General features: G+C 42.0%; 5 protein-coding genes and 3 long non-coding RNA genes across 8 annotated transcripts; 5 read left to right on the forward strand and 3 right to left on the reverse strand.

Moving 5' to 3' along the window:
• Positions 1-10,716: 10,716 nt before the first annotated feature.
• Positions 10,717-68,480, forward strand: LOC307171400 (cyclic nucleotide-gated channel alpha-2-like; the record flags this gene model as incomplete). Its single annotated transcript, XM_079893008.1, is given in 8 exon segments — positions 10,717-10,743; positions 11,434-11,453; positions 14,120-14,174; positions 14,176-14,279; positions 66,217-66,226; positions 66,229-66,323; positions 66,744-66,850; positions 66,992-68,480. Coding segments are annotated over 8 exon segments (1,839 nt in total). The 3' UTR covers positions 68,413-68,480.
• On the forward strand, positions 23,056-23,988 carry LOC307170990. Its single transcript, XR_013823469.1, has 3 exons — positions 23,056-23,227; positions 23,303-23,368; positions 23,472-23,988. It is a non-coding gene; the product is annotated as an uncharacterized lncRNA (long non-coding RNA).
• Positions 27,991-28,839, forward strand: LOC307170993. The gene is made up of 4 exons (XR_013823472.1): positions 27,991-28,065; positions 28,149-28,214; positions 28,496-28,567; positions 28,782-28,839. It is a non-coding gene; the product is annotated as an uncharacterized lncRNA (long non-coding RNA).
• LOC307170991 lies at positions 28,950-30,832 on the forward strand. The gene is made up of 3 exons (XR_013823470.1): positions 28,950-29,121; positions 29,189-29,290; positions 30,620-30,832. It is a non-coding gene; the product is annotated as an uncharacterized lncRNA (long non-coding RNA).
• LOC307170987 (uncharacterized protein) lies at positions 34,424-44,817 on the forward strand (the record flags this gene model as incomplete). The annotated part of the gene is made up of 7 exons (XM_079892328.1): positions 34,424-34,636; positions 34,709-34,826; positions 41,363-41,454; positions 41,596-41,713; positions 42,678-42,782; positions 43,141-43,305; positions 44,646-44,817. The coding sequence occupies 5 exons, from the start codon at positions 34,424-34,426 to the stop codon at positions 42,773-42,775; spliced, it is 639 nt and encodes a 212-aa protein (XP_079748454.1). The 3' UTR covers positions 42,776-42,782; positions 43,141-43,305; positions 44,646-44,817.
• Positions 53,575-56,454, reverse strand: LOC307170862 (uncharacterized protein; the record flags this gene model as incomplete). The annotated part of the gene is made up of 4 exons (XM_079892173.1): positions 53,575-53,592; positions 54,345-54,721; positions 55,256-55,412; positions 56,245-56,454. The coding sequence occupies 4 exons, from the start codon at positions 56,452-56,454 to the stop codon at positions 53,575-53,577; spliced, it is 762 nt and encodes a 253-aa protein (XP_079748299.1).
• Positions 68,481-84,331: 15,851 nt separating the features above from the next.
• On the reverse strand, positions 84,332-95,714 carry LOC307170978 (E3 ubiquitin-protein ligase TRIM35-like). The gene is made up of 6 exons (XM_079892316.1): positions 95,132-95,714; positions 88,656-88,751; positions 88,313-88,543; positions 88,173-88,195; positions 87,973-88,091; positions 84,332-87,331 (listed from the first exon to the last, which is right to left on the reverse strand). Exons 1-6 carry the CDS (start codon positions 95,522-95,524, stop codon positions 86,787-86,789), a joined length of 1,407 nt encoding a protein of 468 aa, XP_079748442.1. The 5' UTR covers positions 95,525-95,714; the 3' UTR covers positions 84,332-86,786.
• A 20,048-nt stretch (positions 95,715-115,762) lies between these two features.
• On the reverse strand, positions 115,763-123,738 carry LOC307170976 (nuclear factor 7, brain-like). The gene is made up of 6 exons (XM_079892314.1): positions 123,154-123,738; positions 117,503-117,598; positions 117,160-117,390; positions 117,020-117,042; positions 116,820-116,938; positions 115,763-116,490 (listed from the first exon to the last, which is right to left on the reverse strand). Exons 1-6 carry the CDS (start codon positions 123,547-123,549, stop codon positions 115,949-115,951), a joined length of 1,407 nt encoding a protein of 468 aa, XP_079748440.1. The 5' UTR covers positions 123,550-123,738; the 3' UTR covers positions 115,763-115,948.
• Between the last annotated feature and the right edge of the window lie 20,441 nt (positions 123,739-144,179).

Consider the following 144,179-nt stretch of genomic DNA (forward strand, 5'->3'; position numbering starts at 1 on the left):
GTGAATTGTAACATTTCACTCCTCGTGTTTGAAACTAAACCATGCATTTTCTGTTTGTGTTGCAAAGATAATAGCTATGTCATTTAATAGTAGACACTTGTAACTAGTTTGGATCACATTTTGAACACACTGACTTCAAAGTACTACAAGATATAGACAGAAAGGTCAAAACTGTTACAACCATCCCTGGTCTCCCTAGCCTACTTTCACGCTACAATAATGCGCTCTCGACATTTGACAGGAAAAAAACGCCATAAGTTATGAGGTTACGAAATGTCTTTCTATGTTTGTTTTTCTATCGTCAACGTCAACTTCTCATATTTTTTTTTTAATTAACCCATTTAAGCCCACCGGCATCTATAGTTGCCGCAGTACATAGTTGTCATTTTCCTTTTGTAAATATTTTTCTAGATGTTGTCCATGTTTTATTTCTCAATAAAATGCAAGCAAACAACCAAATAAAGGATTTCATGAGAAAAAAAAAGGTATTCACTTCCTCCCTGTCACATGAGGCTGTCAACTTCCTACCCCTATTTCCAGGAAGCAGGGCGAAGGCAAACCCTCCCAAAGAAAGGTCATTTTCATGTTACTAATAAGTATTTTTTGTTGACATATATATATCTACATAATCATGAAGGTCTCTAGAATCAGCCAAACAAAACAAATCTTACAAGAGATCTATAGTTTTTTGTATACTTAGTCAAAAGTCCAAGCGTCAACTATAGTTGCCGGTGGGCAAATGCCTTGTAAGTAAATATATCATGGGAAAATGGGGTATACTGTGTTAATAGGTTAATAAATCAAGTTTATTGGTCTTGTTTAGTGCATAAACATAACTTAACCCTTTAAATAACATCTCTATATAGATATTTTTTTTCTTCATTCTATTTATTTGTATTTATTTATTTTCATTTAACTTTTTGATACACAATGCCCTGTTATGGCTGCACTTTGTTCTGCACTATGTTCCACAACTTTAACCCTTGTGCGCTGTTCATTTGTGGTTTACAGTCAGGCTGTTTGGGGTCTGAGAGACCCCAGGCAACAAAATGTTATTTTGTAACAATATATATATTTTAAACAAATGCAATTTTACTCAGTTTATTAATGTTTTTACTCTACATTTGGACATTTTTACTCCACAAAATGTTCAAAATTCTCCAAAAAGAACAAAAAAAAAAAAAAAAAAAAAAAAAATTGCCTTATAAAATACCCACATTTCTAACTTTCATTCATGGGGATAACATGGATAATTTGACATGGTTTAGAGTAAGATTTTTGGCCAAATCTTGGAAAATACAGTTTTAACACTTTATCACTTTAACCAGTAGATGGCTGCAGAGCTCTAAAAGTACTAAAAGTTTCAAACTAAAAGACTTCTTTTCACAAGTTTTTCCATTTAGATTCATATCTACATATAATGAAATCACAATTATAACAATAAAAGTTACTTTTTGTCAAAGTTTGGCAGTTTTTGTACTGAAAAAAAAAAATCAGTTTTTCAATAATGTTCCATTATGATTAGAATCAAACCTGGTCAGGATGTTACAAAGAGAAAAGTTGGAGTTTTTAGAGTTTATCATTTATTTCAAACATATGTTTTTCATATAATTCTACAAATTTAAAGTGTGCCACTTCATTTCTGTCTGTGTGTTCTGTGTTGTTTCTGATTTTGAGGATGAATTTTGTCCATTGATCAAATTCATTTGATTCTAATCATAATATAACATTACTGAAAAACAGATTTTTTTTTTCAGTACAAAAAGTGCCTAAACTTTGACAAAAAGTAACTTTTATTATTATAATTGTGATTTCATTATATGTAGATATGAGTACAACTGGAAAAACTTGTGAAAAGATGTCTTTCAGTTAGTCAAAAAGCAAATAGTGGTGCTCTGCAGCCATCTATTGGTTAAAGTGATAAATTGTTACTTTTAGAACAGCATTTTCCAAAAGATGGGCAAAAATGTTTTTTAAAACACTTAACCATGTCAAATTATCCATGTTATCCCCATGAATGAAAGTCAGAAATGTGGGTCAAAAAGACCCTGAACAGCGCACAATGGTTAAGGCAAATGGATTTGTTGTTTGTTGTGTTTTCATATTCAAGAGATTATAAGCTAGATGCAGTTTTTTTTGGGTCTGCATCAAATGTTCTTCGACTTTTATACATAATAAATTTGTTTATGAATAAAGATTGATCTGTTGAAAGCAGTTATTTTGAGATAAATGCCAAATGTTCTCCTCCTATTCATATTTTACATTGAAGGGGTGCATACAACATATTTGCCCACCGGCAACTATAGTTGCCGCACATTCAAATATGATTTTCAAGAAAGAAAAAAAAAAACCTGGGGAAAATAAATGCAGAACATGTTCACATAGGACACTATTAACAGGATTATATCCATGAAACCATTCAGAACAATTTGGGCACAAATGGGTTAATGTCTAAAAATATAAAAAGCAGGATAACCCAAAAAAGGCCCGAGGCCCGGCCCGCATTTTAACTATGACGTGAAAATTGGCCCGAAGCCCGGCCCTAGGGGCGTAAAAAAGTCGGGGCCCGTCGGGCTCGGGCTGAAATGCAGGGCTCTAATCCGGAAAATACAGACCAGGTGTTTGTTTAACTCGTACCGGGCCACAAAGACCGCACTTGAGCCAAAAAGAAAGAATTAAACAAAACACACATTCACATAATAATAAATAAACCAAAAAAAGGAAAACTTAAATCAAAACAATGAACAGTGATGACTAAGAATGAGCATCAAAAAGCCACTTTATATACACTCTTTACATTCTGAGTACCCAATATCAAATCCCGGGCAATGAAAACATCCACACCAGTTCTCATGGAATGAAAGAGAAAAGTTAACGTTGTTAGTGCCGTTGAGATCGGAGATGTCGCAGTGACGCTAGTCAATAAGGCTACACAGCAGAGCAGCACGTAGTAAGTTTGTGGTCGCTCAGCAGTCGTATATCCGTGAAATCAAGCCAAACAGCAGCACGCAGTAAATTTGTGGTCGCTCAGCATTCATATATCCGTGAAATCAAGCCAAACAGCAGCACGCAGTAAATTTGTGGTCGCTCAGCAGTTTATGTTGAACCGGACTTCTGATCAAAGCGTCCAGTGAATGACAATGATGACGAAACAACCCACCATAACCTTAAACAGGCATATGAAACACACCTGGATTGAAACAAAGAGAAAACTCACTAAGCAGACTTGAGTCGGACTGAGGCATTAAATATAAAAGGTTGAAAACATACCTGAACAGCACGTCAATAAAGAACCACGAAACTCATCCGCTTCTCTAGAAGTTCGCACAACGAGCGCCGCCGAATGTATGCCGATTAGTTCCCCTGTCCACTACAACAAAGAAGTCCACATCAACCAGTACCACAGGAATCACTTGCAACAGAGTCGCTAACCAGCAGCTCTTACCTCTCCAGCTTTTGCACACCGCGCCGGAACAACAACGACATGACGTCACATGTAATGCCCTCACAGGTAACGTACACCAACCGCATTTATAGTCCTCATAACTAGAGTTAAATCACCATCCAGCCGAGCGTTAATAGGCGGAGCTAATGCCTACTGCTACAGTCTACCCCCCAACTTCTCATCGTCGTCCCGACGGTGAAACAAATACCGGAGTTATTAAGCATGGGTGACTTAATGCCACGGCCTAAACAAAGCCACAACAGACTGAGACCCTTGCACTGGAGAATTAGCCACTCCAGGGTCTACCCTTCCAACTGCTCGTGGAAGGTGGTGCATATTGGAATGTTCTCCAGCCCCTCGACGTCTTGTTCGACGTGAAACTACAGTCAAATCGGATGACCCCGGGGATATGGCCGGTAGCACAGATAGTCGACCCGTATCTCGGCCACCACTATCCTCAAGCGGCATAATGGAGGTGTTGTCGGGTGGGGTAGCAGCAGCCACCACTCCCAACAATGGGGTACCTGCAGTAATCCTTCCACGGGCCACTGGAGGAACCCCAGGCACCACATAACCCAAATCGACATCCTCCAACTCTTCCTCCGCCACTGATTGCACTGGCGACTCTATCAAAAGGTCAGGTAATTCCTCAGACACCTCGTCACAGATTTGGGGCTTCAACAGTGACCGATGGACATGACGGATTTTACTCAGATCCTCCACCGGAGCCACTGTATACACAGCACCCCCAGTTTCTCGGGGTGCCCTTATGACTTGATAGATAGTCGAACTCCATAAATCCTGAATCTTATGACGACTCCGTACTGAATGATCACGAAGGTACACCCGACGCCCCTCCTGCAACGGTAACTCCCGTACCCGCTGATCATGTGTCGCTTTACGCCGAGTAGCCGCAACCTTCAGACGTTCACGAGCACTCTCAAAGGCCACTTGTAAACGAGCCCGATGCTCCTCGACCCAATGATGCACCCCACCCGCAGCTGGCTCCTGCACACGCCCCAGCAAGAAATCTACCGGCAAACTTGGCTCCTGTCCAAACATTAAAAAATAAGGACTCTCGCCAGTAGCTTGATGAGGGGTTGTATTATAACAGAACAGGACCTGTGATAAACAGGATGCCCAGTCTCTCTTTCTCCCAGTATGCAAAGTTCGTAGTAAATTGTGTAAAGTACGATTAAATCGTTCACACTGACCATTACCTGCTGGATGGTAAGGAGTGCTGCGAGACTTGGTCACCTGGTAAAGACTGCACAACTGTTGGATCAAAACGGCTTCAAAGTTGCGGCCCTGGTCGGAATGAATCCGCCCAGGAACCCCAAACTTGAAGAACCACTCTTCCACCAGGACTCGGGCAACAGTCTCTGCCCTCTGGTCGGAGGTCGGAATAGCCACAGTAAACTTACTGAATACATCAGTTAATACCAATACGTTCTCTTGTCCTGAAAGTGACGGCTCTAAGACAGTAAAATCCATAGCCACGATCTCATTGGGCCTGGACGCCAAAAGGTGCCCCATGAAACTTCGAGCAATGGGGGGGGGCCGCCTTGGCCAACTGACACCGCTCACATCCCTGAACCCAGTGAGCAACATCAGCGGCCATGCCCGGCCAGTAGCATCGCTGTCGCACCAATTCCAAAGTGCGTTCGATGCCCTGGTGCCCATGCTGTTGATGGAGCTGCGTCAGTACCTCTGATCTCAAAACTCTTGGCAACACTAGCTGTAATACTTCCTCTCCGCCATCCGGACGGAACACTCTCCGATACAACAGGCCCCTTTCCTCCACCAACCGGTCCCATTGCTGGAGAAAGGTCAATGCGGACTTAGACAGACGTCGGCGCTCTACAGACCCTGGACGTCGTTCCTGTCGCCACAGACTCCACACCTGCTCGATGTCGGGGTCAGCCTCCTGCAGTGCACTAATATCTGCACCGGAACGGCTAGGCAAGGCCTGAACAGCCCCAGACTGGATCATCCCTATAGGTTTTGGCGGTACAGCTCGCCTCAACAGCTCCGGTACTACCAGACCTGGAGACCAGCTGTTTCCTTCCTCTGGGAGGGCAGCGTTCTGGCGAGACAATGCATCTGCGTTCTGATTGGTTCGGCCAGATCGATATTGGACCTCAAAATCGAATACTGCTAATTCTGCTGCCCATCGCTGCTCAGTAGCACCAAGCTTAGCAGTGGCCAAGTGGCTCAACGGGTTGTTATCGGTTCGTACGACACATTTATTACCTAAAAGGTACTCGCGAAACTTTTCAGTCATAGCCCATTTAAGGGCCAAGAATTATAATCGCATTGAGCTATACGTGGCTGTATTACGCTCCGCAGGCCTAAGAGTTCGGCTCGCATAGGCAACTGGGCGAACTTTGCCATCGACTTCTTGTGAAAGTATCGCGCCCAATCCCACATAGCTGGCATCTACCTCCACGATAAATGGTTTTGCAAAATCAGCATAAGCTAGAACGGGTGCCGTCGTAAGCCGGTGCTTAAGGGTCCCGAACGCCTCCTCGCACTGCGCAGACCAAACCTCGATAGTCCCTTGCTTACTTTTCTTACCTGACTTCCCTCCAGTCGCCTCGGCTACCAACTTGTGCAATGGTGCAGCCAGCTTCGCGAACCCTTCTACGAAGCGCCTATAATAGCTCACGAAGCCCAAAAAGGTCCGTAGCTCTGACACAGTGGACGGACGAGGCCATTGAGCTACAGCCTCAATCTTATCCGGATCCGTCGCTATCCCCTGAGCAGAAATGACATGCCCCAGATATTTAACTTCTTCCCGAAAGAACGCACACTTGTCCAATTTGGCCTTCAAACTCTCAGCCCGTAGGCGACTCAGCACTACTCTCAACCGCTGCAGATGTTGCTGCACTGATGAAGAAAATACAATTATATCATCAAGGTACAACAAAACGGTTTGATGTCTTTGATCCCCAAAAAGTCGCTCCATCAATCGCTGAAACGTACTCGGAGCGTTACAAAGGCCAAATGGCATGCGATTCCACTCAAAAAGCCCGAATGGAGTACAAAAAGCGGTCTTTGGTCGGTCGGATTCAGAGACAGGGACCTGATTGTACCCGCTGGCTAAGTCCAATGTGGAGAACCAGCGAGCCCCTGTCAATGAATCCAACGTTTCCTCGATCCTTGGTAGTGGAAAAGCGTCCTTACGTGTCTTAGAGTTAAGCTGTCGGTAATCGACGCACATGCGGAGGCTGCCATCCTTCTTCTTAACTAACATGATAGGTGACGCGTAAGGACTACAACTCTCTCGGATAATTTGGGAGTCCAGCAACTGGTTAATATGGGTTTTTACCAACTCATACTCCGAAGGTGGAATTCGCCTATAGCGCTGTCGGACGGGAACGTCATCAGTTAGTGGGATCTCATGGGACAACAATCTAGTACAACCCAGATCTCCCTCATGCATTGAAAACACACTCTGATATTCTAGAAGTAGGGCCTTAACTTGTGACTGTTCCTCAACCAGTAACCCCCCCAAATCAACAGATTCAATTTGGTCGAGTACGGGAGTACCTGAAACACTACCAGCAGCAACCTGTGCGACCACAGATGGAACCTCAGCCACTCCAACAGGCAAGTCTGTCAAATATACTTCTCTCAACTCACCTATAACTGTGGTGGGGTAGAGCACCACATCCGCAGTGCCTACATTGACCAAAGGCACATAAACCGTACCTCTGACCACCGGTACGAGTGCGGGAGAGGCTAATAGGCCCGCAGGAAGACCAGTCTCTGGGGGCTCGAACAACACAGTGCTACCCATATACAACGCCGAACATGTTGCTGCAACTAGCTTCATGGTGCCCCCTGGAACACGACACACCTTGCGCCCCCGTACCCTTACGTCACCCCCCCGGTTAGAAACTCAAGTTGCCCTTTGGCAGTCCTGAAATGCCTGTACAATACTAGGGTCACGTGTCACAAACGGTAATTCAAACAAGGCGGATCCATGTTGTCCGAAAAGCTCCCTATAACAGCGACTGAGTACATTCATCCCCAAAATACCAGGAACATCAGCACTCCAGCCACTAGGAGGATTCCGGACCACCAGCACCCCACAATTAGAGAGTACCTTACCGCAAAACTCAATGTCTAATTCCATATAACCAATATATGGAATGTCAAGCCCATTAGCCGCTCGGAGCTGCAGCCAACGACACGATTGCAAGTGATCCTGGCCCCGTGGTTCAAACTGTTGCTGAAAGCAACGCTCGGTAATTGTCGACACCATGGAGCCCGTATCAATTAAACAGGGCACCGGGACTCCCCCAATCTTAACAACGGAATGTGGACATGCGGAAACCAAACGGGATACAGACTCGTTACTACCTGGAAATTGAGAGCCAAACGCACCCCCAACCGAGCTGTGGCTCTGCAGCCCGGTGGGTACTAGTTTCCCGACGGTGGTAGTACATGCGACGGCCTCGACTCGGAAGCCGAAGGGACAGCAGAAGACCTCTGTGGAGGGCAAGGGGGACGCCGTTCCCCATTGCACTCCCGAGCAAAATGGCCCGGTTGCTGACAACGCCTGCAAATCAACCGATCTGAACGAGGGTATTGACGGTGAAAACGGGGTGACTGATTATGGGCGAGGGCTTGCGTGAGCTGATTTATCTGCTGTTGTTGATGCTGCAACAATTCCCGTAATTCCCTCAGCTCAACCGATTGGTTCCCATAACTCGAACCTGAACTAGCCCCCCCTTGTACCCCATACTGAATTCCACCCAATGATGGGACTGAATGACTTCGACCCCGCGCACCGCCTGGCATTCCCTCTCGTTCCCATCAAATTGCCTCCCCCCGAACCTCCAACAATGTCATGGTGGGCTGTCGTCGAATAAGCTGCTTGAGCTCCCTGCGAAGAACATTATCAGACACATACTCAATAAATTGATCCCGTACAACAACATCAGCATTTGTAATAGCGTGTGGCGACCGATCTTTCACTTTCTCTAGTAGGCTCATCAGGGCTAGGGAAAATTCTAACAAAGTCTCACCCGCCTGCTGCCTCCGAGAAAAAAAAGCTTCCTGTAAAGCAACGTACGACTCAGAACATCCGTACACCTCACGCAACGCTGAAATTATTTTAAGAGGATCATTTTTCTCAATTTCTGGCCGATACTTTATCTCTTCACGAGCTTCACCTTCAAGGTGGTCAAACAGAAAGAAAGCTTGATCTGCAAGAGAAAGATTACGTACGCGCATACATGCTTGAGCTTCTTCTACCCACTCATTAATACGGACGACACCGGTACCACTAAATTTAGGACAGCGTCTGTCTCGTGGTATAAACACCAATCTCTCCGTCACCGCAGCACCAGCACCGACTAACTGTGGTATAACTGGTGGTACCATGCTAGAAGAGGCTGCTCCAGGATCAGGCGACCCAACTGGTTGCCGCTCCCGCAACAGTCTCTCATTATCGCCCTTCAATTGGGCTATTAAATCCCTCATTACTTGTAACTCGTCCTCCATAATTTAACAGAGGATTTACTTACCATGAGGGCCCAGGAAAATACTCACGAACCAGTCACCACTGTTCTAAAAAAAAAAAGAGAAAAAAACAAACAAAAAAAAAACCTTACACCCTTGTCTCAACCTTTGACCACACAACCAAACCCTGCCGACTAACGCCAGATTGTGGCGATCGGGTTCAGAAACAGGGACACCAAATGAATAAACCAACTACGCCACCCTGGGGGCTTATTACCAGGGAATCGCCCTAAACAAATTAGGAGCACACAAGGCTCACAGGCTCGTATTGGTTGGAGTCAGGCATGAGACATGGGTGAAGGATACAAACAATAAAATCACTTTATTGATTAAAATGATACAAACAATAAAAAAAAAAGATAAAAAAAAGACAGTAATCAGAAAAAGGATATTCAAAATGGGACACTCCTGGCGACAGAAATTGGGAACGGCAGCCAAATTACTCCACCCAAGGGGCCTCCCTATTCTCCTAAAAGAAAAGAAACAAAGAAAACCACAACCACACGTGCACTCACACTGCACTCAGTCAAACACCTCCAGGTGGCACAGCAATCACTCCAAAATACCACCACCAAGATGAGCCGCCCAGGCCTACAATAAAGAACACACATCAGACTCATACACCACAAAATAAAGAAAACAAAAAGGAAAAAAACAAGAAATACACAAAAACAATTATTTGACCCAAATGCACGATGTTCGTCTCAAACCAGTATGATAACAAGCATTCTCATCATAGACAGATACATTCCAGATGATCGTCACCTCACAACATTGTTGAATTTTACACGTTCACCACTTAAATTAGGGTACTCTCATGAGAACAATTGGATAACCGGATATCCTAGACAGCATCCGGAAAATACAGACCAGGTGTTTGTTTAACTCGTACCGGGCCACAAAGACCGCACTTGAGCCAAAAAGAAAGAATTAAACAAAACACACATTCACATAATAATAAATAAACCAAAAAAAGGAAAACTTAAATCAAAACAATGAACAGTGATGACTAAGAATGAGCATCAAAAAGCCACTTTATATACACTCTTTACATTCTGAGTACCCAATATCAAATCCCGGGCAATGAAAACATCCACACCAGTTCTCATGGAATGAAAGAGAAAAGTTAACGTTGTTAGTGCCGTTGAGATCGGAGATGTCACAGTGACGCTAGTCAATAAGGCTACACAGCAGAGCAGCACGTAGTAAGTTTGTGGTCGCTCAGCAGTCGTATATCCGTGAAATCAAGCCAAACAGCAGCACGCAGTAAATTTGTGGTCGCTCAGCATTCATATATCCGTGAAATCAAGCCAAACAGCAGCACGCAGTAAATTTGTGGTCGCTCAGCAGTTTATGTTGAACCGGACTTCTGATTAAAGCGTCCAGTGAATGACAATGATGACGAAACAACCCACCATAACCTTAAACAGGCATATGAAACACACCTGGATTGAAACAAAGAGAAAACTCACTAAGCAGACTTGAGTCGGACTGAGGCATTAAATATAAAAGGTTGAAAACATACCTGAACAGCACGTCAATAAAGAACCATGAAACTCATCCGCTTCTCTAGAAGTTCGCACAACGAGCGCCGCCGAATGTATGCCGATTAGTTCCCCTGTCCACTACAACAAAGAAGTCCACATCAACCAGTACCACAGGAATCACTTGCAACAGAGTCGCTAACCAGCAGCTCTTACCTCTCCAGCTCTTGCACACCGCGCCGGAACAACAACGACATGACGTCACGTGTAATGCCCTCACAGGTAACGTACACCAACCGCATTTATAGTCCTCATAACTAGAGTTAAATCACCATCCAGCCGAGCGTTAATAGGCGGAGCTAATGCCTACTGCTACATGTGATTGGATCCGTGGTGAATGAAATGTTCAGCAACATCAGATAAGATGCTAAGACAACTACCAGATACCTCTTACAGGACAGGAAGGGGGACCTTCTGCACCCACCACCACCAAGGAGAGGACTTCCTATTGGTCACAGGTGGACTCTAACAACCAAACTCATTCCTAGGGTTTAAGCAAGAATGCAGAAGCAAAGAGAGAGGCCACAGAGACCTATCTTAATCCATTCATATATATGTTTGAAGGCCTTAAACTAATATAAACTGCAAAACATCCACTTCAACTTCATGCAAAGCACAGTTTATGTTAATGGTTATTGACTGTTAACACAACAGTTCACAGAAGGAAGGAAAGCACTGATCCAATGCCTCCGTGGATCTTAATCTCAGAAAGAACACCATGTAGTGAAAAGACGCCACTTCAAAGCATATAGCCGTCTAGTAGAGGGGGTTCTTGCCTGAATGATTGTATCTATCACTGCTGGTGATAGCCCCCTGAATTAATAATTTACTCCAAATCAGCTGAGATGAGAGGAGAGCCGTATAGACTCTCACTGGGTGCGTTTTTAACCTCTGTGTCTTTTCTTTACCTAGAGAGTGATTGACTTCCCCAAGTGAGTGCGGATCACCCAGGTAATTGGCTAATCTCCCCTCTCTTCGCTGGACAAGGAGGAACTTCACTTCTTACTACGGAACACTTCACCTGCACTAAACACAGACTGAGTTTGATTGCACCTAAGTTCTCACTGTTTGAACAAATAAAGACGCCTTCCGGGGTGACGCTGCACTGCATTCTGTGTCTGTTCTCCTCTTTCCCCTTAGTGGAGCGCTACAATACATACCGTACTCATGGCCATGTTCTTACAATGAGGACATGAACCATTCACAAATGCTGTCTCAGAGTGAGTACGACCCAGACATTAAAGACAGCGATTGTGGCCATCTGAAGGAGAGAGAAATCGGCCACATCCAAAAGGACACAGACAGAAAGGCATATTTTAAAAGACGAGATTCACTGTGTTGCTCTTTTAGAGGGGAACTCTTTTAGCTGTGCATTATTTAAAGAGAGACAGCTGAAATGTGCTGCGAGATCCGACAGAATAGAAGGAGATAAATGGATTGTAGATTTGCTTCTACTCATACAAAAGAAGTTTCTACAGGCTCCGGAGAACAAAGCTGAATGAGTGGAGCACGCCAGCCTAATTTTATACCCATATGTCTAGGGGAGTAGCTGCCCTGGAAATTCCACTCGCCAATTCTCATGGGCCTTTTCTGAAATGTCAGAGATGCTCTGGGCTTCCAAGTGTGGCCCCTAGTGATAGTCCCAACACAACATCAAAGAGACTGACAGATATGGAATGGGTGATTCCCCAGTGGTTGGAGATTTAGCTGCTCTTTGTCAACCGTTCTTGTTCACTGTGACAACTAATGCCATTCCCACACCTTTTCTCTATTTATGAATACGACTAGACATGTATGGGCAAGTGACGAATGTGTTGAACTATCCTTTTAAAATGACTTAATTCAATTTATATTGATGATATTGATGACTTACCAAAGTTTTGAAAATATTGTGAACTATAGAAAGAACATAGATGCATACGTCACCCACCTAAAAAAGGATGAATGCTAAATCTACACAGCTATCATATTCGCTGAATCAAAAAATAGATTAAGTTAATAGTGATCAAGTGAGAATGAGACTGCTCAGAAAACCAGAATTATCTCTATATTATACAGTTTTGCTTTTTAATTATATAGTTTCATTTCAGGATTTCTGGTACTATATTTACAGCTTCCATTTTTCAAATCAATATTTGTTCAGCATCACAGGATCATAATTCATAATTATGAATGAGACTGTAATTTTCCTAAGATAAAAGCTTCACATCCTTCGGCAAGGAGAAACTACAGCATACAGTAAAGTAGAATGTTTGAACCAAATTAATTAGGCAATTTCTCCCAGGACTCCCCAGAACCAAAGGACAGGGCACTCTTGTTGAGATCCTTTGGGAAGGTGCAGTACCTTTCAAAGTTCTCCATAAATTAAGTTAGGGAACATCTAGAAGGCTATTTAGTTTATTTCAATTTAGACTTGGATGGAAGGTAAACTCTTGAAATTAAATTCTGGTCAGTTTCTCACAATGGGTATTTCCATATTGATTTATTATTTCTCATTGTTTCCTAGGTTGGTGAGTATGGTAGTCACTCTTAAGCCGCGTTTCCACCGCAGGAACTTTCCCCAGGAACTAGGAACTTTGGGCTGGTACTCGATGTGTTTACACCGCAGGAACCAGGGTCTAAATGAAGTTCCGGGTAAATATTTGCCCCTCCGATAGTCCCTGCTCACGAGGTAGTACTTTTTCAAAGTTCAGGAACTTTCAGGGGTGGGACTTGTGCGCTGCACAAGCTGATTGGTTGTGTTCACGCCGCATTTTGGTTGGATGACTCCACGCAGCATTTTCTTTATTTTTAACCTCCCTTTTAAAAAGTGGCTTCATGCAGTAAAGTTGTCTGTCTGCAAATATGGAATTTAATAAAAAAAACTGGGGGACTGGCGACGAGTTTCAGGCTTTATTATTTGGGTATTTGTGGAAGAGGAAACTTTCTGCGCGTTCGTCACAGCCATCTCACGGCCAATGTCCGCAATAGCTGATAACATACAATTTTATATCTAACGTTAGCATTACGAGCTCTGAACACGCTTTATCAGTGCTCGTCTCTTTTCTGCCACAGCTTTTAATATTAAGTCATTATGTTTACACATTGTCATCTATTGCAAGGCAAACCATGTTACAAATTTACTATAACAGGATTGAAATAGCGCATTGAGGTTGGTAACAAACAACTATTTACAAGACTGTCACTATTTATGATTGATAGACGGGGTTCAGGCTTTTTTTAAGAGTATTTGCGCAAAAGGAAATTTTTGCGCGTTCGTCCCAGTCATCTCACAACGTACCTTGTCTAATTTTATACGCATACGAGCTTTCTGAACACGCTTTAGTATCAGTGCTCGTCTATTTTGTTATGTTAATTAGCCTACCTCGTTAGTAAACCAATAACTGCAGCACAGTTTGAATCTCCTCCATACTTATAAATGTGGCGCTCAAAACTGATTACTGTCCGTCGCAGACTGGGAGGAGCAGTTGCGCGCAGTTTACCTTCCCGGTACTTTAGACCGCGGTGTAAACGCAGAAAGCAACCGGTCTGGGGCAAAAAAGGTTCCTGGGAAAAAAGTTCCTGGGACAAATTGTTCCGGGTAATTTCGGTGGAAAAGCGGCTTTAGAGACTGGGCCCATAAGAGCCTTCAGGAAGAAGAGGAAAGGCCAGATTATTTTTTTAGAGCGCTTCCGAGGACCTGAACTTCAAGTTGCTCCCAGTCGGATAAGCATCAGTAGATCTGATGCTCATGATGGGAACAACAGCGCCAAAACCAAGTGAGTTTGTCCTGTCACACCATTATCACCATTCATACCAACCTGGTCTCATGGGAAATACATACCTCTGCACACTTTTTTGCAGCGCCACAAATATGTACCACGTATAAGAATCACGTGAGTGCTCATGACGTCGGTAGGACAGGCCCATAGACAGTATATAAACGGGACAGGCCTGGGTGATTTAGCTGAAGTTCATAAAGTTACATCCGCATACATCCTCAGAACCCCGGCAAAGTAGGTAGCGTTAGCCAGGTAATTTTTTACGTTTTCTGTAGCCTAATGGTAAATGTGACGTTAACATCATGTGAGCACTCTCGATGAAAGCAATGCCCTTCGATTAACTTAACGTTACGTATCCTGTAGTATTTTTTTGTAGTTAACTTTAGGTGGATAACGTTAACCTGAACTGTCTGAACGATATATATTTGCAAATACACACTATCATCATATCGCCAGTTATGAGCGCATCCATATTTGCAAACAAATGCGAGATATGCATTACTTTAAATGTAGATGAGCTTAATCTGTCGTATAGAACTACAGATCCCATGAAACTGTCGACCAATTAAGTACGTGATGCCATAGTACTGCGTGTACAAACGTGTATTTTTTTATGCACAACATGGTGTTAATATTTTTTGTTTTTACAGTAAGAAACTACATTTCCGTGTAGCCAAATGCCTTACATTAAAAACAATTTTACATGTGCTTGCAGGTTCCAGTCATATCAAAGAGGAAGAAGATTAAAGTTTTTTTTTTTTAGCCTATCAAGGAACAGGAGGTTAGTCTTTTCATGTAGCAACAACTTGTGCCATAGCCATAATTGCATATGAGTGTGTGCCGTCCTCGATATGTTAACTTAATATCCTGACGGCCAGCTAAACTTTTTCCCCACACCAAGACTCTGAAGATTAATTCTTAGTTCCACAGATTTATTGGAGTTAAGGAAAATAGTGAAACTGCAACACACACAAGAGCAATGACAAATTACACATGAATAAAGGCTAATTTGCACAATTACTGTTGCATTTTGTTTGTACTCATTTTAACACTAATAAAGAAATACATGTGAACTACATTCTGGTCATTATAGCATCTTTACCGTGCAGTTCGTAACAAATTAACACGTGAGAGCTAGCATATGCATAGCCGACGTGAGTTCAAACCATCGGCAGATTACACTCTACAAACTTACAATTATTGTCAAAAATAACGAATAATACTTCCAGAATAATCTCACAAAAAAAAGTATACATACCGACGATGCTACGTCAGACATGAGAAGTAGACAGATGCGATTGAAGCACCATGAAAATAAACTCGAGCAAACCGCTGAAACGCATAGATATCATATAAAGGCTAGATGTCTTAAGGCGGAGTCACTTCCGGCATCACCGGCGGCCATCTTAGGACAGGGCTCTGTGAATTAAGGTGAGTGAGCAGCACGCACACAAATCCTCTTATCTCGCTGAAATCTGGACAGATTTACAAACGGTTTGGTTTCTTACAAACGTTATTAACGTGGCTATAATTTTGAATGCTTAAACATTTTGAACATAATTATTCATATGTATGCAGTATAATAGCTACATCTCTGACGTTTATAACAAACCAAACCGTTTGAAAATCGGTAGAAAATTGAGCAAGTTATGGTAATTTAAAAGTACATGCACCATGTTATGAGTGAGCGAGCACCCTGTCGTAAGATGGCCGCCGTGTGCGGATGTCGAGCTCCATTGGCCAGCAGCGCGGACGAGACATCTAGCCTTTATATGATATCTATGCTGAAACGCGCATGAAGTGCGTGAGTATTTACTTCCCAACTACGGATCGCATAATAGGACATTTACCACAGCGCGATCTTAAAGTGACCATGACCTAAATACAAACACATATGAAATGCATATTCCTGGAACACATTAGAACTCTGGAATGCTGACTAAAATTAAAGCATGTTAATGTAACTTTAAACTTAATGCTTATTTAAGTTTTCTTACTCATAACAAAACACTCCCCGCCTGACATGGACACACGTCACCCCACAGTCCATGCACAGTCCATTTTTTTTTTTTTTTTAACAGTCCATTTACTGTGCCTCTGGAGGTAGAAGGAGAACTATTTCATTGACTGGCCTGAGAAAGAGGCTAGTCCCGCCTGGTTTGATGATCTTCACCTCAACCTGGCGCACTTTCCCATCTTTGCTAGGGAAGGCCTGTGTAATCAGTCCAAGAGGCCATTCATTCCTAGGTGCTTGACTGTTCTTAAGGAGAACAACGCTTCCAGACTGAATGTTTGGCTGAGTGGACTGCCATTTTTTGCGGGCCTGCAGTGTTGGGAGGAATTGTTTCCTCCAGCGGTCCCAGAAGGTGTTGGACAGGTGCTGAACCTGCCGCCACTGGGACTTGTAGAGGTCTGCAACTCCAAACTCACCAGCAGGAGCAGGCACAACATTCGTCTTTTGTGTGAGAAGAGCAGCTGGTGTAAGTATGAACGAGTCATCAGGGTCCATAGTCACTGGAACAACTGGCCTGGCGTTGATGGTCGCTGCAACTTCTGCCATGAAAGTCACCAGCACTTCGTGGGTGAGCTTGTCTTTCAGCTGGAGGAGCATTGCGTCCAGAATCCTCCTAGCCAGCCCTATCATTCTCTCCCATGATCCACCCCAATGGGATGCATGTGGGGGATTAAAGGACCAGATGCAACCCTTGTCTGAGAGGTAAGTCTTTACAGCAGTGCTGTCAATGTTTGAAGCTATCTTCAGTTCCTTACAGGCACCAATGAAGTTTGTGCCACGGTCGGAACGAATGTATTTGACCGGCCCACGTATTGAAAGGAAGCGCCGTAGCGCATTGATGAAGCTAGAAGTGTCGAGGGATTCTATGACTTCAATGTGCACAGCTCTTATGCTCATGCACGTAAAGATCACTGCCCACCTTTTACTTTGAGCGAAGCCGCCTCTGGTCTTGCGTGAGGAGACGTTCCATGGGCCGAACACATCAAGACCCACGCTGGAGAACGGAGGATCTGTTGAGAGCCGATCGGCTGGCAGGTTAGCCATTTTCTGGATGCTGAGTGGAGCTCTGAGCCTTCTGCATGTTATGCATTGGTGGATGATGCTGCTTACTCTTTTCTTCCCTCCGACTATCCAAAAGCCAGCTGAACGGACCGCCCCCTCAGTAAAGTGACGGCCTTGATGATGAATTTGCTCGTGGTGGTGTCTGATGAGCAAAGTGGCGATGTGATGCTGGCCAGGAATAATCAGGGGAGTCTTTTCACTCTGATTGAGACTTGAATGATGAAGACGGCCTCCAACTCTGAGAAGGCCGTGTGCGTCAATGAACGAGTCCAGATTTCTGAGAGGGCTTGTTTTTGGCATCCTTTCCTGTTTTAGAATGCACTTTATCTCTTGGCTGTAGACTTCCTGTTGAACTGCTTGGATGATTACAGTTGACGCTTTCTCTGATTCCTCAACTGTGAATTCAGCTTTGCAGTAATGCCAGCCCTTGCATCCTCTGTTCTCTCTGTGAGCTGTCTTGAAATGACAGGCTATGTGAACGAGGCGAGCGACTGCATGAGTTAATGACTTCCAGGTAGAGAACTTAGCAAAGCGTTGTGAATCCAGTTGCTTGTTTGAGGCTGTAGTGCTTAAGGCGGACACCAGAGGGCGGATGTCTGGGTCTGTGCTTGGGTCAACAAGGTCATAAGTGCATGCAGAAATGCTGGGCTCCGGCTTGGAGAGAAATTTGGGCCCACTCAGCCAGTTGGTGTGTTTCAGTTGGCCAGCAGGGACGGAACGCGTTGCGTAATCTGCAGGGTTCAGGTCTGTTGGCACGTAGCGCCACTGGTCTGGTCGGCAGGATCTTCGGATGCGTAACACCCGGTTGCTGACATAGACATAAAAGCGCCTGGTCTCATTGCAAATATAGCCCCAGACTACTTTACTGTCTGAGTAGTAGGTTACGGCATCAAGCTGTAGGTCTAGTTCTGCTGAGACCAGGTCTGCTAACTCAACAGCAAGCACTGCTGCGCAGAGTTCAAGTCTTGGCACTGTGTGTTCAGGGCAGGGGGCCAGCTTGGCTTTGCCCATTACAAATCCAATCTGGTTGTTGCCATTACTGTCTGTCACTTTCAGGTAGCACACAGCACCGATAGCTTTGACTGACGCATCACAGAACACACACAGTTCTCTTCTTACCGCTGCTGACGGTGAGGTTTCTGTGTTGCGCCTTGGGATGGAAAGCTCAGCGAGCTCGGACAGAGAGGCTCTCCATGACGTCCAGGCATCTTCCATGGCTGGAGGTAAGGGCGCGTCCCAGTCACCGTTCTCCACCGTGAGCTCTCGCAGGATAGCCTTGCCTTGGATTGTGACGGGCGCAACGAATCCAAGTGGGTCATATAGGCTATTGATTGTGGATAAGACACCCCGCCGGGTGTAGGGCTTGGTCTCACTGGAGACGTTAAAAAGGAAACAGTCTGTCTTGAGATTCCAGTCAAGTCCGAGGCTGCGCTGCAACGGCAGGGCGTCTGTGTCGAGGTCAAGGTCTTTGAGATCACTCGCGTGGTCACTGGATGGAAAGGCGTCCATGACTTCTTTGTTGTTCGCTGCAATCTTGTGAAGTCTCAGATTCGACTTGGAGAGCACATCCTGTGTCCTTTTTAACAGGCTGATAGCAGCTTGAACTGTGGGCAGGGACTTCAACCCATCATCGACATAGAAGTCATGCAACACAAAGTGCTGCACATCTGGGTCGACGTGGAACTCGTTGCCTTGAACAGACTTGTGTAGACCGTGAATAGCCACTGCAGGTGAAGGGCTGTTGCCAAAGACGTGGACGTTCATCCGGTAATCCACAATGGCTTTGGAGAGGTCATTGTCCTGGAACCAGAGAAAGCGTAAGAAGTCACGGTCTTTCTCTCTTACCCGGAAGCAATAGAACATCTGTTCTATGTCGGCTGTGACGGCGATGGCCTCTCTTCTGAACCGAATCAGCACTCCCAGTAGTGTGTTATTCAGGTCAGGACCCGTTAACAGCACGTTGTTGAGTGACACGCCGTTGTATTGGGCACTGGAATCGAATACCACACGGATTTTCTTAGGTTTTTTCGGATGATACACCCCGAACGTTGGTAAGTACCACCTTTCTTCATCCGGACTGAGAGGGGGGGCTAACTCTGCATGACCGTTCCGAAACATGTTGCCCATGAAGGCGAGAAAGTGGTCTCTCATCTCAGGCTTTTTCTCAAAGTTACGCTTGAGAGACATGAGACGCCTCAGCGCCTGTGGCCTGTTGTCTGGGAGCCGTGGGCGTGGGCTCTTGAAGGGTAATGGCGCCACCCAACTGTTGTTTGGGTCTTTTCATAGTCCATCATCCATTATCTCCATGAACATTGTATCTTGAATGGAGGGAGCCACCTGGTTGTCATCCCTGGTCCGCCTGAACACTGTGCATCCAAGGTGGTCGGTTTCACATATAGGCTGGTCCTCAGGATACGCTGGAGGCTCACTGGTGGCCTGGGTGTCGTTGAACCTCTCCTTCACATGGAACACGTTGGGGCACGCGTCAAAGAGAGTGGGCCGTTGCAGCTCTGTGGTGTTCGTGTGGAACGTGCTAATTGTCAGTGGCCTGTGAACATTACCTAGGCACACATTTCCAACAATCACCCACCCCAAGTCTAACATCTGTGCGTAAGGCAGGTTGTGAGGGCCATTCACCTGTTTGCGGACTTTATGCACTCTGATAATGTCTCGTCCTAAGAGAAGCATAATGGGGGCTTGCGGGTCAATGTCTGGGATGAGGTGTGCCACTGACCTTAGATGAGCATGATGAAGAGCTACTTCGGGGGTTGGAATCTCCTCTCTGTTGTTCGGTATGTCGTTACATTCTATGAGGCTTGGCAACGGGATGCGAACAGCTCCATCCAGAGACTCCATTTCATAGCCACTGGCCCTTCTGCCTGCCGATGGCTTCACTCCGGCACATGTTCTCAGTGTGTAAGGAGCGCTTGGACTTTGGTCGTTGAACATGTCGAAGAACTGTGAGCGCACCAGTGACCTGTTGCTCTGCTCGTCCATGATCGCATACAGTTTCACGGCTTTTTCTCTGTGGCCGACTGGGAACACTTTGACGAGGCATATTTTCGAGCAGGAGCGGTCTGTGAGTTCTCCGCAGACTTTCGTGCATTTGTTGGTGACCTGAGACTGCGGTGAAGCTTCATCCTCCTCCCCGCCGTGCTCAGCAGTAGGGCCAGCCCTCTGCTGCCAGGGTGCAGCTCCAGGGTGAAGCGATGTGTTGTGCCTGTCGCTCTTACATTCAAAACACTGGACATTGACTTTGCAGTTCTTTGCTATGTGAGACGAGGAAGAAAGACATTTAAAGCACACATTATTTTCTTTGAGGAGTGTTTTGCGCTCGTCAATAGGCTTCTCTCTGAATGCCCGGCACTTACGGAGAGGGTGTGGCTTTTTATGCAACAGACACAGTTTGTCGCCTTCGTCGGATTTTGTTGGAGGCTCACCCGTGTCAGATGTGGCTCTGGGTGACACCTCTGTCTTGTGGACGGAGACTTCCCGCTGTCTGTTGGGCTTCCACGCTGTCTTCTCTGTCCTGGGGGCCATGTCTGTGTTGCCGGTGAGGCTGAAGCTTGGGTCATTTGCGATGCGAGCCTGCTCGCTGACAAAATAAACAAAGAAGCCAAAGGGAGGATAGCTCACATGGTTTTGATGCTTGTAGGCTGCACCAGCTATCACCCACTTGTCCTGGAGACGAGGCGGCAGTTTCTGTACAATTGGGTTGACGCCTCTCGACGTGTCCAGGAAAGCCAGGCCTGGTAAGTCTCCTTCAGCCTTAGCGGCCTGCAGTTCCATTAGCAGATCACCCAGCTTTGTCAGGTTAGATCCATCTCGGTTTACTATTTTTGGAAAGCTGTCAATGCGTTTGAACAGAGCATTTTCTATTGCTTCAGCTGAGCCATATGTTTGCTCGAGCCTTTCCCATGCCATGGCCAGTCCTGCTTCTGGACGATTGATGTGTATTGCTCTTATCTGCTCAATATGCTCTGCTGACTCCTTCCCGAGCCACTTTAGCAGAAGATCCATCTCCTCACTCGGTTCCAGGATAAGGCCTTTGATGGCAGTCAAAAAAGAATGCTTCCATGCTCTGTAGTTTTGGGGTTTGTCATTGAATTGAAGCAAGCCTGTAGCCACAAGCTCACGGCGGGCTAGATACCTGACAAAGTCATTTATGTGTGAGCCGCCCTCATATATGTATGAGCTCTCATCATTGTAGTCTGGCGGTATGGCATGGTGTGCGGGAGGAGGCTGGGTGTGGTGATTTTGTGTTCTGAAGTGGTGTACTAGAGAAGCATGCTCACCGCTGGACTTGATGTGAGGTAGACGAACGTCTCCAGGCATCCTGTTGAATGGCTTGTGGCTGTCCTCGAATGTGCTGATGTAAGGCTGCTGTGAGATGAGACGATGTGGAGCAGTACTGTTCTGATGTGGATAGAAGGGACAGGCTTCAGGCTTTAGTGGTGGAGGTGACACATTGTGGTTAAGGACCGGCGCTGTCTTTGCTTGTGTGTCACCGTTATCACATGACTTAAGTTCTGAATCCCTTTCTTTTAGTTGATCAAGCACATACTGCCTTGTGCGTTGTGAGGCTTCTAAAGGAACAGAGTCTTTGTTCAGGTCACAACTATGTTTCTCGCTCTTTACATCAGCAGCAGCTTCAAGTGCCTCTGCTTCTGCAATGGCTGCTGCAGCCTCTTTTTTATGTTTTAGCATTTCTATAGACACTTCCAACTTAGCTTGTTGTAGCCTCAGATTAGCTTCCTCTTCAGCATAGCATAGGCGTGCCTTTGCTGCTTCGGCTCTCGCTCTTGCTCTGACTGCTGCAGACCCCGCTGACGATGAACTGGATCTCACTGAACAACATACTTGCGAGCGTGTCCTTAAAGATGCACTGTATGGGTTCTCCTGTGCTGCTGTATTTTCATGCAAACTCTCCTCTGTAGCCTGTAGCTCGGTGGCGCGTGCTGCTCCAGTAGCACTTGACTGTAGAGTATGGTCCGTTGATCGTCCACTGGATGCGTGTGACGACATGTCGGCTAGCTTCCAACTTGCTCTGCTTTATCTCACTTGCTTGATAGCCGTCGTTTCACTGTGCCGTCCTCGATATGCTAACTTAATATCCTGACGGCCAGCTAAACTTTTTCCCCACACCAAGACTCTGAAGATTAATTCTTAGTTCCACAGGTTTATTGGAGTTAAGGAAAATAGTGAAACTGCAACACACACAAGAGCAATGACAAATTACACATGAATAAAGGCTAATTTGCACAATTACTGTTGCAGTTTGTTTGTACTCATTTTAACACTAATAAAGAAATACATGTGAACTACATTCTGGTCATTATAGCATCTTTACCGTGCAGTTCGTAACAAATTAACACGTGAGAGCTAGCATATGCATAGCCGACGTGAGTTCAAACCATCGGCAGATTACACTCTACAAACTTACAATTATTGTCAAAAAAAACGAATAATACTTCCAGAATAATCTCACAAAACAAAGTATACATACCGACGATGCTACGTCAGATGTAATGGGGTGACCCTTCTAGGGTCTTCCGTTCTGTGTAGGTGGATGGAGCTGGGCGGAAGTTAAGCTCACGGCCCCTTTAAAAATGCGGAGATCCCCTTTCACTTCCGTTTTCTCTTTGGCATGGTACGCTCACGGCCCTTTAAAAACGCGGAGATTTCCTCTTACTTCCGTTTTCCTTCCGGCATGGTACGCAGGCTGCATTCTTTTGTGTCGCAAGAGCAATCTATTATGCATCAAGCATTGAGCGCGTATTAAGTGTTGTAGACCTGCATAAGTTGGAAATCCCTTTTTTAACTTTTGCCGTGGGCCTGTGGATGTTCAATTGCATTAACATATATCAAGGTATGTTACTGCATTGATATGTTGCTGCAATTATTCTTTAATAGCGCCGTTTTTAATGATGACTCGTTTATATAGTGTGATCGAGGCAGTATTGGTGGTTTGTTCACCGTTCTCACCGAGGGCCAGTCAATTGTGCTGCAGGTAAGTTGATATGGTATTTTGTAAGTTGTTTGTTAATCAGAGATGTAATTTTAGATATAGTGTATGCGTGGTTAATGACCAAATTGAGTAACTATTTTTATAGAAATCTGCCCGCTGTTGTTTTGCTGCTGTGTGGCGGCTCGCAGTGGTGCTGTGCTGTGAAGACTGAAGAGGGTGCGCGCTCAAGTCCCACCACGGACTACTGTGATTTAGAAGCGCACGTGTGTGTTGATGCGAGCGTGTGTTTGTGCGAGCGCACAGTTGTGTGAGCGGGGTTTTAGGTGTGTGCGTGTGTGTTGATGCGAGCGTGTGTTCGTGTGAACGCATGTTTGTGTGAACACGTTTGATGTGAACGAGTCTTTATTTGAGTGTGTGTTGAGGCGAGCGCGTGTTTGAGTGAGCTCGGTGTGAACGCGTGTTTGTGGTGGCGTTTGTGTGTATGGAAGTGTGTGCGTGTGCTGAGATGATTGGGTATTGAATTATTTATTTGTTATATTGATTTAATTGTATTTTCTTTAATTTGATATTTCTCTTTTTGTTTCTTTTTTTTGTGGCTAATTGTGTTCTTGAGTACTGTGGGTGGTAATTGCCACCGTTCTTATCTACTGTCAATTCCTTTACAACTACCATGGGCTATTAGCTGCTGGGATTGGGAGGATTTATTTAATTCATTTATACTTTGTTGTTTATTGGTGGATTGTGATATTTGGTTATACATTTGCATGAAGGTGTGAATTGAGGTGGTTTGAATTTAATTTGGATATTTTGTTTTCATTTTTCTTTCTCTATCCCAAATGTGACTTATCCCAAGGGATATTGATATTGCCTGTCCAAGATCCAATTTTACAAGTGGCCACTTTATGACTTATTCTTTTCTTTTGTGTGAATGTTGTATTTGTAACTTGTGTATTTTTTTCTTATAATTTTTGTATGATTATCCTTTTTACTACTTTGGTGTCAAATAAAGATTGTACGCATCTCTGTTTGTTTTTTTCCATTTATTTGGAAACCCTGTAGTTGGGAGCATTTACAAAACATATTCTATATCTTAGGTGGCAATAGCCTCCGCTCACAGACATGAGAAGTAGACAGATGCGATTGAAGCGCCATGAAAATAAACTGGAGCAAACCGCTGAAACGCGCATGAAGTGCGTGAGTATTTACTTCCCAACTACGGATCGCGTAATAGGACATTTACCACAGCGCGATCTTAAAGTGACCATGACCTAAATACAAACACATATGAAATGCATATTCCTGGAACACAATAGAACTCTGGAATGCTGACTAAAAGTAAAGCATGTTAATGTAACTTTAAACTTAATGCTTATTTAAGTTTTCTTACTCATAACAAAACAGAGTGCGTATTACTACATTTGTTTATATATTGTACATGCATTTTAATGTAGCAGCTTTAATGTAGTTAGGTGTTTCCGCTTTCCCAGCAACGCTAGCCAAGCACAACAAGCTCTAACAATTGTTGCTCTTGGCTTTGTGAGCCTACTCTGCCTGGAGTTTCTATGGTTTATATAGCAATTTGGTTACAGTTCCCTTGCTAAAATATGCTGCGTTAATTTGTTTTCAGATTGTCACTGACCCTGCATTTTCTTATAAATGTATTGTTTTTTATAAATTAATTATAAACTTTATTTTAACAGATTTGAATGATCAGATTGAGATCATCTGTAATCTCACTATATCTCTGCCTCTTGCAGTACAACGCAGACAGGTGAGTTGATTAATGCTAGGCGGTTGCTCCGCTTCGGACCTTACACACTCGCATCACCAACGCATCACCGACACCCAATTACCTAGCATTGAAAACATTTATTTAAGCACTGCCTGGGTAGGGAAAGAAACCTCATCAAGGTTGTTTCCCACCTTAACCATGGACGTTAAACCCTCTGCAAACCACTACCCATTTATTTTCATTTGTTTTTATGTGTACTTTGTTTTTTATGGTCCTCAGGTGTTAAAAAATAAATGACTGAGAGAGTCATCTGATCAGCCTACACCAGAGAAAAATATGGAGGAGGAAGCTCTCTCTCAAGTCCAACTCATTGATTGACAGGCATATATTTGTGTCCTTGAGGAATAGAGTAATAAAGGAAATCAGGGCAGCTAAATCTAACTTATTTGTTGACCTCATACGGGACGCTAAGGGTAATCATAAACAAGTCTGGGACTGTCTGCATAAACTAACAGGGAAAGGACATAATAAAGCAACCATGCAGCTGGAGATCAAAGACAATGGTACCCTATATAAGGAACCAGCTGAAATAGTGACTATCCTTAATAACCATTTTGTCAATTCTGTGAGATTGACTGTGCATAGTCCCATAAGTGGTCCACTACACTCTTTACCAATTGATGTATCACAGCCAGTCTTCACTCTGACTGAAATTTCTGAACCTAAGGTTAAGTCTATAATTACTTATTTTAAGAATTCCAAATCAAAAGACATATTTGGACTGGACTCTATGTTTTTAAAGAAACATGCTGCCTCCCTCACAGGGCCTGTTACTAATATCATAAACACCTCTTTTAAGGAGGAAAAATTCCCAAACGACTGGAAGTCAGCCATTGTTGTGCCAGTCTATAAGTCAGGAGATACAACTAATATGAATAATTATAGACCAATTAGTATTTTACCCATCTTGTCTAAGATCTCTGAAAAATGTGTGGCTGAGCAATTGACTGAGCATCTTAACAGTAGTCCTTTTAAACTTCACTCCATGCAATTTGGCTTTAGAGCCAATCACTCCACTGAGACAGCAAATTGTTTCTTTGTGGAAAACATCAAGTCAAAATTGGACAAAGGAGGCATAGTTGGAGCAATTTTCTTAGATCTGAAAGAAGCTTTTGACACTGTCAACCATGAAATACTCATCCACAAAATGTCTTATTTTAATTTCTCAACCAGTGTTACTGAATGGATGAGATCTTACCTGTCAAATAGAGTTCAGTATGTGAGAGTTAATGATGAGACATCACCACCCCTGAGGAACGAACTGGGTGTACCCCAGGGATCTGTCCTGGGCCCTATTCTGTTCAGCATCTACATAAATGACCTGCCATTAGTGTGCACTGGATGTGAGGTGCAGATGTATGCTGATGATACAGTCATATATGTTCATGCGAAAACTAAAGCTCAAGCTTCTGCCAAGCTCAGTGAAACAATGGTACATGTACGTAAATGGCTTACTGGCTCACAGCTGGATCTCAATGTTAAGAAGACAGTCTGTATGTTTTTTAGCAAAAGCAACACTGTATCTCATTGTGAACCCAATGTCTGTGTGTCTGGGGAGGTCATTCAAACAGTTACACAGTTTAAATATCTAGGCATTATTCTTGACTCTACTCTATCATTTAAACATCAAGTGAGAAAGGTAGTGCAAATAACCAAATATAACCTAGCGAACTTTAGGTATATAAGGAACTGTTTGACAACACCTGTAGCAAAGCTATACATGAATACTATGATAATTCCTCACCTAACATATTGTATAACAAGCTGGACACAGGTATGTAGCACAACACTAAGGCCTATTTTATCACTTCACAAACAAGCACTTAATGTATTGGACAAAAAACCCAAACTTTACCATCATTGTAACATTCTTAACAAATATAACCTACTTAGTTGGGAAAATATTTTAAAACACAGTGATGCATGCCTAATCTTTAAGATTATTAATGGGAAGGCTCCCCCACCACTCTGCACTTTTGTACAACAGAAGTCATCTAGCAGCAGAACCACAAGGTCTGCCTTAAGAGGGGACTGTGTAGTCCCTCTTAGGTCCAGTTCCTTTGGCCAATTATGCTTTTCTGTGAGAGCCTCTAAATTATGGAACCAATTGCCAGTGGACATTAGAAATTCCACCTCACACCATACATTTACACACCATCTTAAGGACTGGCTTTTGAGCATACAAAAATGTGAGCACCTCTCATAATAATTAATGTATGTCTGACTCTATACTTTAGCTGTCCTGTAACCTATGGTATATGTATGATAGATAGATGGATAGATGGTTACTTTATTAATTCCCAAACAGTTGTATGGCTGTATGGTTATATGTTTTATGATTTTATGTTTTAATGTAGCCAGTGCTATGGCATTATGTTTTATTGTTGTATATCAATTGCTGTGTGACTAAATATGTTCTTTTTTAGCTATCTTGTGCCTAGTATAACATCTTGCCAATGGACTACAGTTGAAAATTAGCCTGCTGGCTAACACTGGCACATTTACAGTAATGTTGATTAATGTGCACTGTCCTAAAATAAATAAATGAAATTAAATGAAATTACACCGTGATCTTGAGGAAATAATGGCTGATTTGGAGGAGATGCAGGTATTTTATATAAAATTAAGTATGTAGCATGCATTCTGCATCAAGCAGTATTTCACTAATGTGTGAAAAGAATGAATCATTGGAATTTGTTACTACCACTGTTTGTATTTTTTGCAACTTCCATAAATGATATTCTGAATCATGTTATTGTTCTACTTCTTAAAATGTATATATTTCGGAGTCATTGTTCTACCTCTTATGTTTGAGTAATACAGAGGGAGGAAGCAGTCAAAACACCACCTAAACAACAAAAAAGAAAGAAGACTGATCATAAACTTAGGTGGAAAAAAAGAGACCAAGAAGGATTCTTGGTCTATGAGAAGCGCAAACCAAAGAAAGGTATGATTTGAGGTTTTAGATCCTTTGATTTTTCAATAAGTATTGTGTAAATCAAATAATTTTTTCTGTTTACTTTACTCTAGACCGATCTGGAAAACCTGTTGCCTCAACCATTGCCTCTGCAAGTAACCCTCAAGAAGTTGAGCTCGGTAAGCAATTGTTTTTTGTTGATTTCATGTAGGAGTGTGTTCAACCAAATACTGTTTGCTAAAAAAATATTGCTTACTATTACATATCTTTGACATTTATACCCTAAAGTCCGTCTATACTAACAGACAGGTAATTTTGTAAAATACATTTTCATATGAGCTGCTGTACAGTGGAAAAGAGTTCCCCTCTCTATTCCCTATAAGTAATCCCATTTCATGTTGATTTGCATCTGTTCTGTTGTTTGAATGCATGATACTGCATTAAAATTGTATAATTCTAGAAACTGCAAGCACATCTGAAGCCGCAACTTCCAAACAACATTTTGGAGATGTAGATGCACACCAGATTATTGGTAAGTTTACCTTAAATGTTTTTAACCATTGGAACTGTATCACTGTCTTCACAAAGTCCCTCTGAATGAACAAAAGTGCCAACATTTTATGATAAATGTTAAATGTACAAATATCCGAGAGATTACTTGTTTAATGTTTTGCGAGTTTGTGCTCTTGGTTTACGAGCTTGTAACAGGTAAGGAGTTGTAATGTAATTTTATTTTTTATTGCAAGATTTACAACTACAGCTACTCCAAAATGCAATGGATTGTGATGAACCCAGATCAGCAGCATCTCATGATTGGGCATTGAGGAAAACCTTGTCTGAAGAACGCTGGCATGAAGCAAGGCCAAAACTCCTTGACAGTTTGCTTGCTTCAGACTGTGTGCATTATGGTCATCAGGTGCAAGGACTGTTTCCCGAAACCCCGTTACTGTGGCCAGTGTGACGTTTCTACGCATCAACATCTTGTTTTTCACAACCGAGAGACTCTTATAGATGGGTTCTATAAACCTCTCCCACCATCAACTGCTGTGCAAGACCTCAGTGGCCAAAACGTCATTTATGAGCAAGGTAAGAAGTACTTGAAAGCTTAAAAACATGTTTTTATTTTAGTTAATATATTTTTCCTTTCATCTAGTGTGTTTGCTGCCCATTACACAACCTGACAAAATTTGTGATTGTGACCCTCAAAACCTGGCTGTTGTAGCTGGACGATCAATTGTACTCATCTGTATAAATGGTATGACTTGCAATGTTTTGTATTGTATTTGTCTATTGGCTTAACCTGCTGACTGATGTCTGAAAAGTATCAATGGCTGTCTTTACACTTGGCATTAACATGCGACCTGTATCCGGATGTTGTCCACATACATATTGAAAAGACAAGTGTAAACGCACTTCTGATGGGAATGTTTTTTCGATCAGTGTGTCCAGGTTCGGAGGGAGTCGAGGACGCATTGTGATCAGATCTCAGTGTAATGTAAATGCAATGCAGCCATCGTGTCTGGATTCACAGGTGGACGTCACACAAGACCCACCCACTGTCTTTACTCCCCCTCCTCTCTCCAGGAATTGGTGAACGTAGCTGTGTGGTTTTTTGATACAGACGTGTGCAAAGTACATTGATTCGCAAATATACTGAAATGTTTGCTTTTGCACCGTAGCCTGACGTCATCATATTCAGATTCTAGTCAGAATATGAGTCTGATATTGCTCCGTTAGGCTCTGATTATGGAGCTTGTTTCAACCGAAATGCCTCTGCACCCAACTGAATAGACCTACAACCAATCAGAGCAGAGTAAGTGGCGTATGTAGGAAGGACGACAAAAACATCTTTCCGATCGACAAATGCCTTGATCGCGGTTCTCTGTTCCTCTTTTAAAATAAATGCGCTGTCGATATCTTCTATGACAGAAGACATATTAGATGGCGGAATCTACACATCTCAGTTCTCCAGCGGCAGCCGTCTTTGTTGTAAACCAGTGATTCTCAACCTCTCCTGCAGGGACCCCCTGACAGGCTATGTTTCTGTTTTAACCCTGAAATGACACACCTGATTCAATTCCCCAAAAGGAATTAGTCAATTAATCAATTAGTCAACTACTCATTAAGCCTTTAATTAATTGAATCAGGTGTGCCATTTAGAAACATGGCAGAGGTTGAGAACCACTGTTGTAAACGAATTCAACCCAAGCGCTCTTTGGTGACGTAGATGATTATGTTACTGTTGATCATCTGTCCATCATCGTATAAAGCCCGCCTTGACAACTTTATTTTTCCGAACAGGCTGGCATCCAGGCTAGCAGAACCCACCACTTCAGGTCGACCGGAGCAATCCTTTTTTTTTTTTTTTTTCTGGAATGCGAGATCTGATCTGTTATCCAGATACAGAAGCCACTTGATGTGGACAGGTGTAAACACACCGTGTCCCGATTGGCTTATTATCCGATCTGCTTGGCTTATTATCCGATCTGCTTGAGCGGATCACAGTGATCGCATGTTAATGCCAAGTGTAAATGCAGCCAAAGTGTGTTTACTATTTATTTATTTTCTTTTGAAATCTTTGCAGGTCGCTATGACATGTTCCTGCCAGTGATGAATTGCAGAGCATGTCTTGCATCATGGACACCTGAGGTGGTGGACCTGTTGTTTAGTGGTTACTGGCCAGGCACTGTCGAGTTTCAAACCATATACCAGGTAGACCTCTTCGCATCGTTTGAGGACCTGAAGATCACTGCACCTGGGCTTTCAAGACAAGCATTTGTGAAAATGTTACAACAGCGCTCACAACAATTTGGAAGGGTAAGACTTGGAAAGTAATTTGTTTTCTGCATTTATGCAAGTCTTACTGGCATGTCACTGTATTCAAATTTTTATAATTTCAGAGTGGTAACATTTGTGGCAACGTCTTCCAAAAAGCTTTCCTTGAATGGACATACTGTCGTCATAAAAGAGAAAAAACTCTGCGGCATTGATCACTTCTCTTGCCCAGCTTGCACCCCAGATACAGTTGCTGTGTCTGCAGATGGAAACAGAAAACTATACAGATTCAGCAAAACAAAGGGGTATATTATAACATTTACATTTAATCATTTAGCAGACGCTTTTATCCAAAGAACAATAGAAGCAATCAGACCAACAAGAGGGCAACAATATACTGTCACGGAACACACACGGGAAACAGGAAGATCCATTTGCAGTATTTTTAATGTTAGGGCAATCCAACTCGTAGTCATCCATGCATGGGTCAAAATCCATAATAGCAGTCCAAATACAAAATGACCAAGAAACAAACAAGAAAAGGCTAGGAACACAGATCAAAAGTGTAGTGTGACATCTAACAACGACTCCGTGACAAACACTAAAACAGACAGGCTTATATACACAGGGAAATGACAATGCTAATGGGGAATAGGCTGAGTGCAATGATTAGTGACAAGGGACAGCTGAGTGCAATGAGAAAACAAGGATCGTGGGGAATGTAGTTCAAGAATGTGACAGACACCGTGGGGAAGGAGGACATCTAGTGGTGACCCAGGGAACACAAACCAGACACTGTGACATAACCCCCCCTCTACGGAGCGGCTACCAGACGCTCCAAGACGTGACAGACAAAACAGAAGTTCAGGCGGGAGGTGGACTGGTGGAGGATCAGGGGGAGGGATGGGGGGCCAGGTCCATGGAGGGAAACGGGGACAGGGAGACGACAGTCCATCTGGCAGCCAGGGCGGAGACGACAGTTCATCGGGCTGCCAGGGCGGAGACGACCCCTCGGGCGGCCAGGGCGGAGACGACCCCTCGGGCGGCCAGGGCGGAGACGACCCCTCGGGCGGCCAGGGCGGAGGCTCAGGAACAGACACCACCGGCTCAGGTTTAGGAACAGACGACACCGGCTCAGGTTCAGGAACAGACGCCACTGGCTCAGGTTCAGGAACAGACGCCACCGGCTCAGGAACAGACACCGGCTCGGCGGTGGCCATCTTGTCCGAAGACACAGGTTCGGCGGCGGCCATTTTGTCCGAAGACACAGGCTCGGCAGACGTGACGTGAACAGGCTCGGCGGCGGCCATCTTGTCCGGAGACACAGGCTCGGCAGACGTGACGTGAACAGTCTCTGTGGCGGCCATCTTGTCCGAAGACACAGGCTCGGCAGACGTGACGTGAACAGTCTCTGGATCAACAGAAGTGATGTGAACAGTCTCTGTGGCGGCCATCTTGTCCGAAGACACAGGCCCTGCAGACGTGACGTGAACAGTCTCTGGATCAACAGAAGTGATGTGAACAGTCTCTGTGGCGGCCATCTTGTCCGAAGACACAGGCTCTGCAGACGTGACGTGAACAGTCTCTGGGTCAGCAGACGTGATGGATTGCTGGGGTGGTGCAGGCAGTGCGAGCAGCTCGGGCGGGGCTGGCAGAGCAGGACGCCTGGGCGGTGCGGGCAGAGCAAGACACCTGGGCGGCGCGGGCAGAGCAAGACACCTGGGCGGTGCGTCAGGGACGGCAGTCACCTCCGGGATGGTCTCCGTGTTAGGAGCCACCGGACTCGGGATCACCGGACTCAGGACCACCGGAGTCGGGACCACCGGAACTGGGACCACCGGACTCGGGACCACCGGAACTGGGACCACCGGACTCGGGACCACCGGAACTGGGACCACCGGACTCGGGACCACCGGAACTGGGACCACCGGGACAGTCACGGAGGGAGTCTTCCTTCTCCTCCTCCGTTTCGGAACCACCGGAACTGGGACCACTGGACTCGGGACCACCGGAACAGGGACCACCGGAACAGGGACCACCGGAACAGGGACCACCGGAACAGGGACCACCGGAACAGTCACGGAGGGAGTCTTCCTTCTCCTCCTCCGTTTCGGAACCACCGGAACTGGGACCACCGGAACTGGGACCACCGGAACAATCACGGAGGAGGTCTTCCTTCTCCTCCTCTGTTTCGGGTGGCGATGTGCAGACTCTGAGCTGAACGGAATGGAACTCTGATCTGTTGACCGCCATGGCCTCTTCGGTCTGGCGGGTCCATAATGCCAGGCATTGAAAAATGTTCATGCGGGGAGGGACCTCTTCCACTGGCGAATTCCATCTCGGCTGCCTCCTCTCTGTCCTCGTGGTTGGGGAAGCGCCACGTAAATCCATACTGCTGGATCTCCGTCTTGACGGAGTCGTTCTGTCACGGAACACACACGGGAAACAGGAAGATCCATTTGCAGTATTTTTAATGTTAGGGCAATCCAACTCGTAGTCATCCATGCATGGGTCAAAATCCATAATAGCAGTCCAAATACAAAATGACCAAGAAACAAACAAGAACAGGCTAGGAACACAGATCAAAAGTGTAGTGTGACATCTAACAATGACTCCGTGACAAACACTAAAACAGACAGGCTTATATACACAGGGAAATGACAATGCTAATGGGGAATAGGCTGAGTGCAATGATTAGTGACAAGGGACAGCTGAGTGCAATGAGGAAACAAGGATCGTGGGGAATGTAGTTCAAGAATGTGACAGACACCGTGGGGAAGGAGGACATCTAGTGGTGACCCAGGGAACACAAACCAGACACTGTGACATATACACGTGATGTAACAAGTCTCAGTTAGTCTATTACAGTACACATAGCAAGGTTACATTGAATTGGCTCTATCACTCTCTCTCCTCTCTCCATCTATAGCTGGTGTGTGGTGAGCGCACTGGCGCCGTTGTTCTGTGGCTGCCGTCGCATCATCCAAGTGGATGCTGCACACTGGTGGTGGTTGAGGAGAGACCCCTGATATGATTGTAAAGCGCTTTGGGTGTACAGTAGTACATATAAAAGCGCTATATAAATGCCTCATTCTATTCTATTCTAAGGTTTGTTTGTTTTTTATCAGAAAAATAAATAGAAAAGTATAGAATAGAAAAGGTAAGTGCTAGTATTAATTGGTCAGCTGCTGACGAAAAAGATGTGTCAAGACATTTTTTTTTAAATCAATATGTTATTGATAACATTACTTTGTCCATATTTCTTTTGAATATTTTTTGTCATTAACATATTTTCTTCCTGTAGGGCAGAGGAACAACCATTTTTTGATGGAGTTTTTCTGGCTAATGACAAAGATGTAGCAACATTTGTTGATTATGTTCGTGATAAGACCATTCCAGTAAGATATTTGTCAAAAGATTTGGGATTGTACACAGTGAATCAGGATTTAGTTTGTATATATATTTGATATGACACTGTTACAGGTACATGGAAAAGGCATATGTGGAACATCAACATGGGCTGCAGCCAGGGAGACCTCTAAAAAGACAAATAACAAATGTGATGAAGAGGGCCTAGAGGTGGCAGTTTGCAGGCACAGCATATTGTCTGAACATGTTTAGGGGCGAGATATTTGCATACCCTCTGTTTCTGCAGAAGGAACTGGCCACAAAAACGAACTGCAAGTTCTTCTGCACTGACATCATGTGTCGATATTGGCCGTATCTGCAAAAGGTGGCTCAAGCTTTCCCTGAAATGCAAAACTTAACTCAGATGAAGCCATTTCTCTCAGTTATGCATGCAAAGGGGCACTCTACAAAATGTGAGGTAAATGTTTTACCATTTTGACATCCATGAACTTGATATTTTTAGTTTGGACATCTGGTGTGCATGCTGTAGGTGCAGTGGGGTGGCAAAAACCAAACAGGGGCAGGCACAACGATTGGTGAAGAAGTTGAGCAAGTGAACAGCTTTTTGTCCCGTGTGGCTCTAACTACAAAATACATGAGTAAGGCTGGTAAGTGGTCCTTTTTTACAGTTCTCTTACGAGAGGTCTCTCGTATTGCGCAAGGTTAGCTTATGCATCGGGAAAGTCTTATTTCTTCGAGATCTGAAGCCAAAAAATTATCCTTAATTTTGTATACATTGTCAACGCAGTGCAGCAGCCGACAGACCTAGGCAGGCTGTATAAGCGTGCTCATTGGCTGCTCGGCGGCAACTGCTTAAGCCTATCGGTGAGCGCTCTGAACGCGGCAACCAATGAGGGCGCTTCGCGCCCTCCACACCCTTCTAACCGTCAGAATGGGTGTGGCCAGCGTGTATATATTCAGCGCTCATAGGCTAAAATTCTGATTTTCTTGTCTTCAGCGACGCTCTTCGCATCGCTGGATCTTGAGAGCCGCCGCCGTTGAAACCAGCGACCAGCAAGCTTAGGACAGCGCCTGAGGAAGCCGGCCGTCTTCGCCGCCTTCAGCCATCCGTGCCTGCTACGCTATCCGGCGACATATCCTTTACATTATTACTGTTTCTGTGTGTATTCTAAAAGAGCACGAGGCGTTTTTGTAAAATCGTTTTTGCGGCTCGTGCCGCGCCCCGCTCAGCAACGGAGACCGCCACCTCTCTGCGCTCTCCGCCTGGGCCGCGGGCACGCCGCCACCGCACACTCCGAGTGCAAAGAGCTTTCAATGTCGACCCTGCGGGCGCGACTTGAAGCTTTCGACCAAGCTGTCGCTCCACATGTCCCTGCAGGGCCGCGCAATAAGCGCCGCTCGCAGCGACCACCGGAGACTGTTGTGACTGAGGAGCTCGCCGGAACCTCTCCCTCGAGCTCTCTCTCGCCCTCTCCCTCCCGGCCGCTCAACCGCCGGCTCTCGCCCGCGCCGCCGCCACGTCAGGAGATGAGGCGAATGTGATAGATACCCGTACTCTCCCTCTGTTCGAGCCGTGCAACTACGCCGCTCACAAGGGATGGCAGAAGCGGACGGTCTCGGAGCGAGTTTCCTCTCCCTCTGTTCGAACTGCGCAAACTGCGCCGCTCACAAGGGATGGCAGGAGCGGACGGTCTTGGAGCTCTCTTTACGTTACAAGAAAGCTACTCCGTCCTCGCGCGTCACTCACCGGTAAAAGGGGAACAGAGTGTTTTCGTCCCGCCGTGGCCTGGACTATAACCTCCATTTCTCACACATTTCTCAGTCCCCTCTTAAGTTCAGGTGACTGGAATTGTTACTATTGCAGTATACGAGCCTGTTATAAATACACGCTCGCCTGCAAGCAAACGCCGTCACAAGACATGATGACGCTAACCGAGTACTAATGTATTCTCCCCTGTGGCTCAGTGGCGGAGTCCTAGACTGTCAAGCTAGAGACCCGGTTTCGGTCCCCGCTCTCGCGGCAGATAAAGTTTATGCTGTTCGCTTCTCCGAGCTCGCGGCCAGTTTTTCTTACATACAGAAAACAAGCCCGCTCTCTCCCTCGTTGGGCCGCGCAGATTGCGCCGTTCAAGGGATGACAAAGCGGACGGTCACGAGCAGCGTTCAGCGTGCGCGCCTCACTCACCGGCAAAAAGAGAAGAGAGTGTGTTAGTCTCGCTACGGCTGGACAACCGCCAATCCTCACACATTTCTCAGTCCCCTCTTAAGTTCAGGCGACTGGAAATATTACTATTGCAGTAAACGAGCCTGTTTTAAACACACGCACGCCTGCAAACAAACGCCGACGCGACACATGAGGTCGCTTTTTATATGCTCGCGCTAACTGAAAGCTAATGTGTTTTCCCCTGTGGCTCAGTGGCAGAATCATACGCTTTCATGCGGGAGATCCGCGTTCGATCCCAGCTCTCGGGGCAGATAAAAATGTATGCTGCTTGCTTCTCCGAGCTCGCGGCCGGTCTTTCTTACTTACAGAAAGCGAACCCGCCTCTCGCACCACACCTTCTCAGGGTGCTCGAGTATTTTTGAGCGTCTAAACACGAGAGAAGAAAAGACGGTTAAATCCTGCAGCCCTGCGGCTGGACCACCGTCGAAGCTTAACGCTCTGTCAGTCCCCGTTGCCACTGCTACTGCAGCTGTTTACCTCGCAGTCAACGAGCCGGTATATCTACCCGCTCGCCTGCGCGCATCCGCCGTTCTCACGGCAACCCAGAGAAATTTCAAAAGAGCATAATGTCTGGTTGCATGGCTGACGCCGTATGTGTTTCTAGTACAGTGAATGTGCCCACGTTTCTGTGCTCACTCCTGTACACAAGCACTATACATCCCGTGTCTCTCACAGAGCCCACTCTCATGAAGCAGGCAAAAGCCGCTTTAGTGTTAAAAGTAGGTCACGTGTCCACTTCTCCGTGCCCACACCTACTCACTGCCCGCTCTGTCACACGGCCTCGCACGACCGGTCATGTTTTAAATGTAAGTCCTGTGCCCGCCCTCGAGCGCTCACACATACTAACTAACATTTTCGCCCCGACGCCGACATCGCGCGTCGCGCCTCACACTATATGTTCCCCGTCCAAAGCCACCGGGACACTGTGTGTAAAACGGCCAGCTATCGCTACGTGCGATCCGCCGTATCTAAGCACCAAGAGCGCGCGCGCCGCGCCCGCCCCTGAATGTAAGTCCTGTGCCCGCCCTCGAGCGCTCACACATACTAACGAACATTTTCGCCCCCGACGCCGCCATCGCGCGTCGCGCCTCACACTTTATGTTCCCCGTCTAAAGCCACCGGGATACTGTGTGTAAAACGGCCAGCTATCGCTGCGTGCGATCCGCCGTATCTAAGCACCAAGAGCGCGCGCGCCGCGCCCGCCCCTCCGTTTCGAGCTCTCGAGCCCGCGATGCGCGGCGATCGGAGCCCGGAGGCCATTCTGCCCCTGGCTGCACACGCAAAAGCGTGGGAAGCTATTCCAGGCGCATCAGAACGGGTGCTAAGCACAGTAAAACAGGGCTATACTCTGCAGTTCGCTCGCCGCCCTCCGCGCTTTCAAGCGCGTATCGAGACCAGAGTGAATGGGGAAGTAGCACATCTACTTCGAGCAGAAATAGCTACACTTCTGTGCAAAAGGGCTATAGAACCGGTTTCCCCTTCCATGAGCGAGTCGGGCTTTTACAGCCGTTATTTCCTCGTTCCCAAGAAGGACGGAGCTCTCAGACCAATTTTGGATCTGAGACGTTTGAACAAGGCTCTTATGAGAAGACCGTTCAAAATGCTCACAACCAGACAAATTCTCGCGCAAATTCGCCCGAGGGACTGGTTTATATCTCTCGATCTAAAAGACGCGTGCTTTTCAGATCCAGATAATACCCCGTCACAGGCCATTCTTGAGATTCGCCTTCGACGGTCAGGTATATCAGTACACGGCCCGCCTGTCGACACAGCGCGCACGCTGCATTCGACGCCTGGCCGCGTCCCTCTGGCCGGGCAGCACCGTACCTCTCAAAACATTTCAGAGGTTACTGGGTTGTATGGCCTCAGCCGCAGCAGTGCTTCGGCTGGGTCTTTTACGAATGCGCCCGCTACAACGCTGGCTGAATGCCCGAGTGCCTCACAGAGCATGGGCTTCCGGCGGTATTCGCATCAGAGTGACTCAGAGCTGCGTTTCAGCTCTGAAGCCCTGGTTAGCGGCCGACTGGTACCAGCGGGGAGTGACAATGGGAGCTATCTCACACCGCAAAGTTATCTCGACGGACGCTTCCACCTCAGGCTGGGGCGCTCTGTTCGAGGGCAAACCGGCTTTTGGCCTATGGTCAGACCGGGAAAAATGCCTCCACATAAACTGTTTGGAGATGATAGCGGTCGAGAACGCGCTCAGGCGCTTCCTCCCATTCATACGGGATCACCATGTGCTAGTCCGCTCGGACAACACGTCCGTGGTATCCTATGTGAACCGACAGGGCGGTGTCAGATCCAGGAATCTGTGCAGGCTGACAGAACGCCTTCTCGTGTGGGCTTACCGCTCGCTGCGCTCGCTGAGAGCCGCGCACGTGCCGGGCCACCTGAATGTCGGTCCAGACAGACTGTCCAGGGACAACATTCCCCCGGGAGAATGGTCTCTGCACCCCCAGACAGTCCAGTTTCTCTGGCGCCTATTCGGCAGAGCGGAAATCGACCTCTTTGCGTCGAAAGACAATGCTCAATGCCCGAAGTTTTATTCGAAGAGCGAGGACGCGCTGTCCCAGACATGGCCCAGCCTCCTGCTGTATGCTTTTCCTCCGATCTCCCTGTTGCCACAGGTCATTTCGAGGATCAGAGAAACGCACCACTCAGTGCTGCTTATAGCCCCGCGATGGGAAAACCAAACTTCGAACCCAGAGCTAGTGAGGCTGTCGCACTCACCCCCATGGCCGATCCCGGTGAGAAAGGATCTCCTCTCCCAAGCCGGTGGATCGATCTGGCATCCCCATCCAGAGCGCTGGTCGCTGCATGCATGGGTGATCAACGGATACCCGTTGACCTGTCAGAAGGGGTCGTGAACACGATCACACAGTCGAGAGCCCCCTCCACGAGACGGCTCTACGCGTCTAAATGGTCGGTGTTTTCTAAATGGTGCGCTACTAAAAACTTGGATCCGCGCGCATGCGGGGTCCCGCGGGTGCTCTCCTTCTTACAAGAGCTGTTGGAAAAGGGCAGATCCCCTTCCACGCTCAAAGTATATGTGGCCGCTATTGCAGCGTTCGCTGAGACGACGCGCGGCCGGGCAATGGGAAGGAATGAGCTCATTATCCGCTTCCTCAGAGGAGCTAGACGGATGAATCCCCCGCGGCCCCCCTCGGTTCCCTCGTGGGATCTGTCCTTGGTCCTAGCGGCCCTAGAGGCTTTTCCCTTTGAACCGCTTGAATCCGCGGATCTAAAGTATCTGTCGCTTAAAACCGTTTTTCTGATAGCTCTGTCTTCAGTCAAACGAGTGGGTGATTTGCACGCGCTATCTGTTAGCCCTGCATGTCTTGAGTTCGGGCCGAATGACTCGAAAGTCATTCTCAGACCGAGACACGGTTACATCCCCAAAGCGATTGGAACCCCGTTTAGGGCACAAGTTATGTCCCTCTCGGCTCTGCCAGCATCCGACAGTGGGGACAGTGATAACCTCCTACTGTATGCCCTGTCTGGGCGCTGAGAGTTTACATCACGCGCTCCGCCACTTTCAGGCGTTCAGAGCAGCTCTTTGTTTCCTTCGGCGGACGCACCAAGGGTCTTGCCGCCTCGAAGCAGAGCTTGTCCAGGTGGATAGTGGACGCGATAGCAGCAGCTTATGCCTCCAGACACCTGCAGTGCCCTCTGGGCATCAGAGCCCACTCCACTAGAGGCATGGCCTCGTCGTGGGCCTGGTCCAGCGGAATTTCTAATCACGGCATTTGTATGGCGGTGGGCTGGGCCTCCCCGTCAACATTCGTGAGGTTTTATAACCTGGAAGTTCCTGCCCTACAGGCAAAAATACTGTCAGCATAAGTGACATGTATGCTCTGCCCATTTCTCGTGTGCAGACTACGTTCATATGCTGGCGCTATTCTGGTACTATACTCAGGGTGAAGTGTTTGACTCAGACCGGCTGATCCGCTCTGTTTCCTATTTCCCGTTACGCGCTGTTGTCGGTGCTGGCCCGCGCTGCTGGCCGCCCGTATTATTCTCTGTCGCGCGGGAATTTTTCCCTTCATGTGAGACCGACTATGTCGTTTTTCTCCTACCCTTATGAGTGCTTATGTACTGTATGGGCTCGCTCTGCCGGCCCTACTGTTTGTACTGTTATATGTTTATAGACCGGCCGCGCCACTCTATTTCATATGCTGCATGAAGTGCCTGTACTGCGCTGGCCCGTCTCTCCGACCGGCCACATTTCCCAGCAGAGTGTTTTCCCCGGTTTCCCTGGGATTCATGGGCTGGATGCTCGGCGCACACGGCGTTGACAAAGGGTTCCCGATGCGTAAGCTAACCTTACGCAATACGAGAGACCTCTCGTAAGAGAACGTACTCGGTTACTAATGTAACCTCGGTTCTCTCTAGAAGAGGGAACGAGTATTGCGTAACCTGCCGTGTCGCGCCACGAGCTTTTGCGCTTCAGACTGCGAAAACCAGAATTTTAGCCTATGAGCGCTGAATATATACACGCTGGCCACACCCATTCTGACGGTTAGAAGGGTGTGGAGGGCGCGAAGCGCCCTCATTGGTTGCCGCGTTCAGAGCGCTCACCGATAGGCTTAAGCAGTTGCCGCCGAGCAGCCAATGAGCACGCTTATACAGCCTGCCAAGGTCTGTCAGCTGCTGCACTGCGTTGACAATGTATACAAAATTAAGGATAATTTTTTGGCTTCAGATCTCGAAGAAAGAAGACTTTCCCGATGCGTAAGCTAACCTTACGCAATACTCGTTCCCTCTTCTAGAGAGAACCGAGGTTACATTAGTAACCGAGTACGTTCTCATGTATTGTGCTTTGGTAGCATTGCAATTGTTAAAACAGCTTGCTTTTTTATTTATTTATTTAATTTTTTTTATTTTTCATTTTTTTTCATTCATCATACTCTGTGACTAACCACTAATTGAAAATCACATGTAAGCCTTTCATCATTACAGCACGAGTAGATATAATCACATTGCATGCCAGAGGATGGAATGAGCGAAAAAAAAGAAACCTGCACAAGTACTTGTCTACACGGTACTTGAAGGTAAGTAAAAAATACAGATTTCATCAATGAAGGTTAAATTTCAATTGACTAAAGTCCACTGATATGTTGTACATACTAAGCATCTAATAATTTCAGTATTGCTGAAGGTTTTTGTGACTTTCCATTAATTATTCTTTTGAGACTATCCAAAAGACAAAGGAAGTCAAAGAGGACATTGAGGCTATAAAGAAGTGCACGCAAAGGTCTGATGAGGAACTGCAACAGTGGGTCACTGATGTGAGACAGTGGGCAGTTGACAGTAAGTATGTAGGCCTACTTGTTGCTGTCTCCTATCGATAGAAAATTATCATAAATTAAAAAATGATTATGCTGGTTTCTGTTTTAACACCTGACCTCTTAAGTGATATTAAGTGGTCATACCAAACAATATTAAAAAGCTTATTATGATTGGGAACTCTCTAAAAACTGTGTTTTTAAAGGGGAACTTGGTAACTATTTCAACTTAATAAAACCGTTTAGAAATCATTTGGATGGTTAAATAACCTGTTCTGGTGACAATGGTGACTTTCCCCCGCACCCCCCAGCGTTCCCTGGCGGAAAACCAACCTTGCAACATGGGGACTAACGTCCCGGTAAGTTGGAAATTAGGAAGTCTCGTGAGAAGCGAGAACGAGCGAAAAACACAAACTGCTTTACAGCAATTCAACATAAACACACACTCCCATCATACTGTGTATGATGTATTACCCACCTCTGTAGACAAAAATCCACGCGATAAAGTTGGCCGGCTCCGATAATAACAAAGGCACTTGAGCAGCGGTAGAAAGGTAGACGAGGGTGCCGCAAGTGAGGTTTTTTTTTTTTTTTTTTACGACAGTGTTGTGAAATATACGCCTCACAGCAGTAGGGGGAGCTCGCTGAGAAAACATGCGACAACAAAAGTGGAAATCAACGAAGAAATGGCTTGAAATGCCAAGTTAATAATTAAACTTAGGTGATGTAGCTTTCTCCCTCAAATTTATAATACTTATTCACCCTTGAAAAATGAGCAAACTGAACAAATGTTTTCAGATTCTTTGACAGAACATTTGTGGATGTCCTTTTTTGTTTTTACATGTGTTCCTACTACATTCTTCTTATTGAATCCTCCTTTTACCATATTTAATGTACAAGGTGTTTTATAGAAATAGTATAATTGTTCTATTTTTGATAGCACAGAAAATGCATGATACTGATCAAATACCTTCACAAATACTTTACAGCACCAGATGACCTCAGAACAGATGATCCAGTGGCGTTGCAACATCTGATTGAAGGCCTGTTCTTGGGCATCCAGCAGAAAAAGAGGGATCTGTATTGAGTAACCGGTAAGTAGCCTCCATGCCTTCATGTACTTGTGGAGTTCGTTTTAAAATGTGATATCTATAGCTATAACCAAGTAATTTAAATTTGATCACATCTTACATCATATATGTCCAATGTTACCATCGCCCAACTCCCTGCATTACTTGAACATTGGCCACATTCCAGGTTAGGCCTATTTATTATGGTTAAATGACCAGAGGTGTAATCAAAATATTCTACAATTGCATTTTTAGTCGCTGATGATGATATGTGAGCTTTATAACATAATTTGTAAGGCGCCTTTTGGATGTTCATTAGCACAATGACCAACTTTATGCGTATCCTCCTTAAAATTATTTTTGCTGTGTTTTTTTGCTGCAGACCGTAACAAACAGCGACACAAGATCCGAAGACGGATTAGAGAGGATAAGAAAAAGCTGTATAATGCCATATCCCAATACAATGATCTTCCAACCACCACAGAATCTGTAGATTCAATTGAAGACCTTCTGGCAACAGAAAGCCCTATCTGGCCTTGGGATTCTGGTATGTAAAGTTTGACATTGATCATTTTAGTGAATCTTCATTTAAACACTTACCTCATTAAACTCCGACTTTCAAAGGAAAGAGGCCCATGTGCTTTTCATTTGTTTTGGAAAATCTAGGACAGACAATATTAAATGTTATTTTTAAACCGTTTTGTTTTTGCCAACTCTACACTCAAGAGAAAGTGAGTAAAGGTCTGATTCCTCAGATTAATGTGTCAAGGTGGCTCGCCCTTTCCTTTTCCACACTGTAGATTCAACACCAATCGCTTGTTGCCTATAGCCCTATTCGCACGGGATTAGTATTACCTAGGGACCTCCGGTAATTTGTAATAATCGCAGAGGTCGTTTGTGATTTTTATCCCGTGCGAATCTGCCATGTCTGTGATTTGGGCTGTTTTTTTTGTGAGCCTATCGTTTCCTAAAGAACGTAATAACCATTATGGGCCGTTTAACAGTCCATTTTACGTCTGTATTAAAACTATATTAACAATAAAATCTCTCAATATGCCCTACTCCAATCCGATTATAGTTTTTCTCCGATAAAAACTATGAAGTGCTGCAAAAGAGAAAACAAACTACAGTAAAGACGTGATCCGGAAGCTCAACTCGGACCGTTGTCATGGAAACGTCAAATTAAGCATTTTGTCGCAGCATGGAAGCTCTTTTGGAAAATTTGGACGCTTTTTGTGGTAGTGTAACTTGGTAGTCTGTATCGTGGAGCATTTCTTTGTCTCACACGGCCTCTAAAGACGTCCATCCTGTAGGTATCTCAAGAAATCAAAGTGTGAAAGAGTAAAAATGATATAAAATGAAATAAACCAAATAAAATGAATAGAAAAACAAGCCTATCGCGACGTTTCGGTATTTATAATATCTTCTTCAGGCAGGCTTGTTGTAAATATGGACAAAGAATAAAAGAAAAAGGATATATTATATATTTATACAATAATATGATATTCTATAATATATATATAATATATTTCTCTAATAAATTGGTTTTAAATAAGTTATTTTTTTGAATTGCAATACTGCAGCGCGATCTTCGTCTCAGCACGTTCAGCTAGTGAAGTGTGAATGGGTGGGCGAGCGCAGTAAAGTCCGTAAACTCGAGGGAATTACGAACATTTATTTGCCCGTGTGAATGAGCCACCAAAAACACAGACGTCAGGGGGTAATTTCTTAATTACAGAGCTCCAGGGGTAATACTAATCCCGTGCGAATAGGGCTTATGTTGTAGGAACAGAGAATTGTACCATTATTGGATTTTACTCCCAAAAAGGCATTAAGAGGTAGTATTTTAATATGGTGGTTAATTCAATTGGTCATTTGTCTTCATAGAACCTGACACTTCCTTAGGCATGAAGAAGAAGGTTTTTGACAAGGTGATGCAGCTGGAGAGACTGATTGAGGAAGAGGCTATAATTGTAGAGGAAATGAAACAACATTGGACTCATCTTACAAGAACCTGCAGGGCCTTGAAGGACCAGGCTAGTGTACTATCAGATGACCTGGCCACACAGAGTGAGGACTAATTTCTTAATGCTGTTTACTTCATATAGTTATATTAAACTGCTTGCAGATGATAATTCATACAAACTGCCATATTGATGTTTTGGTTAATTGCTTTTTTATTGTATATCCCAATTTGATTTTTAGGCTACCCTTCAGGACTGTCTGGTCAAGCTTACCATGGCCTGCACAGTGCTGTCCTCCAAAAATGTGAGGAGCTTAAAACAGACCTGGTAGCTGTGAAAGAAACCTACTCCCAAATAGTGGTAAATGGGAATGGTGGAACTGTTGTTGAAGAAGAAGAAGATGATGATGATGAAGACCCATATGAGCATGTCTCCACAGATGCCTCTACAGATGATGAATTATAGATTCTCTCCTCTCCACTGCACAAACTGGTCTCCTGACTCTGAGTAGCTCAAGTTAGCTGGGCCCAGTAATTGACTCTCCCTCCTTTCAAAGAAGTAACTTAAATCTGAGGTTCTCTGGTCTAGTCAGATAAGTTTGTGAATCTATTTTGAAGCCAGGCTCTCTCCCCATTGTAAATAATAAAACCTTGAACCTGAATTTTCTATCACTGCCTGACTGATTCTTAATTTCTTTAGTAAAACAATTATCGTACTTATTTCAGTTTGTTATAATTTGTAAATTTGATCTTGTACACGTTTGTTCACCACATTTTCTACGTTGACAAATGGATCAACAATAGAATACACTTCTTTTTTTTTGTTACAACACATGTAAGATCACATGCAATACATAGTCTAGCTGAACTTGCAAACCTGATGCTGCACGCTCAGTGATGTTGTCATTGAACCTTTTGATTATAGGCTTAATAAGTGAAATGGACTATAATTGTGGTTAATTATTTAATTTGCCTTTTGTGGCACAGATAACACCATTTTTGCTTTTTAAAAAACATGGATGCAAACAACTGTTGGATCATGGCATATACCATATGGACAGTGCCATCACTAAGGATGGTGAGGGAAAAAAATGAAGACATCTCATGGATGACATCACACAAACATACTGACAGATAGATAGAGAATGACCCCATTTTATTAGTATTCTTGTACCACTTTCAACTATTTTGCCTGTACACAATTATACAACTTTTCCAAAATGCTTTGGGGAAGTGGTTGCAGATACTATGAAGGAGAACATACATCCGTTTTTACTTTGTCAAAACATATATATAGGGTAGGCTAGTCTTATTTTTAAGCACCGATTGTCAGCATGAAAAAATAGTAAAGTAATTTATAGGAAATACTATTTGTTATTCTATAGTTGTAATATAAAAATTATAGTAATATGTAGCATTTATTAACAGTAAATACTATAATACAGTAGCCTATACTAAAATTTACTATAGTAAATAGTTTTCGCGTCCGAAAGTATACGCAAACTAAATACAAACAACGCCATATTCACCCAAATACCATTATTCATATGAAGCACATTAATCCTAGCTGCTAACACAAAATGCACGATTGTTTAGCTATGCTAACAGCACATTTTTAAGCACAAAGTGGGGCAGTTTAGTAAAGCCATATGGCCAAACAAACGTTTTAAAACTTCGGTTGCAGTAAAACCTTTATTCTGCTAATAGATGGTTTTAAAACCCTACTTTAAACCCCTATTTTGCCAACAGGACGAGCTGTGGTGCTGCTAATGTTTTTAGTAAGCTACTCCAAAATATCTGAAATAAACTAACAATCTTACTTTTTCTTAACATAGATCATCTAAATACAGTGTAAGTACGTCTTCGCCTGCACTATATGTTTGATATATTCCGTAGATGTATCTTTTTACAACCCTATTTACAGCAATACTTTGCTAACTGGAAGAACTACAAATATGACGCTAATTTGTATCAAGCCGCATTGCGCTGCTATAGGGAATTGTAGTTTAAATCAATATAACTTATTACTTAGAATCGGAAGTTATAAATACTGAATTAAGACTACACGTAGGGATATAAGTGGATGTTAATCGCATTTGTGTGATAATATTTTAAATATATAACTGCTAAATAGGTGAAAATCAATTTTGACCATAATTGACTGCACCCCCTTTTAGTGACTCTATCCACAAGAGTATATAGAACTATTTGCCGTCGGATTCAGTTCCCCCTATGTTACTTACTGAATAAGGTTATAATATTGATCAAATTGCAGCAAATTTCTTGCCTCAATAGCCTAGTGGTCAGTGACCTGACAATGTTTTTTTTGTTTTTTTTATAGCTTTGGGCGACCCGACTTCAAGGCCCGTGTCATCGAACTTTACTATACATAATAAAAGGCAAAAAAAAAAAAAACATTCTTTAAACTGATGCAAGTTAAGCTCCATCCACACACAAAATAGAATCAGCATTTTTTAAGCCATTACATCAACACCTCTCATAATGGGAGTGGGAGAACGGATTTCGACAGCTGAACTATTTGCCATCGGATTCTGTTCCCCCTATGTTTCTGACACACTGAGGTTCTAATATTTCTCAAATTGCAGCAAATTGTGATCCCTAATAGGCTAGTGGTCAGTGACCTGACAATGTTTGTTTGTTTTAGCTTTGGGCGACCCGAGTTCAAGTCCCGTGTCGTTGAACTTTACTATACTGTCCAATCATAATAAAAGGAAAAATAAATAAATATATTCTTTAAACTGATGCAAGTTAAGCTCCATCCACACACAAAAGAGTATCAGCATTTTTTAAGCCATACATCAACACCTCTCATAATGGGAGTTGGGGAACAGATCCCGACAGCTGTTTTTTTTGCCGTCGGATTCTGTTCCCCCCATATTTCTGACACACTGAGGTTCTAATATTTCTCAAATTGATGCTGTTTAAGCTCCATCCACCCACAGAATAGAATAAGCATATTTTAAGCCGATACATCAACATCTCTCATCATTGGGGTGGGGGAACGGATTTCGACAGCTGAACTATTTGCCGTCGGATTCTGTTCCCCCTATGTTTCTTACACAATAAGGTTCTAATATTGATCAAATTGTAACAAATTAGTAGCCTCAATAGCCTAGTGGTCAGTGACCTGACCATTTTTTTGTTTTTTTTAGCTTATGCGACCCGAGTTCAAGTCCCGGGTCATCGAACTCTACTATACTGTCCAATCATAATAAAAGGAAAAATAAATAAACATATTCTTTAAACTGATGCAAGTTAAGCTCCATCCACACACAAAATAGAATCAGCATTTTTTTAAGCCATTACATCAACACCTCTCATAATGGGAGTGGGGGAACGGATTCCGACAGCTTTTTTTTTTGTCGTCGGATTCTGTTCCCCCTATGTTTCTTACACAATAAGGTTCTAATATTGATCAAATTATAGCAAATTAGTAGCCTCAATAGCCTAGTGGTCAGTGACCTGACCCTTTCTTTGTTTTTTTTAGCTTTGGGTAACCCGAGTTCAAGTCCCGGGTCGTCGAACTTTACAATACTGTCAAATCATAATAAAAGGAAAAATAAATAAATATATTCTTTAAACTGATGCAAGTTAAGATCCATCCACAGTCCACACACAAAATAGAATCAGCATATTTTAAGCCATTACATCAATACCTCTCATAATAGGAGTGGGGGAACGGATTCCGACAGATGTTTTTTTTGTCGTCGGATTCTGTTCCCCCCATATTTCTGACACACTGAGGTTCTAATATTTCTCAAATTGATGCTGTTTAAGCTCCATCCACCCACAGAATAGAATGAGCACATTTTAAGCCGATATATCAACATATCTCATCTTTGGGGTGGGGGAACGGATTTCGACAGCTGAACTATTTGCCGTCGGATTCTGTTCCCCCTATGTTTCTTACACAATAAGGTTCTAATATTGATCAAATTGTAGCAAATTAGTAGCCTCAATAGCCTAGTGGTCAGTGACCTGCCAATTTTTTTGTTTTTTTTTAGCTTTGGGCAACCCGAGTTCAAGTCCCGGGTCGTCGAACTTTACAATACTGTCCAATCATAATAAAAGGAAAAATAAATAAATATATTCTTTAAACTGATGCAAGTTAAGCTCCATCCACACACAAAATAGAATCAGCATATTTTAAGCCGATACATCAACACCTCTCATCATTGGGGTGGGGGAACGGATTTCCACAGCGGAACTACTTGCCGTCGGATTCTGTTCCCCCTATGTTTCTTACTGAATAAGGTTATAATATTGATAAAATTACAGCAAATTTCTTGCCTCAATAGCCTAGTGGTCAGTGACCTGACAATGTTTTTTTTTTTTTTTTAGCTTTGGGCGACCCGAGTTCAAGTCCCGGGTCATCGAACTCTACTATACTGTCCAATCATAATAAAAGGAAAAATAAATAAATATATTCTTTAAACTGATGCAAGTTAAGCTCCATCCACACACAAAATAGAATCAGCATTTTTTAAGCCATTACATCAACACCTCTCATAATGGGAGTGGGAGAACAGATTCCGACAGATGTTTTTTTTGCCGTCGGATTCTGTTCCCCCCATATTTCTGACACACTGAGGTTCTAATATTTCTCAAATTTATGCTGTTCAAGCTCCACCCACCCACAGAATAGAATAAGCATATTTTAAGCCGATACATCAACATCTTTCATCATTGGGGTGGGGGAACGGATGTCGACAGCTGAACTATTTGCCGTCGGATTCTGTTCCCCCTATGTTTCTTACACAATAAGGTTCTAATATTGATCAAATTGCAGCAATTTGCTAGCCTCAATAGCCTAGTGGTCAGTGACATGACAATGTTTTTGTTTTTTTTTAGGTTTGGGCGACCCGTTTTCAAGTCCCCGGTCATCGAACTTTACAATACTGTCCAATCATAATAAAATGAAAAATAAATAAATATATTCTTTAAACTGATGCAAGTTAAGTTCCATCCACACACAAAATAGAATCAGCATATTTTAAGCCGATACATCAACACCTCTCATCATTGGGGTGGGGGAACGGATTTCGACAGCTGAACTATTTGCCATCGGATTCAGTTCTCCCCATGTTTCTTACTGAATAAGGTTATAATATTGATCAAATTACAGCAAATTTCTTGCCCCAATAGCCTAGTGGTCAGTAACCTGACAATGTTTTTTTTTTTTTTTTTTTAGCTTTGGGCGACCCGAGTTCAAGGCCCGTGTCATCGAACTTTACTATACTGTCCTATCATAATAAAAGGCAAAAAAAAAAAAAAAAAAAACATTCTTTAAACTGATGCAAGTTAAGCTCCATCCACACACAAAATAGAATCAGTACAAACACATGGTTTTCACAAGGTACAGGGAGGAGGAAGGGAGTTAGCAATTGGGTGTTTTTGTAAATAATTTATGTATGTGTTTGCTTAATTTATTTATTTTCTATTTTTTGTAGATAGGTATTATGTAAATATGTTTATTAGGGAAAACTGATTGTTTCTTGAATAGTGGAGAAGGGGTAGGTTTTAATAAGCTTATGCTTCATCCTACTCCTTTTCGGACATGTTGGTTTCATATTATTATCATTAATTGTTGGTTTGTTTGTCTTTTTTATTTTTCAGTTTACTTTCTTTGTTACTTGTTTTATGTTTATGTCCGAAATAAAGCATTCAAATCAAATCAAATCAAATCAATCTGCATTTTTTTAAGCCATTACATCAATACCTCTCATAATGGGAGTGGGGGAACGGATTCCAACAGATGTTTTTTTTGCCGTCGGATTCTGTTCCCCCTATATTTCTGATACACTGAGGTTCTAATATTTCTCAAATTTATGCTGTTTAAGCTCCATCCACCCACAGAATAGAATAAGCATATTTTAAGCCGATACATCAACATATCTCATCTTTGGGGTGGGGGAATGGATTTCGACAGCTGAACTATTTGCCGTCGGATTCTGTTCCCCCTATGTTTCTTACACAATAAGGTTCTAATATTGACCAAATTGTAGCAAATTAGTAGCCTCAATAGCCTAGTGGTCAGTGACCTGACCATTTTTTTGTTTTTTTTTTAGCTTTGGGCGACCCGAGTTCAAGTCCCGGTTCGTCGAACTTTACTATACTGTCCAATCATAATAAAAGGAAAAATAAATAAATATATTCTTTAAACTGATGCAAGTTAAGCTCCATCCACACACAAAATGGAATCAGCATATTTTAAGCCGATACATCAACACCTCTCATCATTGGGGTGGGGGAACGGATTTCGACAGCTGAACTATTTGCCGTTGGATTCTGTTCCCCCTATGTTTCTTACACAATAAGGTTCTAATATTGATCAAATTGTAGTAAATTAGTAGCCTCAATAGCCTAGTGGTCAGTGACCTGCCAATTTTTTTTGTTTTTTTTAGCTTTGGGCAACCCGAGTTCAAGTCCCGGGTCGTCGAACTTTACAATACTGTCCAATCATAATAAAAGGAAAAATAAATAAATATATTCTTTAAACTGATGCAAGTTAAGCTCCATCCACACACAAAATAGAATCAGCATTTTTTAAGCCATTACATCAACACCTCTCATAATGGGAGTGGGAGAACGGATTTCGACAGCTGAACTATTTGCCTTCGGATTCTGTTCCCCCTATGTTTCTGACACACTGAGGTTCTAATATTTCTCAAATTACGGCAAATTGTGATCCCTAATAGCCTAGTGGTCAGTGACCTGACAATGTTTGTTTGTTTTAGCTTTGGGCGACCCGAGTTCAAGTCCCGGATCGTCGAACTTTACTATACTGTCCAATCATAATAAAAGGAAAAATAAATAAATATATTCTTTAAACTGATGCAAGATAAGCTCCATCCACACACAAAATAGAATCAGCATATTTTAAGCCGATACATCAACACCTCTCATCATTGGGGTGGGGGAACGGATTTCGACAGCTGAACTATTTGCCGTCGGATTCAGTTCCCCCTATTTTTCTTACTCAAGGTTCTAATATTGATCAAATTGCAGCAAATTTCTTGCCTCAATAGCCTAGTGGTCAGTGACCTGACCATTTTTTTTTTTTTTTTTTAGCTTATGCGACCGGAGTTCAAGTCCCGGGTCATCGAACTCTACTATACTGTCCAATCATAATAAAAGGAAAAATAAATAAATATATTCTTTAAACTGATGCAAGTTAAAATATGCTTATTCTATTCTGTGGGTGGATGGAGCTTAAACAGCATAAATTTGAGAAATATTAGAACCTCAGTGTGTCAGAAATATGTGGGGAACAGAATCCGACGACAAAAAAAACATCTGTCGGAATCCGTTCCCCCACTCCTATTATGAGAGGTATTGATGTAATGACTTAAAATATGCTGATTCTATTTTGTGTGTGGATGGAGCTTAACTTGCATCAGTTTAAAGAATATATTTATTTATTTTTCCTTTTATTATGATTGGACAGTATTGTAAAGTTCGACGACCCGGGACTTGAACTCGGGTTGCCCAAAGCTAAAAAAAACAAAGAAAGGGTCAGATCACTGACCACTAGGCTATTGAGGCTACTGATTTGCTATAATTTGATCAATATTAGAACCTTATTGTGTAAGAAACATAGGGGGAACAGAATCCGACGGCAAATAGTTCAGCTGTCGAAATCCGTTCCCCCACCCCAATGATGAGAGATGTTGATGTATCGGCTTAAAATATGCTTATTCTATTCTGTGGGTGGATGGAGCTTAAACAGCATACATTTGAGAAATATTAGAACCTCAGTGTGTCAGAAATATGGGGGGAACAGAATCCGACGACAAAAAAAACATCTGTCGGAATCCGTTCCCCCACTCCTATTATGAGAGGTATTGATGTAATGACTTAAAATATGCTGATTCTATTTTGTGTGTGGATGGAGCTTAACTTGCATCAGTTTAAAGAATATATTTATTTATTTTTCCTTTTATTATGATTGGACAGTATTGTAAAGTTCGACGACCCGGGACTTGAACTCGGATCACCCAAAGCTAAAACAAACAAACATTGTCAGGTCACTGACCACTAGGCTATTAGGGATCGTAATTTGCTGCAATTTGAGCAATATTTGAACCTTATTGTGTAAGAAAGATAGGGGGAACAGAATCCGACGGCAAAAAAATCATCTGTCGGAATCTGTTCCCCCACTCCTATTATGAGAGGTGTTGATGTAATGGCTTAAAAAATGCTGATTCTATTTTGTGTGTGGATGGAGCTTAATGTTTTCAGGGTTTCTGCAAGTTTCAATAAGCAAAATGTAAGATTTGTAAGACATTTTTTAAGACCATTGTGAAGGAAATTTCAGACCTATTTCACATCAATACTTGCAAAAAAGTATGAAGCTATGAAGGAAAATCAAAGTAAAATAATTACTTGAAAAGTGCATTAATTTACAGAACTGTGTGTGCAATTGTAGGTTTTATATTGGTCAGACAGACAACAAAGAACTACAACAAGTACCATTCAATAAATTCCAACATAATTAAGACCTACCTAAACATTTAAAACTTACTACGTAATACCTTATGTATTTAAGGAATGAAAATGTACTTTTTCTACATATTTGATGGTAACCGAAGTATTGATCGGATAGCAGTCTACATCATATGAGCAATACGTACAGCCAAATTATTTTCTGTTATTGTAAAGTAAACTTTGTATGTATCTTGTTTGTAAAAATGGTTACATTAGTGCTCACTGCATGAACACTAAATCCAGATTATTGTTTTCCAAACATCTAGTTGTCGAGTCAAGTCGAGTTTTTTTTAAAGCAGTCTTAGGCTGTGTTAGCCTGGTAATACCAGACTCTGCTACTTCGCTTTAATTCGTAGACAGAGTCTGGAAGGGCATAAATGAAAAGCGTAAACTTAAACTTAAGCTTGTCTGAATTAATGTATTGCAGATATCATTAATTAATTTTAATGTACAATATAATTAAGAGAATTTAAGTCTGATTCAGGGGTAATCAGAATGCTATAATGACTGACGAGAGGAGGAGCTGGGGATGGAGGAGGGTAATTAGCTTCTGAGAAACGTGACAGCTGCTGATAATACTGAAGGAGCTTATATATGTATACAGTAATAGGCGTCGTATTCCTATAGGTAGACGTGGATCAGCTGATGCGAGCTTGACTAATGTGACCTGCCAGAACTGACGCTATGCTTAATATTTAAATACAGTAAGTTATTACTAATTTAGAATATACAGTATCGGTCAAAAGTTTGGACACGCTTTCCCATTTCCCTTGGATGGGTAGGTGGGTTCAAACTTTTGACTGGTACTATATTAAAAAAACATAGTTCTGTGATAACATACTTATTAACATAGTTCTAATAACACATTAGTGACTAATAAGGAAATATACTTCACTTTGTCTTTTTTTTGCTTTCTGGCCCCAGGGTCTTGTGGCTTTTGATGAGCCTGTGGTCTCAGTGGCAGTAGCTTCTGGAGTGGCGTTGGTCTCAGTGGCTTCTGGAGTGGCGTTGGTCTCAGTGGCTTCTGGAGTGGCGTTGGTCTCAGTGGCTTCTGGAGTGGCGTTGGTCTCAGTGGCATCTGGAGTGGCGTTGGTCTCAGTGGCTTCTGGAGTGGCGTTGGTGTCAGTGGCTTCTGGAGTGGCGTTGGTCTCAGTGGCTTCTGGAGTGGCGTTGGTGTCAGTGGCTTCTGGAGTGGCGTTGGTCTCAGTGGCTTCTGGAGTGGCGTTGGTCTCAGTGGCTTCTGGAGTGGCGTTGGTCTCAGTGGCTTCTGGAGTGGCGTTGGTGTCAGTGGCTTCTGGAGTGGCGTTGGTCTCAGTGGCTTCTGGAGTGGCGTTGGTCTCAGTGGCTTCTGGAGTGGCGTTGGTCTCAGTGGCTTCTGGAGTGGCGTTGGTCTCAGTGGCTTCTGGAGTGGCGTTGGTGTCAGTGGCAGTGGCTTCGGGAGGATCAGTAGTTTCTGTGCTACTTGTGGCCTTCTTCTGTCTTTGAAAATGAACTTGCAGACAAGACAAACATCACACACAAGAAAAATTAAACAGTTTGCCTTAATCTCAGTGCAACTTTATTCCATATAGCCTATGACTAATTATTGAACCACAAGGAAGAGGACCTGCGGGCGAGTGATGATAACAGGCTAGTATTTATAATAAGATTGATTTCTACATTACAGGTGTGTTATGTTATAATTAAAAAATTAATTTAAATAAATAAAAATTATCTACAGTCTATATCAACAAATATAGTCATCGAGTTCCCAGTCAAGGTAATAATGTCTCTTAATGTCTGATCAGAGCATTCTAGATTTTCTGCCTACTTTTTATCTAGCTTGTTGACTTGGCTTAACTGCTAAAGAAAACAATTGGGTGATCACATGCTGCTATCCTATTATGGCTGAAAGTAATGCTCATACTTTGCATCAATAGAAAAATAAAGATAATGATACTTGTCGGTTCACAATCCTTTGGGTTCCTTAGGGTTACCAGTGTTTTCAGATTAATCCAGAGCTTCATATTTGTAAAAAAATACTTACTCTTTAGCACAGCTTCATACATATGTTTAACCCTCTGAAGCAAATCAGGATCCAAAATATAATCCCCTCCTAGGATGACATCGGCCACCAAGCTTCCTTTGCACTTCTTCCCCAAAAGGAGTATGGGGAAAAAATCAAGGGCAGCAAGTTTGTCAAGCTGAAATAAAAACATTATTAAATAAAAAAAAACATGCACCGAATACAATAATTTAATTTAAATATTAATTTAATGACAACAGTTTAATGGTCATATTAAATGTACAACTCATATCAAGGAATTCATTACTATACTACATGTTTCACCAGCCATGTTTCCATCAAAATTTGGGGAAAAAACGTCCTCAATTTAGCAAAAACATTTTACGGTCGCTTGAGGTGGTTTTTGTCTTTTTCGAAAAAGAGTTAATGTGCTGAATGGAACATGGTAACAGCTTTGCCCAAGTTCTGACATAAAGAACATTTAAGTCACATCACTGATCAGCTGTTTACGCAGTCAGGCACAATACTAAGCGGGGGAAAAGAAACTAACCAGGAAACCCTCAGTAGCGGCGAGCGAAGAGCCCAGCACTAAATCCCCATCTGACATGCGGTGTGGGAAATGTGGTGTATGGAAAACCGCTTGGGCGGTGTTGCTCGGGACCCTGAGTCTTACTGATCATGGCTCAGCCTCTGGAAGGTGTGAGGCCGGTAACGGCCCCCATAGCACCGAGGTCCCATCTCCTGTTGTTTGCAACCCAAAGCTGGTGGGAAACGGGGCGGGTTAGGGACAGCTTCAGTGTCGGAGGATCCCCTCGCAGGATCTTAATTAATTCCCTCCAACCCAGTTGATAGAAATACACCTGATTGATATTTTATACTTTTTCGAAACATTTCAAAAGTTCGCTTGACAATTACATGGAAACATGGCTATTGAGTGTTAAACTTTACTGTGTTAATTGACTTAGCTTCATAAATTCCTATTAGAATCCTGAACTTTGACCTAACCTTACCAACACATGGCTGCTATTGAGAACAACTGTCCTGTTGTTGTTTTTCTTGACTGACTCCTTCCATTCATTTTTTTTATTTTGAAAGTTGCATCTCTTCGCTGCAACTTTTGCTTTATATGGCTGCAGTTGTTTGCAAAGTGGGCAAGCCTTGTATGCAACACTTATTAGGGTGTTGCACCCTGGGCACATTTTCTTTGAACTTCCTGGCATCTCTAAAATGAAGTAAACAATTAGATTAAAACCTTAATACAACTTGTTTTTGGAACATGAGATCCAGTAACAAGAGGTAGAATTCTTTAAAACTAGGTTGTTACTATAAAGGGGGTTAGTACTACTGCCTAACCTAGCCACTTGCTAATGCCAACTGTCACGTGTCACCTATTAGCCGGGACGTCCGTCCTAATTGATTTGTCCCATACGCGACGTTCCTTGTCCCGTTTATTGTCTGCTACGCTGATCTAACCACTGACTGATAAAACAGCAACAGCAGCAGAGTTACAAGCACATGTAAAGTCATGTTTTTCCTATTTCCAGTATGACTGTTAAAAGGCGCGTGACATCTTGGGTTTCTCATTCTAGATTTATGCAGTAATGTTAGGCCAAGTTATATTGTTATTACTGACACATCATGAGCAGAGGTGGGTAGTAACGAAGTACATTTATTTCGTTACATTTACTTGAGTATTTTTTGGGAAAAATTGTACTTTTAAGAGTAGATTTGAATGTGGGTACTTATTACTTTTACTCGAGTAGGCCTACATTTCTAATGAAAAAACTGTACTTTTACTTCGTTACGTTGGGTGACGTTCCTCTCTTTACTTTATTTTAATGCAATATGTGTTGTTAAATGCGTAAGTGCGATGCATCTTTTTTCTGGGCTTGAGCGATGCTCAATTCACAAATTAATCACTCTTTTGAGTCGATTCTGTTCAAAGACTTCATCAAACAAGTTGGCAGATCTGTCTAAATCGGTTCGCGAATCAGTTTGAATGATCTGTTCAGTTCCTGCACGCACTGAATCGTCTGAAGCGAAACACGTCCTGTTTACATCCTGTTTTTCGGTTGAAGTCCAAAGTAGTCGATTGCCGAGTTCACGCGCATAGGTTTAGTTACCTATGATCATGCGCGTGAACTCGGCAATCGACTACTTTGGACTTCAACCGAAAAACAGGATGTAAACAGGTATTTGCGCTGGCTTAAATAACATCATTTTTATACATATCTTTCACATCTACTGCAGTCAGATCCACTCGTGTTCACTCAGAAGGAATCACTCACATTTTCTGTGCACTTGTAATGACACATCAAGGATGTTAAGAGCCTAAAAGCAGGTTTAGTACTTGCCCCATTGAAGTCAACAGGGTGCAAATTTTAAAAATAGAATAACTCGGTGTAGGCAACACCGATTTTTGTAGTTGTTCTCTGTATTGACAGCACTCCAAATGTACAATAAAATGAGCTCAATGTTAAAATTGACCGGAGTTCTCCTTTAACTCTTTCTTTGTGTCAATTACGCTTTGAATGCAACACTCTGCAGATTCACTTTATTTCGACATTGTCTAATAATCCAAATGTAGTTGAATAAGTTACTATTATACAAACCAAAGGACAGGCAATGATTTTCTTTTTCGGGCTACAGATTTTACTTTTTGTTGCAAAGAGAGCCTATCTACTTATGAAAATAATAGTCATTTAAAAAAAAAAAAAAATCTAAATAATATAATTTTATATATATGACGACTTCAGATGCAAAAGCCTATAAGTACCATCTGAAATTTTCTTCTAAAAGAGCATTTTTATCAAGCTTGTATGTTTATGTTCAGTTATTTCACTTAAAGTACTTGAAAAGTACCTATTAATTGTCATTAATGTGAAATTACAGAGCTTAAATATACGAGCTTGATAAAAATGCTCGTTTTAGAAGAAAGTTTCAGATGGCACTCAGAGGCTTTTGCATCTGAACTCTTCATTCATATATATATATATATATATATATATATATATATATATATATAGGCCTATATGATCCGAAGTAAGTTACTCGCTACTTGAGTAGTTTTTTCATTGGATACTTTTTTACTCTTACTCAAGTAACTATTAAGATTATTACTTTTACTTTTACTTTGAGTAAATATTTCTTTAAGTACTTGTACTTTTACTTGAGTACAGTTTTTGGGTACTCTACCCACCTCTGATCATGAGTCTAATGACAAAGAAATGCATCAATTATAACATTTATACAAAACATGATCATTACTTATTATGAACCTCGTAACTTACCTGGACAGAGCGCAATGAGAAATGAAATCACTAAAGAAATCACCCAATCGCAAAGCGGACTGGCTACGTCTCCATAGCAACGGATGCTTAGGATCACGGGTAATGCTGGCATCCACTAATTAATTAAATTAAATTAATTAAATTTATTTTAATTAAATTACTATCCAAAACGAATCCCCGTTCTCACAATCGAAGGAGAAACAATTAAAACTGATGGTAAGGCGATAAGGCTCATGGGTTCTGTAGATTAGCTACTGTTAGATTTGACACACCAAACCGATAGAAAAACGGTATTTCTCAAAAAATAAACAGCAACTTTTAGAAGCAATAGCCGTAGCACAACTCTGCAGTCTCGTTAATTAACGGGTAGAATATATTTACTATATTTTGACTGGAATGAATCACTGACGATGAGAAGCTACAGAATATAAATCAATAAAAACAAGGACAAAAAAAATCTCTGATTAAATGTTGAGTAATGTAGTGCTAAAGTAAATAATAATAATAATAATGACAAATCACAGATCGAAAGTCGTGCTGAGTGACACGAAAAAAAGGGGGAAATTTGTGTTCAAGAACACGAATCAATAGTTTATATTTCGTGACGTCACGAACTGCCGTAAGAATAAACAATGTCACTCTTTATAGTCTGGTAGGAAGGGGAGGTCCACCTGCACCCGAAAGGTATATTTTTTTAACCTAGTTTTTTGTAATCCTTAAGGTGTCTAGTAAAGTAATTTTGATGTTCCCCACGCAAATTATTGTCCCATATGTGATTTTTTGTATCATCTTTTGTGTCTGTGCTTGATTTTCGGCTGTGAAAAATGAAAACTTTAAATCTACATAGAATCTGAACAATACATCCTACAGACACAATCCACCCCATTTTCTCTTCGTCTTTGCATGAGGAATTGATAGATATTAGGATTGTCATGATTAGATGATGTATGGTGCATTAAAACTCAAATAAATGCAAAAAAATGTAACAAATCGGTGACATTGGATCACTGGAACTCCTCCCCTATGGACCCTATTGATATATGTTTTCTAACTTTTGTATTTTTATAGTCTTTATGATGTCTAATAAGCAAATGTTGATGATCCATACTTGAAATATTGTCACATGTTGGTCCAAATGAACATCTCCCATAATAAGGAGTTACTATTCAAACCGTTATATCGGTATTATATTTATTGAAACAAAACAGAAAACCACTCATATAGTCAAATGTGTGTATATATAGGGTATAACAAATCCCCATTACAGTAGAATAAACTGAAATAGAAAAAAGTCATTCTAATCAAAGGTCAAAAGGTCAAGGGCAATAATGTCTAATCATCATATAGCAGGTCTTCAAAATCAACCTCTTGCTCCTCGTCTTCTTCACCATCTCCATCCATCTCCTCGACTGTTTCCTCCAGCAAGTCAGTGAGTAAAGTGGGGAGGATAGGTCCACAAGACCACACTGGTTCCAGGGTACCCTCTTCAGTCTTTTCCCAGCCTTGGCCAGGATCATGGGGCTTGGGACACCAGAATATCGGTGTGGCTGCTCTCTTGTAGTTGGCCAGACGGTGGTCGACACAGTTGATATGTGATACCAGGTTGTCTCTGCAGGGCGGGAGCCGGGACAGATCCACCTTGAATCTGGTGGTAAGCATCTCATCCTCTCCAATCATTTTTTTCAGCATGATGCTGCACACGTTGTTCACAGATTTTTCGCGGGCCTGGCCATACATTACACATGTAAATACCTCAATGTCCTCCACCACATCTGGCTCCACAGAGCACTGATCACCAAGTTTTCTGAGGACATAAATAATTAGTACGTCGACATTGGGACCGGAAAGCACAGGCGGATCCTAAATGTCAGCGAACTGGCAGAATGTAAGGGGGCAGACTACTGCACAACCATACTCTGCCTATAAGTCTTCACAGGAGAAGACGTTACAAGTACCTTTAGAGGCAAAGGGAAGGTTGGGCCTCTGAAAAAGCTGCAGAGTAATCCAAAGTACTATGCAGCCTTCAAGTGAGTATTTTTAGTCAGATATCCTGTAGCATGTAATGGCAATTAATCCTTAACATAGGTATTGATACATTGTGACTTTGCAATACTATAATTATTTATGTCCTCAGAAAACTTGGTGATCAGTGGTCTGAGGAGCCAGATGTGGTGGAGGACATTGAGGCTTTTACATGGGTAATGTATGGCCAGGCCCACGAAAAATCTGTGAACGTGCGCAGCATCATGCTGAAAAAAAATATTGGAGAGGATGAGACTGTTGTGTATAAAAAAGGAAGCTGGACGAGGGATTTATGCATGCAACTCTCTTTACTTTTCGGACAAACCGGAACCAAACACTTCAGACCAAAAGAGCTGCAACCTAAACATGCAGCGAGGTGTTACCAAACGAACACAGATTAATTCGTCCTGAGCGGACATAACATTTTCCCCTCTCTGGTGGGTTCAACTATGAAAAGTAGACACAAAGTCCTTCAGGTAATCGGGCCGTGCCCTGGCGCGCACTGGCTGTGGAGAACACACAGCTGAAGGTGAGGCGAACAGTGGTAGGGAGGCTGGGGAAAGGGGCAGATGATGGGGGCACTGGGTGTGACAATGAGGGAGTATCTTCAGGCTGTGTGGCTGCTTGTGGTATGGAGTCCTCCTGCTCCGCTCTGGGTGGCATTATGTCCCCGCTGTTCTGAGTTAACATTGCAGGAGGTGCTGGCACCTTCTGAAGGCAGCTGGCGTGCCAGCGGGTGCCATCATCTAGGAGGTATGTGGCTGGTCCCAGTCGGCGGACCACTTGCTGTGGAGTGGACCAAAATGTTTTCCCTGTGCGGTCGGCGAGCTCTCACCCAGTCTGCCACAGCGATATATGGTATCCTGACCCTTGTCAAACCACTGTTTCATCCGCTTCTGACAGCGGGTGACTGAGGCTTTGATTGGTGTGAGTGTGTTCTGGACTGCGGTGGGGTGGAGCCTGTCCAGTGGTAGGTGTAACTCTCTACCCAGCATGAGCGAGGCTGGGGAAACCTATGTGGTTGAATGCTGGGTAGCACGGTAGTGTAGCAGTGTTAGATGTATGGCTTGTTTAAAGGAACAGCCCTGGGCCTGATGTGCTCTGATGCCATTTTTTAGGGATTGATGGAAGCGTTCCCCCCTGCCGTTTGCCTGTGGGTGATACAGGGCTGTACGGATGTGTCGAATCCCCCTGTTCTCCAGGTATGAAGTAAACTCCACAGATAAAAACTGTGGACCATTGTCAGTGGTAATGGTCTGTGGAAGGCCCCAGCGGGAGAAGAGAGACTCCAGAAAGTCCACAATGACCTGGGAGGTGACAGAGCCGGTAGTGGTCAGCTCAGGCCAGTTGGAGTGTAAACCATACACTATGACCAAGAACCGCTGATAGTGGGGGGCACCGTGGATCTCGCCACATATGTCTAATTGCATATGCTCCCATGGTTTTGAGGGCCAGGCCAGGGGTTGCAGGGGTGGCGGGGGTCGACGACCAGTCTTTCCACTTACAAGACATGCTGGGCATTCTTTAACAAGGGCCTCAATGTCTTTGTCTATGCCTGGCCACCACACCAGGTCGCGACATCTCTGTTTAAGTTTCACTATTCCCAGGTGGCCATCATGTGCCATGGCCAGCACACGGGCGCGAAGGGCCCCTGGAATCACGGTGCAAAACCCACGCGCAACACATGTCTCATTCCAACAAGAGAGCTCCTGCTTGACCAGAGAAAATGCTAACAGCTCCTCTGGTAATTCCTGTGGCCATCCCTGACGACTGTAGATGCAGAGCTGGGAGATGACTGGATCCTGTTTTGAGGCTGCCTTCAGTTCCTGTAGAGTGACCGTGGACTCGAGCAGAGTGTGTAGCGTGAGAATAATCTCAAATGTGGTTGACACTGGTAGGCAGGGCCTGGGCAGGAACTGAGAAGGTCTGCAACGACATTATCCAAGCCCGGGGGAAACTGTAGAGTATAGTTGTATTGGCAGAGGCGGTCATACCAACGATGCAGTCTCAGAGGCCTGTGCCCGGTGCCAGAAGAGGAAAGCAGAGCTGTCAAGGCCTGGTGGTCTGTTCTCAGCGTAAACTGGCGGCCATAAAGGTAGAGGTGCCATCTCTCGCAAGCCCACATACAAGCAAGTGCCTCCCGCTCCCCAACTGAGTATCTTTGTTCGGGTTGGTTCAGAGCTCGGGAGGAGAATGCAACAGGCCTCTCCACGCCATTCTGTACTTGTAACAGTACAGCCCCTATCGCCATGGCCGAGGCGTCACAGGTGACCAGGGTATGACTGGATATGTCAAAATGTGCCAACACTGGAGGTGAGGTAAGTTGAGCTTTAAGAGTTTGCACTGCCTTGGTGCATTCTAATGACCAGACCCACAGCTCATCTCTCCGAAGCAGCTGGCGCAGTGGGGCTGTTATGGCTGAATACTGAGGCATGAACTTCATGTAGTAGCCCGTCATGCCCAGGAATGAAGCGAGCTGGGTAGCCGGGGTCGGTTCCGGAACGTAGAGGATGGCCTCCACATTAGATTGAAGGGAAGAGATGCCCTTAGTGGAAAGTCGGAAGCCTACACATTCAATAGACGGCACAGCAAAAACACATTTGCTGCCATTGAGGATTAAACTGTGCTTGGCGAGGGCTTCGAACACACTCTGCAGGCGACTGTCATGGATAGCCGTAGTAGCACCATGTACCACCACATCATCAAGGTAAATAACAACACCTGGTATACCTGCCAGTACTGAGGTCATGGCCTTTTGAAAGCAGGAGGGGGTGGAGCTAAGGCCAAACGGCATCCTTGTGTAGCAGAAAACACCGAGGTGTGTAATGAAGACCGTCAGGTTTCTGCTTTCAGGGTTGAGGGGCACCTGGAGATAGCCCTCTCTGAGATCCAGTTTCGAAAAGACAGTGGAGCCGTGAAATTGTGCCGTGAGCTCCTCCGACATGGGCAATGGGTATCTGTCTGGGATGACAGCTTTATTTACTGCGCGGAGGTCCACACAGACTCGCAGAGCCCCTGTTTTCTTTCTTACAAACCAAATTTGAAATCCATGGTGAAGCATCAACCGGCTCAATGATACCGGCATCCAGCAGCCGCTGCAGCTCAACAGACACTCCATCCCTCAGGGCCAGTGGAATACAGCGCAGTGGCTGGACGACTGGCGTCACCGAGTCAATGAGGGGTTGATGGGCAAAAGCAGACAGACAGCCCAGCCCTTCAAACAGTGATGACCACTTCTGATGCGGTCCGGCAGCGACAGTCATAATGGCAGCCCCCCCTGTGTCAATGAGTGAAAATCCCAATGCCATGAACAGATCCAGCCCCATTAAATTCACCCCTCGTCGGGCCATATTGAAGACAAAGGAGGGCAAGACCCTAGTGCCATAGCTAACAGTCACTGTGATGGACCTCAACAAGTAAATTTTTGAGTTACCATACCCATGTAGGACAGCAGTGGGCTTGGACAGGAATGAAAGAACTTATGGTATGTACTGGCATTCAGAAGGGAGACACTTGCACCTGTGTCTAGCAGCAGGGGAATACACACTGTGTTTATATTCACTGTACATGACTTGAATTGCATGGGCCCCGATGTTACATGGCGAATTATGGTGGGTGAACCACAGGGAGTGTGCACTTTCAATTTGGAATGCAATGGCAACAGCCTTAGCTAGTGTTAAGTCGTCTGATTCGAGTAGCAACGTCTCCCTGATTTTAGCCTGTGTAGTGTGCTCAATCAGTTGATCGCGTATCATCTCGTCTGTCAATGCGCCGAATTTACAATGGCTGGCAAAACCTTTTAGGTTGGAGACGTACTGATGGACGGACTCCCCTGGTAGTTGGTGTCGTTGTCTAAACATAAACCGTCTCAATAAAACACTCTGTGGGGCAGCAAACTGGTCTTTTAAAAGTTTCACTGTCCCTGCATAGTCTGTATTTGTCCCGTTGGCAGTTAACGTCTCCAGTGCCCGTTGTCCCTCGACTCCTAAACAGTGCCTCAGCAATGCTGTTTTCCGAACTGCACTAACGTCAGCTAGTGCCGTAGCTTGTAGGTATGTTTCAAAAGACTGATGCCAGCGATTCCACGGTATTGTAGGCTCACCGGAAAGTGTGAGGAAAGGAGGTGGAGGAGGAAGAGAAAATTCAGCCATCCTCATCGCCAATTGTTGTGTATAAAAAAAGGAAGCTGGACGAGAGATTTATGCATGCAACTCTCTTTACTTTTCGGAAACAAACCGGAACCAAACATTTCAGACCAAAAAAGCTGCAACCTAAACATGCAGCGAGGCGTTACCAAACAAACACAGATTAATTCGTCCTGAGATTGGCTTACCACCAGATTCAAGGTGGATTTGTCCTGGCTCCCGCCTTGGAGAGACAACCTGGTCCCACACATCAACCATGTTGACCACCGTCTGGCCAACTACAAGAGAGCAGCCACACCGATATTCTGGTGTCCCAAGCCCCATGATCCTGGCCAAGGCTGGGAAAAGACTGAAGAGGGTACCCTGGAACCAGTGTGGTCTTGTGGACCTATCTTCCCCACTTTACTCACTGACTTGCTGGAGGAAACAGTCGAGTAGATGGATGGAGATGGTGAAGAAGACGAGGAGCAAGAGGTCGATTATGAAGACCTGCTGTATGATGAATATTTATTGACATTATTGCCCTTGACCTTTTGACCTTTGATTAGAATAATTTTTTATATTTCAGTTTATTCTAATGGGGATTTGTTATACCCTATATATACACACATTTGACTATATGAGGGGTTTTCTGTTTTGTTTCAATAAATATAATACCAATATAACGGTTTGAATAGTAACTCCTTATTATGGGAGATGTTCATTTGGACCAACATGTGACAATTTTTCAAGTAGGGATCATCAACATTTGCTTATTAGACATCATAAAGACTATAAAAATACAAAAGTTAGAAAACATACATCAATAGGGTCCATAGGGGAGGAGTTCCAGTGATCCAATGTCACCGATTTGTTACATTTTTTTGCATTTATTTGAGTTTTAATGCACCATACATCATCTAATCATGACAATCCTCATATCTATCCATTCCTCAAGCAAAGACGAAGAGAAAATGGGGTGGATTGTGTCTGTAGGATGTATTGCCGAAAATCAAGCACGGACACAAAAGATGATACAAAAAATCACATATGGGACAATAATTTGCGTGGGGAACATCAAAATTCCTTTTCTAGACACCTTAAGGATTACAAAAAACTAGGTTAAAAAAATATACCTTTCGGGTGCAGGTGGACCTCCCCTTCCTACCCTACTATTAGCTGTGATTTCAACTTTTCATTGAAGGATATATTCCTCTATTTTTCAGGGAGTGACTATGTTTTATTATTATTGTTGTTTTTTTTTTTTTTTTTTTGTTAATGTATTCAATGCAGTGCTGTTTCTTTGTAAAAGGAATAAAAAAAATAAAAAAAATGTCACTCTTTAGCGACTCCAGTGGACGTTTGTGTTTCAAAACTGTAGCAATATGTACCGGGTGGTACATATTTGTGGCGCTGCAAAAAAGTGTGCAGAGGTACGCATTTCCCATGAGACCAGGTTGATTCATACATAGCTGAATGAAATATCCATTGCCCTTTTTAACAAACATGCAACCACATAAAATTATGAAATGCATTTGGCTATCAGGAAAAAGTCTGTGTTTTCATACTGGCACCTGCTGATGACCTGTACTACCGCTGGCTGTTTGTTATTGCCACAGCTGTATTGTACAACTGTTGCTTTGTGGTGGCTAGGTAAGACAAAAGAAATGTTAATTTATCTACACTATAATCAATTTATTTGGAGTTTAAAGCTGATATATTGAACATCAATAGCATTTCTTAGCTAAGGTCCTAAAATAAATCCAATGATTCCAATGAAAAACTTGACAGCAAATTATACAGTAAATTAATATACAGTAAAGTGGAAGAAATAATTAACCTACTAATTTTGCATGCTGAACACTGCATGTATATAGCCTGTGAGGAAATTATTTGTAGCAGCTGTTTGTCCATTAAATCCAAGCGGTATAATTATACCTCATGAGCAAGAGTGTGTGATCTAGGCTCTCATTTTGATGATGATTAATGTAAATAAGTGTTGTTGTGCCATATGTGAAAGGGTTAGTCCTGACTCAAGCTGATAGTGTTTCATTATTCATATCCCAAACACAGAGCCTGCTTTGATGAGCTTCAAACCAGGAACTTCATTCTGTGGCTGGTTTTGGATTATCTCTCTGATGTCATTTATATACTGGACACCTGTGCAAGACTGAGAACAGGTCAGAATCTTTTAGCATCTATCATGTTTTTTAAAGAGTTGTTGTGACACTTTGCACTATTGATTAGATAGGTGCTTTGGTTCTAAAATTAAGTGTATATGAGCAATCATTAAGAATTGACAATGTGTATCTTCACTATAGGTTTCCTTGAGCAGGGTCTTCTGGTGAAGGACCTTACAAAGTTAAGAGAAAGCTACTTTCATACTTTGCAGTTCAAGCTAGACCTCCTATCCATACTGCCCACGGATCTAGCCTACATCGTCATTGGCATTCACGTACCAGAGCTGCGTTTCAATCGGCTGATGCGCTTCTCACGCCTGTTTGAGTTCTTCGACCGTACAGAGACCCGCACAAATTACCCCAACATTTTCCGCATTTGCATCTTGGTGCTCTATATCCTAGTCATCATTCACTGGAATGCCTGCATCTACTTTGCCATTTCCAAGTCTCTGGGCTTTGGATCCGACCAGTGGGTCTACCCAAACATTTCTGACAATGAGTTTGGGACTCTCACGCGAGGATATGTCTACTGCCTCTATTGGTCAACCCTCACTTTGACGACCATTGGGGAAATGTCAGCTCCGGTGCGGGATGAGGAGTATATTTTTGTTGTTTTTGATTTCCTTGTTGACGTTCTCATTTTCGCCACCATAATTGGTAACGTAGGAGCCATGATATCAAACATGAATGCCACACGGACCGAGTTCCAAGCTCACATCGACACCATCAAACACTACATGCAGTTCAGAAAGGTCAGCAAAGAGCTAGAAGCTAGAGTCATCAAATGGTTTGACTACTTGTGGACCAACAAGAAAGCAATTGATGAGCAGGATGTCCTAAAGAATCTGCCAAACAAACTGCGGGCTGAGATTGCCATCAATGTGCACTTAGAAACATTGAAGAAGGTCCGTATCTTCCAGGACTGTGAGGCAGGGCTTTTAGTGGAACTGGTGCTCAAGCTGCGGCCACAGGTCTTCAGCCCTGGAGACTACATCTGCCGAAAGGGAGACATAGGAAAAGAGATGTACATCATTAAAGAGGGTCGCCTTGCTGTTGTGGCTGATGATGGGGTGACCCAGTATGCACACTTGACGGGCGGCAGCTGCTTTGGCGAGATTAGCATCCTCAACATCAAAGGGAGCAAAATGGGCAACCGTCGTACAGCTAACATCCGTAGCATTGGCTACTCTGACCTCTTTTGTTTGTCAAAGGATGACCTGATGGAGGCTGTAATGGAGTATCCGGATGCTAAGAAAGTTCTGGAAGAGAGGGGAAGACAGATTCTCCTGAAAGAGGGTCTGCTGGAGGAGTTGGAGGCCGGTGGAATGGGAGAAGAACGGGTTGAGGAGAAAGTGGAGAGGTTGGAAGCTTCTCTTGAAATACTTCAGACTCGGTTTGCTCGGTTACTGGCTGAATACACAGCTACTCAACAGCGGCTGAAGCAGAGACTTACAGCATTGGAGTGTAGGACACATCACTCTGGAAGCGGATTCCTCTCGGATGGCAATGAAAGCACTATTGATGGTGATGGTACACACAGTGAGGTCAACATCCAACTCTGAGCACTTGCTTTTAAGAGAGAACCTTGTACTAGTCTTAATGACCACTCAATAGCAATAATATATTAACACTTTACAACAATTATAGCTGTCAAAACAGTTAGTGGAATTGTTTCATTTATATTTATAAATGTCATGGAACAAACCTTAGTTATACATAAAATTCTTACATTTTTGGCCATCCTGCCTGTACTTTGTTTGCTTATTGTGTGATGTTTTCCAAAATAAAAAAATTCCCACATAAAAAATTAACTGCACTTCTTACAAATACAATTAAATGGTTCGATATGGTTCTGTTCTGGGTAAGAACTCCCTGGGCATAGATGCAGTCTAGCATGGATAAGAGCAGCAATAACCCCCCTTAGGGTAAACAGAACAGAACCAACATGGTTGATACTATCCTTCCTAATTGTGATATTAAAACATTTTAGGCTTAATATTAAAAAAAAAAGTGCATTGTGCAATAAAGAAGTACTCCAAATAAAGTTGAATTATAATATTTATACCAGTAAGTCTCAAGCAATATGTCAGTAAATATGTTAACGGATTTGTAGTATACTTGTGAAATAAATGTATTTTAAATATATTTTGGTATAGGTTTTTCTCACTAGTGCTGCAGGGTTGGGAAATAGTGTGTAACAGCATCCTCCCTTACACTGCATGAGCCTGTCCAGCAGAGGGAGTTGGTAACACACACACACACACACACACACACACACACACACACATACAGGCTGTGTCCCAATTCAAAGGCTGTTTAAAAGGGTAATTCAGCAATTTCTCTCTCTCTCTCAAAAATAATAATAATTCAGGGATAGGCAAGGCTGCGAATAAGCCATCTGTGGTATCCCTCATTTCATGAGAAACAAAGGACACATTTGAAGGAGCCTTCGAATTGGGACAGCCTTCGTCACACTACGGTGACACAACTGGCCTTCGAAGGACGCAGCCTCTGAACTGCGACACAGCAACACAGTGCTTTCTAGTCAACAGAATCTAATTTCTAGTAAAGAGTTGACAACAACACTGTTAATACTTACATGTCCTTATATCAAGTTCTTTATCAATTTTCTTTTGACCCAGGGCTATATTGTAGAGAAAATCCTTTAACTTTTATTTTTGTAAAATTAAATTTACACAAGATTATTGGTGCATATAAAAGTAAAAAGTTAAAGTGAAATTTCCAAGCATTTGGAATAAAATTAAATTTATTTTGAAAATACAAAGATCTTATTGTAAACGATTCATCCATGTACATTTATTTTTAAATTTCATCCTTGTAATATTTAATCCAATCATTTCATCTGCTTAAACTCTACAATCGACTGCAAGCTCACATTCATTTTTGAGTGCAACATCCATTCACCAACTGATGAACTACATTATTTCTTTACTGATAATCTTTTACACTTGGATGTACGTCACAATATGTAAGAAAAGATCTGTCACTATTTCCTTTTTCATTTTGACTTTATTTATACAGCGCTTTATACAATACAGATAGTTTCAAAGCAGCTTTACAGCGATAAACAGCAAAATAATAATCAATGATACAAACAGAAATCAATTCTGCTGTAAAGCAGATCTAAAAAGACGACAGTGTCATTGTTCAGCTGAAGTCAGTTCAGTGTTGATTCAGTTCAGTTCAATAACTGTGTAATCAACTATGAATCAACTATGAAATGAGTTCAGTTCATCTATAAGCAGCTCTACAGAATATAATAATGATGTTATTCACTTTGAGTCAGTTCAACGTTGATTCCATTCAGTTCAGTAACAGTGTTGATGTTTGTGTTACTGTCACCAAATCCCAGCATGCACTGCAGTCTCTGGTGCTGAGAACGTGTCCTGTTACATCATCAGTGGACATTTTGTCTTATTCATGGTATTATGACTTATATTTGTCACTGCAGTTGTACTTAATATCCATTGAAGTGTGAATATATATATATATATATATATATATATATATATATATATATATATATATATTAATAACACATTAATAACACATTTTTTTAGAACCTGTTACATAAGGTAGTTTTGTGTTTTTTGAATGATGAAAATCTGTCTCACTTTAACACAACTTTAACCAGATTAAATAAAAAATATTAAAATTTTAAAACATTTAAAAATGTTCCAAATAACGGTTTGAAAGTATCTAGTTTGCTTGTTATTCTGTCAATCATTATGCATGAATATATAAACAGTTGCTTGCGTTACAGTATATTCATATGTTTCAGAGCTCGAGTTATAGGATAATATACATATGAACATATGAGGATTTCACTGCCAAGAAGATTACTAAAATGTGTCAATACTTTATGTTGTCTTCCATATCATAAATGTGAATTTAAACATGCTTTCTTTATTGTATGACTTATTGAATTTATAATAATAATAATAATATTGAAAAAGAATGACTTAACAGAAGTCAGATTTTTAACTGTCAAAAAATAAACTGTCATAAAAAATGTAACCTCGGAGCCCTCAAGAAGAAGAAGACTCTTGGAGGATTATTATTATTATTTGTGAATCGATTTTTTGTAAATCGATTTTTCCAATTGAACTCGGGTTCGGAACAGGCAATCAAACCAAGTGTGAAAGCGCCCTAATACGCAGAAGAAGAAAACAAGAAACAAGCGAGTATTTGCTTTATAGGCCAAACCTGAGAAAATGGCACCATCTTGTAAAAAATAGAATTTTTTATTTATTTTGAAGCCTTGACAACAGAACGAAAACCTATTTATAAAGACTGCATTATTTTATAGTTAAAATTGCCACTTTAATGGGTTTCAATGGGGACAATTTTGTCCTTAAGGTCCTGAGTGTAATTATTTTGTGTTACTAGTGTAAAATAGATTTATGAAAGAAAAAGATTAGGGTGAAATAAGAAATTCCAATAAAAATACACACTTGTGCCAACATAGATGCAGTTGGCATTAACACAGGAAACAGTGTCAGAAAACAAGACTTTTTTTATATAAAATGTATATTTAATAAAACATGTTATACTCAAAAACTGCTAGCCATGAATCTAAACAAGTTGTGTTAAAAAAAAAAAGAAGAAGAAGAAGAAAAAAAGAAAAATAAGAGCTTTCAGTGAGGTTTTGTTTGGGTTCAGTACTAAACTTTCCCCATTATATGCCAGCAAAGCTCCACTGGTATAAACAGCGCTGGGATTTGAAGTACAGTAGAAATTTTGGTAACGCTTTAGATTACAGCCCGGAAAGTACTGCGTAATTAAAATGAAAGTACAGTATAAGTACAGTATATTTCGGTAATTACAGTTTACCTATAAAGTACTTACGTGTAAGTATAGGGGAACAATATGTAAAGTCTTGGGAATAAAGGTGTAACAACCAGGAAAATACTGTGTAATTAAAACAAAATTACAGTGTAACTTTTGGTAATTACAGTGTACCTATAAAGTACGTACGTGTTAAGTATAGGGGAATAATATGTAAAGTTTTGTGAATAAAGGGGTAACAACCAGGAAAATAACAAATTATTTAGGCAAATTATTTAGACTAAGTATTTTAGAATCGTACTTTTGGGAGCAATTTACGAGTAGGGCCTACATACACTGCACCTTTTTGTAATAATAGTGTATAAAAATACATTAAAGGCTTTTTTAAAATTACGCAAAGGTGCACTGATTAAGTTTCAAGATGTCACGATCACCATCTGTTTCTGCACTACATTACCCAGAATTCTCCTTGGCACACCTGCATTCACTCTCCAGATTACTGATCACCTGCACCTGTTCATAATCAATTGCCTCATCAGTCAACGCATAAAACACTCACTGTGATTTCAGACTTGGTCAAGCCTCCAACAGGAACAGATCATAATCCGTTGTCTCCGTTTCCTCTGATACATCAAGAAACATCAAGTTGTAATGTATACTTACCTGAAACACTCACCTTTATGTCATTGTTGTGCTGTCTTCAGAAATCCTGTCTGAGTCCATGCTGCCTGAGATCCTGTGTTCCTTTGAGTTTCCAGTGTTTCAACTGAGCTTGTTTGATTGCCGATCCGCATCTGAAAGAGAAGAGACAAAGTTTACTGAACTGAGATTGCTTGACGTCAACTTATCCAAAGTGAAAGTGCTTACCTGCTTTTCACCCCACATCGAGTTTCCTTCACGACTTCTGCACTTAAATTGAGTGAATACTCACCTCGCACTCTGATCATCTGTAAATAAAGCTGTGTTTGATTCACTTACCTCTGTCTCCTGGTCTGTATCCTGACAGAAGGCTTGACCATGAACTAGGGCAATGGATCCTACACAGCCCGCAGTCCGTGCTTCGGCGAACCCCATGACATACACTATGTTCGACCAGAATGGTAGAACTTTGGAGGAATTTGCTAAAGTTTACCTTAACCTTTACCAGGATGGGAGCTGGGATGAGGAATTCCTTCAACAGGAGTTCTGGACCGGGTTGAATGATCCACTCACCCAGATGCTGCTGCTGGATGATCTCGAATTACCTCTCATCAAACTCATTGACCGCACGCTGTGGGTGTGTGGTTCATCATTCACTGTGAGAGACATCCAGTCCGGTCTCCATGTCCAGCCCGATCCTCACCTCATCAGCCCCGTCGAACCTGCTCACACTGTCAACCCAGACAAACCCACAGTACCACTCCCCGATGAACACCGTATCCGTACCGGACCAGTGGCTGAGATCACATGGCCCAGAGCACGAAAACTGATTTCAAACAGTGCTGATCTGGCGTCTAAGGTGTTTGATCCCGTTCTGATGTCTGTCCGGGGAGCTCGCAGATCTGCTCCACGTTCCACCAAATCCACCGAGCCTGTTATCTGCCCAGCCAAATCTGAGCACATCGTCTGCCTAGCCGAGCCTTCACTTCACGCCAGTTCAGCCGAGCCTGCACTTCACGCCAGTCCAGCCGAGCCTGCACTTCACGCCAGTCCAGCCGAGCCTGCGACTGAGAGCGTCATGCCCGCCGAGCCTGCGACTGAGAGCGTCATGCCCGCCGAGCCTGCGAGCGTCATGCCCCCAGAGCCAGTCGTCGGCCCAGATGTTCCGAGTCCAGTTCCGAGTCCAGTTCCGAGTCCAGTTCCGAGTCCAGTTCCGAGTCCAGTTCCGGTCTTCGAGCAAGAGCCAGAGCCAGAGCCAGTCTTCCCAAAGGCGCTTCCTTTCGCCGCTAGTCTCGCCCAGCTTAGAGCCCTCTTCGCCGCTGGTCCTGCCCAGCCCAGAGCCGCCTTCGTCGCTGGTCCTGTCCAGCCCAGAGCTGCTTTCGCCCCCTGCCTCATCCAGCCATGTGTCAAAACCTGACAATTTCCCCATTCAAATTTTGGGGGGGCGCAGTATACCTGCTAGGGGGACCGCGGAGGTCTCTCCGACGAGGTTCCCAGTGTCACCATGGCCACCAGAAAAAACATATCCGCCATGGCTGCCCAAAGGGTCATCTCCGCCATGGCCGCCTGAAGGGTCATCTCCGCCATGGCCACCCGAAGGGTCATCTCCGCCATGGCCACCCGAAGGGTCATCTCTGCCATGGCCACCCGAAGGGTCATCTCCGCCATGGCCACCCGAAGGGTCCTCACCGCCATGGCCACCCGAAGGGTCCTCACCGCCATGGCCACCCGAAGGGTCACCACCGCCCTGGATGCCTGAGGGTCCGACAGCTCCGCCCTGGCCACGCCCACAGCCTGTTCCGCCCTGGTCTCCTGACCAGCTTGCTCCGTCCTGAAGTCCAGGATGCCCACCCTCCCACCCCTTTGGATGTTATACGGCGCGAGGACGCGCCTTCGAGGAGGGGGGGGTACTGTCACGATCACCGTCTGTTTCTGCACTACATTACCCAGACGCATAACGCATAAAACACTCACTGTGATTTCAGTCTTGGTCAAGCCTCCAACAGGAACAGATCATAATCCGTTGTCTCCGTTTCCTCTGATACATCAAGATACATCAAGCTGTAATGTATACTTACCTGAAACACTCACCTTTATGTCATTGTTGTGCTGTCTTCAGAAATCCTGTCTGAGTCCATGCTGCCTGAGATCCTGTGTTCCTTTGAGTTTCCAGTGTTTCAACTGAGCTTGTTTGATTGCCGATCCGCATCTGAAAGAGAAGAGACAAAGATTACTGAACTGAGATTGCTTGACGTCAACTTATCCAAAGTGAAAGTGCTTACCTGCTTTTCACCCCACATCGAGTTTCCTTCACGACTTCTGCTCTTAAATTGAGTGAATACTCACCTTGCACTCTGATCATCTGTAAATAAAGCTGTGTTTGATTCACTTACCTCTGTCTCCTGGTCTGTATCCTGACACAAGACAAGTAAAACTATTGCAACTTTTTTTTTTTTTTTTTAATGCTGGGAAAATATACTCTTGTTCCATGTAGTTACAGGGTAAGTATGACATTGCGGGCTGTAAATTAAAGTGGTGCTCCTTACCCTCTTGTTTCATAGTTACAGGGTAAGTACAATAAAAACACATGTACACACTCACAATCTGATATCACTTGGAAAACTTTATTTGAAAAACAACTTATTTCAAAACGGATTTACAGCACTTTGTTTCTCTTGCTTGGTTTCCTCCTCCTCTTGTTCCTCTTCTTCTTTTTCTTTCTTTCCACTGATGAATCTTAAGAAGGAATCCCATGACATGTCTCTTGCTATTCTGTATTATGTGTTAAAAGAAAATACAGTACAGAAATGTCCTCACCATTTACTCATCTTTTACCCTCATGTCATCCGAGATGTATACGAATTTCCTTCTTCAGATTAACACAAACAAAAGTTTTTAGAAAAATAAATAATCTCTGTGAATGCATATAATGCAAGCTCATGTGTTCCTAAAAGTTGACAACAGCACATACAACAATAACTACAGTAATCCATACGACCCCAATGGATGAATCAATGTCTTCTGAAGTGAAACGATAAGCGTTTGTAAGAAAAATACCAAATATTTAAAAATTTTAAACTGTAGACTATCGCTTCCGACCAACTGTCACCTGCTCATTCATGAGAGGGTTGAGTAAGTTTTTTTTTTTTTTTTTAATCTCCTTATATGTTTTCCCCTGAAAAAATTAATAATAATAATACAAGGATGACATGGCAGAGAGAAATAACAAGAAAACATACATATACAAGGAAAGCTTTTAATTGCATGTATTTACTTTAAATATTTCTTCATAATATTGTATAAATCGTAGGGATTTTTTATTATTTATATAACGAAGAGAACGAAGAAGTGAGCTTAATTCAGAGTCAAAATAAGGATAGGACAGAATGTTATTTGCAAATTTTTGTTTATGAATGAAGAATTTTCCGTATAGAATAAAGAAATTAACAACATACTCTAGGGGTTTATTTTTATCGTCATTATAATAAAACATAATGTATTTTAAACTGAAAGAAAGAGTCACACTGGCAGATAGGCCTATGTAAGAACCTAGGTCAGACCAAAATTTTTTGGATATCGGGCAATCATAAAACAAATGTTCAAATGTCTCCTCTGCTTGTTTACAAAAAGTACATGAGCTGTCAATATCCAAATATTTAGAAATATTAGAGTTGACAGGATATATTTTATGTAAAATTTTAAAATGTATTTCCTTAGCCTTATTGGACAAACAGTATTTACCAGGTAAAAGCCAGGCCCTTTTCCAATTTATATCTTCTACCAAAGGTCTCCAATAGAATTTTCCTCTTGGAGAAATCTTTTTCATAAATTGAAAGATTTGGCATATATGTCTATTTGTACATTTCTTGTCCAAAAGATCAATTTCATCTAAGAGTAAAGTAGACTGTATTGTGACTGTTCTTCTTAGATTATATATGGAGTGGCTTTTAACCAGATGAATTAACCCAGGCGAGATTGCTTTAACCACTGTATTAAACTCTTTTGGATGAATCGGGAAATTGTGGTAAGTCATAAAATTCTCATAAGTAAAAAGGTTACCCGAATCATCAAATAAGGAGAGGATACAGTTAATATCATTTTGGAACCACCTGGGGAAAAATAAAGATTTATTTCTGACAGTGATATCACTGTTATTCCATAATAATGTTTTGTGAGGTGAAAAACAGTGAACGTAACACAGCTTCCAAGCAAGGAGACATTGTTGATGAAATTTGGACAAGGCGATAGGTAGCTTAGACGGTAAATAATTACATTTTAGAATAAAGGAGAGACTACCGATTTGATTAAATATTTGGTTGGGGATAAAATACCAAATGGAATTTGGATTGGCAAGACATCTCTTAAGCCAATTTATCTCAAAGATATTTATCATATCAGAAAAATCTAAAAACTCAATGCCTCCATCTGCTCTATCGTTAGAGAGCACTTCTTTTTTTAGTTTATGAGGTTTCTTTTTCCAAATGAAATCTAAAAAAAATTGTATTAACTTCTTTAGCATTTTTTTTTCTCCACAAATAAAGATAAAGATGGATATACAAAAAGAGAAAGACCTTCTGCCTTTGACAGGAGGACTCTGCCATATAATGACAGGTCCCGCTGTAGCCAGATATTAAGAATATTTTTAGATTTAATGATCCTAGATGAAAAGTTTAAATGTTGTCTTGACAAAAGATTTTTAGTAATAAATTCCTAGATATTTTATTGTGGACTTAATATATATGTGGTATATTTTCAATCGAATCATAATTCAGATCATGGAGAGGCATGATCTCACATTTTGAGATATTTAATTTTAAACCAGAAGCACAAGAAAATTGGTTAATTAAATCTAAAGCCTTTGACACATATTTTCCATCTTTTAAGAACAGCGTGGTGTCGTCTGCCAACTGTGAAATTTTTATTTCCCTCCCAAAAATAAATATTCCTTTCAATTCTTGATTTTGAACAATGCTCACAGATAGCAACTCAGTAACTAATAAAAATAAAAAAGGAGAAATAGGGCAACCCTGTCTAACACCACGATGTACATCAAATCTCTGAGAAGTGTCAAAATTAATAATAACAGAACTGTTAACACCTTTATAAAACATAGAAATAGTGGAAATAAAAAAATCCCCAAAACAAAACAACTTAAGTGCTTTTAGAAGAAAATGATGTTCAATTGTATCAAAGGCTTTGTAAAAATCAAGAAAAAGAATAAGACCTTGAGATTACATGGAATCTGCATAATCCAACAAATCCAGGACCAATCTTATATTGTTGGAAATATGACGGCCTTTTAAAAAGCCAGATTGTGTTTCAGAAATAATAGAGCTAAGATTCAATTTTAATATTGGCAAAAACCAAAGCCAGAATTTTATAATCTACAGTAAGAAGCGTAATAGGGCGCCAATTGTCAATAGAAAGAGTATCTTTGTTGGGTTTAGGTATGAGGGAAATAATCCCTTGTTTCATGGTTATGGTCATCTCTCTCTGCGTGATGCATTCTTTGTACACATTGAGTAAAGGGCATTTAATAATATCCCAAAAATGAATATAAAATTCTATGGTAAGGCCATCAATGCCCGGAGACTTTCCTTTTTTCATCGAATTAAGTGCTTTCCACACTTCCTCACAATTTATATCCAATTAATAATATGATTTATCACAGTCATTAATGGCTGGGATAACGCTCTGTATTTTTTTCAATAAATTTATCACAACTATTAATATTGAAATTAGAAGAATAAAGGTCACTATAAAATTTTGTAACAAATTTAGAAATTTGAATAGGATCTTTACAAATTGCTCCTTCAATATTAGGGCAGTAAGGGCTTTTTTCTTTCCATTTCTTTTCTCAAGTGCAAAGAAATAGCTAGATTTTTTTTTCACCTTGTTCTAACCACTTGGCTCTAGATCTTATAAAAGCCCCCTTAGCTAATTCTAAATAAAGTTTATTAATTTGCAAATTGATACTATTCAGCTCCAGTTTTTCTTCTTCAGAGATGGTCTTTTTCAATAATAACTCATTTAACCTGCAAATCAGATTAGATTCTAACTGATGTCTATTGGCTTTCAATGCTTTGCTTCTTGTTATAGCAATTAGTCTAATCTTGTATTTGAAATATTCCCATTTTTCTTTGTAATTATTATGTACATCAGTAAATAATTATTTTACCAGATTAACAATACATTTATTGAATTTGTCTGTCATCCTTTAATAAGATATTATTAAACTTGCAGTAGCCCTGCAATTTGGAATTAGGCTGCAGACCGCAAAGGTAATTTAAATAAATTTGCTTATGGTCTGATAAGGGAGCAAAGGCATGAGAGATATCTTTAACAAGATGAAGAATTGAAGAAGAAATTAAAAAAAAAAACTATTCTAGAGCGAAAAGATACATTTTTGTTGGACCAAGTATAATCCTGTGAATCTGGGTTATAAAACCGCCACGCATCAGTCAAAGAGTAATCAGAACATATAGAAAGAATTAAGTCATTTCTTAGAGCAATTTTGCTAGGCCTAGGGGGATATCTATCTAAAACTCATTAAAGTCACCACCTAAAATAACATAAGAACCTTTATATTCAATAAGTAATTCTTTGATTTTAGAAGAAATTTGAGAAAAAAAGAACCTTATTAGAGGCATGAGAGTTAAACCCATAAATATTGCATAAAATGGCGAAAGAGTTGTCTTGCTTAATGACTGTTGTAATCCACCTGCCATCATTAGATTCCACCACTTTTAGAATATCCCCTTTGAATTTGTGTATGAGAGTCAAGAAAGACCCCTGCAGAATGACTATTCCTATGACTGGCAAAAATCGTATTTCCCCATTGTGTCTTCCAATATTTTAGATCTGCACCTTCAGAGTGTGTTTCTTGTAGAAATATTAAGTCTGCATCACTTCTCTTACAAAATAAAAAAAAATGCTTTCCTTTTAACCACATCACGTAATCCCTTGACATTAAAGGGTTAGTTCACCCAAAAATTAAAATTCTGTCAGTAATTACTCACCCTCATGTTGTTCCAACCCCGTTCATCTTCGGAACACAAATTAAGATATTTTTGATTAAATCTGAGAGCTGATCACTCCTCCATAGGCTTCTAAGACATTATAACTTGCTGGCCCAGAAAATGTATTAAAGACATCGTTAATATAGTCCAAGTGACTACAGTGGCTCAACCTTAAGTTTATAAAGCGACGAGAATACTTTTTGTGCGCAAAAAAACACAAAAATAACGACTTTATTTCACTATTTATTTTCTTCTCTCTGGGCCTCGAGTTTTTTCACGTAGTGTTTAAGCGCAGCGCGTCTGTGTTGCACGTCACACGCATCACACACATGACCAGCGTCGGCCAATTGTGAGCCTACGTGTGACGTATAACACAGAAGCGCTACGCAGTTATTCTACGTGAAAAAACTCGAGGCCCAGAGAGAAGGAAATGAATAGTGGAATAAAGTCATTATTTTAGTTTTTTTTACGCACAAAAAGTATTCTCGTCGCATTATAAACTTAAGATTGAGCCAATGTAGTCACTTGGACTATATTAACGATGCCTTTAATGCATTTTCTGGGCCAGCAAGGTATAATATCTTAGAAGCCTATGGAGGAGTGATCCAGCTCTCAGATTTAATCAAAAATATCTTAATTTGTGTTCCGAAGATGAACAAAGGTCTTACGGGGTTGGAACAACATGAGGGTGAGTAATTACTGACAGAATTTTCATTTTTGGGTGAACTAACCCTTTAAGAGACAAAACAGACAAAGCAAAAAGATGAGTAAATTATGAGAACATTTCTGGGTGTAGGCTACTGTATTTTCTTTTAATACATAATACAGAATAGAAAAAGATTCCTTAAGATTAGACTAATCAGTGGAACGACAGAAAAAGAAGAGGAGGACCAAGAGGAGGAAGAAGCCATGCAAGAGAAACAAAAAAGGACAAAACATGCTACTTTCTGTCAGGACTTAAGTATTTGAAATGAAAAGTTGATTTTAAAAAAATAATAAAGAATAAGAAGTGTAATATGTTGTAAATCTGTTTTGAAATAAGTTGTTTTTCAAATAAAGGTTTTCCAAGTGATGTCAGATTGTGTGTGTACTTACCCTGTAACTACATGAAACAAGAGGGTAAGAAGCACCACTTTAATTTACAGCCCGCAATGTCATACTTACCCTGTAACTACATGGAATACTTACAGTCTAAATAATTTGCCTAAGTAATTTGTTATTTTCCTGGTTGTTACCCCTTTATTCCCAAAACTTTACATATTATTCCCCTATACTTACACGTAAGTACTTTATAGGTACACTGTAATTACCGAAAGTTACACTGTACTTTCATTTTAATTACGCAGTACTTTCCGGGCTGTAATCTACGGAGCCCCTGAGGGGACCTGTGAAAAAAAAAAAAAAAATAGGACTTTCGCGTGCGCACGAGAAACTTTCGCGTGCGCACGAGAAACTATCGCGTGCGCACGAGAAACTTTCGCGTGGGCACGAGAAACTATCGGTTTGCATTATAGCGTCATTAATACAAATGTGGAAATATGGATGATGTATATATCATTTATGTTGTTGTTTGACATGTTTTGAAGTGTTTATTTTAGCAAAAATCTCAAGCAAGGTGCTATTAAAGACAAGACTTAGAGGCATATTTTAGTCACAATTCAAATAATTGTATTAACTTTGAATATACTTTGAATAAACTTTGTATTTGTATGTGTATTGATAAAAAATAAACAACAGGCTAATAATCTTCTGCTACTGAGATGAAGGAAACATTTTTTTAAAGAATTAAAGTTCACAAGATTGCTATTTATCTTGATCAAACTGTTCCGTCATCAGCTCTTCCTCAGTTCCGCACTGCAGAATAAAATAGTCATCCTCTGCTGCAGTTGTACGGATTCTTAACGCATTTATTGCAACCACATTTCATCTTTTTCTCATCAAACAACCAGATTAACGAATGCTTCGACACAACCCGTACCGAAGAGCCTAGACAGGTCTTTCTTCTGTATACTGTATACAGGGTGAATGACGACTGTTGGCCTACCATGGTCGCCCTCGTCAGTAAGTTTTAAATAATAATAATAATAATAATAATAATAAATTAAGATATAAATCAATATAATTCGTTGTAAATTAAATATTTTAAACAATAGCTACAAAAAGGTAATAATTGACTGTATAGTCCTAACGTTCATGCATGAACTGTCATTCAGACTTACTGTCTAACAACCAGAGAACAGAGAACATCAGAGATATTAAAATACATACTCTTCTGAGTTTTATGATGTAGGCCTTTTTTTTATTAAAATGTATCGGCCTATAATTTATATCTCAAGGATGCGAGCTTGTGCGTGGCGCACTCAGTCATGTTGAGAGGGAAACACGCATTATATTATTAGGCTAGTCTATTCAGAAATAGTGTAAAAGACCTGTAAATAAAATACAACATTAACATTATAAACACTATTAATAACATATAGGCTATGCGCATTTTACTTCCCCATAGCCAAATCCTTAAATGAATGGAATCAGAAAACAACAAGAAATGAAAAATAAGTAACCACTTATAATAATAATAATAATAATAATAAATACATAGTAGTCTATAAAAATAGCCCATTGTGTCCTTTATTACAAACAACTTTTAGCCTATTTTAAACGCCAAGCCTAAACGAATTTATTTGAATCGAAACTGAAACTATAGGCTACCGCAAAGTTGGGTTCGCGCATCTTTCGTTCGGTCCAAAGTTTAATACTGAACAGGAATTAATAATCATTTAGGCTAATAATGAACCGGCTGTGATGTCAAGTTAATGGCAGAAGTGAACCGATGTTGTTAATATCGCGATTCGCCGGCGCCATCACTTGAATTTGTTCCTTGAATTTCTTTCTTTTTCAAAGGCATGACATTTTGTAGTCATTTTGAATGTACACAAATAAAAATATACATTTTACTGTTTCGAATGACAGTATGAAACGATAAAGTATTAAGTTATTTCCCCAACTGAGGAACAAATTAGGAACAACTGTTCCCCAACTGAGGAACAAACTAAATGATTATTAATTCCTGTTCAGTATTAAACTTTGGACCGAACGAAAGATGCGCGAACCCAACTTTGCGGTAGCCTATAGTTTCAGTTTCGATTCAAATAAATTCGTTTAGGCTTGGCGTTTAAAATAGGCTAAAAGTTGTTTGTAATAAAGGGCACAATGGGCTATTTTTATAGACTACTATGTATTTATTATTATTATTATTATTATTATTATTATAAGTGGTTACTTATTTTTCATTTCTCGTTGTTTTCTGATTCCATTCATTTAAGGATTTGGCTATGGGGAAGTAAAATGCGCATAGCCTATATGTTATTAATAGTGTTTATAATGTTAATGTTGTATTTTATTTACAGGTCTTTTACACTATTTCTGAATAGACTAGCCTAATAATATAATGCGTGTTTCCCTCTCAACATGACTGAGTGCGCCACGCACAAGCTCGCATCCTTGAGATATAAATTATAGGCCGATACATTTTAATAAAAAAAGGCCTACATCATAAAACTCAGAAGAGTATGTATTTTAATATCTCTGATGTTCTCTGTTCTCTGGTTGTTAGACAGTAAGTCTGAATGACAGTTCATGCATGAACGTTAGGACTATACAGTCAATTACCTTTTTGTAGCTATTGTTTAAAATATTTAATATACAACGAATTATATTGATTTATATCTTAATTTATTATTATTATTATTATTATTATTATTATTTAAAACTTACTGACGAGGGCGACCATGGTAGGCCAACAGTCGTCATTCACCCTGTATACAGTATACAGAAGAAAGACCTGTCTAGGCTCTTCGGTACGGGTTGTGTCGAAGCATTCGTTAATCTGGTTGTTTGATGAGAAAAAGATGAAATGTAGTTGCAATAAATGCGTTAAGAATCCGTACAACTGCAGCAGAGGATGACTATTTTATTCTGCAGTGCGGAACTGAGGAAGAGCTGATGACGGAACAGTTTGATCAAGATAAATAGCAATCTTGTGAACTTTAATTCTTTAAAAAAATGTTTCCTTCATCTCAGTAGCAGAAGATTATTAGCCTGTTGTTTATTTTTTATCAATACACATACAAATACAAAGTTTATTCAAAGTATATTCAAAGTTAATACAATTATTTGAATAGTGACTAAAATATGCCTCTAAGTCTTGTCTTTAATAGCACCTTGCTTGAGATTTTTGTTAAAATAAACACTTCAAAACATGTCAAACAACAACATGAATGATATATACATCATCCATATTTCTACATTTGTATTAATGACGCTATAACGCAAACCTAAAGTTTCTCGTGCGCACGCGAAAGTTTCTCGTGCCCACGCGAAAGTTTCTCGTGCGCACGCGATAGTTTCTCGTGCCCACGCGATAGTTTCTCGTGCGCACGCGATAGTTTCTCGTGCGCACGCGAAAGTTTCTCGTGCGCACGCGATAGTTTCTCGTGCGCACGCGAAAGTTTCTCGTGCGCACGCGAAAGTCCTATTTTTTTTTTTTTTTCACAGGTCCCCTCAGGGGCTCCGTAGTAATCTAAAGAAAGTTACCGAAATTTTATCTATCAAATATTACACACACACACACACACACACACACACACACACACACACACACACACTGTACTGAGATCTGATATTATCTCATATCCTGATTAACCTCATAGTAACCACAGTTAACTAGATAGCCTTGTGCTGTCAGGTCAGATTTCTAGGATTAACCCCCTTGGCTTGTCTAACACATATCAGCAAGTCTAGGAATACTATATCCTCATTGTGTAACAATACATATTTGTAAGTTAAGCATATGGATCAAAATGTATGCTTACCTCCGGCAGAATCTTGTCCAAGGATTCTTTGAAGAATAGTTGTAGTATAAGCTACACTTATAATGCTCTGGTAATATATTTATAGAATTGCCTTCTATGAGCTGAAGTATGAAGAAACAGTAGGCCTACTTGTCTTTAAAAAATAAAATTTATTTATACAAAAGATTAAAATACTGGTTATACAATAAAACAATAAAAGGTTTGTATCAAACTAAACAAAAGGTTACAGATTATAATACTTTCAGCTCTATCCTTTTCAGGGCAGTCCTGAAAAAGGATTTACAATGGCTAATTACCTTATATGCTGTTCAAGCGGTATATATGGTTAACTTGTTCTCGTCCGAGTTTGTCAAGTTAAGAAATACAGCAGAGCAATATCAGTCAAAGGATTCTAGTAAAAAGTATACTGAAGATGAACTATATTCTCTTCAGGGCTGCAACGACATCAAAATCAAAAACGCAACACTCTTATAGGGATCTCCCAGTCACGTGACTCCTAGCCGCGTGTCAGCCATTTTGACGGAATACATCCGACAGCTACTCAGCGGCAATGGATCTATTAGGCTAATTATAAAATTATCTGTTTTACTTTCGGGTTATAGGGCTGTGACGGTGGCAGTTTTTTACCACTGCGGTGGTAATCGACCAACTACCTGCGGTGGTTGGGGGGTTGTTTTGAAAATTGAAATAAAAATGTAGTGTTTATTTGAGCAAAAAAGTGTTTATTTGAGCAATTCCGTCAAAGAAGCAACACACTAAAGCCTGTAAAGCATTGAAATAAATATCAGTAAATATTGGAAACTTAAATAATATAATAAAGTTGAAATGCTATTTCATGCATACTGAGTTTTTTACACTGTTAAAGAGTTGGATTCCCATGCTAAACATGGACAAAGTTTCAAAAATTAAATTGTACGTTTGAAGGAGTATTTCTGTGCCAAAAATGCTCCTTCCGGTTTGTCACAAGTTTCGGAAAGTTTTTTTCGAGTATGGGCATGTGTGACGTCAGATGGGGCGGAATTTCCTTATACGGGTCCTAAGGGCACTTCTCCGGAAGAACGCGGGCGCGCGCGCAACCGTAGACCAGAGCGACAGAGCAAAAGCAGTACGCTCAGCTTTAGGGAAGTCAATGTCACCAAAGAAGTGGGCTTTTGGTTGCAGGGGCAAGACAACACTGCACAGATTCCCAAAGAACCCAGCGTTAAGGGACCAGTGGATGGAGTTTGTTTTTCCAGAGCATCAACAGAGGTTGTGCAAGACTGTTTGTTCCCTGCATTTCGACGATGATTGTTTTATAAACAAAGCCCAGATCGACGGATTTGCAGATCGTCTAATGCTTAAGGATGGAGCAGTCACAATGATAAAGGTTCGCGGTCGCAGGCGGTGAGTAAAACTGTTGAACAAATGTCTCTGTGTTGTTAGCTCAGCGCGTAAGCACAGCTATAGCACACCGCCCACACGGCCCGCCCCCAGCCGCTCGTTTTTTTCTGGAAAGACTCGGTACAGCCTATCTTTCTTTTATAAATATAATAAAACTAAAGACTTTTTTGAGATATGAAGGATGCAATACTACTCTATAGGTACTCAAGATTAACAGGAGATTGAGTGAAAATGAGCATTTCACCCCCCCTTTAATAAATTCCACACAAAGACGCGTATTCCACATGAAGCCTATACCGCTCTGCGCTTTGAGAGGAATATTTTAGCATTTTCTATTCCGTCAAAATGGCTGCTCCAAGTGGCGTGACGTCACGCGGGACGTCCCTATACAAAAAGCACTCGTATATATAGGAACGTTGATTACATCAGTTCCTGTGTCTATGCTAGGGTTTTTCCCAGAGGAAGTAAAACCATGTGACTAACAAATCATATGACAATGTAAAGCAAACGTAAATCATGTAACAATGTAAAACATGTGACAGGCATAAATCATAAAACAATGTACTTTCAATACTACATTGTATTAACTCATGGGAATTGTGTTTTACCACAAGTGTGCATTCATGTTAACATTCTTCCTTCCTTTTCTGCCCATCCATCGTGGGAACCTATTGGAATGTGTTCTTGAATATAAGTCAGGAAATGGATGTGTGTTTGTTAGTGCATTAAGCTCCAGAACTCAAGAAATCTTTCCTTGCAACACACACACACACACACACACACACACACACACACACACACACACACAGACCATTTTTCTAGTACATGCATACAAACCACACTGACATCCACACGAATTATAACTGCATCATTTATCCAATTGATACGCAAATACGCAGAAGTAGAAAACATGAATAAAGCAAGTATTTGCTTTATAGGCCAAACCTGAGAAAATGGCGCCATCTTGTGAAAAAGTCCACATTTAAATTTTGCATCTTTACCAACAGAATACAAATGTTAAATGTTTGTTTGTTAAATGGCCCTGGGATTAAAAAAAAGAAATGTAGTTTTCAATGGGGATATTTTTTTTCCTTAAGGTCCTGAGTGTAAATATTTTGTGTTATTTTACATTTAAGTGTGATTGATGAATAAGATGCTTTTATTACAGTGTTGTTATTGAAGCATAATTTGCAAAACTGAATTAGTCTAGAAGCAGAATCAGATTTTTCTGTGATTTTCTGCTGTAATAAAGAGTTTAACTGGTAAGATCCTCAGAGGAGAAGTTGAAGTTGAGCAGTAATTACATAAGAATGGAAAGACTGTGCCGTTGAAGGTGGATGTGAATGTGAGTAAATGTGTGTTAGTTACAGGATCAGAGAATGACACTGTTCCTCTGTCATAGTTCAGCTGAACTCTCACACGCTGAAGCTTCTGTTTAACAGTTAAGGAAGTGGCGGGTTGTGAGCTGTATTTGCTGTTCATGTATCGCACATACCAGACATTAGAGTCAAAGAAATCCACACTCTTCCTTTGGTTTGATGCTGTGGTTATTCCAAGATGCCAGTGTGTATTGTCTCCAACCTCCACATCCCAGCAGTGTGTTCCTGAGTTAAAGCCCTCAGATCCCAGGACAATTGGATACCTGACAAACCTCTCTGGATTTTCAGGAAGTGTTTTACCTTCACGACTGTACGACGCACTGGTCAGATCAGCAGAGAGTGTGAGACAATAATCTGTAGTGTTTGGATCCAGAGTCAACGGAGCTGCAAAGAGAATAACATCAGATTAGAGGATTAGATATGATGTATTAGAAATGTAAATGTAAAACACATATAAAGACTTCAAAACATAAATCATGCTCTCATAACAATGGTCTCTCAGTTACTGTCAGAATGGATTGAGGCTTTATGTTTAATATCAGTATTCAATCAACACTATAGTATCCTAATACATAAACATAAACTATGAGGAATAAACTTTTCATTATGAGTTCACTGTATGATCTGAAGATTTTCTGAAGTACAGTTCAGATTCACTTAGAAATTCAAGTGATGATTGTAAGCGCTCAATCGGCCTGATGGAGGCATCCAATCAGCGGCTGAAGGTCTCTGTCTTTTCTCATGGCAACGTATTTTGATTGAATGAAATACATTTTCTCATATGTATTTTCTCATTATTTCGTTATTGACTCCATAAATGAAAAGGTTTTTAATGATATCTGTGCATCATTAAATGTGAGCGAATGTTTGACCATTGTTTTTAACTCTTTACTGAAAATAATGTCAGAGTCAGTTAGAATAAAATCAAATGTTTACAATTTATTATGTCAGGGAATTGTATCATGCCAATTACATAATCAGTTCAAAGATAATCAATATAAAACATCAAATCTGCTGAGACTCACTGTATTGGACAGTTTCCAGCATCTTCTTCCAGACTCTGAACGGCAGGTTACCCAGATAACGCGACACATGAATCAAAGCTCCAGAACTCATCCGTGGATCCGGCTGTGAGATCTGGACTCTGAGGAACATTCAGGAGTCAGAACTGCAGTGAATTTGAGTTCATATCCACTGAGAGAAGAGATACGAGCAGCTCACTCACCTTTCCATCGTGACTTTATAGTTCTGGAAAATATAGAGTTTAAAAACATTTTAATATCTTATCAAACACTCTCACTGTCAATGAGTCTCTCTATACAAGTTGTTTTCTGCACAAAGAATGAAGCCAGATTGATTTGTCACCTTTAGAAACGAGACGTCATTGTCTTTCATCATCTCCTCCATGTCTCTGATTGTGTGTGAAAGAGCTGAGATGTGTGTGTTCATCTCCTCCAGCTTCTTCTTCATCCTCTGCTTCTTCTGCTCCTCTTCCTCTCTCAGTGCAGTGATTGTAGCTTCTTCTTCGTCTCTGAGAAACTGATGAAGCTTCTCAAACTCTTCTTTAATCTGACGCTCTGTGTGCTCAGCTTGAGACTGAAATCAAATCACATTCACTTCAGTCAGCGCTGTATGGACACACACTCCACTAATGTCAATAATAAACTCTGTGTGTGAATGTTGAGTATTTAACTCTTAATATCCTCACCTTGATGTGTTCAATTGTTTTATCAAACTTTTTCTTCATTTCTTTTCCATGTTTTTGCTTGTTTTGTAAGGACGTCAGCGCTGTATTAAATTCCTCCTACAGGTTAAGATGAAAATCTGTGAAATTTATGCAGCTCTAAGAGGTTTAAACATTGTATGTTTGTATGTTTTTATTGTTATATTATTTGTTGAATGGGTCGTTCTCATTGAAGCATTTGTGTCTGAAAATGGCAGGAGATATGTTTTTAAATTATTTAATTTGGAAAGGATGAACGTCAAGAAATCATTGTTCTCTTACGAGAGGTCTCTCGTTCTGCGTAAGTATCTTACGCTAGGGGAAAATCTCTTTTCCGCGAGATATTGAAGCCAAAAAATTATCCTTTAATTTTGTATTAATGTAAAACGCGTTGCAGCAGTATGCAGGCATAGGCGAGACAGCTCGCGCGCCTATTGGCTGCTCTGCGGCAACTGCATCAGCCTATCTAGCGAGGCCTATAGTGACGTCAGGCCAATGAGGGCGCTTCGCGCCCACTGCGTCACATCCCGCCGAAACAGGCGTGGCTTAGGCCTATAAAACAAGGTTCGGAGGCAGCTGATATCTGATTTTTTCATCTCTTCAGCGAAGCTCACGCATCGTTGGATCCGGAGAGAGAAGCCGCGCCGTCTGAAGAAGCCTTTCAGCGGGACGAGCCATCACCTGAAGCCGCTGGCCACGCCGCCTTCTACCGTCCGCTCCCGCTCGCTATCCGGCGCCTATATCCTTTTACTCTCTGTTCTGTGTGTGTGTGCTCGCTGGCGCGACACACACTCTAAAAGAGCTAGCGTCTTTTTAAAGATGCCTTCCTGCGGCTCATGCAGAGCCTCACTCAGCAACGGGGACCGCCATGTCATCTGCGTTTCCTGCCTGGGTGAAGACCACGCAGCGCTCGCGCTCGCCGACGGCGGCTGCCCTCACTGCGAGCTACTGCCTATGGCGACTCTGAGGACTCGTCTGGCAGCTTTCTCCGAGCCTGCACTTCCGCCCGCTGCGCTGCCGCGCCGTAAAAAGCACCGTGCTCAGCGGGTCCCGGAATCTTCTCCAGCCCACCAAAGCTCGCCAGTTCGCCCGCTTGCTTCGCCGGCTTCGGTCGGGTCGCTTCCTGTTGGACAGTGGCCGCGGTCCGCCGCCGCTTCTATTGAGGATGCTGACTTGAAAGCCGCGTCTGGGGAGGATGACACCTGCTCTCTGCTGGCGTCGGGCAGTGAGGATTGGGCGAGCTCTGTGGATCTCGCGCCTTCTGCTCGTGGACCGCCGAGCAAAAGAGCTAGCTGTTGACGGTGCTAAGAGCAGAGGATACCATTCGCTTCCGCCGGTCGAAGAGGCGATAGCAGCCCACCTTTGCCCGCCCTCTGCTGGACGGCGTGCAAAACCGGCTCTACCCTCCAAAGCCTGCTCGGTCGTGCTTTCTCCGCCGCTGGGCAGGCTGCGTCAGCGCTGCACACGATGGCCACGCTGCAGATTTTCCAGGCCGATCTCCTCCGAAAGCTGGACGAGATGGGACCAGATGCAATTTGCATGGCAGACTTAAGGAGTGCTTCAGACCTCGCTCTCCGCGCTACTAAGTCTGCTGCACAGGCCATTGGACGGAGCATGGCTTCTCTCACTGTTGCTGAGAGACACTCGCTGACGATGGCTGACGCTCTCGGAGATGTCTGAGTCTGAGCGCACCGCGTTCCTCGACGCCCCGCTTTCTTCTGCTGGCCTCTTCGGATCCTCTGTCAATGACTTCGTGGAGAGGTTCGCCGAGGTGCAGAAAGCGTCACAGGCCATGAGGCACTTCTTACCGAAGCGCTCCAGTTCCGCAGCGGGCCGTGCGAAACCACCTGCTCGGAGCTCACAGCCACAGCCTCCGCCCCCTGCTGCCTCGTCGCAGCGCTGACAGGACCGAAGCTCGAGGCCGCGCTCTCGCTTGACTAGCCGCCGCCCCGCTCCGCGCGGGCCACGGCCTAGGATTGCGGTGAAGCCCGAGGCCCCGAAGTCGTCCTAGCACGCCTAGGAAAGCGTCGGTGTTCGAGTCCCGCCGCGTCCGGACTTCCACCGAAGCTCATCGCTCGTTCAGTTCCAAGAAATGTGACTGTTCCAGTGTATTCTGCAGTAAACAAGCCGGAAGAGCTGCCCGCTTGCCTGCACACAAATGCCGTTTTTACGGCTACCCAGATAAATCCCATAAAGAGTGTATTTTCTGATGTCCCGGCCACGGCCGATGGTGCTATGAGTGTAGAAAACATGCCCACTGCCCAGTGACCATACCTACACACAAGCACAGCCCTACACACAGGGCCCGCGCTCATAAAATCGACTCAGGTCGATTGCGCATCCAACATAGTAAACGTGCCCACTGCCCAGTGCCCACAAACACTATGTTCTGCATGTCTCACGGTTTCTGTAAAAACGAAACCAGTGCGCATTCACTATGCTCAGGCAGACAATGCGCTCGACGCAGTAAATGTGCCCACTCTCCCGCGCCCGCATTCACTCACAGACATGATAAGTCCCACGGGACTCGCCCAGCCCTCCCTCACTCGGTTAAACACCGCAGCGGGGTCGAGCGCGGGCAATCTGCCCGCTGTGATCAGCGCGCTCCCCGCCTCAAATGTCACGGGCATAACGCCTATGTTACAACGCACCGAAGCGCCTCTGTCGCCGTGCGACCAGAGCGCTCTTCGCATTCAACCCCTAGCCACCCATGCAGATGCATGGGCAGCGATTCCCGGGGTTTCGGAATGGGTGCTAGACATTATAAAAAGACGCTATTCGCTACAGTTCTGTCGACGCCCTCGCCGTGCGGCGGCCCGCGTCGAAACCACAGTGAATACAGAAGTAGCACACCTACTTCGAGCCGAAATATCAAAACTGTTGAGCAAAGGAGCAATAGAGCCTTTATCTCAAGCTCAAAGCGAAGGGGGGCTGTACAGCAGATACTTCCTGGTACCGAAGAAAGACGGGGGGTCTCAGACCCATACTAGATCTAAGACAACTGAACAAAGCATTGGCGAGACGCCAAGATGCTCACAACCAGAAAAATTTACGATGTGCATGGACGCAGCGCTCGCGCCCCTCAGACTCCGGGGCATGTGAGTATTGAACTACTTGGACGATTGGCTGATTCTAGCTCAATCACACTCAGAGTTAATAGAGCACAGGACCGTTTTACTCGAACACCTCGAGAATCTAGGTCTAAGAGTCAATTGGGCGAAGAGTTCTCTGATCCCCAGTCAGATAATATCCTTTCTGGGCACAGAACTGGACTCGCAGTCTATGATAGCGCGGCTGTCATCACAGCGCGCGCTGGACATTCAGCGCGCAGCAAGCTCTTTCCGCTGTGGCGCGACCGTCCCGCTCAAGAAATTTCAGAAGATGCTGGGTCTTATGGCCTCAGCATCATCAGTTCTCCAGCTGGGCTTGCTCCGCATGCGCCCTCTGCAGTTCTGGTTAAAAGCGAGTGTACCGCGCCGAGCATGGGCGTCCGGTCTGCTTCATCTCAAGGTCGATCAGACATGCATCTTAGCTCTGAAACCTTGGAAAGCGAACGACTGGTATCAATCAGGTGTAAGCCTGGGGACTTCCTCGAGGATGAAAGTGGTGTCAACAGACGCCTCCACCTCGGGATGGGGAGCGCTGCTCGAGGGCAGACCGTTCTTCGGCCGATGGTCAGAACGGGAGAAGCTTCAACATATAAACTGCCTGGAAATGTTGGCAGTGGACAACGCGCTGACGCGTTTTTGTCCCCAGATAAAGGGTCACCACGTCTTGGTCCGCTCGGACAACATGTCGGTGGTGTCCTACATAAATCGCCAGGGCGGTCTCAGATCCCGAAACTTATACAGGTTGGCGGAACACCTCCTGTTATGGGCTCAGCGCAACCTGCACTCGCTGAGAGCGGTGCACGTGCCTGGGCTACAGAATTTGGGGCCAGACAGACTGTTCAGGAACAACGTTCCGGCGGGCGAATGGTCTCTACACCCACAAACAGTCGAACTGTTGTGGGAGAGGTTCGGCAGAGCGAAAGTGGGCCTGTTCGCGTCTCACGAAAACGCTCACTGTCCGGAATTTATCTCCAAGAGCAGGAACACGCTGGCCCAAGCGTGGCCGCGCTACCCGCTCTATGCTTTTTCCCCCGTCTCTCTCCTGCCTCAGGTGATAGAACGGATCAGGGAAGAGGGATGCTCAGTGCTTCTCGTAGCGCCACTCTGGAAGAACCAGCCGTGGTTCGCATTTCTGATGCAGCTAGCGGACACTGCCCCATGGCCAGTGCCAGTGAGGAGGGACCTCCTCTCTCAGGCCAGGGGTTCGATTTGGCATCCTCACCCGGAGCTGTGGTCCCTTCATGTGTGGACTATCAACGGGTACCCGCTGACCTCCCAGAGGGAGTGTTAAATACTATCACTCAGGCTAGAGCTCCGTCTACTCAATGGCTCTATTCCTCAAAGTGGTCTGTGTTTTCCAGCTGGTGCACAGCTCGGGGCATTTCACCCCTAGATTGTGGGGTGACGGAGGTTCTCTCCTTCCTACAAGAGCTACTGGATAAGGGCAGGGCCCCCTCCACGCTCAAAGTTTATGTGGCGGCTATAGCAGCGTTTTCTAAAACAACGCTTGGTCAGTCAATAGGAAGGAACGATTTAGTCATCCGCTTCCTTAGGGGAGCTAGGAGGCTGAATCCTCCCAGACCCCCTTCAGTCCCTGTGTGGGACCTTTCTACGGTGTTGGAGGCCATGAAAGGTGACCCATTCGAGCCTATCCAAACGATTGATTTTAAACACTTGTCTTTCAAAACAGTGTTTTTACTGGCTCTCGCTTCAGTGAAGCGCATAGGTGACCTACACGCGCTCTCCGTAAGCGCGACGTGCATGGAGTTTGGGCCAAATGACTCGAGAGTCATACTCAAACCTAGGCATGGTTACGTTCCAAAATCCCTCAACACACCGTTTCGGGCTCAGGTCATTTCCCTGTCAGCCCTGCCGGTCTCTGACGAGGAAGGGGACGCAAGCTTTCTTTGCCCAGTTAGGGCGCTAAGAGCTTATGTGTCTCGCTCGTCTGCCTTTAGACAGACAGAGCAGCTATTTGTTTCGTTCAGCAGGCGTTCCAAGGGACTAGCTGCATCGAAACAGAGCCTATCCAGATGGCGCTGGCATACACTACCAAGGGCTTGCAGTGCCCGTTGGGTGTCAGAGCGCACTCCACGAGGGGCATGGCCTCTTCGTGGGCTTGGTCTAGCGGGATTGCCTTGCAAGACATATGTATGGCGGCAGGCTGGGCCTCCCCGTCTACATTTATAAGGTTTTATAACCTGGAGGTTCCCGCCTTACAGGCCAAGCTGTTGTCGGTATAGACACTCATCAGTTCAGGCCGAATCCCGCCCTGTCTGTATGATGTCACACTAAGCACTTGCGTCTATGAATGCTGCTGTATGTGGGATGGAGTGGTTCCCCCCCTCTTCCCAGAACTCTCTGTGAGTTCCCTTGGTGATTATGCACTGTGAACCCTGAGCCTTTCGCCTTCAGGTTTATTGGTGTTAGATCCCAGCACGCACGGCGTTTTGCATTGGGTCCCCTAGCGTAAGATACTTACGCAGTACGAGAGACCTCTCGTAAGAGAACTTACTCGGTTACTAACGTAACCTCGGTTCTCTCTAGAGAGGGAACGAGTACTGCGTATCTTGCCGTGCATGCAACACGCTCTGGTTCGCTTCGGCGATGAAAAACCAGATATCAGCTGCCTGCGAGCTGTATTTATAGGCCTAAGCCACGCCCGTTTCGGCGGGATGTGACGCAGTGGGCGCGAAGCGCCCTCATTGGATCTGATGTCACGATAGGCCTCGCTCGATAGGCTGATGCAGTTGCCGCAGAGCAGCCAATAGGCACGCAAGCTGTCTCGCCTATGCCTGCATACTGCTGCAACGCGTTTTACATTAATACAAAATTAAAGGATAATTTTTTGGCTTCAATATCTCGCGGAAAAGAGATTTCCCCTAGCGTAAGATACTTACGCAGTACTCGTTCCCTCTTCTAGAGAGAACCGAGGTTACGTTAGTAACCGAGTACGTTTTCATTAAACAAATATGTTTTTTGCAATGGCCAATTCTTAATTATTATATCCATGCATTTATAAATTAGTGGTTGTGCAAATACAAATACAGAGGGTGAAATAATGCTAGTATCAATCACTTTTGGGTGTGTCTTGTAATAAATCACATATTATTAATGAAAAAATATTAATAAAACATGATATTTCTATTTTCTCTGTTTTGTGCCAATGCTGTTACATTCAAGAAGATTTGAACATCAGACGGTCGAAGTTTTGTGTAGAATTTTATATCAGTAGAAAGTCAGAGATTTAGTCTGAGTAAAAATAAATACTGGTCTATTGTTTACACAAATAATACTGTTTCTATGTTTAGCACTGTATTCAGCATATGAAATGAGAGATATTAGTCTTACCTTGTAAGATGAAAGCACTTCACTGATGGGTCTGAATGTGTGATTGGTGTGTTTCTCTGAGTCTCTGCACACTAAACACACAGGCTGTTTGTCCTCCCGACAGAAGAGTTTGAGTTTCTCACTGTGTAAACTGCAGATCTCCTCAGATCCTGATGAACGCCTCTCATTTCTCTCCCTTATCAATGGATCACACAAGTTTTTTAACACAAGATTAACTGAAGGTTCAGCTTTTGAGGATCTCCTGCAGACAGGACACTCCTGAGTTTTCTTAGTTTTCCAGAACTGTTGTAAACACTCTTTACAAAAACTGTGACTACAGGACAGAATAACAGGAGTCTTGAAGATTTCACTGCAAACAGGACAAGAAAGCTCTTCCACAAATTTTGAATCCATTTCCTCGATTTGTAAAAGATACAATGATCTACATTTTACTTTCACTTTCTGAACTTTGGTTTAATTAACCATTACAATCAAAATCTCATCTGGTTTCATTCAGAAATAAACAAAAATGCTATAATATAAAGTGTCCTCCTTTGTTCTTCACAACACTGACTCGTTTTAGCTTTCAGTAAAACTGAAAGGCAGAAATAATGAGTCACTTCCTTTTAGTTTTTGTAAGAGGGTGGAGTTTCTGAAGGATGTATAGACTGGATTTTTATCACTGTAAAGCCGCTTTGGAATAATCTACATTGCTAAAAGCGCTATATAAATGAAGATGACTTGACTTGACATGTATAGTTTTATCTTTATTTTATGCACGCTTTCAAACATATTCTGGAAACAAAGAACTGAATAAAGAATCAAGTGAGAGTCTGTAGCATAAAAAAACATTATAAAAGAATTTAATACTATAAAACAAAATAAGTTTATATATATATATACTTAGAGATAGACCGTCATTGTGTGTGTGTGTGTGTGTGTGTGTGTGTGTGGGTGGGTGGGTCGGTGGGTGGGGGGTGGGGGGGGGGCATGGATGGTATCAGTTGCTGACTTCAGAACATCATACTAGCATACTTCTCTTTCTATTTCTGCCAAATTTTTTTTATGTTTTTTTTTTTTAAGCCGGTAGGAAAACTTGCATCACCATCTTCCAGTTCATCTTGGAGTGAGCATCGAGTTTGCGAATCGATTTCGATTCAATATCTATTCATTTGGATAAATATGTAAATTTTTCTCATGGAGAAAATACTAATGTGGTAAACTGCACAGTGAACTCTGTCAGCTGGTACATTATTATTAAAGGTAATTGATTTGTACACAATTGCATGCACAATATGCATTTTTTTCGTAATAAAACATACAAAATTTTAAGGCTGAGACTTTGTTTCATATTGAAAGTATCCTGCTGTGTCTTGTCTGTCAGCCTATAGACCTTTCTCACAATAACCGGAAATACGTAATCGTTGTGGAAGTTCCTGTCAAGCATCAACATATCAGAAAAACATACCCGGGCAAGAGAAAATGGATCAGAGAGTCTTTACAACTTAGAAAAAAAACAAAAAAAAACTGGTCATGGTCCAGTTGTTGATGACTTTGTAAAATGGTGTGGTGATGCTGGTCTGCAGCTGAATGTATCTAAGACCAAAGATATGACTATTGATTTCAGAACTGAAGCTCATTCTTCCCAGTATACATTCATTAAAGGTGAGAAGGTAGAGTGTGTGGAAAGTTATAAATATTTAGGACTATTATTGACAATAAACTGCGTTTTGGTGTGAATACCAAAAAAAGAAGTCTGTCAGTTTTATTCAACAGTTATGTCCTTAATCATGCTCTTAGGTAGTGACCTTTTTTTTGCACTCAAAGTTCTCTATTCTGCTCTCGCTAGACTACAAAAGATGAAAAACAATTGATAAAAATATTATTTTGTCCCTTGTGCAATCAGATTGTTAAATACTCAGAATGGTAAATATTAGTATTTGAAATGTATATGTAGCCTACTGTTGTGTGTTCTTCTTTATTTTGTTTTATATTGTGGTATAGGCTATATTTTATATTTCTACTACGCTGCATACAAATTACCCGAAAAAGGATATTAATAAAGTTGAACTTGAACTGGCGCGTTAGTGAATTTATTTATTTTTATTTAAAAAAAAAAAAAAAAGCAACATACAAAACTCTCGTAGGGGAAAGGAAATATATATGCGTATACATAAATGTTGTCAATATACAAAAAAGTATTAACCAAGCAGAAAACAACAAAACAAAAATAAAGAGGGGAGCTACTTCATAATACATAAATCAAAGGCAAAAAGGCTAAAGAAAATAAAATTAACATTTGGAGCGTCACACACACAATGGCGCGTTAGTGAATGGTAACATGAGAAGGAGAAAAGATTATCACAAGATCAGTAACATCCCGCCGGATAGCCCAAATCCATTTCCGTCGAACTTCATCATCAACAGGGAACTGTTTAAACAAAAACAAGACACATCTTAGCTGTGTCCCAAGTGACATGAACAAACAATGAACAGCTGTATTTTTATTAACTAAGATTAATACAGCATATTAATAGCAATAGAGTGCCAAGGCCCAAGTGCCAAGCAAAAAATGCAGGGACAAGTGTGTGGCAAACAAATCAGGTTCATCAGGTTCAATTATTAAGGCTTTTAATCAGCAGGATGCTGCTGGTCGTTGTGCTCTACTGGCAGAGCTAATTATACGTCAAATTTAACACCGCATACACACCATTGCCGAAGAAGAGCTTGTCTTCACTAAATTTAAACCTATGTTGCAGCTCATGGAAAAAGAACGGAGCTGCGATTAACATGATGTATGCAAATGACAAATCATGTGCTAATATCATCGGGGTGATATGATATAGAGCCAGAAGACCAAATTTCAAATCCTGGCCACAGATGTGTAAACCCCCAGTGATTGCTGGTGTTGTTTTTAAATAAATTAAATGTGTTAATATATAATTTGTAGTTATGGTGCTTCCTAATTTTTGGTGGGTGCTCCTAAATTTTTGCTGGTGCTCCTAACTTTTTGAAGTCGGGAGCACCAGTGCTACCAAGTAAAAAAGTTAATTTCGAGCCCTGTTGTAAAAGAACATGATTTTCTATTAACTTAACCCATGTAACTTGAAAACGAGTAACGTTACACATCTCCCACATCTAGAAAGGAGTTAGTCTGCCTGTGTGTTTTTCGCTTGTTCTTGACATTCCCATCAGTATTTTTATATAGGCTACCTTATTCATCTCCACTGCTTTCATATTAGAGATCAGATGAAGTTCAGCTGGAAACTAACACTGGTGAGGGTGATGCAGGGAGAGCCAGCACTGCAGAGTTGCAGGTAGGTGTTATATGAAGGGTGAGTTGATTTTAGTTTAATTATGAGAGGAATGTTTGAACATGATATGAAGTGGACACGGTTTAACTTAAACAATAATATAAAAAACATGATTTTAATATTGCACTAGCTTTCCCATCAGTATTTTTCCACACCTTATTCACCAAACCTTAAAGGGTTAGGGTGCTTGTAGTAACTGCAGTCTCGTCGCATTGTGTGACATTGTGACTGGTTTCCTTTTAGGGTGTTTAGAGCAGGGACAGACAGCTGAGAGACACTGAAGTCAGGGGACAGAGGACAGAGTCAGCCACACCCAAAAATATATATCAGCCACATCCAAAATTAATTGACACTCAAGTTCTATCTAACAGAACTCTCTCCTTCCAAGAGCGGTGGTACAAGGACTTTCCCTGGCTACATTATGATGCAGTGCAGAAGGGGGTTTTGTGTTTTTATTGCATGAGAATTTACCAGGACAAACTCACACCATTTGCTGTAAAATCAGAGCCTGCCTTTATCACTTCTGGATTCCAAAATTGGAAAAAAGCTATTGAAAAATGTAAAGCACATGAAAGTAGTCATACACACCGTCATGCTGTCTCTGTGACTGCACAAGAAAATCATCCTATAAATGCACAGTTGTCCAGTGCTTTAGCAGATCAACAAGCAGACAACAGGCACTGTCTGGGGAAAATTGTGAGTTCAATCAAATATTTGGCACGACAGGGACAGGCCTTGAGAGGGCATGTTATCAAGTAATTGTTATCAACTCTTGAAAGACAAGGCAGAGGATGATGTCCTTTTAGCTAAATGGTTGCAGAGGTCCCAGAAAGAATACATCAGTCCACAGATCCAGAATGAAATTCTGTCTACAATGAGCAACAATATTATTAGATGAACAGCTGATACAATCAGAGCTCTACCAGTTATTCAGTATGCAGTTATTATGGATGGAACACAAGACATTTCCGGGCAAGAACAATAAAGTATTTGCCTGCGTTATGTTGACAATGGCCTGAAGCCCCATGAAGAGTTCAATGGTTTGTATTCTGTTTCTGATACAACAGGAAAAAGCCTTGCTGGAGTAGTTAAAGATGTGCTGCTGAGATTAAACTTACCAAGGCATGGTTTATAATGGGTCAAACTTATGACGGGGCAGCTAATATGGTTGGGAAGCATGCTGGTGCACAGGCACTGATAAAACAAGAGCAGCCACTAGCACTTTAGGTTCATTGTGGGGCCCACTGTACTAATTTAATCACACAGAAAGCTTGCTTAGCCTCTGTTCTGATCAGAGACTCATTGGATTGGGTCAACCAGCTTGGAGTCTTTTTGTCTCATTCAGAGAAGTTTAAGGCGATCCATGCAGCAATAGGACATGCAGAGAATCCATCATGCACTGCAATAAAACCCCTGTGTCCCACGAGATGGACAATATGGGGCAAAGCCATCACAGCTGTTTTGTCACTGTATGGGTCAGTGCTGGCTAGCTTGCAGGAGATGGCTTGTGGTGCTTCAAATACTGCATCTACTGCTAATGGTCTGCTAGGGCAGTTTAGGAAAGGCAAAACAGTTTTGGGTCTCATCCTTGCCTCACCAGTGATTTGTGAGCTTGAATGCCTGAACACCTCTTTTCAGAAGAGAACTAAAACCATTGCTGGCATGAGGGCTTCTGTCAAAGTTGTTAGGACCTCACTCAAGGCCAAAAGAGATGAGACAAGTTTCAAAACTCTGTTTGAAGAGGCGACGGCTGTGGTTCAGTCTTTAGGTGTTAAGCCCATTACCATTCCACAGACCAGACTACCCCCAAAACGCTTCACTGAAGGAGCTGAGGCACATCAGCCTAAAAGTGCCATGGACCACTACAGAGGGGAATTCTTTAAAGTCCTGGATATTGTAGATGCACAGCTCAGTGAGCTATTTAACCAGGATGACTTGCTGACTAAAGTTGCAAAAGTTGGAAGAGACACTTCTGAGTGGAGAGATTGATGCTGCAGTCATTGAGAAACACCCAGAGTTGAACAGAGAGTCACTTTCAGTGCAGCTGAACTACTCATTTAGCAACAGTGCAGAGGCTGCAGAGATCATTCGTGGATTGCCTGTTGAGGTACGTAGACTATTTGGGCAAGTGGAAAACCTGATCAGGTTGCTTTTGGTAGTCCCTGTTTCATCCTCTGAGGCAGAGAGAAGTTTTAGTGTCCTCCGCAGGCTCAAAACTTGGCTCCGTTCCACAATGACTCAAAACAGACTTAACCATGTTGCTGTTTGTCATGTCCATCAGGAAAAACTTGACTTACTGGACAAGAAGTCAATTTGCAAGCAATTTGTGGCTGCAAATGACAGGAGGAAAAAACATTTTGGCTGTTTTGCCTAGAACAGTGTGTTTCAACATTTTGTGTTAATTACTGCCATTCAAAATGTGTTTTCCATTATCTTTACAAGTGTATCTTTTTAGTAGAATAAAGTATGTTGGTGAATGTTTTGCAGTGTAGTTAATTTATGACATATTTCTGTTCAAACCATTAACGGATCTGTCAGGTTTCCGACATGTTCCGACAAAAAAATTCAAATCCAAACCGACGTTTTCACACACACAGACACAAAGGGCCTGACACCCCTGCGTTTCTCTCCCTCTCTCTCCCTCAGAGGATTTATATTATCGAGCAGCCAATAAGTAATGGCCTAAAATCTCCATAGCAACCACCCAGGACACCCTAGCAACCACCTAAAATACCCTAGCAACCACCTAGCAACAACCCAAAATATCCTAGCAACCGCCTAGCAACCACCCAGAACACCCTAGCAACCGCCTAGCAACCACCCAGAATACCATAGCAACCACCTAGCAACCACCTAGAACACCCTAGCAACCACCCAAAATACCCTAGCAACCACCCAGGACACCCTAGCAACCACCTAGCAACCACCCAGAACACCCTAGCAACCACCCAAAATACCCTAGCAACACCATAGCAACCACCCATAACATCCTAGCAACCGCCTAGCAAAAAACTGTCTAGTCCAAACTTTCTCAAGCCAACTTAAAGTTTGTCTCGACGAACTTTCACATCTAGTTACTGTTATTATTTTTAACATGTAACACTGTGCTGTGTTACCCCACTATTGAATTTGAAAAATAAAGTGATGTAGTGATTTAGCATTAAACATTATGTTACTTGCGGCTAATTCGTTAGAATAAATTAAAATCATGTGATCAAACGTAATGGTTATAAAACTATAATTCATTTCCTCATCCATGAACATGATTTGAGTCCCGTCAGATTGAGTCCCATCGGCAGTGGAGGTAAAGACGACAACTCCCATGATTCCACACTACGCCTGTGTTATTTGAATATGGGCAAAATTACATACTGTGCCTTTAACTTTTTATAATAATGTACGGCTGACATGGTTCCCTGTAGGCTATTGTTCACAGCATTAGTTTAGACAGATGTTTTTCCTTGAGAAACAAAATAACACACTGTACCTGTGTCACGGTTCATGAATCGGCTGTCTCATGCTGATGTGTCTGTGTGTGAATGTAATTGTGTGGGTGTGGTTACTCGTTGTGTTGATTAGTGTCTCCAGCTGTCATCAATCCCAGTTCCCTTTATATGCCCAGTAAATTCCCTCTCATGTTGTCAGATCGTTGTGGTTGTTCCTCGGTGTGTGTCCTGTTCCTGTGCCTCGTCTGCAAAGTTCTTCATCTGGATTTCGTCAGGTTCTTCGTGTCGTCTGGATGTTCCACGGTTCCTGGTTGTTCACTCGAGCACGCTGTTTACCGCACCACCACCGGATCGCCATCTCGTCCCTGCTTCATTTCCACCTGAGTGTTTGTCCCCGACCTGTGTCTACATCTGACCATTTAATAATAAACTGAGTTTTTACTTGAGTTTTTACGCCTACCTACACCAGAGGGTTATTCCGGCGAGCCTGAATTTTGCAGAGCGTTCCTCACGAGATGTTCCATGCGTTTTCGTTTTACAGCCACGCACTTTCCAGAGCGAACAGGCTAAGGTGGCATTTGTAATGACCCTGCTGTCAGGGAGAGCTGCGCTTTGGGGAACGGCGGTGTGGGAGAACGGAGACAACTGCTGCACCTCGTTCCAGGCACTCTCCAAAGAAATGAAGAGAGTATTCGATTGTGCAGTGGCGGGTAAGGAGGCGGCCAGATTACTCGCCGAACTGCGACAGGGAGAAGGCTCGGTGGCGGACTTTTCCATCCGGTTCCGCACCCTGGCCGCAGAGTGCCGTTGGAACGAGGAGGCGCAGTGGGATATGTTCCTGCATGGGCTGGCTGACCGCGTTCAAAAGGAGATTTATGCGGTGGATTTACCGGAGACGCTGAACGGACTGGTGGAACTTGCTCTGAGAGTTGACGCTCGACTGAATCGTGTGAGATTGTCGCGTCCCAGCCGTCCACAGCCCAGCACGGAGGACCACCAGCCCGGTGGTGCGAGCGCGGTCAGCCCCGCATTCGACCACGAGCAGGTGGGGAGAGCTCGGCTTTCCCGGGAGGAGAGGGAAAGGCGGAGATCCCAAGGACTCTGTCTGTACTGTGGCCGGGCGGGCCATTTCATCCACTCCTGCCCGGTAAAAGAAGCAAGCCCGGTAGTAAGTATGAGGCTACTATCGGGTGGGATCTCCGCCGAGAAGACCTCATCACCATCATCGACCCTCCTCCCGGTAAGACTGAGATGGCGAACATCGACGCACTGCACCAACGCACTACTGGATTCGGGAGCGGAGGGTAATTTCATGGACTTCAAACTTGCACTTAAGCTTCAGATTCCCATCACTCCTCTCTCGCACCAGATTACTGTCAACGCACTCAATGGTCAAGAACTTCCCCGGATTACACATTCTACTGAAAGCATCACCCTCATCACTTCTGGCAATCACACAGAACTCATTTCATTTTTGCTCATGGACTCACCACTTGCACCAGTGGTTTTGGGACACCCGTGGCTTTCCAGACACAACCCCCGTGTCGACTGGAACACTAACACTGTTTCCACATGGAGTAACCACTGTCATGAGTCCTGTTTAGTGTCTGCCTGTCCCTCTGTGTCTGGTTCTGTGTTTCAGGTTGAGGCAGCGGATTTGTCTAACGTGCCCGCGGAGTACCTCGACCTGAAGGAAGTGTTCAGTAAGTCTCGTGCTGCTTCTCTCCCTCCGCATCGTTCCTATGACTGTGCGATAGATCTACTGTCAGGTAAATCTCCGCCTAAGGGCAAACTTTACTCTCTTTCTGTTCCCGAGAGGGAGGCCATGGAGAAATATATTTCTGATTCTCTAGCCTCTGGGTTCATCCAGCCTTCCTCTTCTCCTGCGGGGGCGGGGTTCTTTTTCGTTGGGAAGAAGGATGGTTCTCTGCGACCTTGCATTGATTACCGAGAGCTGAACAACATCACGGTAAAGAATTCTTATCCTTTGCCGTTGATGTCTTCAGCTTTCGAGAGGTTGCAGGGAGCATCTATTTTCACGAAACTGGACTTACGTAATGCATATCATTTGGTTCGCATCAGGAACGGGGATGAATGGAAAATCGCTTTTAATACCCCTAGGGGGCACTTTGAATATTTAGTTATGCCTTTCGGGCTTTCCAACAGCCCAGCGGTTTTCCAGGCACTCGTTAATGACGTGTTGAGAGACATGGTAGATCAGTTCATATATGTTTACCTGGATGACATATTGATTTTTTCTTCGTCTCTCCAGGAACACGTTCAACACATCAGACGAGTGCTCCAGAGATTGTTAGAGAATGGGCTTTTTGTCAAGGCGGAGAAATGCGCGTTTCATGCACAGTCTGTTCCCTTCCTAGGGTACATCATCTCCTCTGAGGGAGTGCGCATGGATCCTGACAAGGTTAAGGCTGTGGTAAATTGGCCAAGTCCAGATTCCCGTAAGGCCCTACAGCGGTTTCTGGGGTTCGCCACTTTTTACCGGCGTTTCATTCGCAATTTCAGCCAACTAGTCGCACCTCTGACTGCCTTGACCTCCCCCCGAACGACGTTCAGGTGGTCGAACACTGCCGAGGCAGTGTTCACTAACCTCAAGAGTCGCTTCGTTTCGGCTCCCATTCTTGTCACCCCTGATCCCACACGTCAGTTCGTGGTGGAGGTCGACGCGTCAGAGGTGGGAGTAGGAGCAGTGCTTTCACAACGCGCTTCCTCAGACGACAAGATGCATCCCTGCGCGTTTTTTTCTCATCGACTATCGCCTGCCGAACGTAATTATGACATTGGTAACAGAGAGTTGTTGGCAGTCAAGTTAGCGTTGGAGGAATGGCGTCATTGGTTAGAGGGTTCGGGGGTACCCTTTATCGTTTGGACCGATCATAAGAATCTTGAATACATCAGATCTGCTAAAAGACTCAACTCCAGGCAGGCTCGGTGGGCTCTTTTTTTCGGACGTTTTGATTTTGTTCTCTCGTACCGCCCGGGTTCCAAAAACATCAAACCCGACTCTTTGTCTCGTATTTTTGATCCATCCGAACGCCCGGTGACTCCCGAGTGTATTTTACCTGAGAAAGTTGTCATCTCCACTCTGGTATGGGAGGTTGAATCGAGGGTCAAGACAGCCCTAGAAGGGGTAACGCCTCCGCCTGGTTGCCCACCGGGTCGTTTATTTGTTCCGGAGGGGTTACGGTCCGACGTTATTCGATGGGGTCATTGCTCCAACGTGGCTTGTCATCCAGGAGTGACTCGAACCAGTTTTTTAGGTAAGCAACGATTCTGGTGGCCATTAATGGCTCGCGACATTCACGATTTTGTGTTGGCTTGCTCAGTCTGTGCCACTGGTAAGACATCTAACCAACCCCCAGATGGGTTACTTCGACCGCTGCCTGTCCCTTCGAGACCCTGGTCCCATATCGCTCTAGATTTTGTCACCGCCCTCCCGCCCTCCAGAGGCATGACAGTTGTTTTAACCGTAGTGGACCGGTTCTCGAAGGCGGCACATTTCATTCCCTTGCCCAAATTACCTTCAGCCAAGGAGACAGCGGTCACAGTCATAGATCACGTCTTTCGGTTACATGGCCTCCCGATGGACGTGGTCTCTGACAGAGGTTCCCAATTCGTATCCAAATTTTGGCGAGAATTTTGTAAGTTACTGGGGGCCACGGTCAGTCTATCCTCGGGCTATCATCCCCAGAGCAATGGCCAGTCTGAACGAGCCAATCAGGACCTCGAGAGAATGTTGCGATGTTTGGTTGCCAAGAATCCGTCGTCCTGGAGCCAACAGCTTTCTATGGTGGAGTACGCCCACAATTCGTTACCAGTGTCATCCACGGGCCTCTCGCCATTTAAGTGTAGTTTAGGTTACCAGCCACCAATTTTTCCGAGTCTGGAATCCGAAGTCGCGGTCCCCTCCGCTCACGCATTCATCCAGAGGTGTCGCCGTACTTGGACTAGAGCCCGTGAGACTCTACTCCAAGAAGGGGGGCGCATGAAGGCCAAGGCCGACCGCCACCGGTCAAAGCCTCCCGTTTACGTCGTGGGTCAAAAAGTGTGGCTTTCTACCAAGAATATTCCGCTCCGCTCCGTGTCTAACAAGTTAGCTCCCAAATTCATTGGCCCGTTTCCTGTCACCAAAATTATTAGTCCGGTGACAGTCCGACTCAAACTCCCTCCTGCGTACAGGAGAATTCACCCCGCCTTCCATGTGTCTAAAGTCAAGCCCGTGTTTTATTCTCACATTAATCCGCCTGCCCCGGTTCCCCCCCCCCGCCGCGACTCGTAGATGGGGAACCCACTTATTTGGTACATCGCATTCTGGACTCGAGACGGAGGGGACGCGGATTTCAGTACTTGGTGGACTGGGAGGGTTACGGTCCGGAGGAGAGAAGTTGGGTACCTGCTAGAGACATTCTGGATCACTCCCTTATCGATGATTACAATCGACAGGTAGGGTTGTCTGGGAACGCCAGGAGGCGTTCCTAGGGAGGGGGGTACTGTCACGGTTCATGAATCGGCTGTCTCATGCTGATGTGTCTGTGTGTGAATGTAATTGTGTGGGTGTGGTTACTCGTTGTGTTGATTAGTGTCTCCAGCTGTCATCAATCCCAGTTCCCTTTATATGCCCAGTAAATTCCCTCTCATGTTGTCAGATCGTTGTGGTTGTTCCTCGGTGTGTGTCCTGTTCCTGTGCCTCGTCTGCAAAGTTCTTCGTCTGGATTTCGTCAGGTTCTTCGTGTCGTCTGGATGTTCCACGGTTCCTGGTTGTTCACTCGAGCACGCTGTTCACCGCACCACCACCGGATCGCCATCTCGTCCCTGCTTCATTTCCACCTGAGTGTTTGTCCCCGACCTGTGTCTACATCTGACCATTTAATAATAAACTGAGTTTTTACTTGCATCTTGCATCCTCCTGTTATTTCCTCACAACCTGATATACAGTATTTCAAAATGAATCATTGAATCTAATCGAAATCAAGATCGAAATCAAACCGCAAGCTTATCAAATCAAATCTATTTGTGAAATTTGTGTTAATACTATAATTCTCACTCCAAGCTGAACTCAAAAGTTGGCAGCGCTGGTCTAGAGACTGGTGTGATTTCTCAAAACTATTTCACTTTTACTGATGGTCATATCAGATGGTTTATGAGTTTCTCTTCATGTGTTGATTTATTTTCTCACAAGTTGATTAACGACTGTATTTAAAATTAAATTGGCACGAGATTATTGTTACCAATGCATATAAAAGTAAAAAATGAAAGTGAAATTTCCAAGCATTTGGAATGAAATTAAATTTATTTTGGAAAAAGTGCAGATCTTATTGTGAACGATTCATCCATGTACACTTTTTTTTTTTTTCATCCTTGTGATATTTAATCCAATCATTTATTCTCCTTAAACTCTACAATCGACTGCAAACTCACATTAATTTTTGTGTGCAACATCCACATCTCAACATCCAGTCAACAACTGATGAGCCTGCCCTATATTTCTGATAATCTGTGACACTTGGTAACAATACTTTATTTATACAGCGCTTTACACAATACAGATTGTTTCAAAGCAGCTTTACAGTGATAAACTGTAAGGAAAATAATGATCAATGATGCAAACAGAAATCAATTCTGCTGTAAAGCAGCTCTAAAAGACAACATTGTAATTGCCGTTTGTTGTAGTCCTTAAAAAGTGATTTCTGTAAAAGGAAATATCTCCCTTTGCTTTGAACTTCGTAACTTTGCTTTGCTTTGAGCGTCATAACATTGCAGATGTTGTTTATGCTCAAACAGCAACATTAAGACATAAGACAGTTTTGTGCATACCATTTTTGAATGATGAAAATCTGTCACACTGAAACCAAGACACTTAGATGTTCTAAATAACGGTTTGAAAGCATCTAGTCTTGTTATTCTGTCAATCATTTTGCATGAATATATAAACAGCTGCTTGCCTCACAGTGAATTCATAATTTTCAGAGCTCAAGTTATATGGGATGATTATAGTATCAAAAAGATTAACAAGTGCAAGCACACTTATCAATGAACTTGATACATGTTGCAGAAATGTTTTATCCATGCCTTTCAACTTGCGTGTGCAAAATTCAAAATTGAATGAATGTGAAGCAATTTGTACAAATAGAGACATTTTTGTGAATACAAATGTTTTCCTTTGTATTAGTGTATCATAATTTGCACATGCAACACAGAAGATGTGCATGTGTGGATCAGGTGACACGCGTGCATTCATTGACGTCTCCTCTGAGTCGATCTCATTTGATTCATTTGGATTTTGAGACTTTCTTTTCGCGGTGTTTAAGCATTTCACAACCCACACACAAACAACTACAAATGAATAGGTCTGGTGCTAATTATTAATGTGTGCACAACTACCCATCTATTTGTCAAATTCACAAATGTGCGTCACTACATTTAAACTAATACAATACAACTTGTGTGTGCAAAATCCAAAATCACATGAATGTGCAGTATTTTGTACAAATAGAGACATAGTTGTTAATACAAAACCTTGATTTTGTATTAATGTAGGCCAGAATTTGTGCATGCAACAAGTAAGATGTGTATTTGTGGATCAGGTGACACGCGTGCATTCATTGACTCGTTTCTGAGTCGATCCTATTTGATTCATTTGGATTTTGAGACTTTCATTTCGCAGGTTTCGCCTTGCTCGATCCACACACAGCTGTCTGAGTAAACCTGCTACCACTAGATGGCAGTATTCTGCTAAAACAGACAACGGCAGCGTAATCAAGCGTTCTTCCCCATTTAAGAAGCTTAATGACAATAATGAGAGTGATATTGAAGCACCAAATTTAGTACAGAATATAGGCCTACCTTATTAATAAAGCATACTTTATAGAGGCAAACAGATTACATCATATTATGAACAACACCCATAGAAAACCATTATAAACCGCTTAACGTGCAATCGTTAGTATGCGTTGCATGTTCAATAAGGTGTATTGGCTACTGAGTTTAAATATCACCGTCTTACTGCATTGACGTTAAGCTTTTTCTTTATAATATGCTCTATGGGAGAAAAACTATAGCCTACAAACAAGAGCCTATATGAACGCGACGCGCGGCGTTTCATGTTAATGGCATTTTCCTTCCTTCCTGAGCCTGTTAAAAAGAAAAAGCTTAACATGAAATTCTGCAGTTGCGTTTAACTTTGCGTGTGTATGGGAGAGCAACCCAGCAAACACAGAACGTTGGCACAACGTAACCAACCTTCTAACAACGTTTTAACAACATGGCCAAAAGGTTGCTATAGCTACGTTGTGTAGTGAAGGTTGTTACAGCGTTGTCACAATGTTGGCATTAAACCACCGTTCAGGGCCATTGCTTAAGGTTGTCTTGACAACCACTGGACTACATAATGTACTCGTCACTGCCCTGAAGCGGGAAAATCAGCCTTTTAAATTCCAACCACCTGTTGTTGGGCTCATTGTGTTCTCAATTCATCATCGAGCAAGGATACGTGAGTATTGCGTTTAGCCTACCTCAGCTATCAAACACAATCTACAACTTTAATTTCTAATAATGTAGCATCGCTCGCACTGTTTAGTTTTTCGAATATTTTTTTTTTTTTTTCATTTAGTCTCATTTGTTTCTTTGCTGCTCTGGATTTGTGGATGTTTCCCCGGTGACACCTGCTTTCGGCTATCTCTGCCATACAGACCTGGTTTTGTTCATTAAATGTTCTGATCTGCCTTTGCTTTTTATGTTTTATTTATTATACTTAAAATAAATGTGTATATTCGTTTATTTCTTTTTTTCACAAATGTATGACTTTTGGAAGTGCAATTTGATTATATGCAGTTTTAATAAAGTTGAATTAACGAAACCTTCTGTCATTTTTACTCTTCAAAGTGTAGGCTACACTTGCAGGCGTTGATAGCCCTATTAAATAATAATATAGATAAACAATAAACGATAAAAAGTATATAATTATCTAACAAAATACACCATATAAAAATATTGTCAGAACGTCGTCTCTCAGTTGCTGAAAGTCGCGCAACAACGTTGCTACAGCCCTGTCACGTCTTACAATTCTACGTTTTTACAATGTTGCGAGCACGTAGACAGCGACGTTGCCCTAGCAGAAATGCAACGTGCCACAGACGTTGCCACAACGTAAATGTGTTTGCTGGGAACCGGTCCGAGAGCGCAGTGAAGTAAGTTTTAGGTTTGATATTCGCCGCATTTTCTAAAGGGACCATCTGCAAATTCCACTCACAGTCAAAAAATATAAACGTCCAGTCATTCATTCAAATGAATACTTCCAAGATTATAAATGCCTAGTGGGCAGACTGACTTAGCCTACTGTATGTCCAGCCAATATCCCGATTGAACAGTAGGCTACAATTTTTTAAATTACTGTAAATTGTTTTTCTATTAGTGTTCCAAAGGTTGTAGTACGTTCCTAGTGAGAGTCAGGTGAAATTTTGCATTATTCACCTGTAGTAAGTCACCAAAAACCCGTTTGGTTAATTAAAGTAATTTCTGAATAAAATAATAATTATTTACTGTAAATAGGCTACATGAAGGGAAGTATTGTCCAAATTTTACTTGCAAGTCAGTCTTAAGGCCCGTTCACACCAAGGACGATAACTATAAAGATAACGATAAAGATATAATTCTAAAAATCGTTCTCCATATTAAAGAATAACAGAGTTCACACCACAACTATAACGATAAAGATATGAGGAACGATATCGTTGGGATCACTTTCAGAACGATTTTTTTTCAGCTGTCAAACGATAAAACACTGACAGTCAATCAGAATCCATTCTAATTTAAAGGTCTCGCGCATTTAAAATGGGGCGCGTGCGCGCGTGCTTAGAATAAAAAGACCGTTAGGCCGTGTGTCCACCAAAGCGTTATTAGCCAGCTGAAAACGCTAGGCGCTCTGCTAAAAACGCTCAGCTGTGGGCGCTTTCGAGCGTTTTGGCAGCGCAGCGTTTTTTCAGTTGAGACGGTTGAGACCGAGACACTTTGCTTGTTATGATACGGAATATCCGCGAAAGTCAGTATCTCATTTCACACATATTTTGTTTCTGTGTTGATTCTATATTAAAATGTCAATACAATGTAATGTATTTTATCTGGCTCTTGATTTTGTTCCGTTATTATGCTTGTTGTTGTCATCTGTTGACGTTGTACAAGCAGAATCATGTGGCGGACGCGGTTGGTCGGTGTGGTATTAGTCCCGCCCCTCTTCCACTGTGATTGGACGGTTGGGTAAAAAGTGACAGTGATGAGCGCTGCGTTTTACCAAAAGTTGAACATTCTTCAACTCTCGGCGACCAGTAAAAAACGCCGAACGCTCAGCGCTTCAGCGTGAAAAAGACGCTCAGCGCCTCGTTACGCTCATGGCGTTTTAAAAACGCGGCGCTCCCATTGAAAACAATTGAAAAAACACGCCAGCCGCGAGTAAAAACGCTTTGGTGGACACACGGCCTTATCGTTCGTTGGTGTGGACGCATAGTTATCTTTGTCATTATCTTTATAGTTATCGTGCTTGGTGTGAACAGGCCTTTACAGGAACCTTCTACAAGCTTTGGGAATTTGAAAATGTCTGTTTTTAAATATTAAAAGTAATTTGAATTAAAACAAATTATACGTTTTAACGCATTTAGTGGAATTGGCAGACGTTCCCTTGTGCATCACGAGCTGTGCTTAGCGCGTCAAAGCATTTATAAATATGCAGCTATACACACGTAGGGCCAGTTGATTTTCAATTAATATTTCATGTCGATATACAATATTGTTAAAACTCATCGTGCTATAGTAAGACTATAGCCTATAACAAATGGCTTAAGGGTCAAGGGAAAACAAATGTAGGCCTACTGCGAAAATCGTCTTTTAAAAACAGACATTTTCAAATTCCAAAGCTTGTATACTGTGTGTAGTCAAATAAAAGTAATATGAACGCAACTGCGAAATTTCAAGTTTTTTTTTAACAGGAAGGAAAATGCCATTAACATGAAACGCCGCGCGTCGCGTTCATATAGGCTCTTGTTTGTAGGCTATAGTTTTTCTCCCATAGAGCATATTATAAAGAAAAAGCTTAACGTCAATGCAGTAAGACGGTGATATTTAAACTCAGTAGCCAATACACCTTATTGAACATGCAACGCATACTAACGATTGCACGTTAAGCGGTTTATAATGGTTTTCTATGGGTGTTGTCCATAATATGATGTAATCTGTTTGCCTCTATAAAGTATGCTTTATTAATAAGGTAGTAATAAGGTAATATTGTGTACTAAATTTGGTGCTTCAATATCACTCTCATTATTGTCATTAAGCTTCTTAAATGGGGAAGAACGCTTGATTACGCTGCCGTTGTCTGTTTTAGCAGAATACTGCCATCTAGTGGTAGCAGGTTTTCTCAGACATCTGTGTGTGGATCGTGCAAGGCGAAACCTGCGAAATGAAAGTCTCAAAATCCAAATGAATCAAATAGGATCGACTCAGAAACGAGTCAATGAATGCACGCGTGTCACCTGATCCACAAATACACATCTTACTTGTTGCATGCACAAATTCTGGCCTACATTAATACAAAACCGAGGTTTTGTATTAACAACTATGTCTCTATTTGTACAAAATGCTGCACATTCATGTGATTTTGGATTTTGCACACACAAGTTGTATTGTATTAGTTTAAATGTAGTGACGCACATTTGTGAATTTGTCAAATAGATGGGTAGTTGTGCACACATTAATAATTAGCACCAGGCCTATTCATTTGTAGTTGTTTGTGTGTGGGTTGTGAAATGCTTAAACACCGCGAAAAGAAAGTCTCAAAATCCAAATGAATCAAATGAGATCGACTCAGAGGAGACGTCAATGAATGCACGCGTGTCACCTGATCCACACATGCACATCTTCTGTGTTGCATGTGCAAATTATGATACACTAATACAAAGGAAAACATTTGTATTCACAAAATTGTCTCTATTTGTACAAATTGCTTCACATTCATTCAATTTTGAATTTTGCACACGCAAGTTGAAAGGCATGGATAAAACATTTCTGCAACATGTATCAAGTTCATTGATAAGTGTGCTTGCACTTGTTAATCTTTTTGATACTATAATCATCCCATAAAGTTATAAGATAATATACAGGTACATATGAACATATGATTTCACTGGCAAGAAGAAGAACCCTTTTCACTAGCCTGGGTGCCAGCCCGAACCCCGCCCACAACATTTTTTGGTCGGGAAGTTCGGTCTGGACTCGATCCGTTGAGGAGTAATTATGCTCGGCTCCTAGAAGGCCGAGCCAATCAAATTGCCAGGGCGGGCTTTAATCAGTGATGGACAGATGATCTGCGGTTACGTAATCACCCACGTCACCAAAGAGCGCTTGATTTGAATTAGTTTACAACAAAGACGACTGCAGCAGGAGAATTGAGATTTCACGAGTTCACACTTACAAATAAGTCAGATAGAATAAATGCGTAGGCTATATGAGATGTCACGAGTTCACACAAATAAGTAAGATAGAATAAATGCGTATATGACATGCTGTCCGAGGAGAGGGCTGTGGGCTCGGTAGCCATACTCCCCCGTGTTCCTGGTTGTGAGAGAACAAGACAAGAGTGAGGATTCGGGGTGGTGGAGGGACCGAGGGATGCTGAAAAACTGTCAAGGAGTGTTAGGTAAGTTGACAGAGTGAATATGCTTCCTCGGTAACGTTAGACATGGTATTGTTTGATGACAAGTTGATTGGATTGATTATTTGAACGTGCTCCTCCCGAACTTTGTTTATGAAACATCATATGTAGATTCCGCCATCGCGTCTGTTATAGAAGATATCCACAGCGCATTCATTTTAAAAGAGGAACAGAGAGCCGCGCCCGCGACATTTTGTTGGTTGAAAATATGAATGAAGAACATGCGTCATTTACTCCGTTGCTCTGATTGGTTGTAGGTCTATCCAATTGAGTGCAGAGCTTTTTTTTTCCTGGATCGGTTGAGACACGCCCCATAATCAAATCTCTATGGAGCGGTATCAGACTCACATTCTGACTAGAATATGAGTATGACGAAGTCAGGCTACCTTTTCACAGTGATTTCTGTAAAATAAATCATTTATCCAGTTGCATCATAATTTGGACTTTTAGTTTGTTTCATCACATGTGTCTTCATGGTCATGAGCATTATGAGTTAGTTTAGTTCAGCTGTGTTTAATTAGCACCTCGTTATCTGCAGTGCTTATGTTTCTGTGTGTCTGTTGTTCTTTGTCTGGTCTCATAATTATGTGTTTGGTTGCGTTTGTATTACCTTGTGTAATAATAAATTATCTTGGAAACTCTTCATCTTCATCTTCATCGACAGAGCGACCGTGACACGTAAATCCTGCAAAGTTTTTTATATTTCCTTTTGTTTTGTTTTTTTTGTTTTTTTTTTACATTTATAACACTATACATTGTATTATATTACAATTGCATCAAATTACAAAAAAAAAAAAAAAAAAAAAAAAAAAGTTACCGCTGTGATGGTTTTCTAATACAGTGACTGTGGGAGTGACGGATAAACTGACATCTTTCTCTTCTGACTGCCGTTATAAATCCCTCTCTATTTTTTCCCTCTTTTTGAAACTTGTGAAAACTCTATTGTGGAGTTTTTCTTTTGCCATTTGAGCAAATGGAAACACAAAAAAATATCTCATTCACCGCTATAGAAGTTTCCCCAAATATGACGAATTCTGCTTCTGAGAAACCCGGAAATCTGAAAAGGGTCTATGGCTAAAATGTGTCGACACTTTATATTGTCTTACATATTGTAAACATATTGTATTGTACGTAATTATCAAATTTATTATAATAATAATAATAATAATAATAAAAACATTTATTTATTTAAATGCAGAAATCAGATTTTTAATCTTATGTGTCAATATATATAGTTACTCTGAGGTCTTTAGAGGACAAAAATGTCTGTCAAAAAATAAACTAATAAACATTTGAAGTTTCGGAGCACAGATTAAATTCTGAAAACCCTCAATAAGAAGACTCTTGGAAGATTATTGTTGAAAAAAGTTACAAAAGTGAAAAAAGAAAGTTACAAGTTTAAATTTATGAAAATTATTTATATATATATATATATATATATATATAATATATAAAATGTATATTTAATAAAACATATTAAACTTAAAACTGCTACCAAATAAAAGCCATGAATATAAACAAGTTGTGTTTAAAAAAAAAATGCTTTCAGTGAGATTTTTGTTTGGGTTCAGTACTAAACTTTCCCCATTAAATGCCAGCACTGGTATAAACAGCGCTGGGATTTGTGATTTGCAGTACAGTAGAAACTTTCTCTATCAAATATTACACACACACACACACACACCATTTTTCTAGTAAATGCATACAAACCACACTGACTTCCACACGAATTATAGCTGCATCATTTATCCAGTTGATAAGCAAATACGCAGAAGAAGAAAGCATGAATAAAGGGAGTTTTTGCTTTATAGGCCAAACCTGAGAAAATGGCGCCATCTTGTGAAAAAGTCCAAATTAAAATTTTGTATCTTTACCAACAGAATAAAAGTGTTAAATGTTTGTTTGTTAAATGTCCCTGGGATAAAAAAAAAAAAAAAAAAAAGACAAAGAAATGTAGTTTTCTGTGGGGATATTTTTGTCCTTAAGGTACTGAGTGTAAATATTTTGTGTTACTAGTTTAAAATTGATTCATGAAAGAAAAAGATAAGAATAAAATAAGAAAATTCCAATAAAAAAAACACACGTGCCAAAATGGATGAATTTGGCATTAACACAGGAAACTAATTTTCAGTTTTGTCTTTGTCTTTTCTTTGTCTTTTCAGTTTTTTTTTTTTTTATATATCATTAACACAGGATTTTTTATTTTATGTTAAAAGACAAAAATGTCCTTAAGGACACACAAGGGTTAAGTTGGCTCTAAATTTTATATTTAAGTGTGATTGATCAATGAGACCCTTTTATTACAGTGTTGTTATTGAAGCATAATTTACTAAACTGAATTTATCTAGAAGCAGAATCAGATTTAACTGTGATTTTCTGCTGTAATAAACAGTTTAACTGGTAAGATCCTCAGAGGAGTTGTGCAGTGATTATATAAGAATGGAAAGACTGTGTCGTTGAAGGTGGATGTGAATGTGAGTAAATGTGTGTTAGTTACAGGATCAGAGAATGACACTGTTCCTCTGTCATAGTCCAGCTGAACTCTCACACGCTGAAGCTTCTGTTTAACAGTAAAGACAGTGACGGGTTGCTCTGGGGATTCTGAGCTGTATTCGCTGTCTATGTACTGCACACGCCAGACATTAGAGTTAAAGAAAACCGCTCCCTTCCTTTGGTTTGATGCTGTGGTTATTCCAAGACTCCATAGTGTATTGTCTCCAACCTCCACATCCCAGCAGTGTGTTCCTGAGTTAAAGCCCTCAGATCCCAGGACACACAGATACCAGTCAATCCTCTCTGGATTATCAGGAAGTGTTTTATATACATCACTGTACGACACACTGGTCAGATCAGCAGAGAGTGTGAGACGACGATGTGCTGTGTTTGGATCCAGAGTCAACGGAGCTGCAAAGAGAATAACATCAGATTACAGGATGAGATATGATTATAGAAATGTAAATGTACAAAAAAGACTTTGTTGAAAGAATTCATAAATGATAACAATGGTCTCTCAGTTACTGTCAGAATGGATTGAGGCTTCAGGTTTGATATCAGTATTCAATCAACACTATTGTATCCTAATACATAAATATAAACCATGAGGAATAGACTTTTCAGTTCAGATTGACTTTGTAATTATATGATTATTAAATATATTTCTATCAAATGTTGATGTTGTGTGTGTTTATATCTGAACTATCTTCTGCACTGGTGTCAAATCTGCTGAGACTCACTGTGTTGGACAGTTTCCAGCATCTTCTTCCAGACTCTGAACGGCAGGTTACCCAGATAACGCGACACATGAATCAAAGCTCCAGAACTCATCCGTGGATCCGGCTGTGAGATCTGGACTCTGAGGAACATTCAGGAGTCAGAACTGCAGTGAATTTGAGTTCAGATCCACTGAGAGAAGAGATACGAGCAGCTCACTCACCTTTCCATCGTGACTTTATAGTTCTGGAAAATATAGAGTTTGAATACATTTTAATATCTTATCAAACGCTCTCAGTGTCAATGAGTCTCTCTATACAAGTTGTTTTATGCACAAAGAATGAAGCCAGATGGATTTGTCACCTTTAGAAACGAGACGTCATTGTCTTTCATCATCTCCTCCATGTCTCTGATTGTGTGTGAAAGAGCTGAGATGTGTGTGTTCATCTCCTCCAGCTTCTCCTTCATCCTCTGCTTCTTCTGCTCCTCTTCCTCTCTCAGTGCAGTGATTGTAGCTTCTTCTTCGTCTCTGAGAAACTGATGAAGCTTCTCAAACTCTTCTTTAATCTGACGCTCTGTGTGCTCAGCTTGAGACTGAAATCAAATCACATTCACTTCAGTCAGCGCTGTATGAACACACACTCCACTAATGTCAATAATAAACTCTGTGTGTGAATGTTGAGTATTTAACTCTTTATATCCTCACCTTGATGTGTTCAATTGTTTCATCACACTTTTTCTTCATTTCTTCTCCATGTTTGAGCTTGTTTTGTAAGGACGTCAGTGCTGTATTAAATTCCTCCTACAGGTTAAGATGAAAATCTGTGAAACTTATGCAGCTTTAAGAGGTTTAAACATTGTATGTTTGGATGCTTTTATTGCTATATTATTCATATGTTGAATGGTTCATTCTCATGGAAGCATTTGTGTCTGAAAATGGCAGGAGATATATTTTTTTATTATTTGATTTGGAAATGATGAACATCAAGAAATCATGTTTTCATCAAACAAATATGTTTTTTGCAATGGCCAATTCTTAATTATTATATCCATGCATTTATAAATGAGTGGTTGTGTAAATAAAAATACAGAAAGTGAAAGAATGGTAGTATTAATCATTTTTGGTGTGTCTTGTAATAAATCATATTATTAATGAAAAAAAAAAAGATAACCCATGACATTTCTATTTTTAAATTATGTTTTACTAACAAAGTTCGGGAGAAGTAGTTCAGATAATTAACCTAATTGTCATGGGAGGAGTTCATCCAGTCAACTCAGTTAACATCAGGAGGTGTAAGTTATATACAGCAGTTTTTACCACTATTATGACAGTTTTCCAGCATCACTCCACCACCCCATCTCCTCACTTACAAGTCCTGTCCCAAACCTGGGATGGGGAAGCACTCTGGGTTCAGGCCAAATTCCACTCGGACAGCACGCCAAATACACATATCCTTTATCTAATTATATGTAACTCACACAAAATATGAAGGGCTTCCCTCTCTATACACTGTGCACAATTATTAGGCAAGTTGTATTTTTGAGGATTCATTTTATTATTGAACAACCACAGCTGCTCTCAATCAATCCAAAATGTTAATAAACCTCAAACCTGAATATTTAAGGAAGTAAAAGTGAGGTTTTGGCTTTCTTAGGACAATATCTATGTGTGCACAATTACTGGGCAACTCTTAGTGTGCAGATTTATTATGCAGAAAAATGAAAAAATATCCCATCTCACTTGTTTATTTTTATCTGTTAAAGTGAGAATAATAAACAAACAACTCAATTTACAGATAAACATTTCTGACATTTAAAGAAACGAATAAGTGACCAATATAGCCAGCCTTCTTTTCAATAACAGTTATAAGCCGTCCATTCATGGAGTCTGTCAGTTTCTTGATCGGTTGATGATCAACTCTTTGTGCAGCAGACACCATAGTCTCCCATACACTGTTCAGAGAGGTGTACTGTTTTCCTTCACCGTAAATCTCCCGTTTTAAGAGGGACCCACAAGTTCTCAATAGGGTTTAGATCAGGTGAGGAAGGGGGCCATGTCATTATTCTTTCATTTTTAAGGCATTTACTGACTAGTACATTGATGCATGCGATGGAGCATTGATAAAAATCATGGTCTTCTTAAAGGATACAGACTTTTTCTTGTACCACTGCTTGAAGAAGTATCTTCTGAAAACTGGCAGCAGGTTTGGGAGTTCATTTTGAACTCCCAAACATCTTCAACCCGAAAAGGTCCAACTAGCTCATCTTTAATAATAGCAGCCCAAACCAGTACCCCACCCTCCACCTTGCTGTCGTCTGAGTCGACGTGGAACTCTGTGCTCGTTACTGATCCAGCCGTGGGCTCATCCATCTGGTCCGTCAAGACTCACTCTCATCTCATCAGTCCATAAAACCTTTGAAAAATCTGTCTTTAGATATTTCCTGGCCCAGTCTTTACGTTTCAACTTATGTTTCTTGTTCAGTGGTGGTCGGGTTTCAGCCTTCCTAACCTTGGTCATGTCTCTGAGCACTGAACACCTCGTACTTCTGGGCACTCCAGGTAGATTGCAGTTCTGGAATATTACTGTCATGATTCATGAATGTGTTTCCCTGTCTTGTACCATGTTAGCAGTTCCCCGTTATGTTGATTAGTCTCCCCAGGTGTTTCTTATTAGCCACGCCCCTTGTTATCTTGTTTAACTTGTTTATCTTTGTATTTAAACCTCTGTGCTTCAGTTGTTGTTTGTCGGTCGTTGTAGCTTGTAGGTGTTTCCTGTTCCTGTCCTGAGTTCCTTGTTCTGTTGTTTTCCCTGGATTACCTGTTTGTTTCCTTAAAGTAGTGCTTGCATGTGGATTCTCTCTCTGCTTCGTCCTTGCCTCATCGTTACAGAACGACCGACCAACCATGAATCCAGCAGCACAGATTATGTGTCTCCGTCAAGGAGATTGACCCATTCTGGAGTACGTGAGAGACTTTATCGCTCTGGCAAATGTAACTTCTATGGACTCTCTGTGCCTCATGATTTTTTTAGAGGGGGACTATCAGAGCCATTCGGGTTTGCCATGCCACTGCACAATCCCCATTGGACTTTAGAATGTTATATTTACTTGGCCCTGCAATTGAGTGGTTCTGTATATGCTGTGGGGATCATGGAGGATAAACATGGTACTCCCACATTAGCCCTCATTCCACAGCCTCGTTCCGTCACGTCTGCCGATCCAGAGACTGTTCACGTCACGTCTGCCGATCCAGAGACTGTTCACGTCAAGTCTGCCGATCCAGAGACTGTTCACATCACGCCTGCCGAGCCAGAGTCTCTGGACAAGATGGCCGCCGCTGAGCCAGTCTCCGGACAAGATGGCCACCGCCGAGCCAGAGTCTCCAGACAAGATGGCCGCCACCAAGCCAGTGTCTCCGGCCAAGAGCCATCTTGGCCGGAGACACTGGCTCGGCGGCGGCCGCCATCTTGGCCGGAGACACTGGCTTGTGGCGGCCATCTTGTCCGGAGACTGGCTCAGTCTCTTTCTCACATCCTGAAGAGAAAGTGACGGTGGAAAATGTCTGGGAGAAAGCACACGAGGGCTAGCTGTACATCACGGAGCTCCAGACAGTTTTTTGTCACGACTTCTCCGTTTCTGACCACGTCCAGACTTCTTCAGAAGCTCGTCTTCGGCGCTGGATGCAGCTTTCTTCCCCTGAGAGACAGCGTCAGGAAAGCAGCGTGGCCTGCTGTCCCTGTCAGGGCAGGGCCTCTGACTCTTCAAGCCATGACGATGCTTCGGCCACGGCTATCTTGGTCTCACCACCGGTTCATGCTTGCACCGAACAGCAGCAGAAGGGACAGCTTATTTCAAACTTATTTAAACATAACATGACAAAAATGTATGAAACTTGAATTGCTCTGTTTGTAAGTTAACTCGAACTCTCCCGCCATCTAGAAGTGATCATCGCATGTGCCCTTCGCTATAATGGCCTTGTGGAAGGGCCCTTTGTGAAGGGAAACAGTTGTTCACTTTCGTTTGGAGCACCCCTACAAATGGCCCGACGTGCCCTTCAAGGGTGCAAAAACACCATTTTGAATGTGCCCTTGATGATAGGCTTCTTGCAGAAGGTTGGCTGAAGGAAAAGATTCAGAATGAATGACTTCCAAACGGCGCCCTATAGAAAAGGAAGCCCCACATATTTTGCACGATTGAACATCATTGGCCTGTGTTACTGCAGTGATTAAATAAGGCTGTGGTGAGCAGGACGAGGCGGAGGCCGAGAACGGCGCAAGGCCAGTGGTGTGATTGCTGATGAGTGACACCTGCGGACCACACCGGTCTTGTATCTCTCACGGAGGAGCGGAGGCATAAAAGGAGGAGCGACGATCGTGAAGGGTGAGAGAGGACCAGGCCTGGACTGTTTTATTTGATATTTTGTTTTATTATGTGTGGTGGCCAGGGGTGTAGCAACCGGGGGGGACGGGGGGGACACGTCCCCCTCACTTTTAGAAACAGGTGAATCTGTCCCCCGCATTTTTTTTTTTTTTTTTTTTTTTTTGACCCAGCGAGCGCCAATATTTCTGCCCGTGTTCTCAGACTTGAGTGAACTAACATTCAGTCAATCACAGCGCGAATCATCTCTGCGTGTCTGTCATGAGCTTCAAATCTCTTGTTGCTCTTGCAATTTTCGTTCTTTGTGTTCCTACTTTGTTGTTTGGCCGTCTGGGGTAAAATGAACCCCAGAAAAAAAGCAGAGGACGATTACATCCTTTTTTCAAACACGCAGAATTGTAGTTCTACTACTTGCCCAACTGGACAAATGCCCTGATTAAAACAATTTTTTATCTAAAAATAAAAAATAACCAGGGAATCACAAACGTGAGGATGATTCTGTTTTATTTAATTTAATGTAACTGGCGATTGATAGCCCATAGTTGATAATAATATAGGCCTAATGTGCGCTGTTGAGGCTCGCGCAGTTATAACATATTTTAGTTAAGAAACAATATCGGCTACACACTACCAGCTGTTTTCCTGAATGCCATCAAGATTGAAACCGTGACTGGTTTCATAACAATTCAATAAACAAATAGTTAAAATTAAGTCACTTACATTTTAGACACAATGACTGTTTTTGTTCTGTTCCAGCAGCGAAAATAGTTCCAAACAAAGATCACCGCCGAACCATCGCGCATCTCACAGCAACACTTGTTGCATTACTGAATGATTCAGCGTTTTGAACGAATCGGTTGAGTCAAAGATTCAATTACCCATTCATAAACTGCCCCATTCTGAATAAATCATCCGTTTGAACGAATCGTTTGAATGAATGACTCAATGACTCGCTCATTAAGATGGTCGCTTACCGCCTCCTACTGGCGGTTTAGTTTCATAAAGTATCATTCTTTTCAACATTTTCTTATTTGTATATTCAAAAATATTTAAAATAATCCAAATAAACAGTTATACTTTTTCAATGTAAATTATTTAATTTGATTGGTAACAGCCTAGTGTCTTATTTTTATTGAATATATTGATCAAATTTAAGAATTTGAAAGGAAAGGTGGAGCATACATTTAGGCCGTAGACTGTAAAAAATAGATTTAGGCTAATAAAATTAGGGGGACAATGCCCTTTATAAAGGTATAAAAAAATGGTGTTTTCAAACAGTAATGTAATGAAACATTGACAATTTAAGTTTGAAGGGAGTAAATTAAACGGAGTAATGTAAAGTAAAGTCTCTGTTTAGGCTATTAAGGAAATGTAATTTTGCCAAAAAAAAGAACTTTTATTTTAAATAAATGTTCATTTTAAATCAGCCTTCAGTGTGATATGTTACCATATTAGCATACTTAACACTGAGTATTTGAATAATTGTAATGTGATGATCAGATGCAGATATCTAAATCAGAGAATATCATCGGGCGGTTTGCGGGTGGATTATGGACTCGGGTGACTCAAAGTGCACCAGATTAATGAATTTATCTTTAAAATGTACAAAATTTTCTGTATATGATAATCTACAAAAAAATACACATTTAATTATCTTATTATTAAAATTGTAATGTAATGAACTGTAATGAACATCACCTTTGGGTCACATACTATGGTCACATACAGCTTTTGTCCCCCCCACTTTTATAATGGCTGCTACGCCCCTGGTGGTGGCAGTTATCCGTGTTTATTTATTTATTAAAGTTCACCAGTTCTCGCCTCCTTCTTCCCATAACAACGAACTACATTACAAAGGCTTCAATAGTATTTGGAATAAGCGTTAGCAAATGCAATGTCGAAGTGAACTGAATCGAAAGGGAACTGTTTATGTTTTTAGCACTGTATTTAGCATATGGCATGAGAGACATTTTGTCTTACCTTGTAAGATGGAACCACTTCACTGATGGGTCTGAATGTGTGATTGGTGTGTTTCTCTGAGTCTCTGCACACTAAACACACAGGCTGTTTGTCCTCCAGACAGAAGAGTTTGAGTTTCTCACTGTGTAAACTGCAGATCTCCTCAGATCCTGATGAACGTTTCTCATTTCCCTCCTTTATCAATGAATCACACAAGTTTTTTAACACGAGATTAACTGGAGGATGTTCATTTGAGGATCTTCTCCTGCAGAGAGGACACTCCTGAGTTTCCTTAGTTTTCCAGAACTGTTGTAGACACTCTTTACAAATACTGTGACTACAGGACAGAAAAACAGGAACCTTGAAGATTTCACAGCAAACAGGACAAGAAAGCTCTTCCACAGATTCTGAATCCATTTCCTCGTCTTGTAAAAGATCCAATGATCTACAATTTACTTTCACTTTCTGAACGCTGGTTTGAAAAGTAAATAACTATTACAATCAAAATCTAATCTGGGTTCATTCAGAAATACACAAAAATCCTAATATAATGTGTCCTCCTCTGTTCTTCACAACTCGTTTTAGCTTTCAGTGAAAATGAAAGATAGAAATAATGACTAGTCACTTCCTGTTAGGTTCTGTAAAAGGGTGGAGTTTCTGAAGACTTACTGGATACTGGATATTATTTTATTTGTGCTTTCAAGCAAACTCTGGACTAATGAACTTAATAAAGAGTCTGTAGCATAAAATAAAAGAACATCATAGGCATTAGTATTATTATTTTATAGTTATGTTATTATTTTATAATATTATATAATTATTTGTTCCGGTCCTTAGGGAGTCCCTAATGCTTATGAGCTGTCTAAACACTGATAATATATTTTTTTTTTTTTTTAGATTTAAAGTTTTACGTTTTAAAAACTTTAACCTAATTTAGGCTTTTATTATAAGTTCAGTTATATTAGTTGTTATTGCTTCATAATCTTTGATGCCAACAGTCATTATTGTCTATAAAATGTATGAATCCATTCAAATCCGTCATTTTTAATATTGACTTCAATTGTGTGTAGATACTGACTTGTTGTAAAACAACAACAACAACATAGTATTATCATGGTAGCTACTTTAGGCTCTTTTTGATGTAATCGTAACTGAACTAAATACTGCAATAAGTAAAAAGACTAAAAAATATATTTGGTGCGCCAGTTTATTTTGTCTTTGTAGTTTGATAGGGCCAACTTGCCAGTGGTATGTGTGAGAGAACTGGAGATCTGTAATTTCGATCAGGCAGTATTTTAGACAGTTGAAGTGAGGTCCTCAGAGCGGAAGCGCATGTAATGTGACGACGAATATTGCGCGCGTGAGCTGCAGTGAAGTACTGTACGTAAGTTTTATTTGTATTTCCCCCTGATATAAAGTGTTTTATTCCACCTTATAATACATAATTTAGTGACAATATCGGTTCTTTTATCGCATTAATCAGTTTTAAAGAACCAACAATATTAAACTCTATACATATGTATCTCCAAAGAAGCACATAAGCTGATCTAATGCTTTAGTTTGTTATCATTTGATTTTAATAGCATGTTATCACTGAATATAAAAGAGAGGCTAGTTGGACACCAAAACACTGGCTTTCTCCAAACCTAGTGATTTGCCTTCACAGACAGTATGATTCATCTTAGTCTCAAAGCCTAGTGAACCTAAAATACATTTTTGGACTCAAAACCTTGTGAACTGCCTACTTGGGCAGCGTTTTCGTGCCGTTAGTGTCAGGCTGCGTATCTAGATGCATTTTGCTGTGTAATATAATGAGCTGACTACATAGATAACATTTTGGGGCATCACAGTCTAAGTTAATGAGCTAATAGAGGACCCAGCACACATCTACACTACTATGGCCAGTGCAAACATTCGGTCTAGGCAGAGCCGGCTTCAGACTGCGCTCAGCAGGGGGGCATTTATTTTCAATGGGTGGGCACTAGGTATGGGGACTTTTTTTCGGATATCAGATATCCTTTATTTATTATTGCTACTGCCTTTTCTGTTAGCTATTACCATGAAGTGATGCAAGTTGCAACCCATACAATAAACACATAAACCATTACACATTGTTGCAAGACGTGCAACTCTTAAGAAATTTGATTAAATAAGGGTTAAATAGGCCTATACAAAAAAATTACAAGACCGACTCTGACCACAGCTTTATTATAAACAAAGCAAACGAACATGCTCACAGTCTCTCACTGACAGGTCAGGATAGTAGTTTAACTGCTATCTCACTGGCGGAAGAGAGAAAAAAAGCTACACATCTTTATTCTGCTTTGCTCTAACATAAGCGTTCACAGTAGCCTACTATTAAAAAAGCATCATGTAACGTTAGTTACCTTCATCAAAACAAATTAAAAACACCCACAACATACACAGAGATTATTCTACAATTTCCATTTACAAGGAAATATAGGCTAAAACAGCTGTTTCTCCACGGCGGGAGTGACATTTCAGGACAATGGACAGCGCAAAACTGAACTAAATAGGCCTACTAAACTATTATTAGTCTCATCATCACAACATAACGTGACAACACAATATAGTGAACTTTGACAGTACATAATGCCAGTTAGATAAATACACTAACAACCGGCCAGCATGAAACTTTAAATTTAACTTGCAGTTAGAAGAGCTGAAGACGCCGCTTGTGAGCTGATTGGAACTTCCTGAGAACAGCGTCCTTCCATTCACCACAACACTTTTTTGTTAAGTCCTTCTCGAATGCAAGTTGAACTAGTCTGGCCTTTCTTGTGTGAAGCATGCTCCTTCTGTGTTCTGAAAACACATTTTTGAGCGTGGAGAACGAATTTTCGCAGGTCGCGGTAGAAGCACCAAATACCAAAGCCAGTTGGAGTGCCGTCAACGCAGTGGGCATCGCCTTAAGCGTTTTGTAATGTTTGGACAACAGTCTCTGAACTGTCCATTTCTCCTCTGAGTCGTCTTCCATTTGGGACTGGAGAAATCGACGTGCGACGCAGAACTCCGACTCCACTATCTCCATTCCTGCTAAATCCATAATGTGTTTGAGTTTTTTCACATCCAGAAAACTTTTATTTTCTGGGTCAAGAGCTTCCAATGCACTTATCAGCTTCCCATTGCGCTTGCTGAAACGCACATCCATTTCTCCAAGTACGGCATCAATTGCACTGAAAAAAAGTCTCTTCAGCTCTGACTTGTCGTTATTTGTGTCGTTTTGTCCCACACTCTCCTCAAGAACGTACTCCTCCAGGTTCCTGTTCATAACACGTCTCCTTTTGCTGGGTTGTATGGGCTCGTTGTTGTTGGTAGCAGTACTCCATAGCTCGGTAAATGCATCATCGCATCTCAGATCACGAACACAGTCTATCGCACTGTGCACGAGTTTCACTGCATTCAGTAGGTCCATTTCCTTCGCCTGTAGCTGTTTGTTAGGCGAGTCCAGAAGCAGTAATATCTTGTGCACACTATGTCCAATGAACACAAAGCTGCGCTCCTTTATCTGGTGTAAAAGGCCAGTTGCCAGCACTCTCACTTCTGATCCAAAGGCCCGAGAGCTGCTCGTCTTTGACAGTACCGCAATGATATCCTCCAAGTTTTTAAGGATCACAGAGACCGTTGCTAGATGGCCTGTCCAGCGTTGGTCAAGGAGGCGCTTCAGGGTATCACCTTTATAGTGAGTGGAAACGGTGGGCTTTCTCAGGAAATTATAAAGCATGCCACACACATTAAAGAAGTCACCAATTGCTTCTTCAGCCGACAGAGCATGGACGACCACAAGGTGCAGCTGGTGGTTAAAGCAGTGGATGTAAGGGATTTCTCTGCCAAGTCTATCCTGTAGCAGTTTTTGGACTCCTCCGTGTTTCCCAGACATGAGGGATGCACCGTCATAGCACTGACTCAATATCTTTGCACTGCTGAGCCCCGCTTTTTGAAGTTCTTGTAATATGGTGTCAGTGAGTGTCCCTGCGTCCCCAGCTTCTGCAGTGGCCATGGTAAGCAGACGTTCTGTCACCTTACAACTGTCCTCTGATATGAACCGGATGACTATTGAAATGTTCTCACACCCAGTGGAGTCACGAGTCCCGTCAACTTTGATCGTGAACCACTGCGAGCCTATGTCACGTACAATAGCATCCGTTATGACACTGCTCATTGCCTCAAGTAGTTCGTTTTGTATTTCGTGACATGTGTATGTTGCGTTGCGAGGTATTGTTTTCACGACTTTAACCAGCTGCTGGTCTTTCCGGAGGGTGTATTCAAATAGAGAAAGGAACAGTCCACTCCCCCCCTCTGACATACTATCAAAGGCATCTAGCTTACCTCTCAAAGGTAGTTGATTTGTTGCCAGAAACTCCAAAATGTCAATAATGGCAGACATGTAGTATCGGTTCCTTGAAAGCTGCTCTGTGTTAATCAATTTGGAAATCTCTGTGTCCGTCTCTGTGCGTTTCCCTCGTTCCCTCCAAGCCGCAACGCATGTCAGGTGCTCTTTGGAAGTGGCATGTTTATGGAAGCCTTTGTTGGATTCGTTTGCATGCTTCCAGTTGCAATATCCCTTTGTGATAAAAACTGAATCAACATTGGTATATGCTGTCGCTGACCGAAATTTCCTACAAGGAAAACAAAAAGCGCTGTCTGTGTTCACAGAGTATTCCAGCCAGTCTCTTCCATGGTACCATGTACTCACAAATGAGCGTTTTTTCCCATTATAAAGGCGGCTTGGATACTTGTCCAGTTTCACCTGGTTGGGCTTTTTGTCACCGAGATCCTCAGGTGGACCTTGAGGTGTAGGAAGGTCTGGTCCAAATGTAGTGGAGCTGGAGCTACAGGTGCTAGCTTGGGAAGCTGCGATGTTAGCGGCCACGCCGCCGCCGACCACGGAGTCACAAATAGCCGGGCTGTTGTCGTTGTCTTGTTGTATGGGGTCAGCAGAATCGTTAATCGACGTGGAAGGAGAAACTGTGGTTTTGAACCATTTTCTAATGTCCATTTTTGGACAGTTTTCATCTGTTTGCTTTGTTTTGAATGCAGCCAGGAATATTGCGCCAACTGATTTCATTCATGTATTAACGTGCAAGTGATTGGGGGGGCGGCAGGGGGGTTTCCTCACTGTGGTTTTATGTTGGCTAAGCGCTTTATTATATTTTCAGCTAATGAGCAGTTTGTTGACATATTTTTATTATTTCTCACTAAAATGTAAATTAAACTGATATTATTTTGTAAATTATATCATAATTCAATTTGGGGGGGGCATAAAAGACATTTTGGGGGGCATTGCCCCCTAATGCCCCCCCATACCGCCGGCAGTGGGTCTAGGTAAAGATAGGCAGCTAAAGTATGTTTTGAGACTCAGCAACTCTGTCTAAGATGTCATAATATATTTCACATTTAGCTTTCCATTTGGCTTACATATGTTTATACTGTCTTCGCTGATTATCACACAGTGATGTTTAACCACTATTCTTAAAATTGAAGAATTGAAGATTAGAATCTAATCTGGGGGATTTTTCCTAAGAAACAAGTGGACATAAATGGGCATTAAAGCATAAATTCTTTTTTTTTGTGGCATTTTTGCCCCGATCAGCACTGATCTCATACATATCTTCTCTGCTATCAAATTGATGGGAATTCATTGTAGCAACAGAGACTTTGAATCCCTGCACATATTATAGTCATTTACAGGTCCACTGTCAGAAAAGCAAGGACCATAAAACTAGCTATGTTTCCATCCAAAGTTGCTAAATTAAAGGAGAACTCCGGTCAATTTTAACATTGATTTTAACATCCAAAGTAGTCGATTGCCGAGTTCACGCGCGTGATCATAGGTACTAAACCTATGCGCGTGAACTCGGCAATCGACTACTTTGGACTTCACCCGAAAACAGGAAGAAAACACAGGTATTTGCGCTGGCTTAAATAACATCATTTTTATACATTTCTTTCACATCTACTGCAGTCAGATTCACTCGTGTTCACTCTGAAGGAATCACTCACATTTTCTGTGCACTTGTAATGACACATCAAGGATGTTAAGAGGCTAAAAGCAGGTTTAGTACTTGCCCCATTGAAGTCAACAGGGTGCAAATTTTAAAAATAGAATAACTCGGTGTAGGCAACACCGATTTTTGTCGTTGTTCTCTGTATTGACAGCACTCCAAATGTACAAAAAAATGAGCTCAATGTTAACATTGACCGGAGTTCTCCTTTAACTTATGTGCATAATTGGAGTATCGCATAAAACATTTGCAGATCGTTTCCATCCAGTGAGCCAAGGAGAACAAGATTGTCACTTCTTGATAAACTGGCACTAAATATCACCAAGAAAAAAGGAAATTGCTGCAGTAGGAGAAGCCACTATATAATATTTTGTCTCAGATGCTGTGCAACGAGATCGGTCCGCTTTTATAATTTATCCACAATTGTGCATCTTGGTGTTTCCATCCAGCGTTATTTTATGAGATATTCCAAAATTCGCATAAAAATAGGTGGATGGAAGCATAGCTACTGTTATTTCACACATTTTTCCCCTCCTGTCGTCATTTACAGGGTCTTTTGAGGCACTATGGCGTTTAACTTCGGACAAGCGGGCACTGGGGGCTTCAGCTTTGGACCCCCCAAAACTACGGCTGCGGCCCCGACGGGCTTCGGGCTGCAGACCAGCGCTCCTGCAACAGGGGGGGGGCATACACTAGAGACATACACTGTTTTCTCTTACTGCATACGCCATCTTTACACTGGTACAGTTACAGCAACACCAAATGATTACATGACCAAGAAGACAGGGGTCGGCGTGACTGGGACTCGTACTTTATTAAAAATAAAGCAAAACAAACAAAAGTCATGCACAACGCGCAGTCACCGTGGCAACCGCGACGGCACAAAACAGTTCAAAAATGAGAGCTCGGATCCACCGGTTTTCTTTCTCTGCGTCCAATTTTCTCTCCAGTCTCTCTCTCGTTCCAGCGAGCGGCTTATAAGCGGTCTCTCCACACGGATCACAGCAATAAGACACAGGTGATCGTCATTTGCACTTGACCTACTTGTCTCTACTCTCGTCTCTTCTCTCTCCCATTACAGACCGTGCTGAACCACGCCCCCCTCGCCACAAAAAGCATGTCATTATAAAAATAGAACTTGGCCTCATCCATGAACATTATTTTTCGATTCCCGTCTGACTGATTTACATCCACGGTGGAGTTTAAAACGACAGTTCCCATCATTCCACGATCCTTCACATCGTCATCAAGCTACGCCGTTGTTGTTGTTTGGAATGTAGCGCCCTCTAGCGGCAAAAAATTCTTGCATATTGTAGCTTTAACAAATAACACAATTTTCACCAAATTGGGACACCACAGACACCATTTGTCCAAGTACTGAACGTAAAAATGACAAACACTGGATCACAGCAAGCAACCTTTTCTGTGGACCCAATGAGCTTTGCATTTACGACAACCTAAACACAATCATCAACAAGCAGACTACACAAAAAATATCCTGGTTGATTTGTCCACAAGCACCCCATTTTGACATAAGAAAGCCTGCTGTACAAATACAGCAGTCATCGAGCAATTGCGGACTTTTTAAATTGGCTTTTGCAACATAACACATAATTACGTGTTAACACGCAATTTATGCGAAACACACAATTTACGCATTAACACGTAAATGACGTGTTAATGCGTAAATTGGAAAAAAAAAATACTATTTTCAATGTATACAACCCACCGTAATATGTTTAACAGGGTTTATTAAAACCGAAAGTAAGCTATGTTTTGTGCTGTTTGTTTTCACAGTTACTTGGAAAGAAGTGTAATATATAATTTGGAAAGAATTTTGTTATGGATTCCCATCTCTGTATTTACTATACGTTGCGCATCACAAGCGTGCACCCAACTGAAGATGCCAGGTGACGTAGGCTCATCGTATCCATTAGGTAAGTGCTTGTTCACAATCTCATGATTAAATACAATAAAACAAAGGTGTTGTAGCCAATTTGAATGTGTTTTATGTTTTTTGTTGGTGGTTAAGTTGCATGAGGGTGATGCTCTTCCACCTGCACACCAGGGGGCATAGGCAGGGCATCACAGTGGTTGTGGAGGCTATATGACGAAGTTACAGGTGAATAGGGAGAGGGAATTACGATCTGGGAAGCCACACAGTTTTTCAACCGTGCATGCATGCATGTGTGTGATGGATTTTGTCATGTCCAGCTATTATCATCATGTTTAATGTTGCTTGCATACTTACGAGCTCAAGTTACATCAGCAATGCGAGCAGCAGTGTTTGTAAGTCATTTTACTCTGCATAAAATAAAGTGAAAATCGAATGCCATGGCAGATCTGATTTCTTGCACCGTACGAGTTGGAGACGACTTCAAATTCCCTCAAGTGTTTTTTTTTGTGGTATGATCGCCACTACATTAAGTTGAAAAACTACGCTTCAATGGACGGATCGCGCGGATGTTGGAGGGCAGAAGCACAGCGCTCCAGCTGATTTCAATGAGTGAACGCCGACAGGAGAAATTGGACACTGAGAAATGAAAGTGGGCTAAAGCAACACTGGAGAATAACGGTAGGATTGTTTTGGAATTGTTATAAGCTGTGTGGAAGAGATTGGACTTCTCACAATCAGGATATAGGTAAATCCTGTTTCAATTCTAAAATAAAGCCTTCGGCAATTGTCTAATCATTGTCATAATGAGTAACGTGGATTTGAATGCAGCTGTCAATCAAAGTGAAACGGCGAATGAACTTGGTAAAAGACCAGTTAAACTCACGGTTAAAGCTTTGGAAGAAAAAATATTATCACATCAAAAGGAAAGGAACCTTAGGATAAAGAAACTTTATAAACTAAGAAAGGAAGTTGAGCAACTGATGCTTTCAAAAGAAAATGTGTCCGAGGTACAAATTATATATGATACTTTTTTAAAGTTGAGTGTGGAAACAACAGAATTGCATGAATCATTGAAACCTTTGCTACCAAAAGAGGAAATGTCAAAACAAAATAAATGGTTTGAAATCGAAATGAACAGTAATACAGAAATAATTAAACGAATTAAAGAGTGGTTGCTTGACATTAAGGAGCAATGCAAGGGTGTTGATGATGATGGTGAATTTGATGATGATGATGAAGTTGACAGTGCTGCGCCACACATGACCGTGATCACTGATGAAATCAGTCCAAATGACAGTGTTTCTAATGTTGGTGGTAAAAGGTGTACATCAGCTTCCTGCTCCAGCCACAGGTCTTTAAAGTCATCAACCTCCTCTGCATACCTAAAAGCAGAGGCTGAAAGGGCTGCTCTTCTAGCTAGGGCAGCTACCCTAAAAGAAAAGCATGAACTGGAGGTACAGGAGGAACAAATTAGACAAAAGAAGGAGGTGCTTGAATTGCAAAGTCAAATTGCTGCTCACACAGCAAAGGTTAAGGTGCTAAAGTACAGAGGTTCTGATGTGCAAAGCTCCAGTGCACATTCTGATGGAATGAATTCATATCTAAAAAAGGTCAAAGTACAAATCCTCTCTTAGATCCTCTGCTATGGAATTTGTTCCACATAGTTCAAGCCATCAGTTCAATCATCCACCAAAAGGAGGTAGTAAAGCCACAGTGTCAACGGGGGCACGACCTAAAGAAACCAGTTTTCAACAAAGTGGAACAAAAGTTCATGCTCCTCTTCACAAACCAAGCATGCCTCAACAATCTCAGCAAACCAATCACACCACATATCACACACAGGAAACGGCCATGCTTTCCACGCAGGAGTCCATACAGCGTGATGGTTTAGTGCAAACCAACGTGGAACAAGGAAATCCTCTCACTATTATGCAAAGGCAAAACGACATAACTGCTTTGCTAGTACAGCAGCAGTCTTCACTATCATTACCCCCAAGGGATATACCAACCTTTGATGGAGACCCTCTCGAATACAGCACATTCATTAGAGCATTTGAAAATGGAGTAGAAGGAAAGGCTGCTAGCAACCAAGATTGTTTGTACTTTTTAGAGCAGTACACCAAAGGACAACCTAAGGAGTGGGTCAAGAGCTGTCAACACATGCCACCTGAAAGGGGGTATCAAAGAGCTAAGACACTTCTTCAGAAATGCTTTGGAAATGAACAAAGAATTGCCACAGCTTACATGGAGAAAGCTCTGGGATGGTCACCAGTGAAAGCAGAAGATGTCAAGGGCTTGCAAGCCTTTGTTTTGTTTCTACGGGTTTGTTGTAACGCAATGGAGGACATTAGCTACATATATGAATGAATATGACATGAATTGGATGGCATGAATATGCCATCCAATATGCGTGCTATAGTCTTGAAGCTACCATATAAACTGAGGGAAAGGTGGAGAAACACTGCTTATGAGTTGCAGGAAAGGCACTGTCATCAAGCAGGTTTCAGTGACATTGTCAGTTTTCTTGAGAGGCAAGTATCTATTGCCTCTGATCCACTCTTTGGAAACATTCAGGACACATCCATCTTACCATCAAAATATAATGTTGTACATAAAGTCTCACAGCTTCGCTTCAAAGGAAGTGGAAGCAGTTTTGCTACCTCCGTGGAAGCTGTTAATACTGGAAACACACATCAAGTGCAAAAAGAGAAAAATGTAACTGATAAGTCAACAAAGGTGTCATGTCTGCTGTGTGAGGAGGGTCACAGATTGGAGATGTGCCCCAGAATGGAGAAGAAGCTGCACAGAGAGAAAATTGACTTTCTAAAGGTGAAAGGTGTTTGTTTTGGGTGTTTGACTGTTGGGCACATGAGCAAAGACTGTCATAGACGTCTGTCTTGCAAGTTGTGTAACCTGAAACATCCTACCTGCCTCCACATCCATTCAAAGGAAAAGGAAATCAAATTAGAGGACACACACCAAGAAACAAGTCATGTAGTTTCTCCTAAGACTTGTGGCCATATAGGGGCCGGTGCACAAGACTGTGTTTTGCCAATTGTGCCTGTACAAATCAAGGCTGTGAAAGGTAGTAAGATGCTAAAAACTTATGCATTTTTAGATTCCGGTAGCACAGCCACTTTCTGTTCTGAGCGACTCATGAGGGAACTCATGAGGGAACTAAAGGTGAGAGGAAAAAACGCCAAGATCCTGTTGAGAACCATGAGCCAAGAAAAGTTTGTCGACAGTCATGTTATCTCAGGACTGGAAGTATCTGCACTCAATAGTAACACTTTCTTTGAATTGCCTGATGTATTTACACAATATGAGATGCCTGTGACTTGTGATAACATTCCACGACAAGAAGAGTTAAGTGCCTGGCCACATTTGCACTCGGTGGAAATTCCTGTCATCAATGCTGATGTGGAGCTATTGATTGGAACCAACGTTTCAAGAGTAATGGAACCATGGCAAGTGGTAAACAGCAAGGATGGAGGACCTTATGCTGTCAGAACCCTATTGGGATGGGTTATCAATGGACCACTAAGAGGAGGCAATGAGACTGGAAGCAGCTATCCTACCATTACAGTCAACCGAATATCTATTGCTAACATAGAGGAACTGTTGGTGAACCAATATAACCACAACTTTAATGAGAAATCAACAGAGAAAAGGCCAGAAATGTCCAGAGAAGATCTCAAGTTTATGGAAATCATGAATAGTTCAGTTGAACTCAGCAATGGTCATTACTGCATGAGATTACCTTTCAGGGAGGAAAATGTTATCATGCCTAACAACCGTCATGTTGCTGAACAAAGGGCCTTCTGTCTGAAAAGGAAATTCAAGAAAAATGCTACCTTTAAAGAAGAATACACTCACTTTCTCAGTGATGTCATAAACAAAGGATATGCAGAAAAGGTGCCAGAAAATCAAAGGAAAGGAAAAGAAGGAAAAGTCTGGTACATCCCGCATCATGGCGTGTACCATGCGCAAAAGAGAACCTTGAGGGTAGTATTTGACTGTGGTGCAAGCTTTACGGGGATGTCGCTCAACAGTCAGCTACTTCAGGGACCTGATTTGACTAATTCATTGCTTGGAGTTCTGATTAGGTTTCGTCAAGAAGTTGTAGCAGTGATGGCTGATATCCAGGCGATGTATCATCAAGTTAAAGTGACAAAACAGGATGTTGATTTTCTTCGCTTCCTGTGGTGGCCAACTGGTGAATTAACACAACATCTTACTGAATATAGAATGATTGTTCATCTATTCGGTGCAATATCATCACCCAGCTGTGCCAGTTTTGCCCTAAGAAAAACTGCTGAGGACAACAGGGCAAAGTTTCCAGTAGACGTGACGAACACAATCAAGCACAATTTCTACGTGGATGACTGCTTAAAGTCCCTGCCTTCAGAAGCAGAGGACATAGCCCTGGTGAGAGAACTGACAACCGTATGCCAGTTGGGGGGGTTTCGGCTGGTGAAATTGGATTTTTAGCACCCTTTGCCTTACCTGCCAAGTTGATGCTGCAAAATCTCTGTAGGTTGAACTGTGGTTGGGACGATCAAATTTCCCCAAACTACCAACTACAGTGGGTGGGGTGGCTAGAAGATCTAAGAAAGCTCAGCACATTTAGCGTACCAAGATGCATCAAGCCCAAAGATTTTGGACAGCTCACAAGTGCCCAACTACATCACTTCTCTGATGCCAGCGAGGACGGTTATGGTACAGTATCGTACCTGAGGATGCAGAATGACAAGAAGAAAATTCATCTTGCCTTTATTCTTGGAAAAGCAAGAGTTGCTCCATTAAAGAAAGTGACAATCCCAAGGATGGAACTAACTGCTGCCGTACTTGCAGTTCGAATTGATAGGATGTTGAAAACAGAATTGCAGCTAGAGTTAGAGAATTCAACCTTTTGGAGTGACAGCACAACTGTGTTAAAGTACATCAGGAATGAAACAAAGCGTTTTCACACCTTTGTGGCCAATAGGATCTCCACAATAAGAGAAACCACTGAATGAAAGGGAATGGCCTGTTAACATTGTGGATTCTGTCTCTATCAGCAGTGATGACCCAGAGATCAAAGGAGAGGCTACAGTAAATGCTGTAGTCATTAAAGATGTCCTAAATGTAACAAACACTGTCAACACAGATACACAGAATGCAACAAATCAGTTGATGACTTATTTCTCTTCATGGAAAAGGCTAAAGATCTCAGTTGCTTGCTTTTTACAGGTGAGAAAGATGTTGTTGCTGTTGAGTCAGAAGAGAAGAGAAATACAAGCTTCTGTGTCCAGCAGTGGACTTGATAAAATTCAACAAAAGAACAAAGTGGAAAAGGAGATGCAAAGATTCAGAACCACACTGACTGGTCAAACCATGTCCCCTGAAGATCTTGAAACCGCTGAAAGTGTCAAAATTTAATACTGTCAACTAGACAAGTTCAAAGAGGAAATAACTGTTTTGAAAGGGGGGACGTCTGGAGTGAAGAAAAGCAGCCATATTTACAAACTTGATCCAGTGTTAGAAAAGGGGCTCTTAAGAGTGGGTGGAAGGCTCAGTAAAGCAGCAATGCCTGAGGGCATGAAACATCCAATCATTTTGGCTAAAGACCAACATATCTCCACTCTCATTCTTCGCCACATTCATGAGCAGTTAGGACATTGTGGAAGAAATCATCTGCTTTCTAGACTTCGTCAGCGGTATTGGATCACCAGCGCAAATGCTGCCGCTAGAAAGATTCTTTCATCCTGCGCCATTTGTAGACGTTTTAGAGGAAAGCTGGGTGAACAAAAGATGGCAGATTTGCCGAAAGACAGACTCCAACCTGACCTCCCACCATTCACAAGTGTGGGTGTCGACTACTTCGGGCCTTTTGAAGTGAAGAGAGGCCGCCGCTTCATAAAACGCTATGGTGTTATCTTCACCTGCATGGCCAGCAGGGCAGTGCATTTGGAAATAGCATATTCATTATATACCAGTTCTTGCATCAATGCACTGCGCAGATTTATATCCAGAAGAGGCCAGGTATCACACATTAGATCAGACAACGGAACTAATTTCGTTGGAACAGAACGTGAGCTGAGAGAGGCTCTGTCTGCTCTTAATCACTGAAAAATTCAAAAGGCATTACTTCAGTCAGGAGTGAAATGGAGCTTCAACACTCCTACTGCATCACATCATGGTGGAACATGGGAACGAATCATTCGCATGGTCAGACAGGTGCTGAACTCAGTCCTTCATCAGCAAAGTGTGGATGGTGAAGGGTTACAAACTCTTCTATGTGAGATGGAAGCCATATTAAATGACCGTCCCATCACCAAAGTGTCAAATGATCCTAACGATCTGGAACCCTTGACCCCTAATCACATCCTCCTGTTGAAAGGCAAACCTGCACTTCCACCTGGGCTTTTCGAGAAGAGTGATTTATACACAAAACGACGTTGGAGGCAAGTTCAGTTCTTATCAGATCTCTTCTGGCACAGATGGATCTGGGAGTACTTACCTCTGTTACAGGAACAACAACGGTGGTCTAAGGACAAGAGAAGCTTCATCATTGGAGACATAGTCATTGTGGCGGACTCTACTGCCCCTCGCGGATCCTGGTTATTAGGGAAGGTACTGCAGACCTTTCCTGACTCACGAGGACTTGTGCGGTCTGTTAAAGTCCAGACCAAATGCAACATTCTGGAGAGACCAGTCACAAAGATTTGTCTTCTGCAAGAAGCTGGGTAAAGACTGATATACTAAGACATATGTATGAATACATGGACATTATAAACTGAAAGCACGTATGTGCATGATGGACATTTTATTGGCTCCATTGTTTGTATGGTGTTTAATTGTTACATTATTATAGAGTAACAATTAGGGGTCGGTGTGTTGTAGCCAATTTTAATGTGTTTTGTGTTTTTTGTTGGTGGTTAAGTTGCATGAGGGTGACGCTTTTCCACCTGCACACCAGGGGGCATAGGCAGGGCATCACAGTGGTTGTGGAGGCTATATGAGGAAGTTACAGGTGAATAGGGAGAGGGAATTACGATCTGGGAAGCCACACAGTTTTTCAACCGTGCATGCGTGCATGTGTGTGATGGATTTTGCCATGTCCAGCTATTATCATCATGTTTAATGTTGCTTGCATACTTACGAGCTCAAGTTACATCAGCAATGCGAGCAGCAGTGTTTGTAAGTCATTTTACTCTGCATAAAATAAAGTGAAAATCGAATGCCATGGCAGATCTGATTTCTTGCACCGTACGCGTTGGAGACGACTTCAAATTCCCTCAAGTGTTTTTTTTTTTGGTACGATCGCCACTACAAAAGGTGTGCATCACCACATTTATAATCATGAGAATGATTGCAAACAGTTACGACAGGCAGTGTCAACGTGACACAACACCTTTATTTTATTTGAATTATTCATGATAGAGTGACCCAAGCACTACACTGCGCTTACATCATAAGCCATCATAAGCCAATGACATTGATGTAAGGGTAACTTGCAGGAAACTGAATAGATAGATCACGAGTGTAATAGCACTCCAAATCTATCCAACATATTGGCGAGAATATAGCATAATCTCTTGTTCTGTGTAGCAAGTCAGGCATTGACTGCTTGAAAGATCTTTACAGTGACCAGGAGGAGGCTGACACGAGGCTGGTGTTACATGCAATACATCTTGCACAGTCACATTCTCGTCTAATTGTCAGATGTGATGATACAGATGTACTAGTTTTGCTTCTGTACTATTCAAGCAAAGGATGTTTGGATCCTCAGCAGTGTTTATGCACTCTGGCCTTAAGGAAAGATTCGTCCCTATCTGTTTGATCGCTCAGAAGCTTGGAGCAGTGCTTTGTGAGTGTTTACCTGCATGCCACGCCCTCACGGGTTGTGACACCACAAGCAGTTTGTACAGAATTGGGAAGGCCACTGACTTCACAAGACTGAAGACCTATCTTTGTAAGTTACAGGAAATTACCAAATTTGGACTCTCTGATAGCCTGGAAAAGGATTTGCCTGTGACAAGAAGTTGTGGCCCTCCTCCTGTATGGCCAAAAGAAAAAAGTGGATGGGCATCCTTGAACCAACCTGGAGGAGCTGAGGTACACTAGCGTCTACCACAGATTTCTCAGCAGCAAATCTACCCCCAATAGAAGATGCCTTCCAGAAACATGTGCTGAGAGCTTTGTACCAAACAGCAGTGTGGCGTCACAGCCACCTGGCCAAACCTCTTCTCTGGAACCCAGTTGGTAGAGGATGGAGGCTCAGAGAAGATGAGTGCATTGAACCTGTAATGTTCCAGAAGGCACCAGCACCTAAAGAAGTTAGAGGCATCACCCACCTCTACTGTAAAGACGGAAACTGCAACGATGCCACCAAATGCCAGTGTCTTTCAGTAGGCTTGACCTGCACAGAGTTTTGCTCTTGCCCTTTCCCAGACTTTCCGAATATGACCCACTTTGTCACTGATGACAACGTGGATGAGTGACATTGGTGTGTTGCAGTTGTAACATCATGGATGTTTGTTTTGTTAGATTGCCATTTGTTTGATTTAAGACAGGAATTTAATTTGTATTGTGTTAAGTAAAGTCATAGTTTTATTAAAAGGCTCATTAAGATCAAACTGCAGTCCTGACTCCTGGTCTCCTGTTTGTGGTATGGTAAGGTCTTATCTTTCGATTTCAATCTTTGTTTCCATATAGTACAAGGTGCTATATGAAATGTTTCATTGTTAAATGTATCTTAGATTAGAATTTCTCACCATTCTTCTCACCACTGATAATGGGCTTTGGACTAAATTATGTCAGTGTTCCATTTTCTTTCATTTTAGACACCTCATACATTGAGTGACAGAACACCCTGATTTGTCGTGCTATATTTAGGTATTGCTGGATTCAACACAACCCCATCTTTCCAACAAGTCATCATATGTGTTTCTATGATAATTAGTGCATGTCCGCTTATTTTAGGTATGTGTTTATATGTCTCTATTTATTCCATACATCAAGATAATCACATCCAGTCTTTTCTAGTAGTTAACGCAACTTCCTGACTACAAACATGCCAAGTTTCAAAGCTCTCGGAGCTTGTGTGACTGATCTGCACTAGTTAATATGCCTTAACTCCCATACGGACAGGCTATATTTGAGTCCTTTTTTGGTTTTGGGGTGTATAACAATATCTGTTCATTTAAAGGTGCATTAAGCAACATTTCATGTTAAAAATACCCGTTTTTCTAACCCATACATGCTTAAACAATTGCCTGATGGGCTGAATGAGCCCTTCTCTAATCACTGCGATTGCCTCTATAATCCTGTACAGTAAAATAAATAAGAGGGATTCGGGACGGAATTTGAGACTGGGCGTGACGTCATGCGCGTTCATTTGCAGTGTTGCAGTTTCGCTTGTCGCCAGAGGGGGCATAGTTCTGCAAAAACTCAGAGACTTGCGCAATGCACCTTTAACAATCTCAGCAGTAAAATATTTTGAGCCAAGAATCCATTTCATATATGGGAGACCTTAGAGATGAGGAAAAACATTGTTGGGTTTAGTTCTACCTCCGGTAGGGGTATCTCAAAAACTAAAGCACTATTTGACCATTTGTCACTAGCCTAAACCTAAACTTGAAGAGACCACCCAAAACACTGAATGTGTGTTCATTTCATTTCGTCAACAAAAAACCAACGGAGGAAAACTGAAAACATCCTACTTTGTGGTTGGGCTACGAAAGACCACCAGAAAAGAGATGTCGGGTCCTCAAAAGGATTGACAGCAGTGCCACGAGAACATCAGGTATGTTCTCTAACAAGAGGTTCTCTCGTACTGCGTAATATCTTACGCTATCGGGGGAAATCTCTTTTCCACGAGATATTGAAGCCAAAAATTATCCTTAATTTTGTAATAATGTAAAATGCGTTGCAGCAGCATGCAGACATAGGCGAGACAGCTCACGCGCCTATTGGCTGCTCTGCGGCAACTGCAGCAGCCTATCGACAAGGCCCTGTCGTGACGTCAGCTCCAATGAGGGTGCTTCGCGCCCACTGCGTCACGTCCCGCCGAAACGGGCGTGGCCTTGGGCTATAAACATAGCTCGGGAGGCTGATATAGCTGGTTTTCATCGCCGGAGCGAACCAGAGCGTGTTGCAGGCACGGCAAGATACGCAGTACTCGTTCCCTCTCTAGAGAGAACCGAAATTATCATGTGAATTATCATGTTCAACTGTGCTGTGTTACCCCACTATTTAATTTGACAAATAAAGTCATTTAGCATTAAACATTACGTTACTTGCGGCAAATTCCTTAGAATAAAATAAAATCATAATCAAACGTAATGGTTATAAAACTATATTTAATTTCCTCATCCATGAACATGATTTGAGTCCCGTCGGATTGATTCCCATCGGCAGTGGAGGTGAAGACGACAACTCCCATGATTCCACACTACGCCTGTGTTATTGTTTTGAATATGGTCAAAATTACTTACTGAGCCTTTAACTTTTTATAATAATGTACGGCTGACATGGTTCCCTGTAGGCTATTGTTCACAGCATTAGTTTAGACAGATGTTTTTCCTTGAGGAACAAAATAACACACTGTACCTGATATACAGTATTTCAAAATGAATCAACATTGAATCTAATTGAAATCAAGATCGAAATAAAACCGCAAGCTTATCGAATCAAATCTATTTGTAAAATTTGTGTTAATACTATAATTCTCACTCCAAGCTGAACTCAAAAGTTGGCAGCGCTGGTCTAGAGACTGGTGTGATTTCTCAAAACTCTTTCACATCTATTTTACTGATGGTCATATCAGATCGTTTATGAGTTTCTCTTCATGTGTTGATTTATTTTCTCACAAGTTGATTAACGACTGTATTTTACTTTCATTTCTGTCACATTAAATTGACATGAGATTATTGTTATCAATGCACATAAAAGTAAAAAATGAAAGTGAAATTTCCAAGCATTTGGAATGAAATTAAATTTATTTTGAAAAGGTTCAGATCTTATTGTGAACGATTCATCCATGTACACATTTTTATTTATTTCATCCTTGTGATATTTAATCCAATCATTTATTCTCCTTAAACTCTACAATCGACTGTAAGCTCACATTCATTTTTGAGTGCAACATCCACATCTCAACCTCCAGACAACAACTGATGAACCTGCCCTACATTTCTGATAATCTGTTACACTCGGATGTGCGTCACAATTTGTAAGATTTGTCACTATTTCCTTTTCATTGCGACTTCAAATCACCTTTATTTATACAGCACTTTATACAATATATATTGTTTCAAAGCAGCTTTACAGTGATAAACAGGAAAATAATGATCAATGATCAAACAGAAATCAATTCTGCTGTAAAGCAGATCTAAAAAGACAACAGTGTCATTGCCGTTTGTTGTAGTCCTTAAAAAGTGATTTCTGTAAAAGGAAATATCTCCCTTTGCTTTGAACTTTGAGCGTCGTAACATTGCAGATGTTGTTTAAGCTCAAACAGCAACATTACACACTAACTAAAGTTAAAAACGTGAAATCATAATCAAGGACCCCTTTATTATCCATTGAAGTGCATCATTTTGCATCTGGTATGGTGCTCTTTATAAATGATAATGTTAGTATTATAATGTTTTTAATCATAACGTTATATTTTTTCAACGCCTGCTACATAAGACAGTTTTGTGCATCCCATTTTTTAATGATGAAAATCTGTCACACTAAACTTTAAAATAAAAATATAAAAATTTAAAAATGTTCTAAAAAATAACTGTTTGAAAGCATCTAGTCTTGTTATTCTGTCAATCATTTTGCATGAATATATAAACAGCTGCTTGCCTCACAGTGAATTCATTTTCAGAGCTCAAGTAATAGGATAATATTCATATGAACATGAGGATTTCACTGGCAAGAAGAAGAACCCTTTTCACAGTGATTTCTGTAAAATAAATCATTTATCCAGTTGACTCTAAACTGTTTTAACGGTCATCAGCATCGTAAATCCTGCAAAGTTTTTTATATTTCCAATTTTTTTTTTTTTTATGTATGTACATTTATAACACTATACATTGTATTATATTACATTTGCATCAAATTACAAAAAAAACGAGTTACTGCTATGAGGGTTTTCTAATACAGTGACTGTGGGAATGACGGATAAACTGACATCTTTCTCTCTTCTGACTGCCGTTATAAATCCCTCTCTATTTTTTGAAAGTTGTGAAAACTCTATTGTGAAGTTTTTCTTTTGCCATTTGAGCAAATGGAAACACAAAAGATATATTTAATGTAGTCTCTCATTCACCGCAATAGAAGTTTCCCCAAATATGACGACTTCTGCTTCTGAGAAACCCGGAAATCTGAAAAGGGTCTATGGCTAAAATGTGTCAACACTTTATGTTGTCTTACATATTGTAAACATGGATTTAAACATACTTTCATTATTTGATGACCCTTTTAATGGTTACTTAATTATCAAATTTATAATAATAGGCTAACATATATTTTTTTTTAAAAATACAGAAATCAGATTCTTAACCCTTATGTGTCAATTTATAAAGAGGTTTTTAGAGGACAAAAATGTCAGTGTCATAAACATTTGAAGCTTCGGAGCAAAAGTTTAATTCTGAAGACCCTCAAGAAGAAGAAGACTCTTGGAAGATTATTTTTGAAAAAAGAAAAAGTTAGAGGTTTAAATTTATGGAAATGATTTATAAACATTTGTATGTATAAAATGTATATTTAATAAAACATGTTAAACTCAAAAACTGCTACCAAATAAAAGCCATGAATCTAAACAAGTTGTGTTTTAAATCAAAAAAAAAAAGAAAAGAAAAAAAAAAACCTTTCAGTGAGATTTAGTTTGGGTTCAGTACTAAACTTTCCACATTAAATGCCAGCACTGGTATAATCAACGCTGGGATTTGTGATTTGCAGTACAGTAGAAATTTTCTCTATCAAATATTACACACACCATTTTTCTAGTACATGCATACAAACCACACTGACATCCACACGAATTATAGCTGCATCATTTATCCAACTGATATGCAAATACTCAGAAGAAGAAAACATGAATAAAGCGAGTTTTTCAATGGGGATATTTTTGTCCTTAAGGTCCT

This window comes from Squalius cephalus (genome assembly GCF_949319135.1).
Source record: "Squalius cephalus genome assembly, chromosome: 14".
Taxonomy (NCBI): Eukaryota; Metazoa; Chordata; class Actinopteri; order Cypriniformes; family Leuciscidae; genus Squalius; species Squalius cephalus.

Excerpts from the sequence above, each read along its gene's own strand:
- LOC307170978 (XM_079892316.1), bottom strand. The coding sequence starts at position 95,524 with ATGGATTCAAAATTTGTGGAAGAGCTTTCTTGTCCTGTTTGCAGTGAA. Across the intron at positions 88,544-88,655 it reads AAACAATTGAACACATCAAG|TCTCAAGCTGAGCACACAGA; the intron begins GTGAGGATATTA and ends ATTTGATTTCAG. Across the intron at positions 87,332-87,972 it reads GCTGGAAACTGTCCAATACA|CTCCGTTGACTCTGGATCCA; the intron begins GTGAGTCTCAGC and ends TTCTCTTTGCAG.
- LOC307170976 (XM_079892314.1), bottom strand. The coding sequence starts at position 123,549 with ATGGATTCAGAATCTGTGGAAGAGCTTTCTTGTCCTGTTTGCTGTGAA. Across the intron at positions 117,043-117,159 it reads ATGACGTCTCGTTTCTAAAG|AACTATAAAGTCACGATGGA; the intron begins GTGACAAATCCA and ends TATATTTTCCAG. Across the intron at positions 116,491-116,819 it reads GCTGGAAACTGTCCAACACA|CTCCGTTGACTCTGGATCCA; the intron begins GTGAGTCTCAGC and ends TTCTCTTTGCAG.